The sequence below is a fragment of the Saccopteryx leptura genome, chromosome 1, assembly GCF_036850995.1.
Source record: "Saccopteryx leptura isolate mSacLep1 chromosome 1, mSacLep1_pri_phased_curated, whole genome shotgun sequence".
In the NCBI taxonomy this organism is placed as follows: domain Eukaryota; kingdom Metazoa; phylum Chordata; class Mammalia; order Chiroptera; family Emballonuridae; genus Saccopteryx; species Saccopteryx leptura.
In genome coordinates this window covers 272,688,026-272,827,337 of record NC_089503.1, presented here as the reverse complement: position 1 = coordinate 272,827,337, position 139,312 = coordinate 272,688,026, and the positions used below count along the sequence as shown (strand labels likewise).

The 139,312-nt window shown below is 42.7% G+C and overlaps 1 protein-coding gene, 1 non-coding gene and 1 pseudogene across 3 annotated transcripts; 1 reads left to right on the top strand and 2 right to left on the bottom strand.

Annotated features, from left to right (window-relative positions):
• Positions 1-36,518: 36,518 nt before the first annotated feature.
• TRNAI-GAU (transfer RNA isoleucine (anticodon GAU)) lies at positions 36,519-36,594 on the bottom strand. Its single transcript has one exon. It is a non-coding gene; the product is annotated as a tRNA-Ile (tRNA).
• Positions 36,595-39,189: 2,595 nt separating this feature from the next.
• On the top strand, positions 39,190-131,305 carry SLC4A8 (solute carrier family 4 member 8). Of its 2 annotated transcripts, XM_066353860.1 has the most exons (25): positions 39,190-39,380; positions 51,851-51,932; positions 57,890-58,036; positions 58,545-58,680; positions 60,880-61,040; positions 63,458-63,646; positions 64,651-64,742; positions 66,179-66,336; positions 67,212-67,299; positions 68,288-68,434; positions 69,263-69,363; positions 75,318-75,492; positions 76,473-76,606; positions 77,552-77,797; positions 89,306-89,411; positions 90,036-90,197; positions 92,992-93,105; positions 100,217-100,378; positions 101,300-101,551; positions 107,292-107,360; positions 108,482-108,655; positions 118,701-118,838; positions 125,425-125,516; positions 127,548-127,643; positions 128,736-131,305. In XM_066353860.1, exons 1-25 carry the CDS (start codon positions 39,336-39,338, stop codon positions 128,746-128,748), a joined length of 3,279 nt encoding a protein of 1,092 aa, XP_066209957.1. In that variant the 5' UTR covers positions 39,190-39,335; the 3' UTR covers positions 128,749-131,305. The 2 variants fall into 2 exon arrangements, with proteins under 2 accessions (XP_066209957.1, XP_066209966.1); XM_066353869.1 differs by lacking the exons at positions 75,318-75,492; positions 76,473-76,606; positions 77,552-77,797.
• LOC136389965 (U6atac minor spliceosomal RNA) lies at positions 102,677-102,776 on the bottom strand (annotated as a pseudogene).
• Positions 131,306-139,312: the final 8,007 nt, after the last annotated feature.

The following is a 139,312-nucleotide window of genomic DNA, read 5'->3' as shown; positions in this document are numbered from 1 at the left end:
CGGGGTACAGTCTGCGGCCAGGCTGTCAGTGCTGGAAAAGATTGGAGGGTCTTAGCCACCTCAAAGACAACAGTCATTTAGCAGTGCTGCCGGTGGCGCGGGACAGCATATGCAGGGAGCCGCACTCCGTGGCAGCGCGGCAGCGCTGGAGGATTAAAAAGCAGCCAGTCAGTGAGGAGCCCGGGGCAGGGTGGTCTTGGGCAAATGACTCCTCCCCTCCAGCCAACAGCAAAAGCAGGTATTAACTGTGTGCCACGAACAATGCTAATGGCTCCCTAGCCAGGTTTTATAGGTGAATCCCTTCCCTGGCAGACGCCTTACAGTTGTTCACAATATACAGGGAGAGGGCAGATCACACAGCCACAGTGATGCTCAAAGTGTGGTTCCCGGACCGGCAGCATCAGTATCAACTAATAATTTGTTAGAAATTGGGTCCTACCCCAGACCTAAATAATCTGAATCTCTGGGGATAGGGCCCAGAGATTTGGTTTTTAAAAGCCCTCCAGATGATTCTGGTGCACACTCAGTTTTGAGGACCACTGAGCATGCGGCGCATTGCTGGAACTGGAGCCCAGGTACATCGAGTTCCTAAACTCATGCTCTGAATCGTCCCTCCAGGGCTGCTCAGTGGTCCTGTCCAGCTCTAAGGTTCTGTGAAATAAAATTTGGGTTTTTATCTCAGTAATAGAGAAGTAGCTTAGTCGACTCAAAATAGCAGATAATTTGGAAATTTTCTATGGTAGAATCTTGGACCACTAATTCTTTTTGTTTTGATATTTAAACAAGTTTGTATTTCTGAGTCCCTTAAGACCTGGGAGCAGGCGTGTGGGTGAGTAGATCTGAGCAGGAAGACAATTCTGACATGAACTGGGACAGACAGGGAAAGCCACTTGGGGATGAACAGTTGGATAAAGAATTCATCTTGTTTTCTTTCTTTCTTTTCTTTTTTTTTTTTCTTTGTATCTCTCCGAAGCTGGAAACGGGGAGAGACAGCCAGACTCCCGCATGCGGCCGACCGGGATCCACCCGCCACGCCCACCAGGGGCGAAGCTCCGCCCACCAGGGGGCGAAGCTCTGCCCCTCCGGGGCGTCGCTCTGCCGCGACCAGAGCCACCCCCAGCGCCTGGGCCATCTCCGCTCCAATGGAGCCCCGGCTGTGGGAGGGGAAGAGAAAGACAGAGAGGAAGGGGGGGGGGGGGGCGGAGAAGCAAATGGGCACCCCTCCCACGTGCCCTGGCCGGGAACCGAACCCGGGTCCCCCGCACGCCAGGCCGACGCTCCACCGCCTAGCCAACCTGCCAGGGCTTCATCTTGTTTTCTAATCTGGGCCCCCAAGGTAGGATTGAGCTATGCAACAGGAGGCAGAGGTTTTCTAGTGATGGAGTCTGGAAAGACATGGCCAGTGAAGGATGGGGAAGATCTTGCCCAGCTACATTAGATCAGGGGAATGGTGAAAGGTGGACATTCCCAAAGGAGTAGAAAAGGAGGTGTTCACTCTGTCTTGTCATGGTCACCTATCTTCCCTTACTCCGAGTAGCTGAGTAATCCCCCACCCCTTCAACTCCCTTTCTTTCACACAGAGACTTTCTGGGGTTTACGTTTCTAAAGAAATTTCTATAGTGTTTACCTTGATCATCCAGTTTAGCCTCTTTATTAAATACTCAGGGCTCATTTTAACTCCCACTGCTCCTGTTGCAACCATTTTAACTCCCATTGCTCCAGCTGACACTTGGCTTATTTGACAACTATCTTTCTCAGAATAAGGGCATTCTCTCTTTCTGGCGGCTGGACATTCCTGTAGGGGTCTGTCCCTACGATCTTTGCTCTACCCTTCTTCGAACTCTGCTGTGAACCCCATGGCTCGTGTGGGTCTGACTTGGCCCTGGAGCTTTAGTAAGGACCCAACCTGACCTGAGTGCAATAGGCTAGGCTGGACTCACAGCCTCTGTTCTTCCCCAGGACTAACACTAACTTCACCACTAACCCCAACATAGAGCTTCTGAGAGGGCGGTGCCCAGTTTCTCAAGGAAGCAGCGTCAGTCTATTGTGTGCTCCACTTTCCAGAAGCAAATTATTCATCCAGTTTTACTTCAGCTGATTCTGATTTTAAATGTGACTTTGAGTCCTTCAGAATCATTAGCTGCCTAATTTGGAGGTGCATGTAGTCTATAGGATGTGGGACCCACCCCTAATGTGTCATGCACTGAGCTGTTCTCTCCTAGCAGGAAGGGCGGTTCAGGCTCCCTGCCTGGAGATGAACGACTGTAGAATAGTAAATGTGACCACAGCTTGCCACTGGTGGCAGGCCACTTTTAAAAAGTTTTATTTATTTGAAAAAGTTATATAGGCACATGGTCAAAAATAATTAAGCACTATAAAATGGTATACAATGAAAAATATATTTCTTTCCTTCCTAGACCTTTGATTCTTCTCTCTAGAGATCACCTATGCATATTTATGACCAAAACTCTCCCTATCATTAAGCATTTTTGCAGGGCATTCTCTGTTCCTCAGGAAGTCCTATGAATTTCTTTTCTTTTTTTTTTTTTTTTTTTTTCTCAATCTTATTTTTATTTCTGGGCCATTTTAGTTTAGTTTTTTTTTTTTTGAATATTGATTTTCACTTCTCATGTCAGTGGGCTTCAGGGGGTTCCCGCATCATACAGCAGGAAATGTGTTGTGATGGGAGCAGAGCAGTGGAAACAAGTGAGACAAGAGCAGCTCTGTAAGGCTACTGACATCAGCTTTGGTCCTTCCTTCTCAAGTCGCTTCCATGTGCAATCCTGGTGAGGGTACACCACCTCTGGGTGGGGCAGAGTGAGGGAAATTTGCCCATCAGGAGGAGATGCTGGATGCACTTAGCAGGGACAGTTTGCAGAGGAAGCTGCCTAGAACTTGCCTGGGAAGTTAGGAGGGAGGGCAGCGGGCTTGCTGACAACCTGTCCACCCTCCCCATTATCTCCCCCACCCTGGAGGGTGGTTAACCATAGTAGGAACCAAACAGATCCCTTTAATTTGCTTACATCTCAGTTTGTTACCTATAAAGTGGGGTTAACGATGCCTAGATTATTGTGAAGTTCAAGCAGATAACTGAGGTGAAAGTATGACAGTTTAGTTCTTCTACTACATCTGTTTCATCTCTTTTCTCCCTGTGTTCCCCCTTTTTCCTTCTCTTCTCATTCCTATGCCCAGAAGAGAAACAGTCAAAGCAAGAAACCTAAGCAGAGCTGTTCCAAGTTCTCCCACAATCACTCATGCATTGCAATTCACTCACCTCTGTATGCTTCAATTTCCTCATCTGTGAAGTGGATATAATATTATTTTTATTATTGAGTTGTTAGATTAAAATAAGTAAAATGCTTAACCCACTTCCTGGTACACAATAAGCACTCTGTAAACATTAGAATGTTAGTCATTATCATTAGCTGTTTCCCCCTTCCTTTCCTATCTTCAACAAAATGATGTTGAAGCCCACTATGGGTAGCTTGTGTACTAAGTACTGGGTAGAACACAGGAATACAAAGGTAAATAAACTGCATCTTTCTCCTTGCGCACCCAAAGTCTAGGAAAAGAAGTTGATAAATGTAAAAAGATTATGACTGGGACAGAGCCAGGACTAAGGTAAGGTGAGTAAAGCACTTGCTTTGGATACAAAATTGAAGGGGGCACCAAAATACACAATAGTCAAGTAATAATGTAATATTTTAAAAAATCAAACTTAATGCAGAAAAATCTGTGATGAACAAAATATCAACAATTGAAAATAAAAAATAGCATTCTTTTTTTTTTTTTTAATTAAATGAGAAGAGGGGAGGCAGAGAGACAGACTCCATTCACATGCACCCTGACCGGCAAGGCCCATCTGGGCCATTGTTCTATTGCTCTGTAACCAAGCTATTTTTAGTGCCTGAGGTAGAGGCCATTGAACCATCCTCAGCCCACCGGTGCCAAGTCACTCAAGCCAATTGAGCCATGCTGCGAAAGGAGGGAAGAGAGAGAGAGAAAGAAAGCAGAGGAAGGGGTGGAGAAGCAGATGGTCGCTTCTTCTGTGTGCCCTGACCCGGAATTGGACCTAGGATCCACATGCCAGGCCCACACCCTACCATTGAGCCAACTGGTCAGGGCACGAATGACATTCTGCTGAGCCATGTTGGAGCTTGAGGCAAAAGAAAATATTTGGACCCCATATTCATATTTTTCTGTATTTCTTTTTTTTTTTTTTTTTTTTTTTTTTTTTTTTTTATTATATAATTTTATTTTTTTAATGGGGTGACATCAATAAATCAGGATACATATATTCAAAGATAACAAGTCCAGGTTATCTTGTCGTTCAATTATGTTGCATACCCACCACCCAAAGTCAGATTGTCCTCTGTCACCTTCTATCTTGTTTTCTTTGTGCCCCTCCCCACCCCCTATCCCTCTCCCATTCCCCCCTCCCCCCCGTAACCACCACACTCTTATAAATGTCTCTTAGTTTCACTATTATGTCCCACCTACGTATGGAATAATACAGTTCCTGTTTTTTTCTGATTTACTTATTTCGCTTCGTATCATGTTATCAAGATCCCACCATTTTGCTGTAAATGTTCCGATGTCATCATTTCTTATGGCGGAGTAGTATTCCATAGTGTATATGTGCCACATCTTCTTTATCCAGTCATCTATTGATGGGCTTTTTGGTTGTTTCCATGTCCTGGCCACTGTGAACAATGCTGCAATAAACATGGGGCTGCATGTGTCTTTACGTATCAATGTTTCTGAGTTTTTGGGATATATACCCAGTAGAGGGATTGCTGGGTCATAAGGTAGTTCTATTTTCAGTTTTTTGAGGAACCACCATACTTTCTTCCATAATGGTTGTACTACTTTACATTCCCACCAACAGTGTATGAGGGTTCCTTTTTCTCCACAGCCTCTCCAACATTTGCTGTTACCTGACTTGCTAATAACAGCTAATCGAACAGGTGTGAGGTGGTATCTCATTGCCGTTTTGATTTGCATTTCTCTAATAGCTAAAGAAGATGAGCATCTTTTCATATATCTGTTGGCCATTTGTATTTCTTCCTGGGAGAAGTGTCTATTCATATCCTCTTCCCATTTTTTTATTGGATTGTTTGTTTGTTTGTTGTTGAGTTTTATGAGTTCTTTGTATATTTTGGATATTAGGCCCTTATCTGAGCTGTCGTTTGAAAAAATCATTTCCCATTTAGTTGGCTTTCTGTTTATTTTGTTATTGTATTTCTTAAATGGTTATTTTTTCTAGTACATTAAAGTAGTTGAAGCAATTATAAAAAATTGAAAAGTAAGTTATTAAAACTCATATTAATTTTAGTTTAAAGATTTTTATACCCAAACAGAATTTACTATGATTTTATTTCAGCTTAAGTTAATGAAAATTTATTTAAGATCACCACTTGGTCAAGAGAAATATTCAAACATGACAGTTTCTCAACTGAAAATGGAATAAGCAAAAAATTATATTTTGCAAATATCACTGATGATTTTGCTTACATTAAAGCCAATTTTCTTTTTCCTTAGGCTCCAATATGGCTCAGCATGGCACTGGCTTGGGGTCTGGATTAAGAACCTGAGGAGAATTGTAGAAAGAAAGAAGGAGAAGGGTTAGAAGAATTGTAGCAATGGGTATTATAGTATTTAGTGTTTTTATTAATCACCCAAATATCATATTTAGAAAGCACAAAAAATCACAGAGATGAAAATAAACTACCCATAATTATGGTACCTAGAGGTACCATATGGTACCTATGATACCACTTATTTTGGTGTAAGATGTCCTATATTTTTCTAATAGATATATTCACATGCATATGTATTTCATCAATTCTAAGATGCATATTTTTTTCATTTTTTAACATTTCTGAAATCGGGCTGTATCTTAAATTATTGGTACCATAATTTAATTAGCAGTGTTTTTCCTTTACTGGTATATAAAATAATGATTTGTCTTACCATCTATGTATATTGTATTCCTACATATGAAATTACATATGTATATAATTACTATATATATTACAAACCTGGAGTCATATTGAATATACTGTTTTATGACCTGAATTTTTTTTCTGATTTTTTTTTCCTTACTGTATTATCTATTTTTCAAGGTAATGAAATAATCTCACATAAGATCATCAATCACTATATAGTGGTTTCTTACACAGATGAACTATATATGTATATTTTTTCCATTGATTTTTGAGGGAGAGAAAGGGAGAAAGAGAAAGAGAGAGGGGAAGGGAAATATAGAGAGAAAAGCATCAACTTGTTCCACTTAGTTGTATACCCATTGATTTCTTCTTGTGTGTAACCTGACCAGGGCTTGAACCAGTGACCTCTGACCTAGCCAGCCCCTGAAGGATCAAGCCAGCGACTCAGTGCTCCAAGAAGACACTATCTACTGCGCCCTGGCCTGGGCTCATACATACAGGGTGTCTTCAGGTTATGACAGTCTCAACATATGATGTTTCAAGTTTATGATGCTCACTCCCATAAAAAATTTAAAAAATTGGCCCTGGCCGGTTGGCTCAGCAGTAGAGCATAGGCCTGGTGTGCGGAGGACCCGGGTTCGATTCCTGGCCAGGGCACATAGGAGAAGCGCCCATCTGCTTCTCCACCCCCCCCCCCCCCTTCCTCTCTGTCTCTCTCTTCCCCTCCCGCAGCCAAGGCTCCATTGGAGCAAAAGATGGCCCAGGCACTGGGGATGGCTCCTTGGCCTCTGCCCCAGGCGCTAGAGTGGCTCTGGTCGTGGCAGAGCGACACCCTCTGGTGGGCAGAGCGTCGCCCCTGGTGGGCGTGCCGGGTGGATCCTGGTCGGGCGTATGCGGGAGTCTGTCTGACTGTCTCTCCCCGTTTCCAGCTTCAGAAAAATCCAAAAAAAAAAAAAAAAAAAAAAAATTAAAAAAATTGAGGCGTGAATGTTTGAGCTTACACCGTTAGTGTTGTACTTAGGGACTACATGGGCAAACTAGTTTGGTTGCGCGCAGTGGAAGAATATGCAGTAACACGGCATGTTTGTGTTTTTATGTTCTAGATCAGTGGTAGTCAACCTGGTCCCTGCCGCCCATTAGTGGGTATTCCAGCTTTCATGGTGGGTGGTAGTGGAGCAACCGAAGTATAAATAAAAAGATAGATTTAACTATAGTAAGTTGTTTTATAAAGATTTATTCTGCCAAACTTAGCGAAAAGCCGACATAAAGTACTTGGTAAGTAATTGTTATTATATGCTTTAACTTGCTGTAACTCTGCTTTATAAATTTTATAAAGTAAAGTTACTTCCCTACTTTATAAATCACCATTACTGTGGAACCAGTGGGCTGTTAGAAAATGTTACTACTAACAGAGATACAAAAGTGGGCGGTGGGTATAAAAAGATTGACTATCCCTGGTTTAGATTATGATTTTACAACTGTGTTAAGATAGGTAAGTAACTTAGGCTAGGGTGTGTTTCGACTTACACCAAAATTCGGATGACATCACTGTCATAGGAACGAAACTATGTCGTAACCCAAGGACCCCCTGTATGTATTTTTTAACCAACCATTCATTACAGGACATTTTTGCCTCTTGTGTTTTTCTGTTTTATGTAGCTGGCTGTGCCACTAGAGGTTAAGTTCATGTACATGTTTCCCTCTCTGTCCCACCTCACATGCGAGAGGAGCCAGAGAGTCCCTTTGATTGGTATTTGTAAGATAAATCACCTTGAATCCTTGAAGTAGCCCCCAACCCAGAAGTAAGGTGCCTGTGTGTGTGTGTGTGTGTGTGTGTGTGCGCGCGCGCGCGCGCGCGTGCGCGCACATTTCCCTGGGAAGCAGGTAGTCAAATAGCCTACAGGAAAGTGAGATTTTTGTCAGTGTTTTTGAGTTAAGAGAATCTAAAAGGAGAAATGCTACCTCTTGGAGGTGGATAAGGAAAGGAAATATAGTTTGAGTTGTGGGTCAAGGAGGCCCCTTGTAGCTGGGAGGTGGCTGGGTTGGTTAATTTTATGTGTTTAACTAGCTGTGGTACCCAGTTGTTTGGTCAAGTACTAGTCTAGAGATTTCTGCAAAGGTATTTGTGAATGTTACTAACAGATATAGTCAGTTGACTTTAACTAAAGCAGATTACCCTCCACAATGTGAGTGGGCTTCATCTAATCAGTTGTAGGCCTTAAGGGCAAAGGCTGAGGTTTGTGGGAGCTGGGGGGGGGGGGACAAGGAATCAATTCTGCCACAAGACTGAGACATAAGAAACCCTGTCTAAGTTTTCAGCTTGATGGAATACCCCACAAATTTCAGACTTTCCAGCATCCATAGTCATGTGAGTCAATTCTTTAAAACTATCTGCATGTATTTTGTTCTAGAGAGCCATGACTAATACAGTGACTATGCATGAGATAAGACTGGACATTGGGCAAGAACTCATAGCCGAGTTTCCACTTGAAAATACAGCTTGTTACAAGTTTAGGCCCAGCTTGTCTTGGCCTCTCTCCTTTTTGTTGCAGAAAATGCTGGCATCTTTGTCCTTTGTGAAACCTGCTAGAACACGGACAGTATCACAGGAAGGACTAGGAAGTGAGTACTATGAGTAACCCTGTTTTCTACAAGTGACCAGTATATAAGCTCGTCCCTGTGACCCCAGGGTCGAGCCAGAACTTTCTGCAAGTCCCTCCATTTACTTGAGTCTTTATTTTTGGATCTTCAGAAGAGTTTTCTAGTATTCTTCCTCCCCAGTCTACATAGTTCTTGTTGAAATTATTCCTCGGTATTTTATATTTTGGTTGCTATTGTAAATAATATCTTTTCCAGATACCATTTTTAAAAATAAAACTGAAGGCCCTGGCCGGTTGGCTCAGTGACAGAGCGTCGGCCTGGCGAGCAGAAGTCCCGGGTTTGATTCCCGGCCAGGGCACACAGGAGAAGCGCCCGTCTGCTTCTCCACCCCTCCCCCTCTCCTTCCTCTCTGTCTCTCTCTTCCCCTCCCGCAACCGAGGCTCCATTGGAGCGGAGATGGCCTGGGCGCTGGGGATGGCTCCTCAGCCTCTGCCCCAGGCGCTGGAGTGGCTCTGTCGCAACAGAGCGATGCCCGGAGGGGCAGAGCATCGCCCCCTGGTGGGCAGAGCGTTGCCCCCTGGTGGGCGTGCCGGGTGGATCCCAGTCGGGCGCATGCAGGAGTCTGTCTGACTGTCTCTCCCCGTTTCCGGCTTCAGAAAAATACAGGGGAAAAAAAAATTAAAAATAAATAAATAAATAAAACTGAAGTCTCATATCATGCAATGAGTAATTTTTCCTTTCTTGGGAAACACGTAGGATTGGCAGATTGTGACTATGGACTTTTAAGTAACACGCGATCTTCTTAAAAGTACTCAAGATGTCCAGGATCTGTGTGTACCTTTTTCAAAAGAGAAGTTTAATAATTTTGAAGAATAAACAGATAAATGTTGCAAGTTTTTGTTGTGAGAACTCTTTCTACCCAAAATTATGATCTTATTACTTAACAGTTCTCTTAAAAAAAATTGGTATGCACATTCAAACTTTCTGAAACAGAGGTAATTGGATCTCAATCTAACAATTATTTTGCTCAAAGGGAAGTAATAAAATGAGTAATAAATTATCCCGCAGAGAAAACTACTACCCAATTAACAGCAAAACCTCTGTTAACTATCTCTAAAAAACAAGAAAGGAAATTCTTTTTTTCTTAGACATCTGAAAAAACAATAAATTTAATTAGAAAGGTTTGAAATCTATCTGATAGCATCTGACTGTTGTTTAATATTGTTTTGGATTAAACATAAAGGAGAGGCCCCTGCCAATATGGGCAATTAATATTTGACAAAGGAGGTAAGAACATACAGTGGGGTCAAGACAGTCTATTCAATAAACAGTATTGGGAAAATTGGACAGATACATGCAAAAGATGAAAGTAGATCACTTTCTTATACCATATACAAGAATAAACTCCAAGTGGTTTAAAGACTTAACTGTAAGACTCAAAACTACAAAAGTCCTAAAAGAAAACATAGACAGTAAAAGCTTGGACATTTCTCTTAGCAATAATTTTTTCTCCTTGGGCAAAGAAAACAACAACAACAAAAATAAACAAATGGGACTACATCAAACTAAAAATTTTTGCACAGTGAAGGAAACCCATCAACAAAATGAAAAGACAACTTACTGAATGGAAGAAGATATTCACAATGATACATCCCATAAGGCATTAATATCCACAATTTATAAAGAACTTGTACAACTGAACACCAAAAATCAACCAATCAATTACAAAATGGAGAAAGGACCTGAATAGACACTTCTTCTAAGAGGACATACAGATGACTAATAGACAGATGAAAAGGTGTTCAACATCACTAATCATCAGAGAAATACAAATTAAAACCACAATGAGATATCACCTCACACCTGTCAAAATGGCTATCATCTAAAATCAACAAATAACAAGTATTAGCCAGAATGTGGAAAAAAGGTAACCCCATACACTTTTGGTGGGAATGTAGACTAGTGCAGCCACAATGAAAAACAGTGTGGAGAGTTGTCAAAAAATTAAAAATGGAACTGTCTTATGATCCAGTGATTCCACTTCTGGGAATATAAAGAAACCAAAACACTAATTCAAAAGAATATATACACCCCCATATTCACTTCAGCATTATTTACAATAGCCAAGATACGGAGGCAACCCAAGTGCCCATCAACAGATGAATGGATAAAAATGTACTGGTGCCCTGGCCGGTTGACTCAGCGGTAGAGTGTCAACCTAGCGTGCGGAGGACCCAGGTTCGATTCCCAGCCAGGGCACACAGGAGAAGCGCCCATTTGCTTCTCCACCCCTCCGCCGCGCTTTCCTCTCTGTCTCTCTCTTCCCCTCCCGCAGCCAAGGCTCCATTGGAGCAAAGATGGCCCGGGCGCTGGGGATGGCTCCTTGGCCTCTGCCCCAGGCGCTAGAGTGGCTCTGGTCGCAATATGGCGACGCCCAGGATGGGCAGAGCATCGCCCCCTGGTGGGCAGAGCGTCGCCCCTGGTGGGCGTGCCGGGTGGATCCTGGTCGGGCGCATGCGGGAGTCTGTCTGACTGTCTCTCCCTGTTTCCAGCTAAAGAAAAATGAAAAAAAAAAAAAATGTACTGGTAACTATATACAATGGAATATTACTTGGCCATAGAAAAAATTAAATCTTACCATTTGCGACAGCATGGATGAACCTTGAGGATATTATGCTAAGTGAAATAAATCAGTTAGAGAAAGACAACTGCCATAAAATTTCACTTATATGTAGAATCTAACAAATATAAATGAACAAACAAAACAGAAACAGACTCAGATATAGGAAACTAACTGATGGTTGCCAGAGGGGTGGGGATTGTGGGACTGGATGTAAAAGGTGAAGGGATTGGGAAGTAAAAATTGATATTTACAAAATAGTCACAGGGATGTAGAGTACAGCATAGGGAATATAGTCAATAATATTGCGATAACTATGTATGGTGCCAGGTGGGTACTAGAAATGCTGAAGGAACACTTCGTGAAATAAATGATTATGTAACCACTATGCTATACACCTGAAACTAATACAAAATAATATTGAATGTAAACTGTAATTTAAAAAGTAAAAAAATAATAGGCCTGACCTGTGGTGGCGCAGTGGATAAAGCGTTGATCTGGAATGCTGAGGTCACTGGTTCAAAACCCTGGACTTGGCCCTGGCCGGTTGGCTCAGTGGTAGAGTGTCGGCCTGGCGTGCAGAGGTCCCGGGTTTGATTCCCGGCCAGGGTACACAGGAGAAGCGCCCATCTGCTTCTCCACCCCTCCCCCTCTCCTTCCTCTCTGTCTCTCTCTTCCCCTCCCGCAACGAGGCTCCACTGGAGCAAAGATGGCCCAGGCGCTGGGGATGGCTCCTTGGCCTCTGCCCCAGGCGCTAGAGTGGCTCTGGTCACAACAGAGCGACGCCCCGGAGGGGCAGAGCATCGCCCCCTGGTGGGCAGAGCATCGCCCCTGGTGGGCGTGCCGGGTGGATCCCGGTTGGGCGCATGCGGGAGTCTGTCTGACTGTCTCTCCCCGTTTCCAGCTTCAGAAAAATACAAAAACAAAAACAAAAAAAAAACCCTGGGCTTGCCTGGTCAAGGCACATATGGGAGTTGATGCTTCCTGCTTCCCCCCATCACCTCTTTTTCTCTTTCTCTTAGAAAATAAAAGGAATAAATAAAAAATAAAAACGGAAGTAAAGGAGAGGCAATAGAACTCAACGGCTGTTCTAATGTCCTGAAATTTTTGCCTTACTAGGTATTAATTGCCATGGAATATTATATATTTATTTTCAATAGATAACATATGAATATGGCACAAGAATTAAAAGTTCAAAAGTCTAGTGAAGTGTGAGTCTCCTTTGTATTCCTACCCCTTGTCACCTAGTTTTCCTCCCCAGAGGAAGCTGTTGTTACTGCCCAGAGGAGTCATGCTGATTTTAATAAGTACCTTAAATAGTAACTTTTATCATGGTATTGTCTGAAATGGTTAAAATTATTTTAAAAGCAGTCAACTTACTGAGCTCTCTTTGTGGCTCTGATAGATTTCCAGTTGATTCTCTTGGGTTTTCTAGGTAGATACACACATCAACAGTGTGTGGTTTTGGCAAAGTGAAAACAGTTTTGGAGTGAGACGTGAATCAAATCCTGGCTCTTCCAGTTACCTGCTGTCTAGTTTTAAATTCAGCCTTTATAAAATATTGACACTCTCCCAAGGCAGCATGTAGGTACAGCATGGTTCTTCACTCCAGGTGTGGTGGATAGAGTGGGCAGAGGCTACACAGAGCCAAACACTTGTCCCTTTGCACTCTCCTGGATTTGTTCTACCTGGATCTGTGGAGAAATCCAGAGGTCTTTGATTTCAGGGATTTCTAAGCACCAGAGATCAGGAGGAAAAACTAAAAAGGAAGCCCTAAATTAAAATAATCATTTCTTTCTTAATGAATGGAATGTGGGTTATGTTTGCTGAGAACAGATTAAAATAGATTTTGTTGTTTGAAATCAGGGATTCTCTGAAACTCTTTGAAGAGCTACTGATTATCACTGAGGCATTATAACCCCAGCCCCACCACTGCAGTAGTGGCTAAATGTACAGACACAATGGAGATGTATGCAGGTTTTCTCAGACTTGGGACCCACTGTCAGAGAGCAAGTTGGTGGTATTTGGTGAGGAGTGGTACTAAGAAAAACCTATAGTTAATGAGGGAAAAAACCAAATTCTTATTTGTCTATGAAGTTTTATCAATTTGAAGGGATGTCCTAGAATATTTGATTCCTTCAATCCCTCCATGAAAAAGGTGATTAGGGATATTAACTATCTAGTTTGTCTATATGACATAAAATTTTTCAGCAGGACCTTAGAGGAGCATGAATGTACTGCTTCCATATCTCATACTACCAGAAGACATACCACATGGTGCTTATGCCCATTCTGCCAGACCACAGTAAGATGTGACAGGCATCTATTGTCACAACAAAGTGATGAGCTCAAACTTGAAAGATATTGACTTTGCTTACTAATTATTAAGTCTTAAAATATCCTGGGGATTCAACTGTTATAAGAGATTTATAGATCTGTGGTGGCACAGTGGATAAAATGTCAACCTGGAATGCTGAGGTCACTGGTTCGAAACCCTAGGCTTGCCCAGTCAAGGCACATATGGGAGTTGATGCTTCCTGCTCCTCCCCACTTCTCTCACTCTCTCTCTCTTTCTCTCCTCTCTAAAATGAATAAATATCATCTTAAAAAACAATAAAAACTGTAGACACTAATCAGTTGGCTCAGAGGTGGAGTGTCGGCCCAGCACATGAATATCCCATGTTTGATTCTCAGTCAGGGCACACAGGGGAGGCGACAATCTGCTTCTCCACCCCTCCCCTTCCCCTTCTTCTCTTCACCTCCTGCAGCCATGGCTCGAATGGTTTAAGTGAGTTGGCCCTGGGCACTGAGGATGTCTCCATGGCCTCACCTCAGCTGCTGAAATAGCTCAGTTGCTGAGCAATGTAACAGCAGCCCAGATGGACAGAGCATTGCCCTGTAGGGGGCTTGCTGGTGGATCCCGGTCAGGGCATATACAGGAGTCTGTCTCTCTGCCTCTCTCACTTAACAGAACAAGAGAGACAGAGAGAGAGATTTATGGGAAACTATTGCAGGCTTGCCAAACCACTGAGTGACTTAACAGGTACAAAATAAGGATGCCTCAAGAACAGAAGAAGAAGCCCCACTGTAGGGAGCCGGAAATGGACTTTCAGGACTCTGATGGGTTCTGTAATGTATTATTCTATCCTGGCATTCAGTAACCTGATGAACCCACAGATACTAAATTGGAAGGATATAGTGGTCAGGTTATCTGGTCTCCTGGCATTTGTTGGTCCGTTGACCATTAGTCCAAGCTCAACATGGTGATCATTCTCTTTGCCAGTATTGAGCAAAGAAGGGTATCTGACAGGGGCCTCTGGGAAAACTTCCATTCCTTTGGAAAAAAAGCAGACACAAAAGTAAAACAGTCCCTCAGATGACTACACAAGGACGAAGCCCACATAGTGGCAGAGGGAAGCAGAGGGATGATAGAATCTGGGCTCCTATTGACACTATGAAACTGGAGCTTACACTGCTCTTGGGGTCCACCCCACCCTGATGTCTGTTATGTGAAATAACTCAATGGGATATTCTGGAGCCAAGGAAGGCCCAAAGAGGAACACAGAGGGTACTAGTCCAAACGGACCCAGACTCCCTCCAAGAGTACTAAGATTTTGCTGAGTCAACCAAAACCAAAATCTTTTACAGAATCTGGAATGTGACAGTGAAAACAATCCTATTTAGGGAGCTAGAGAACCTTACTTCTAGTGTGAAGTAAGGTTATTTAGCCCAATCTTTTAGCCCAAAAAGCTGAGAAAACTAGTCTGAATGGGAACCTAGCCTGCCGCATATGGAAGCAGCAGCTCCTCTGAGAACTTGTAGAGAAATAAAGTCCTAGTGCTGGGGCTCATAAACTTCTTGCCTTTGGAACCAGAGAGTTGGAGCTCAGGGAATATTCTGGAGGAACCTGGTGACTTTACCTGTTTTTCAGAGTTATCACATGGCCAGGTACTGTGGGAAAGGCTGGGAGGCCCTGAGTGAACTCCTCCAAATCAAAGGAGAGACTCGCAGAGGGAAGGCATGAAGTCCCTTAGTTGGCTTGCAATTCTCTAATTGTTGGCAAGTTTTTTTTTGTTTTTTTTAATTTTTATTTTTTTATTATTTTTTTATTTTTTGTATTTTTCCGAAGCTGGAAACGGGGAGAGACAGTCAGACAGAATCCCGCATGCGCCCGACCGGGATCCACCCGGCACGCCCACCAGGGGCGAAGCTCTGCCCACCAGGGGGCGATGCTCTGCCCCTCCGGGGCATCGCTCTGCCGCAACCAGAGCCACTCTAGCGCCTGGGGCAGAGGCCAAGGAGCCATCCCCAGCACCCGGGCCATCTTTGCTCCAATGGAGCCTTGGCTGCGGGAGGGGAAGAGAGAGACAGAGAGGAAGGAGGGGGGGGGTGGAGAAGCAAATGGGTGCTTCTCCTATGTGCCCTGGCCGGGAATCGAACCCGGGTCCCCCACACGCCAGGCCGACGCCCTACCACTGAGCCAACCGGCCAGGGCCTCCATATTACTTCTTGATTGGCGTCCTCACTTGCAATTTTTTTCAACTGTGGATGGAGTGAACATTAATTACTATGGGGGCTTAGAATATGCTGTTGCACAGATGAACAATGAAAAAGAGTAAAGAGCCCTGGCTGGTTGACTCAGTGGTAGAGCGTCGGCCCAGCGTGTGGAAGTCCCAGGTTCCATTCCCGGCCAGGGCACACAGAAGAAGCGCCCATCTGCTTCTCCTCCCCTCCTCCTCTCCTTTCTCTCTATCTCTCTCTTCTCCTCCACAAACAAGGCTCCACTGAAGCAAAGTTGGCCAGGGTGCTGAGGATGGCTCCATGGCCTCACCTCAGGTGCTAGAATGGCTTTGGTTGCAATGGAGCAATACCTCAGATGGGCAGAGCATCGCCCCCAGTGGGCTTGCTGGGTGGATCCCAGGTGGACGCATACGGGAGTCTGTCTCTCTGTCTCCCTGCTTCTCATTTCAAAAAATACAAGGGGAAAAAAAAAGAGTTAGGAATGTGAATTTGTGATTTCCACACTGGGTGGCTGCCCTGGTGCCCACCTTAGGGAGAACCCTGATTACAAGTGCCATTTTAACAACTGGTTCGCTGAACTCAACAAAAAACTAGGTATCAGTACTACTGAACTGGTGCAAACCAGCTGAATGCTACCGCTGGCTGCATCCCCCAGAGTGTGGTGGTGGTGGCAGCCAGTGTGGAGGATTTCAGGCCTGAGAGGGAGAAAGCATAGAGAAACTCCAAGGAACAACTTAGGAAATAGTGCTTCTGACTCTCGAGAGAGCAGAGAAAGAGAGTTGAGTGGTAACTTACAGTGGGGAGGCAGGGACATATCACAGTGGGGATAGGAAAGGGTGAACCACCCATTTTTCTAGGCTTTATCCTGTAAGATGCCCTTAAACCAGGCCACTTCCCAGGTAGTACTGGGACAGGGGTCCCCAAACTACGGCCCGGCCCGCAGGCTGCATGCGGCCCCCTGAGGCCATTTATCCAGCCCCCACTGCACTTCTGGAAGGGGCACCTCTTTCATTGGTGGTCAGTGAGAGGAGCATAGTTCCCATTGAAATACTGGTCAGTTTGTTGATTTAAATTTACTTGTTCTTTATTTTAAATATTGTATTTGTTCCCGTTTTGTTTTTTTACTTTAAAATAAAATATGTGCAGTGTGCATAGGGATTTGTTTATAGTTTTTTTATAGTCCGGCCCTCCAGTGGTCTGTTGGACAGTGAACTGGCCCCCTGTGTAAAAAGTTTGGGGACCCCTGTACTGGGAGATACATGAGAAACCAGGGGAACTGGTTTCTTCCTGGGGACTTCCCTGTGAGAGAGGAAGTGACCCCAAGACTAGAGAGGCAAGAGGCTAGTCTGAAGTCAGGTCTATCTCCAAGGCCACCCAGGGCAGCTACACCTCAGCCCCTATTAGTGCTGGCTGAGCCTGGGAGGTCACCATTTCTCCATTGCATTACAACCTTAGACTCAAATCTGTTGGCATTCTGTGGCCAACCATGTCCCTTGTGTTTGCTTTGAAGAGACTGCATCATATTCCCCAGTGAAATCTCCTCTGTTACATATAAATAATGCTGTTGTAAAGCCCCATTTTCCTAGGGTAAACTTCTAGAAGTGGAACTTGCTGGGTCAAAGGCTATGAACATTATTAATGTATTTTATTCTTATTCCAGTAGAAAATATTATCCACTACTAAAAAAAAGATGTAAAAAGTTCCTGCCCTTGTCAACCAGGAGAGGGCTGATGGCCAAATAACTAATGTAAGAGGTGGCCTGTTTTTCTGAATAACAGGCATGACACAATGTCTATAATAAATTAAATTAAGATCCTAAAATGGGTCTGGGTGCAGCAGATCACATGGCATTAAACAAATTGGACTGCCTGGAGAATTATGGGATAGAAAGCATGAGAGAGACATAATGGGGTTATCAGATGCTTCCTTAAAAGTAGGAAGTGTGGTGCTGGCAGCAGCTGAAGTTGCATTTACTGAGGGCAACTTCTGTGTAAATGGGGTCAGGACTGAGGGATGGAAAGAACTAGAATTTCTCTCTCAGGAAACTCTTGTTTTAAAACTTTTATTGAATTTATTGGGGTGACACTGGTTAATAAAGTTATTTAGGTTCTAGGTGTACAATTCTATAATACATCCTCTGTGTGCTGTATTGTGTGTTCACCCTATGTCAAGTCCTCTTCTGTCAACATTTATCCCCCCTTTGCCCTCTTACACTTCCCCCTACCCGCCTAGGAAACTCTTTATTTAATGAGGGAGATCACCAGCTACAAATAAAATTACCGAGGAGAGAGATTTTGTCTTGGTATAAGCAAGATCATTCTAGTATTCTGTCCACATTTGAAAGCACTGCGGAAGCTCTACAGCATTATTGGTGTGGGGTACAATGCCAGGTACTAGGGAGTCAGAGAGAGAATACAGCCTCTGGCACTGGCAAGTTGGCTCAGCGGTAGAGCGTCAGCCTGGGGTGTGGAAGTCCTGGGTTCAATTCCTGGGTGGGACACACAGGAGAACTACCCATCTGCTTCTCCACCCTTCTCCCTCTCCTTTCTCTTTGTCTCTCTCTTCCCCTCCCACAGTCAGGGCTCCAAACTTTGAGAAAATACCAAAAAAAAAAAAAAAAAATTTTTTTTTCAGGACATCACAAATTACTAAGAGGGTTTTGGAGGGGGGGTGGATTTTTCCAAAGTTAGAGGCAGGGAGGCAGTCAGACAGACTCCTGCCTGTGCTGGACCGGATCCACCTGACATGCCCACCAGGAGGCGATGCTCGGCCCATCTGGGGCATTGTTCCATTGTGGCCGGAGACATTCTAGCGCCTGAGGCAGAGGCCATGGAACCATCCTCAGCGCCTGGGCCAATGTTATAAAAACAAATATCTTAGAGTAGTATTTACAAATGCAAGTATAATTGTTTTTTTGCCTTATATACATAATCATCTTTGAAATGCTATAAGTGAGTTCTAACTGTGGTTCTTTTGAGGAGCTGCAAGTGCACAAGGAATGATCTACTGATTTACCTTCTCAAAGTATTCTTTGGAAGCCATCAGATGTGGCTTGATTGTAGGAGTATCTAGTGCTCAGTTTGCTGGGCAGACTTCTCCATGGACTTCCACAAACTGTAGTGTCTTCACCAGGTGGATGGTCTCTTTCTCCTTCAGCCTACCGGGAGATCATATGCTTGATGACTCCATTGGGGTGAACTATGAAGAGACCTTTTAGTGCAACACCAGGACCTTCTATGGTACACTGCAGTCTGGGGAAATTGGTTTAGACAAATCTGACAAGAATGTGATGTTCATGTGGCCCAAACTGCCATTATTTCTTGGTATGGTGATCCAGGCAAGATGGCTCACATCATGATGTTCATTGGATTTGTTACTGAAAGCAACAATTTTTTCAGGACACACAAAGATGAAATTCAAAGGATAGAAGACAAACACCAAATATTTCCTCTTAAAGTCTGCAAGGCTTAGTTCTTTGAACTCTCCATTGACAAGGGCTCTATGCTTAAAATAGGGTTCATTCTAGGTAGTGGCGGGAGCATGGTATAAAGAATTGGTGCTAAAGGCAAATTTTGCTTGCCTGATAGCAAACAACAATACTTTTGTCAAGAATGGTCTTCAAGAAGCAGAAAGCCTAAGGGCTGCAGAGGCAAAGATACCCGAAGGAATGGTGCTTACATGTTGGGTAGCTAGAGCCAGGAGAAACCTTTCCACCAAGGCCATCTTCAGTGCACATGGGAGCCAGGAAGAGTGTGATAATTCTTAACTAGTTTTTGGCTTTACTGGGACTGCTTGTAGTGTTTTCCTATTAAAAATGATGCTGGTGCCTGGCCTGTGGTGATGTAGTAGATAAAGTGTTGACCTAGAATGCTGAGGTTGCCAGTTTGAAGCCTTGGGCTTGCCTGGTCAAGGCACATATGATGAGCAAGAAATAAACAACTAAAATGAAGCAACTAGGAGTTGATACTTCTTGTTCCTCCCCACCTCCTCTCTCTGTAAAATCAATAAATAAAATCTTAAAATAAAATTTAAAAAAGATGTTGGCTTTCATTGTTCTGATTAGAGTTGCCCATAAATCCATCTGGGTTTGAATTTATTTACCCTTTTAGCTAACAGTATTTCTATTAAACTTTCTTGTCCCTCCTCTCCCTATCTATAATTTAGATTTTCTATCTCTTCTAACAATCTTCACAAAACATCTGCCATTTCATTGAATTTTTCAGTTACTTACACAGAGTTGAGCAAATTTTCTTTATGTTAATAAGGTTATTTATTCTCATTTCTTATTTTTTGCCTTTATACTTTTTCCTCTTGACTGTCCTTCCTTCCTTCCTTCCTTCCTTCCTTCCTTCCTTCCTTCCTTCCTTCCTTCCTTCCTTCCTTCCTTCCTTCCTTCCTTCCTTCCTTCCTTCCTTCCTTCTTCTTTCTTTTCTTTCCCTTCCTCCCTCCCTCCCTCCCTCCCTCCCTCCCTCCCTCCCTTCCTTCCTTCCTTCCTTCCTTCCTTCCTTCCTTCCTTCCTTCCTTCCTTGTATTTTTCTGAAGCTGGAAACCGGGAGGCAGTCAGACAGACTCCGGCATGCGCCCAACCGGGATCCACCCGGCACGGGATCCACACCAGGGGGTGATGCTCTGCCCATCCGGGGCCTCGCTCTGTCGCGACCAGAGCCACTCTAGCGGCTGGGGCAGAGGCCAAGGAGCCATCCCCAGCGCCCGGGCCATCCTCTGCTCCAATGGAGAATCGGCTGCGGGAGGGGAAGAGAGAGACAGAGAGGAAGGAGAGGGGGAGGGGCGGAGAAGCAGATGGGCGCTTCTCTGTGTGCCCTGGCCGGAATTGAACCTGAGACTCCTGCACACCAGGCCGACGCTCTACCACTGAGCCAACCGGCCAGGGCCACCTGTCCTTTCTTCACACTATGTTTTGGTTAAATGATAGTTTACCTTTTTCCCCAAAGAATTTGTTTTGAATATATTTTCCCCAGATTTATTGATATAACTGATATATAACATGTCATATAACTTGTATGTTAAGGTGTATAAGCCTGATGATTTCATACATCATATTGCAAATGATTACCACAATAAGGTTAGTTAATACTTTCATTACCTCACATAACTTTCAAGTATATTACAGTATTGCTAACTAGAATCACCATGCTGTATGTTAGATCCTCAGAACTTATTTACCTTGTGTTTATTTGGAAGTTTGTCAACCTATCTCAATTTTCCCCACCCCCCAGCACTTGACAACAACCATTCTACTCTGTTTCTATGTATTCTATTTTTTAAAGTCCACATATAAGTGATACTATACATTATTTTGTCTTTCTCTGACTTTCACCTAGCATAATGCCTTCAAGTTCTATTCATATTGTCTCAAGTGGCAGGATTTATTTTTTCTTTTTTTTATTTATTTTTTTTATGGCAGAGACAGAGAGAGTCAGAGAGAGGGACAGATAGGGACAGACAGGAAGGGAGAGAGATAAAAAACATCAATTCTTTGTTGCGGCTCCTTAGGTGTTCATTGATTATTTTCTCATATGTGCCTTGACTGGGGGGCTACAGCAGACCGAGTAACCCCTTGCTCAAGCCAGCGACTTTGGGCTCAAGCTGGTGAGCCTTGCTCAAACCAGATGAGCCCGCGCTCAATCTGGCGACCTCGGGGTCTTGAAGCTGGGTCCTCCACATCCCAGTCTGATGCTCTGTCCATTGTGCTACTGCCTGGTCAGGCAGGATTTTTTCTTTTCTTTTTTTCTTTTTCTTTTTTTTTTTTTTTTTGTATTTTTCTGAAGTTGGAAACAGGGAGGCAGTCAGACAGACTCCCGCATGCGCCCGACCGGGATCCACCCAGCATGCCCACCAAGGGGCGATGCTCTGCCCCTCTGGGGCGTCACTCTGTTGCAACCAGAGCCATTCTAGCGCCTGAGGCAGAGGCCATAGAGCCATCCTCAGCGCCCGGACCAACTTTGCTCCAATGGAGCCTTGGCTGTGGGAGGGGAAGAGAGAGACAGAGGAAGGAAAGGGGGAGGGGTGGAGAAGCAGATGGGCACTTCTCCTGTGTGCCCTGGCCGGGAATCAAACCTGGGACTCCTGCATGCCAGGCCGACGCTCTACCACTGAGCCAACCAGCCAGGGCCGGATTTTTTCTTTTCTTTTCTTTTTTTTTTCGGATTTTTTCTTTTTTTAATGGCTAAATAATATTCCTCTCTTTGAGTATGTGTATATACAATCTTTATATATTCATCTGTCCATGGATCCTTAGGTTGTTTCTCTAGATATATCTCCAGAAATGGATCATATGATAGTTCTATTTTTAATTTTCTGAGGAATTTCCATAATGTTTTCCGTAGTGGCTCTACCAATTTACTCATTCCCACCAACAGTACAAGGCTTCCCTTTTTCTCCCTATCTTTGCCAACTCTTATCTCATCTTTATTTTTATTTTTTTGTATTTTTCCGAAGTGAGAAGAGTGGGGGGAAGACAGATAGACTCCTGCATGCCCCCGACTGAGATCCACCAAGCATGTCCACCAGATGGGCATTCTAACGCCTGAGGTGGAGGCCATGGAGCCATCCTCAGCACCCAGGCCAACTTTGCTCCAATGGAGCCTTGGCTGTGGGAGGGGAAGAGAGAGACAGAGAGAAAGGAGAGAGGGAGAGGTGGAGAAGCAGATTGTCGCTTCTCCTGTGTGCCCTGGCCCGGAATCGAACCTGGGACTTCCGCACGCTGAGCCGACGCTCTCTTATCTTTTTGTTAATAGCCATCCTAACAGATGTGAGGTGATATCTCATTGTGGTTTTGATTTGCCTTTCCCTGATGATCAGTGATGTTGACCATCTTCTCATGTACCTGTTGACTATGTGTATCTCTCCTTTGGAAAAATATCTATTCATGTCCTTTACCCATTTTTAAATTGGATTATTTGATTTTTTTTTTTTTTTGCTATTGAGTTATATGACTTCCTTACACATTTTGCATATTAACCCCTTACCACATCTATGGTTTGCAGATACTTTTTCCCATTCCCATAGGTTCTATTTTTAATTTATTTATTTATTTTTTTGTATTTTTCTGAAGCTGGAAATGGGGAGAGACAGTCAGACAGACTCCCGCATGCACCCGACCGGGATCCACCTGGCACACCCACCAGGGGCAACGCTCTGCCCACCAGGGGGCGATGCTCTGCCCCTCCAGGGCGTCGTTCTGCCGCGACCAGAGCCACTCTAGCGCCTGGGGCAGAGGCCAAGGAGCCATCCCCAGCGCCCGGGCCATTTTTGCTCCAATGGAGCCTCGGCTGCGGGAGGGGAAGAGAGAGACAGAGAGGAAGGAGGGGGGGGTGGAGAAGCAAATGGGCGCTTCTCCTATGTGCCCTGGCCGGGAATCGAACCCAGGTCCCCCACACTCCAGGCCGACGCTCTACCGCTGAGCCAACCGGCCAGGGCCTATTTTTAATTTTTGAGGAAATTTTTCTCCCATAAGTTAGTTGCCTTTTCATTTTGTCTATTGTTTCTTTTGCTGTGCAGAAGCTTTTTAGTTCAATGTAGTCCCACCTGTTTATTTTTTGCTTTTGTACCATGTGCTTTTGGTGTGATACCCCAAAATATCATTGCCAAGACCAAGGTCAAGGAGCTTGTCCCCTCTGTTTTCTTCCAGGAGTTTTATGGTCTCAGGCCTTACATTTAAGTCTGTAAGGCATTTTGAGCTAATTTTTGTGAGTGGTAGAAGGTAAGGGTTCAATTTCATTTTTTTGCACGTGAATATCCAGTTTTCCCAACCACATTTATTGAAGACAATTTTTTCCCCATTGAGTATCCTTGGCTCCTTTGTTAAATATGAGTTGACCAAATATGCATAGGTTTATTTCTGGGCTCTAGATTCTGTTGCATTGGTCTGTGTCTCTTTATGACAGTACCACATACCACATATATTTTAATTATTATAGCTTTGTAATTCAATTTGAAATATTCTTTTTTTTTTTTTTTAAGAGAGGCAGGAAGAGCTTGACCTCTGATGGTGCAGTGGGTAAAGCATTGACCTGGAACACTGAGGTTGCTGGTTTGAAACCCCAGGCTTACCTGGTCAAGGCACATATGCGAGTTGACGCTTCCTGCCCCTCCCCCCACCCTTTCTCTCTCTCTCTCTCTCTCTCTCTCTCTCTCTCTCTCTTTCTCTTTCTCTGCTATCTAAAAAGAATAAATAGCCTGACCAGTGGTGGCGCAGTGGATAAAGCGTCAACCTGGAACGCTGAGGTCGCCAGTTCAAAATCCTGCACTTGCCTGGTCAAGGCACATATGGGAGTTGATGCTTCCTGCTCCTCCTCCTTTCTCTCTTTCTCACTCTCTCTCTTCTCTCTAAGATGAATAAATAAAATTTAAATAAATAAATAAATAAAAAGAATAAATAAAATCTAAAAAAAAAAAAGGAGAGAGGTAGGAAGAGAGAGACCAAGAGACAGGAACATTGAGCTGTTCCTGTATGCCCTGACCTGGGATCAAACCAGTAACTTCTGTGCTCCAAGAGAGCACTCTAATCAACTAAAAACTGAGCTATCTGGCCAGAGGTTAATTTTTCATTCATTGATTTTTATAGAGACAGAGAGAAGAAGGGAGAGAGAGGGGAGGGAAAGGGAAGCATTCATTTGCTGTTCCACTCAGTCATGCATTCTTTGGTTGCTTCCCATGTGTGCCATGACAGGGGATCAAACCTGCAACCTTGTCATTTCAGAATGATGCTCTAAACAACTGAGCTAACTGGCCAGGGTGAAATATTCTTGAATATGTTTATAAGCTCTATTGTTTTTCTGTTTTCTCATTTAATAATTTCTACTTTTATTTTTTTAGGAAGTCTTAGTTTTTCTGTGGCTCTATAACTTCTTGAGTACTGAATTCATTTATTTTATTTTCATATTTATGTGTAATTATTTAAAGCTATAAAATAATTGTGGCTTAGTTTAGATCAAGACTTCCCTTATTCCTTCCCATCTCACTTCTTTCTTTCTCTCTCTCTCTCTCTCTCTCTCTCTCTCATTTACTTGGCTTTTTTTTTTTTTCTTCAGAGACAGAGAGAGAGTCAGAGAGAGGGATAGACAGGGACAGACAGACAGGAATGAAGAGAAATGAGAAGCATCAATCATTAGTTTTTCATTGAACATTGTGACACCTTAGTTGTTCATTGATTGCTTTCTCATATGTGCCTTGACCGTGGGCCTTCAGCAGACTGAGTAACCCCTTGCTCCAGCCAGTGACCTTGGGTCCAAGCTGGTGAGCTTTTGCTCAAACCAGATGAGCTCGCGCTCAAGCTGGCGACCTCGGGGTCTCGAACCTGGGTCCTTGGCATCCCAGTCCGATGTTCTATCCACTGTGCCACCGCCTCGTCAGGCTTGGCATATTTTTGCCTATTCTTTATCTTTCAGACTCTCTGAATAATCTTGCTTTAGGTATGACTTCTTGTAGTTTGGGGACAATCTGTACTTTTGGCATTTGGCCAGCTTGGGGCAGGAGATGTTCTGAAGTAGTGCCCACTGGCCTGAGAATTTGTCTGTTTGATGGAGGTATTCTTTGTTTGATTATTTGTGTTTTTGAAAATGTCTTTATTTCACTTTAATACCCCATCTCTATTTCCAAACTCTTAATTATGAAAAATTTCAAACATAGAAGATGTAAAATAAAGACAACAAACATCTGTAAAGCCTCCACTAGATTCCACAAATGTTAATATCTTTCATATTTTCTTTTGTTCTCTCTCTCTTTCTATCTCTATTTAGGTATATTATCTATTTCTATATCTATATCAACATATCATTTGAAAATAAGTTGTAGACATCATGATACTCTATTCCTAAATACTGCAGCAAGTATCTCCTAAGACTAAGAGTCATTTCCTACATAACCACAAACCATTATCACATACAAAAATTAACCATGGCCCTGGCCGGTTGGCTCAGTGGTAGAGCGTCGGCCTTGCCTGTGGAAGTCCCGGGTTTGATTCCTGGCCAGGGCACACAGGAGAAGTGCCCATCTGCTTCTCCACCCCTCCCCCTCTCCTTCTTCTCTGTCTCTCTCTTCCCCTCCCGCAGCCGAGGCTCCACTGGAGCAAAGTTGGCCTAGGTGCTGAGGATGGCTCCATGGCCTCTGCCTCAGGCGCTAGACTGGCTCTGGTCACAACAGAGTGATGCTCTGGATGGGCAGAGCATCGCCCCCTGGTGGGCGTGCTGGGTGGATCCTGGTCGGGCACATGTGGGAGTCTGTCTGACTGCTTCCCCATTTTCAGCTTCAGAAAAAAATACAAAAAAGAAAAAAATTAACCATGGTGGAATCTTTTTTCTTGTTTGTTTTTTTTGTATTTTTCCAACTTGAGAAGCAGGGGGTTGGGGGGAGGCAGATAGACAGACTCCCGCATGCGCCGAACCGGATCCACCCGGCATGCCCACCAGCAGGCAATGCTTGGCCCCTTTGGGGTGTAGCTCTGCTGCAATCGGAACCATTCTAGTGCCTGAGGCGGAGGCCATGGAGCCATTCTCAGTGCTTGGGCCAACTTTGCTCCAGTGGAGCCTTGACTGTGGGAGGGGAAGAGAGAGAGAGAGAGGAAGGAGGGGGGGAAGGGTGGAGAAGCAGATGGGCGCTTCTCCTGTGTGCCCTGGCTGGGAATCGAACCCGGGACTTCCACACGCCAGGCCAATGATCTACTCCTGAGCCAACCAGCCAGGGCCCATGGTGGAATCTTTTTAAATTCTATATTTCATTGCAGGGCGTTCTAGTGGTCTAGAATCATAGGGATGCAGGGGGCTTGCTGGAGACAGTACTGCCATCCTGATCATGCCATCTCAGGAAGACAAGAACGGGGCAGGGGGTATCATAACTGGCTATAGTATTTGAAGGGCTGTCATGTAGAAGGGTGAGCAGATTTTCTTTTTGGAGCATTTGGTATATAAAGAGTGGAAGTTTCAAGGAGGCAAATTGAACCAGGAATAGGGCTACTGGCCTATATTCATCAGTGAGTTCCTGGTTACTGGAAATATCCAGGGAAAACTGAATGACCCCTTCTTGGGAATGCTATGGAGGGAAATTGTGTTGAATAGAAAACTGGTTTATATAACTTTTAAGTCTTTTCTAAAAACTTTTAGGGGATAGAGACAAGAATTTCTAGAGAGACCCAAACTGATCTATAGATTACAATCAAATTGTAATGGCTCTTGTTCATTTTGTTTATCCCGACATAGCTGATTGTGTCTATTTCTATATTAAGGATGGATATATATATTTTTTACAATTTTATTTATTGATTTAGAGAGAGGAGGGGGAGAGAGAAGGAGGGGGAGGAAGAGCAGGAAGCATCAACTCATAGCAGTTGCTTCTCATATGTGCCTTGACTGGGCAAGCCTGGGGCTTTGAACTGGTGACCCCAGTGCTCCAAGTTGACTCTCCATCCACTGTGCTAACACAGGTCAGACAAGGCTGGATATTTTTCCTCTGATATTCACCAGTCATCTCATAGCCCTGGTTTTTCTCATTAAACCTAGCAAATACTCTTTCATTTATAAGAAAGGACCATAGAAATTCTGCCTTCTTTAAAGAAGAGGCTGGGTTTTTTTCATTTTGACTGTAGAGGTTAAAAAATATAATAGGCCCTGGCCGGTTGGCTCAGCGGTAGAGCGTCGGCCTGGCATGCGGGGGACCTGGGTTTGATTCCCGGCCAGGGCACAAAGGAGAAGCGCCCATTTGCTTCTCCACCCCGCCCCCTTCCTTCCTCTCTGTCTCTCTCTTCCCCTCCTGCAGCCAAGGCTCTATTGGAGCAAAGATGGCCCAGGCGCTGGGGATGGCTCCTTGGCCTCTGCCCCAGGCACTAGAGTGGCTCTGGTCGTGGCAGAGCGACGCCCCGGAGGGGCAGAGCATCGCCCCCTGGTGGGCAGAGCTTCGCCCCTGGTGGGCGTGCCGGGTGGATCCCGGTCGGGCGCATGCGGGAGTCTGTCTGACTGTCTCTCCCCGTTTCCAGCTTCAGAAAAATACAACAACAAAAAAAATAATAATAATAAATTGATGAAATACTTTCAAATTCTATGTCTATTCTTTTTTGCCCCAACTCAAATGTCTGAGTCTCTTCCTTTTTATTAACTGAAAAATAAAAGGCCTCGAGGGGTGTTTCATGGGGAACAAGAGTAGCTTGGATTGCATCTATGTCTATGTCAGATAATGTGTCTCCACAGATAAAAAGCAGTAATAGTTATTCTCAGAACTTCATGAGAGTTTGCTAAGTAAACTTGTGACTAGGTATCTCTGGCAAGCTTTTCAAAGTGGAAATGATATGAAACTATCATCTAATAGGGAAAGGTAACAGAAGGAAATCCTAGCTATGGGGAATTCATGTCAATTCTAAATGAAATTGATTTTCATTGTTCCATTGAAGCCAACTCAATTTTATACAGGAAGTGGCTGAATGGAACTATATTTCTAGGAAGCTACTCAATGAAGTGGAAAGTATCAGTAGTTCTTGACCCAGCCCTGCTGTTAACTGGCCTGGCCAAGTCCCTATTCTAGCCACATTTCAGCTTCCTACTCCATGAAATATTCTGTGTACATTTAGAGAGCCAGGGAAGGGAAATGAGATAAGGTGGTAAAGAAGTTATGGATATAAAAATTATACAAATGTGAGGTATTGACTTTGCTGCCACCTTAAGGATATCTCAGGTCTATTGGCTAAAAGGAAGAACTTCCCTATTTAGTATAACAAACTCAAGAGGTCTTATCCCCAAGTAGTGTTGGAAACCTATGTTCACAGACCTGATTTCTAAGCAGGCCTAGCTTTGGTTAGAAACAGATAAGATAAATGTATTTAATTAATACAAATGTGTTCAGATCTGACATCAAGGACTTGGCAAGCGGTCCTTGGTTACCACCTCTTTCTCTCAAATGTTGGAACTACTTCCCATCTAGATCTGGAGGTTCCATGGCATCTTACAACCAAGGCCTGCTTTTCTATTTTGTTCTGCTCCTGCTATGGGTTCTTCCTGCCCCTCTGCTTCTGTCTGAGAATCTTTTTAATTATTTTTATTTTATTTTATTTTTATTTTTCTGAAGTGAGAAGCCGTGAGGCAGAAAGACAGACTCCTGCAGGCGTCTGACCAGGATCCATCCAGCATGCCTACCAGGGGGCGATGTTCTGCCCATCTGGGGCGTGGCTCTGTTGTGAGCAGAGCCATTCTAGTGCCTGAGGCAGAGGCCATGGAGCCATCCTCAGTGCCCGGGGCCAACTTTGCTCCAATGGAGCCTTGGCTGTGGGAGAGGAAGAAAGAGATAGAGAGAAAGGAGAGGGGGAAGGGTGGAGAAGCAGATGGGCACTTCTCCTGTGTGCCTTGGCTGGGAATCGAACCAGGGACTTCCACACGCCAGGCTGAGGCTCTACCGCTCAGCCAGCCAGCCAGGGCCTGTCTGAGAATCTTAATCATGATTCCAGAGAAGAAAGAAAGTAGATTTTGTTATTTTGTGTTAAGTCTCTCAGAGCCTCCCTTACAGTGGAGCGAGATATAAATGAGTAAAGTATAAGGAATGGATAGTGTTGGTGGTGACAAATGAAGGGGGACTGATTTTCCCAGTTGAGAGTCAGTTTTTGTGGTGCTTCATTGTTCTTCCCTGTGATGTGCAGTGTTCTGGGCTGGCAACATGCTATGAACAAAGAAAAGTGTATTCTATAGTGTCTGTAGATATGCTGTGACTTGGCAAAGGCTGAAGGCAAACCTGTGTAAATTTTTAGGTTCACAAAGAGTGGTGTCTCTCTCCTACTTTCCCTCCCTTCACAGGAAATGCTCCCAGACAACAGCAAAAACAAGCCCTAATTAAGTCTTTCCTCGGATCATGACATCTTTTCCCACCAACCTTTTCTTGGGTTTCAGATGTGTAATTAAGAGGAAGTGGGAGAAACTAAATCAGGTATGAGACACAGCTGGGGATTGGGAGTACCTACTGGCAAGTAAAGACTGGAACCTCTGTCTTGGTGGCTCTATGGAGAGTTTAAACAGGGCAAGAGACAGGGTGAGTTGACAGAGGAATTAAGATGCTTTTGATGGAAAAGTTGGTTGCAATTATACGAGAACATCTTCTTAGATATTTTGAGTTTCTTGTGTTTTTGCTTTTTTGTCTCTGAATAAGATAATTTCAATGTTTCTCAGCCAATATTTAAAGATAATACATGTAAGGTGCCTACTGCTTTCCTGGGAAGGCTGTGAACACATCTTTATAATAATATGCAAAATTTGAGGCTTTGTGGCCCTGGCTGGTTAGCTCAGTCAGTTAAGAAATCAGAAATCATCCTGAAACGACAAGGTTGCGGGTTCAATATCTGGTCGGGGCACACTTGGGAAGTAATCAAAGAATGCACAACTGAGTGGAACAATAAACGAATACTTCCCTTTCCCCTTCCTCTCTCTGTCTCTATAAAAATCAATAAAAATTAAGCCCTGGCAGGATAGTTTGGTTGGTTGGAGTGTCGTCCCATAGCACAGAGGTTGCCGGTTCGATCCCCAGTCATAGTACATATAGGAACAGCTCGATCTTCCTGTTTCTCTCTCTTCCTGCCTCTCTTTTTTTTTTCTGAAGCTGGAAACGGGGAGAGACAGTCAGACAGACTCCCGCATGCGCCTGACCGGGATCCACCCGGCATGCCCACCAGGGGGCGATGCTCTGCCCACCAGGGGGCGATGCTCTGCCCCTCCGGGGTGTCGCTCTGTTGCAACCAGAGCCACTCTAGTGCCTGGGGCAGAGGCCAAGGAGCCATCCCCAGCACCAGGGCCATCTTTGCTCCAATGGAGCCTCGCTGCGGGAGGGGAAGAGAGAGACAGAGAGGAGGGAGAGGGGGAGGGGTGGAGAAGCAGATGGGCGCTTCTCCTGTGTGCCCTGGTCGGGAATCAAACCCGGGACTCCTGCACGCCAGGCCGATGCTCTACCACTGAGCCAACCAGCCAGGGCTCTTCCTGCCTCTCTTTTAAAAAATGGGGTGCATGTACCTATCTGAAAGGAGAGGCCCATATATTTTGTCATGTCCCCAGGGGAGTTTAAGACCTCCCCCACCACGGGCATTAGTGCAGAGAAGGATCTAGAGACAAAATCTTGAAGGACAGCCACATTTGGAAGCCAGAAAGAGAGGGTGGAGACTCTAAAACAGGGGTTGGGAAACTTTTTGGCAGAGAGAGCCATGAACGCCACATATTTTAAAATGTAATTACATGAGAGCCATACAACGACCCGTGTACGTTATGCATTAGCCAATAAAAATTTGGTGTTGTCCCAGAGGACAGCTGTGATTGGCTCCAGCCACCCGCAACCATGAACATGAGTAGTAGGAAATGAATGGATTGTAATACATGAGAATGTTTTATATTTTTAACGTTATTATAAGGTCTACTGGAAAGTTCTGTTCGTTTTTGGAATAAAACAAAATACAAATTTTTCTTACCATCAATAAACTTTATTAAATAATATAATTGCCATTATTATTAATGATTTCTTGCCAGCGTGAGGGCAATTTGTATATCCCATTTTTGAAAAATGTTTTATCTTTTGATGTGAAAAATTAAACCAGTGCTTGTTGATATCTTCTTCATTTTTGAATTTTTTGCCCTTCAAAAAATTTTGTGAGGACAAAAACAAGTGATAGTCGGAGGGTGCTAAGTCCGGGAAATATGGTGGATGCGACAGACATGCTTCTGTAGCATTTCTTCCTTGTTGAAATTCATAAAAATTACAGTGGCGTAAATGAACTTTATCAGTAGCCATGGGTACACTATCGCTTCACACATAATACTAATGTGAATAAACTTTGTTTTAGTTAATTTGCTACGTCAGTATGTATACATTAATTGATAAAAATAGAGAGGCACACATGTGCCAAATAAACATGTGCTTACGTGTCAAAACTTGTGTTAGAAACGGACAGAACTTTCTGGTAGACCTTATATTTTTTAATTAAAGATTTGTCTGCGGCTCTGGCCGGTTGGCTCAGCGGTAGAGCGTCAGCTTGGCGTGCAGGAGTCCCGGTTTCGATTCCCGGCCAGGGCACACAGGAGACGCGCCCATCTGCTTCTCCACCCCCCCTCCTTCCTCTCTGTCTCTCTCTTCCCCTCCCGCTGCCGAGGCTCCATTGGAGCAAAGATGGCCCGGGCGCTGGGGATGGCTCTGTGGCCTCTGCCTCAGGTGCTAGAATGGCTCTGGATGCAACAGAGCGACGCCCCAGAGGGGCAGAACATCGCCCCCTCGTCGGCATGCCGAGTGGATCCCGGTCGGGCACATGCAGGAGTCTGTCTGACTGCCTCCCCATTTCCAGCTTCGGAAAAATGAAAAAAAAAAAAAAAAAAGATTTGTCTGCGAGCCAGATGCAGCAATCAAAAGAGCCACATCTGGCTCGCGAGCCATAGGCTCCTGACCCCTGCTCTAAAAGTTAGAGAAGGGTAGAGCCCCATGCAGCCCCAGGAAGGCAGTAGGTAGTTAAGCAAGTACACTCTGAAATCAAGTGCGTCTGATCTCAGAGTCCAGTGTCTTCATTTATTAACCGTTCTGGCTGTGTGATATGGGCAATTTACATCTCTAAGCCTCAGGTGTCAGTTTTCTCATCTATAACATACCTCATAGAATTGTTGCAAGGATTACTTAAAGTTATCCATGTAGCATATGCCTCCTTGCCTCCCTGTTGATGTGTGTGTACTCTTTGTCTCTATGTGTATTTTGCATTTTCCTGTCCATTTTACACCTTGTTCTAGGCCAAGTATCCTGTATAGGCCTCAGACGGTTCTGAGTTCTTTTTTTAAAATTTATTTTACAGAGGAGAGACAGAGAGAGAAAGAGAGAAGAAAGAGAGAGAAGGCAGGGAGGAGCAGGAAGCATCAACTCCCATATGTGCCTTGATCGAGTAAGCCCAAGGTTTCAAACCTGTGACCTCAGTGTTCCAAGAAGGCTCTGAGTTCTGTTCCATTTTTTTGTTTTCTGCTTTATATAGAAAAATAATGTGAGGTGGTGCCCTTGACTGATCAGTCCTGGGAAGGGAAACCTATATTCTGCTGCACCCCAGATGACAGCTGCCCTGGGCAGCCTCAGAGCTATCTCTGTGGCCTGGTTTCTTTTGTAGTTTGCACAACAGACCAGAAGATGGGGCTCTTGATCCTGGAGTCAAAGGCGAGAGGCTCTGATTTGTTCCACATTTGAATGGGAGGGAAATCAAACGCATCAGAGCTCCCAGGAATCCTTTACCTCCTCGGTCCTCTCCCTACTCTGCCCACTCAAGCCTACTCTCATGTCTGGAAGCTGTCTTTCTAAGGAGAAGGGAATGTGGGCATATCTTTCCTTTGTTTGCCATCCTTAGCACCTCTGAATCACCATGTTGCCAGAGCTAGTCTGATGCCCTGTCACAGGTTTTCCCCTCTAACTGGCTTGCCCGTAATAGCAGACTTTGGCAATGGTACCATTTATATAAAGGACATATTACATAGTGGCCGAGAACTTTAGAATCAGACAGACTTGTCCTTGACTAAGCTGATCACGTGAAGCTCTTCTCACCTCCTCAGAGAAACCCTCCCATTTAAAGTAGTTCTCCCTTTTAAAGTCGCTCTCCCCAACCCCCATGTTAGTTACTCGCTTTCATATGTTATTTATTGATACTTTATATAAGTGATCATAACCTGTAATTATATTGTTTGTTTACTTGTTTACTGCCTCCTCACTAGATTGTAAGGCTCAAGAGGGCAAGACCCTGCTTGTCTTATTGCTGCCCCAACACCCAACACAGGGCTGAGTACGGAGATTTTTAGTAAATGTATTTTGAATTAATAAATGACTGAATCCCACTTAATGACTGCTTAACCTTGAGAAAACTGCTAACCTTCTTCAAGTTGCAGTTTTCTTACCAGTGAAATGGAGAAATAATGATGTTATGAATGTTAAATGACACAATGTATTTGCACTGTTAAGTCCAGACCCTGGTGCATGGAAGTGTTCTCGAAAACCTTCAGTAGTTTATTACTTTCTATCATGTGAGAAAAACAAAGTTTGAACTACTTAGCCAGCTCTCCATAATTTGGTCATGGTTTTTCTTTACCACAATTTTTACTTGTTACTGCTCTTTTCTATAACTATCCACTTTGGTCCAAATCCTTGTCACCCTGAATAGGCCATGTGCATTCCTATTCTGAAGTTTTTGCCCAGGAGTTAGTATGCTTGCTTTCCTTAACGTTGGCTCAATTGTTTTCAGATTTAACTCAAATGCACATCCTCTGTGTCATGTTCCTTAAGTGCCCCAAGTCATAAAGATAATTTTCTCTTTTGAATTTTTACACTCTTTGTTGTTTTTATTACTCATGTTTTTTTCCCCTCATTTTCCAAGTGAGAGGAGGGAGATAGAGAGATAAGACTCCCACATGCACCTCGACTGGGATCCACCTAATGACCCCTGTCTGGGGCCAATGCTCTGCCCATCTGGGGCCAGGCCCTCAGCTGAAATATTTTTAGCACCTGAGGTGGAGGCTCCACAAGCCATCCTCTGTGTCCAGGGATGATGTGCTTGAACCAAATGAGCTATGGCTATGGGAGGAGAAGAGAAGGGGGGTAAAGGGTAAAGGGTGGAGAAGCAGATGGTTGCTTCTCCTGTGTGCCCTGACCAGGAATCGAACCCAGGACACCCACATGCTGGGCCGATACTCTACCACTGAGCCAACCAACCAGGGCACTCATGTGGTTCTAATTCTATATCCTATTACCTTGTCATTGTATTAACATATAGTATATTCTGTTTCCCTGATTAATTGTAAGTCCCTTGGAGATATGTATTATATTTTAGATTTCTCTGCATCTTCAGTGCCATTTGGGTCTGTATATAGCAAGTATTCAAACATATATTTTCTAACTACTTTCCTTTAAAAAAAATTGTTGATAAGTACTTTCTGTGTGCCCAGCATTCTTTGAAGTTCTGTGGAGTATATAGAAAGGCATAAGAAAAATCGCCATTGCCTAACACTTACAATATTAGAGTAAGTTAAAGTCAACATTTAATCAAAGATCTTAAATAACCATAGCATGCTAAGTGCTAAAAGAAAGGCTTCTTGGAACAGGTGGCCTTTGAGATTGACTTTGAAACAAATAGATCAGATTAGGGAGCCCAGAAATAAACCCATGTCTTTATTTGAAAAATAATATTTGACAAAGGAGGAAAAAAATACAATGGGGTAAAGATAGTTTATTCCCTGAATGGTCTTGGGAAAATAAGATAGATACATGCAAAAAAAAAAAAAAAAAAAAAAAAAAAAAGAAAGAAAGAAATTAGACCACCTTCTTACACCATACAAAATAATAAACTCAAAATGCATTAAAGACTTAATGTTAGACTCAAAACTATAAAAATCTTGGAAGAAAAAATATGGAGTAAAGTCTCAGACATTTCTCATAGCAATATTTTTTCTGATATATCACCTCGAGCAAGGGAAACAAAAGAAAAAACAAACAAATGGGACTATATAAAACTAAAAAGTTTAGCACAGCAAAGGAAACCATCAACAAAATGAAGGACAACCCACTGAATGGAAAAACATATTCACCAGTGATACATCTGATAAGGGATTAATATGCAAAATTTATGAAGAACTCACACAACTCAACACCAAAAATCAATCAACTGATTAAGAAATGGGCAAATAACCTGAACAGGCACTTCTCCAAAAAGAATATATGAAATGATGCTCAATGTAACTTACCATCAGAAAAATACAGATTAAAACTACAAGCTTTCACCTCCCACCTTCCAGAATGACTATCATTGATAAATTTACAAACAAGTGTTGTTGAGGATGTGGAGAAAAGGGAACCCTCGTGCACTATTGGTGGGAACGTAGATTGGTGCAGCCACAGTATGCCGTTACCTCAAAAAATTAAAAACAAACTGCCTTTTGACCAAGCAATTCCACTTCTGGAAATATATCTAAAGAAACCTGAGACAGTAATTTGAAAGAACATACGCAGCACTATGTTCACTGCAGCCTTATTTACAATAGCCAAGCTTTGGAAACAACCCAATTGTCCATTAGTAGATGAATATATAGGGGCCCTGGCCGGTTGGCTCGGTGGTAGAGTGTCGGCCTGGCGTGCGGAAGTCCCGGGTTCGATTCCCGGCCAGGGCACACAGGCGAGGCGCCCATCTGCTTCTCCATCCCTCCCCCTCTCCCTCCTCTCTGTCTCTCTCTTCCCCTCCCGCAGCCGAGGCTCCATTGGAGCAAAGATGGCCCGGGCGCTGAGGATGGCTCTGTGGCCTCTGCCTCAGGCGCTAGAATGGCTCTGGATACAACAGAGCAATGCCCCAGAGGGGCAGAGCATCGCCCCCTGGTGGGCATGCCGGGTGGATCCCGGTCGGGCGCATGCGGGAGTCTGTCTGACTGCCTCCCCATTTCCAGCTTCGGAAAAATGAAAAAAAAAAAAAAAAGTAGATGAATATATATAAAAAAGCTGTGGTACCTACACAATGGAATACCATTCAGCCTCAGAAAAGAAGAAAATCTGTGTTTTTTTTTTGGTGGTTTTTTTTGTATTTTTCTGAAGTTGGAAACGGGAGGCAGTTAGATAGACTCCCGCATGCGCCCGACCGGGATCCACCTGGTATGCCCACCAGGGGGTGATGTTCCGCCCATCTGGGGTGTCGCTCTGCTGCGACCAGAACCATTCTAGTGCCTGAGGCAGAGGCCACAGAGCCATCTTCAGCGCCCGGGCCATCTTTGCTCCAATGGAGCCTCGGCTGCTGGAGGGGAAGAGAGAGACAGAGAGGAAGGAGAGGGGGAGGGGTGAAGAAGCAGATGGGTGCTTCTCCTGTGTGCCCTGGCCAGGAATCGAACCCAGGACTCCTGCACATCAGGCCGATGCTCTACCACTGAGCCAACTGGCCAGGGCCAAGAAGAAAATCTTATCTTTTGTGACAGTATGAATGGACCTAGAGAGCATTATGCTAAGTGAAATAAGCCAGTCAGAGAAAGATCAGTACCATGTGATTTTACTCATATGTGAAATCTAATGAACAAAATAAATTAACAGACAAAATAGAAACAAAGTTATAGATAGAGAACAGATTGACAGCTGTAGAGGGGTGGGGAGTTGTGAGGGTGGATGAAAAAGGGTGAAGGCACTAAACAAAAAAATAAAATAAAACTTTCATAGACACAGACAACAGCATGGTGATTGCCAGAAAGAAGGGGGAAGGGAAGAAGTAAAAGAGGCTATAGGGGGATCAGTGGTGATGGAAGGAGACTTGACTTGGGGTGGTGAACACAAAATACAATATACTAATGATGTGTTATAGAATTGTACACCTGAAACCTATATAATGTTATAATTTTATTAACCAGTGTCACCACAAGAAATTCAATTTTATTTATTTATTTATTTTTAAGTGAGAGGAAGGGAGTTAGTGAGACAGACGCCTGCATACACCCCAACTGGGATCCACCGATGCTCGAATCAACCAAGCTATCCTCAGTGCTGAGGGCCAACACTCGAACCACTCGAGCCACTGGCTGTGAGAGAGGAAGAGAGAGAGAAGGGAGGGGGGGGAAGAGAGGCAGCTGGTTGTTTCTCACATGTGCCCTGACTGGGATCGAACCTGGGACATCCACACTCTGGGATGATGCTCTATCCACTGAGCAAACTGGCCAGGGCCACAATAAATATAATTTAAAAAAAGAGAGTGGCCTGACTGTGGTAGCACAGTGGATAGAGCAGGGGTCGGGAAACTTTTTGGCTGAGAGAGCAATGAACACCACATATTTTAAAATGTAATTCCGTGAGAGCCATACAATGGCCCGTGTATGTTACGTATTATCCAATAAAAATTTAGTGTTATCCCGGAGGACAGCTGTGATTGGCTCCAGCCACCCGCAACCATGAACATGAGCAGTAGGAAATGAATGGATTGTAATACATGAGAATGTTTTATATTTTTAACGTTATTATTTTTTTTATTAAAGATTTGTCTGTGAGCCAGATGCAGCCATCAAAAGAGCCACATCTGGCTCGCGAGCCATAGGTTCCCGACCCCTGGGATAGAGTGTCGACCTAGGACACTGAGGTCCCAGGTTTGAAACTCCAAGGTTATCAGCTTGAGCACAAGCTCGCCAGCTTGAGCATGTGGTCGCTGGCCTGAGCATGAGATCAGTGACATGATCCCAAAGTCGTTGGCTTGAGCCCCAAGGTTGCTAGCTGGCTTGAGCCCAAGGTCACTGGCTTGAGCAAGGGGTCACTGGCTCAGTTTGAGCTCCTTGGTCAAAGCACATATGAGAAACAATCAACAAACAACTAAAGTGATGCAACTACGAATTGACTCTTCTCATCTTTCTCACTTCCTGTCTCTCTGGACAAAGAGAGAGAGAGAGAGAGAGAGAGAGAGAGAGAGAGAGAAAGAGATTGACTTTGAGAAAAGGTTAAGATTTTGATAGAAAAAAAGTTGGGTGAATGCCAGAGTTAAGGGACAGGTTTAATGAAGAGAGTGATAGAGACTGTGGCAATGAACTATAACTCAGAAATGGGACCAGGTGCTCATACAAAAGATTAGAAATATGGTTCTGCCTCAGTTACACTGAAACACAACCTTGTTTCACATTTCAGGGTCAATGCAAGGGGTGCTATGCAGGGGTTGAGACTTTAACATGTACCTCACTATGGTCATCAAGTGTAATTTCACTGGAGATTTGAGAATGATTTGCAATAGATCTTTTGTCTCTAATGTGATTCACCTACAGTCTGATGTGATAGTACAAACAAAGGAAAAGGCTCCTTGCCTCCTTTTTGGGACAGAGGATTGATTGGTTTATGACCAGCTTCTCTTTTCTTTAAAACTCAAATCAAATTGAATATGTTACTCATGACTTTCTAATTTTAGATAAGTAGTTCTTGTTATTAAATAATAATTTGTCTTCTCAGAAACGTTGAAAGTATTCTTGTGGAATTACTTCAACAATAATCCTTAGCTCAACTCTGTGCATTTTGCTGCCAACCTGAGACTCAAGGAGGAAACCTAAGTCATAGTGAATCTGTGGAGGGGGTTAGGATCACTGCCTGTCTGCTTATCTTTAATGCTCTTTAATCTGGCCACTACCTCAGAGATTAGCAAGTAATCTTAGAAGGGCTTTTCCCCTCATCCTCAATTACTTCCTTCTGCAATCCCCAAGGGACCTTTCCCCAGAATTTAAAAATCATTATTCAAGAAATAAATCAGAAGAGACAAAACCAACACTTCCCAGTTTTTAAGGTTATGGGACAGGTGCAAATAGAAGAAAGAGATCATCAGTTTCTAACAAGCAGTTGGAAGGACTTTCAAACCCAGGGGCCCCAGACCGAAAGGAGGCGGTTTCCACGGCAACCCGGGCTCCTCCCGCTGCAACCTCCTCCTCCTAGTAGCCCAGGGTACCGCCGGACAGCGTCCTCCCGTGCTCCGCGTCCTGATTGGCTGCACAGGCCGTGCGCTGATTGGCGACGGCGATGCCGCGGGGGGTGACTATGGGGGCAGCGGTGGTTGATGGTTGACTCTTACCTCCCGGGTAAGGGGTAGCGACTCCGGCGATCCGCTCAGACTCGACCGGAGTACGAGGGCGGCTGACACTCAGTCTGGAGCCGCGGGCGACATCTCGCTCGGCTCCGCCATGCCCGCCGGGAGCAATGAGCCGGACAGCGTCCTCAGCTACCGGGTAGGGCCCGCCTCCTGCCTCCCGCCCCTCCCGGGCTCAGCCTCCTCATCCTCGGTCCACCTGGTTGCCGCTGCCCACAGCTGGTCTCCGCAGCCACTCCGGGAGGGTGAGGGCGGCCGTCCCGGGACACCAGGGGGCGCTCCGGGAGGTTGGGGATCCCGTAGGGGCTGCGGGAGCGTGACCTTGGGCCGAGCCCAGGAGCTGGCGGATTATTGCCGCATCCGTTGCGCGACTGGCGGTGACCTCTGTTCTCCTCGAATCCTCCTCGCTGGGAGAGAGGCTTGCTTCTGGGCCTCGCCTTGTCGTGCTAGAACATGGGAGAAAGGGTAGCCAGAGGCCATACTCTGGTGAAGCAGGTTTCCTCTTTGTGTTATTTCTGGGGATTTCTGGAAGAGCAGGAAAGGCTGTAGGCTAGGACCGAACCCTGTTAGTCTGTCCAGCTTTAGGACTCCCTCCACCCATTGCACAGACATCTAACCAGTTCTGAGTAGGGAAGCAGAAACGGGCTGGAGAAGTGTTGAAAAGCAGAAACAGTGTTTACTTAAGGGAATGAGAAAACCCAGTTTAAACTGATAACCCAACTATTGGGATGGCTAATGTAATGAAAAGCGTGGGACTAAGTGTCAGAGTATGTGGGCTCAAATCTACAGCTGCCTCACACAGGCTTTGTGACCTTGAGTAAGTCACTAACCTCTTTTAACATCAGTTTCCCATCTACTAAAATGGGAAAGGTATCTGGTTCCCTTACCTTACAGGGTTGGTTTGAGGACAAAATGAGGTGCTGTTTGTGAAAGGGCTTTGTGAAATGTTTATTGTGTGATAACCAGTCAGTGAGTGGTACCTCACTGTATTCTCTACCACCCTTCCCCACTTCCTGTGCAGGCAGGTGGTACATAGTTACTGCTCTGGAAAGAGGGAGTGAAGAAGGATCACATCTGAAGTGGAGGGTTCTTGAAGAGAATAATGGACCTTCTCGGGAAGGACGATGGGTCTTAGAAACAAGTGCCACATTGATAGTACGGATGGTTTATGTAAGGAGGCAGGGAAAACACTGAGTCTCTAGCAAAATGGGTATCAGACACTGACTCTTCTTCCTGGCGGTTTGCTACTAGAAGATCTATAATTCCTTCTTTGCTTACTCCATCAAAAAAGGAACCAAATCTAAGATTTTGGAAAATCTGTATCTAATCCTGTTAAGGCTTACTAAATGTATTCACTCTATATTTGGGATACAGTGGTAAGCAAAATTAGGCAATGTCCTTGTCCTCTTGAACTTCCCATCTAGTGTGTGTGTGTGTATGTATGTGTGTGTGTGTGTGTGTATGTGTGTGTGTGTGTGTGTTGGGCAAGGGGGAAGTAACCACACAAACATATTATTATAAACTGTGATAAATGCTTTGAAAGAAAGATAGACAAGGGAGCTAAAAAGGGCCTTGGAGACAAAACGAATACATATGCAAAAGTCCTGTGGCAGAAAGTGGTGGCGTCTGGCTACAAGGCCTTAAAGAGGGCCAGTGTAGCTAAAGGCGCAAAGAGTAAATGAGGGGAATGGTGTGAGACATACTCTGGTGTCATAATACAGGGCCATTGTAGCCCATGCTGAGGAAGTTGGTATTTCTCTGAGGAACAAGGGGAAGCCATTGAAGGGGTTTAAGCAAACAAAAGAGAAGTAGAGAGAGAGAATGAGTCAGAGAGTTAAAAAGCCAAGGCGATCATGATCAGATTTTCCTGCTGAAAAGATTTCTCTGGCTGATGTGGGGAGAGCAGAGTGGAATGAATGTGAGGAGACAGTGTCCCAAATGTGCACAATGTGTACAGATTGTATTGTCAAGATCATAATAACCCTTAGGCTTCCATTAGTGTTCGGAGAAATTGATAATTCTTGTGCTTTGGGGATAGGATCGAAAATAATGACTTCCTTTGCAACTAGTTCATGAACATTTTCATGGGTGGTGGGATGAGGAAAAGAAAAGGAGTAGAGTGGAAACAGTAGGACCTTATGAAGGCTGAGTCAGATGGGAATGTGGATATAGGGAGGAAAAGAAATGAGGGTAGGAGTAAAGAAAATGGGGCTGACTTATGGGAAACACAGTCAACCAACTGAAAATTACCAGTTAAGCCTCCTATGTGCCAAATAGGTTGTGTGGAAGGGAGATAGACCTTGCAAAATGAGGAGATTGTATAACACGGAAACAGAGGTTCCAGACATCACATTTAAATATCATTCACAAGTCTGTGTTGTTTTCTCTGGTTTGGATTACTGCACCAGCCTTCTAATGAGTCCCTATGCCTTCTTTCTTTCTTTTCTACTTTAAGCATGGCAACCAGAAGGAGCTTTTAAAAACTCAAATCAGATAATGTCATATCCTTTCTTGAAACCCTTTAGTGGCTTCCCAATACATTTTAGAATAAAATACAAACTCCTTATCATGGCCTACATGATATCTGTACACCTTATCATGACTTTAACATGATCAAGGCCTGGTCACCCTCCTTGACCACCTTTCAACCACTTTCTCACCACGCACCCTATACTGGCTTTCAGTTTCTTCAATATGGCAAGCTTCAGGACCTTTTAATTTTTTTTTTTTTTTTGTATTTTTCTGAAGTTGGAAACGGGGAGGCAGTCAGACAGACTCCCGCATGCGCCCGACCGGGATCCACCTGGCATGCCTACCAGGGGGCGATGCTTTGCCCATCTGGGGCGTTGCTCTGTTGCGACCAGAGCCATTCTAGCGCCTGAGGCAGAGGCCACGGAGCCATCCTCAGCGCTGGGCCATCTTTGCTCCAATGGAGCCTTGGCTGCAGGAGGGGAAGAGAGAGACTGAGAGGAAGGAGAGGGGGAGGGGTGGAGAAGCAGATGGGTGCTTCTCCTGTGTGCCCTGGCCGGGAATTGAACCCGGGACTCCTGCTTGCCAGGCTGACGCGCTACCACTGAGCAAACCGGCCAGGGCCAGGACCTTTTAATTTTTTTTGAGATTTTTATTTATTGATTTACAGAGGGGTGGAGGAAGGAACAAGAAGTATCAACTCATAGCTGCCTCACTTTAGCTGTTCGTTGCTTGCTTTTTGTATGTGCCTTGACCATGCAAGCCCAGGGTTTCAAACCGGCAACCTCAGCATTCCAGGTCGTCTCTCTATCCACTGTGCTGCCACGGGCCTGGCAGAACCTTTGTTCTTGTTCCTTCTGCCTAGGACATTTTTCTACTTAGGTCTTAAATCTAATGACTCAAATGTCACCTCCTCAGAGTGGCTTTTCTTGACATTTACCCACAGTCACCCCCTTTCATGTGATCCTGCTTTGTTTTCTTTCTTTTTTCTTTCTTTCTTTTTTTTGTATTTTTCTGAAGTTGGAAACCTGGAGGCAGTCAGACAGACTCCTGCATGCGCCCAACCGGGATCCACCTGGCATGCCCACCAGGAGGCACATGCTCTGCCCATCTGGGGCGTTGCTCTGCCGCAACCAGAGCCATTCTAGCGCCTGAGCAGAGGCCACAGAGCCACCCTCAGCGCCTGGGCAAACTTTGCTCCAACGGAGCCTTGGCCGCAGGAGGGGAAGAGAGAGACAGAGAGGAAGGAGAGGGGAAGGGGTAGAGAAGCAGATGGGCACTTCTCCTGTGTGCCCTGGCCGGGAATCGAACCCAGGACTCTTGCACACCAGGCCAACGCTCTACCACTGAGCCAACTGGCCAGGGCCCTGCTTTGTTTTCTTAATAGCACATGTAATTTATCTAAAGTGTTCTTGTTTATTTCCAAATAGAAGCTTCTAATGAGGGCAGTGACCAGGCACAAAGTATTTTCACCTAGCAGGGTGCTGGGCATTATATCGGTGCTCAGTTGCATGAGTAAATGAATGATTCATCCATAATCAAAGTCAGTGTGCCTCTCCTTAGGGAGCTAATGGCCTTGTCAGGATTAGCACAGGACAACAGACGGCCATTGCTGGAGTACACGAAACTTCTCCCTTCTCCCTTGCTGTGTCTTTGCCCGGGTGTTGCCAGCTGGAATGAGTCAATGAAGGTCCGCATTATTGAATTTTGATGAGATCTAGAGAGGTGATTATTGAAATTTTAATAGTCTGTGAGCTCTTAAAGGGGGTAGAAATGAAGGAAGATAAGAAAGCTTCAGGGAAAGCCCCTAGTTTGGACTGGATCCAGCGACATCTTTAACCGTTTGAATAGTATGAACATTCATGTACGTCCTCGTGCCTCCGGACTAGAGTACGATCGTACATGTACGTCTTTAAACTTTGAGCTGGAGCATGCGCACCTCCCTTGCAGAAGTGTTATAGCATGTGTTGCCATCTATCCTGGAGGCTGGTGAGCCCAATTATCACTCTAAAGTATCTGAAGAGTGCTACCACCTGTTGCATAATATTAGTAACTACATTCAGCCTTGAGTACATGCATAACATATGTAGCTGCCATAGTTCTGTTGACAGAACCTCTTGCATTTACAGCTGGTTTTTGTCATTTTATAAGATATTGTTGTTCTGATAATACTCAGGATCTTACATGGTACAATTGTTGTTTTTATAAGCTTTTGCTTTTTCCTCAACATATACATCATTTATTCGTCTAAAATTTTCAGCTCTTCTCCAGGAAAGATGTCAAGACATAATCAGGCAGGAAGGCTAGCTCTGGGAGATATTCATAATATCTTGATAGCCTTTGTCTTTCAGGGTGTCATTTCCTAAAGCCAGTCCCTGCAACAGTCTCAAAGGATAAGCCACAACAAAAATGCTTTGTATGTCAGCACACTACAAGAAGGGAGAGTAAATGGAGAGACACAAGGGTGATGTGCATTGAATGAAACAAACCACTTTGCCTGCATCCATGTTTTGACAAATATCACAGTTTGAAAAATTTTTAACTGTAAGGAATAAATAGAAATACCTATAAATTGTCCTAAGAATATCATCATATGTGAGTACGTACTTGAGATTCTGCTAACAACAATACTTCTTTATTTACAGATGGGAGGTACGTGAGAATTGCATGAGATAACAAAAATTTTTATTTTAAAAACGTGTAAGGCGTCCTGGCCTGTGGTGGCGCAGTGGATAAAGTGTCGACCTGGAAACGCTGAGGTCGCCGGTTTGAAACCCTGGGCTTGCCTGGTCAAGGCACATATGGGAGTTGATGCTTCCTGCTCCTCCCCCCTTCTCTCTCTCTCTCTCTCTCTCTCTCTCTCCTCTCTAAAATGAATAAATAAAATCAAATTTAAAAAAATGTGTAAGGCAACATTAAAAAAAGGCATGTTCTTGTTTCCATAAATTGGTTATCAAACAAACATGATTTTAAGTTAATAAAACTGTAACTGGAACTAATTTAGTTTTTTGAAAAAAAACTCACTCTCAGGGATCAGTGAGCATGAAAAACACTCACTACTCAAAGGGTTAAAATTCTTCAGAGTTCTCCTGATAAGCACTTTTAGAGCAGAAAGAAGTGCTGGAGAAGTCAGAACCGTCAGCACTTGAGTTTGATGGTGCAGGACCTGCGTGGAGGTCAGGGAAGGTGGAAGTGGGAGGGTGGGGAGCAAGTGAATTTGGGCAATTACCAAGGTTTTTGTGTGTATCAGGCCTGCTCAGAATGGAAAATTTTGCAGAAATCTTTAGAATAACAAACCCTGGTAAGTGGGTGATAATTGGGAAGCATGGCCGAATGCAAGGAGTCACACTGTATGTCTTATGGGCCTGAGAAAACTCTGAGACAAGAAGTTCTGAAGGAGACTTGAATGCTTGTGTCCAGTGACTGGTGCGTGGAACTCAGTAAATATTCTCCGAGTGAATGAATGAATGGCTCTGTAGAGAACAGGTCAACTTTTCTGAGGTCGGTTTGTGGTAATCAGTCAGTAAATATTTGCTGAATGTTACTGGACAAAAGTGTCAACCATAGCAGCTTCTCCTCTCACTACATTGTGGTGTACAGTCCATACTCCTCTACCCGCTCCCAACCGTATCCCTGTGTGGGCATTGGGGAAGCTGCGAGCATTCTCTATCTGGCTTTCCTGGTTCTCCTGGGAAACTTCTGTAGGAGAGGTGTGAGTTGTCTTGCCAAGCAGAGAATTGAGGTCGGCTGGGGGACAATTCAGGTTGAAAAATTTACTTCCTGAAGTATTTGTAGATAATTGTCTTAGCTCATGGTTTGCCTTGGCAGGGTTGACAGGGCTCTTGGTCAAGCCCGCACAGTAGTGACTGGGACAGAGCAAAGCAACAGTGTTTATTCTACATCTGCTGGTAGGTAACAGCAACACATCTTAGATAATGCAGAGGTTGGTTGTTTTTTGTAAGGTAGTAACACTCTGGTCTTGGTAGTTAGAAAGGTATAATGAATGTATTAGTTTCTGTTGCTTTCATAACAAATTACCACAGAAATAGTGGCTTACACAACGCAAATTGATTATCTTACAGTTCTGTAGTTCAGGAGTCCAACAGGGACTCAGTGGACTAAAATGAAAGTGTTGGTGGGGCTCAGACTCTGCTTTTGGCATTAGATCTTTTCCTCTGACTCCACTCTTCTCTCTCTCTCTTCTACTTTTAGGACCCTTGTGATTACATCGAGTTTACCAGAGAATCCAGGATAATCTCTTTATTTTAAATTCAGATGATTAACAATCTTCCATCTGCAACCTTATTTCCAGGGTTATTATTTTGCACACCATAATGTATTAACCAGTTATCTATACTGAACAGGAATGACTCCAAGTGGGATTCAATAAAAGAATCACTGAGAATCCAGAACCATTTTGAAATTTTAGGCCCTTAGAAGGCTGCTTAAAGAGTCAGAATAGTCAGTTTATGTGTCTTCAGGGGCCTATGGCCCCCAAGAAGAGGTCTGGAACAGCTGCAGTCCTTGTGGAACCCTTTATTCTTGCTATAGGATGGCTGCATTCAGCAAGGAAGTAAAATTGAGGTCGTTAGAGAATTGAGGATCTATGGGTCAGATTTACTGACAGTCTGTAAGGGCCCAGAATCCACAGACTTTGCTGGATGAAGAGGAAGATGGAAGTGAGTAAGGAGATGGAGAACTATTGGAAGTCTTAGGGCAGTTTGAGGGACAAGGTTATGTAGCACGAAGGATTTAAGAGGGTAATAATGTGAATCTTGAGCTGTTCTCACTGTGGACCTTCATCAATGATTGGGTGACATAAGCTCTCTAAAATAACCAGGTTATTTGCTTTTAGCAATATTAAAGTATAATGTTAATATAAGGAACACAGAGAAACTTGAGTTCTTCCTATTCCACTTAGCTTTTGTGAGACCTTATTTAGCCTTGATTTAAAACTGTTGTGAGGATTGAGTTAATATATGTAAAGCACAATGCTAGGCATATAGTAAATATTTGTTTTTAATACTAATTGCATTGACTCAGTTTGCTGATTAGAAACTTTGGAAACTACTTGTATAATATATATTTGTTGATTTTTAAAAATTGGTTAAATATTTTAGAACTTAACAGATGCTTGACTTTTTTATTGTCCAGGGTAGAGGAGGGTAGAAGGGCAGAGGGGGTAGGAGAATGTTATTTACAATCTCTGAAAACATTAGATCCTTGGGAAAAAAGATGGAAGAGTTCTGTAGAGGTGAAAAATAAAAATCTGAGACTGACTGCCAGAAAGGAGGGGGGTTGAGTTTGGCAGGTCTACAACCCCGGGGACCACAGGTGGAGTGGAACAGCAGGGAGCTGTGTCAGGGGAGTGCTCAAGGTGGGTTCCACGCCCTGCCCTCTTCTTCCTCCCCTGCAGCCTCTGTGGCTGCTTCTAGGAGCAGGAGCCATTATGTAAGACTCAGCCCTGCGCCTGCCTTTTAATTTGTCTATTAACTGTGAGAATCGGGTCTGCTACTCAGCTATAATTCATTCATTTTTCCAAGGCTCATAACCATGCTTTTTCTTTCATTATGTGCCTTGCAGTTTCAATGTTTTAATGTGTTTTTAACCCCTTTCATTCTTTTTTTTTATCTTGTCGTTGTGATAGTCACCCAAATCAGTTCAGAGTTCTGTGGTGGGTAATTTTCAGTGAGTTATGAGGAAGTACAGAAAAGTGATTTAGAAACAGGGCCTTTGCTCTAGTTCATCCCTCTTTTCCTCCTTTTTTCCCTTCCTCCCTCCCTCCCTTTCTTTTCCTCCTAAGCTTATATAATGTGGCTTCCGTGATTCTAGTCTTTTTCTGAGTCGTAAATTCCTCTGAGAATCTGATGAAAGTTATGGACCCTTTCCCAAGAAAAATGCACATTCACACATAATCCTCTGAAGCCCATTCAACGGTATCCTAGAAATCCATGGTTAAGAAATCTTCTCTGCCATAAATGATGGTGTCAGATGAAATAATAAACAACTGGTGAGGTATCTGCAACAAGGACAGACCAATGAGACTTGATGTTCCTTTCTTTTCATTTTTATGATTTTAAACAAACTTCAAATATACTTAAATTTTATGGAAAATTTCAAGCATGTACCAAAGTAGAAAGACTTATAAAATGAATTATAATGTATAATGTACCCAATGACCTCATTTCAACAATGAACACACGTCTATTGATTCATCTACGCCTCTAGCCATTCTTCAAATTCTATATGTCATATTATTTCATCAGTTAAAACTTCAGTGTGTATCACTAAAGATTAAAGATCATTTTTTAAAAAATGACCTAACTACCATACTACAATATTATTTTTACACTTAAAAATTAACAAGTTCTTTATATAAGTCAAATATCCATTCAGTTGTTTAAATTGAGTGCCTGATAAATTTTTAAAATAGTTGACTTATTTGAATCAGGATCCAAACAAGGCCCACACATTCACATTAAAGGCTTACCTTTCGCCTGACCTGTGGTGGCGCAGTGGGTAAAGCATCGACCTGGAAATGCTGAGGTCGCCGGTTCAAAACCCTGGGCTTGCCTGGTCAAGGCACATATGGGAGTTGATGCTTCCTGCTCCTCTCCCCCTTCTCTCTCTGTCTTTCTCCTCTCTCTCTCCTTTCTAAAATGAATAAAAAAAAAAAAAAAAAAATCTAACAATTAAAAAAAAAAAAGGCTTACCTTTCAAATGCTCTGGCTAATGGTGTTTGACAGTGGCTCTGTCTTCCTTGGCAAGACAAAGAAAGTAGATAAATATTTATTCAGTGAATTTAGGTGTGGTTAACCAATCTAAGTTAAGGAAATAAGTTGATTTTCAACCTGAATTTTTAAGACAGTTGACCTTGCTCTTTATATTTTGCTTTCATAGGCTTAGAGTCAAAATCAGCCTGACCAAGTGGTGGCACAGTGGATAGAGAATCAGACTGGGACGCAGAGGACCCAGGTTCAAAACCCCAAGGTTGCCGGCTTGAGTATGGGCTTACCAGCTTGAGCGTGAGGTCACTGGCTTGAGTGTGGGATCAGAGTAATGATCCCATGGTTGCTGGCCTGAGCCCAAAGGTCACTGGATTTAAGCCCAGGGTCACTGGCTTGAGCAAGGGGTCACTCACTCTGCTGTTGCCCCCGCCACAATCGATGAATGATTAAGGTGCCACAACGAAGAATTGATGTTTCTCATCTCTCTCCTTTCCTGTGTCTGTCCCTATCTGTCCCTCTCTCTGTCTCTCTGTCAAAAAAAAAAATAAATAAATAAAATCAATCATTCCTCCCTCCCCCACTTCATCCTGATTCCTGCTGTATTCTATGCTGTGTCAGGTGTCTATGGACAGTTTTAAGCATCCTAATTAATTGGTTCTTGTCCTCTGGATATTACAAACCTGTGGGGAAGCCAACATGAGAAATTATTATGAGAAAATATGTAATTTAGATAAAGAGTTCAGAATACTAATAAATATTCATCAAAATTTATTGGAGGCTCTGTTGGGTTGTCTCAGCGGTAGAGTATTGGCCCCTGTGTGTGGAAGTCCCGGGTTTGATTCCTGGCCAGGGCACTTAGGAGAAGCACACATCTGCTTCTCCACCCCTCCCCCTCTCCTTTCTTTATATCTCTCTCTTTCTCTCCCTCAGCCAAGGCTCCATTGGAGCAAAGTTGGCCTCAGGCGCTAGGATAGCTCTGGTCTCAGTGGAGCAACCCCCCAGATGGGCAGAGCAGCCTTCCCTGGTGGGAAGGCGTGGTGGATCCCAGTTGGGTGCATTCGGGAGTCTGTCTGTCTGCCTCCCTGCTTCTCACTTCAGAAAAATACAAAAAAAAAAATTATTGGATACTTGCTACCATACTGGATATTTTACTAGGTACTAGGTATATAGTGGTAAACATATAAGTACTTACCCTCCTGGGACTTATAAATGTGCAAGCTACTTACAATGGTAAGCTACTGCATTAGACTCCATGAGAACATTAAGATGAAAATATGTGGCTCCTGCTGTCAAGAAATTCGTGATCTTAATCATGACCTAGATGGACAAATAAATCCAAACAAATGCAAGTATTTTTCACCTAAAAGTTATTCCCCAAACAGGACTTTATATATATAAAGGAGGGGACGTAGTAGTGAGGCCGACTCCTGCATGCGCCCCAATCCAGATTCACCTGGCAACCCCATCATGGGCCAGTTCTCGAGTACTGAGCTATTTTTAAGACCTGAGGCTGATTTGCTCTGATGGAGCTATCCTCAGCACCCAGGGACCACTGCTCAAACCAATAGAGCCACTGATGGAAGGGGAAGAGGGAAAGAAGGGGGAGGAGGAATGGGGGGGGGGAGAAGCAGTCTCTTCTGTGTGCCCTGACCAAGAATTGAACCTGGGATGTCCATACACTGAGTTGATGCTTTATCCACTGAGCCACCATCCAGGGCCAGGACTTATATAAGAGTCTTTACAACTTAAGTGGAGATGAAACTGACATGCTCTGGAAAATTGACTCAAAGCACCTATGGTGATGAGGAGGACATTGTTGTTAAAGATGTATTTGAAGATTTTGAATAACATTATTTATAAAATGTGACAATAAGGAATATTTCTAAGTTCATTTATTATTTTACATATTTGTACTCCTTCAGTTTTATCTATAAATATTTCAGTATGTATCAATAAAAGGATTCTTAAAAAAAATGAGCACAGTAATACCTAAAGAGAAAAACAACAATTTCTTTAATATCAGAAAAGGTCATCAATATTCAAATTTCCAAGTCTCAAATATCATAACTTTAAAAAAGCTAAAAATTTTATTCTAGTTAGTTGTTTGAATCAAGATTCAAATAAAGTCCACACATTGTGGTTGGTTCATTATATCTTTTAACCCATTGGTTTTACTTTTCTCTCCCTCTGTCTCCCCTTTTCTCTTCTTGTAATTATTTATTTATTTTTTTTTAAAAAGGGGGTGGGAAAGATTTGTTTTACATAGTTTTCTACAGTCTGGATTTTACTGATTGTATTCGTATGGTGGTGTTTTTTTCCATGGAGCTCTGACTTACTGTATTTTCAGTAAATTGGTATTTGGATTTAGAGGCTTGATTAGATTCAGGGACAATTTATTTGTTATGATTACCTCATGGGTGGTGATAAGGTCTCCCATTAGGAGGCATACAATATCTGCTTGTCTCTCTCTTTGTGATGTTAGTGGCTGTTGGAAATAAATGCAATCTATTTGGACTGCAAAATGGCAGTGTCTAATTCGAACACTTTTGTTCAGTGTGACTGAAAGTGTTGGAGAGTATAGGACAGAGTGGATGTGAGATGGGAGTGAATTCAAGGGAAATTGCAAAGGAGAATTGTTTCCCTGAAAACATATAATAGGCACTCAACATATACAGATGGGTGAATAAATACATTAGAAATTTCAATTGTGGAATAAGAAATGATGGTGCCATAGATAGGAATAAGTAAATGAGCAGAGGGTCCTAGTTTTGGAAGGAAGATTAGTTTGGTTTTAGACACAGGAGTCTTGAGGTGTGGCATCCAGTGGTTTGTCAAATACTGAGCCACACCGTTTCAGGCTGCTATTGAAATTGTATTGTAATACTCAAGTGAAGGAACCAAAGGTAGACTACTCTTCCTTGGGAAATATATTTAGATGAAGACCAACCTTAGGATGAGACAGAAGATTTGGTCAGGGAGCAGGATGGAGAATTTAATTTCAAGGACAGAGTGTTAAACAGGCTCAAATGCTTCAGAGGTCAAGGGAGACCACTTACAAGATGCCAACATGTTGTATGGATATATAGATTGAGTCCAGAGGTGAAAAGGCATCAATGAGATGTGCAGTCATGAGACTCGGGCTCAGTCCTAGCTCTGCCGTTTACCTCATTTGTGACCTTGGCAATCATTATTCAATGTTCTCTGAGTTTCAGGCTGCTCATTTATAAAATGAGAAAGAGAATGGCTGCCATGTTTGCATCTCAAAGTTGTGAGGTTCAAATTAAAAATAAATATAAACCATTGTGTTTTTCTTCCAATTGTTGCATAAAGAATCTCACACATGGCACTTACCTGAATGTTTAAATGAATGTATGGGTATTATTACTATGACTACTTCTTTATGTTTTAACAGAGATCAGATGAAGAAGCTGTGGTGGATCAGGGTGGGACCAGTACAATTCTTAACATTCATTATGAGAAAGAGGAGTTGGAAGGTAAGAACTGCTATTCTATGCAACAGGAAAATTAGTGAGAGGCAACCTGGTGTGGGAGAAACAGCTTTGTCATCAGAAGACCGGGGTTTAGGTCCTAATTCTCACTAGCTGTAAGACCTTGGGGGAAAATAATTTAATTTTCTTTAGCCTCAATTTTCTTTTCTGTTGAATGAAAGTAGGGATGGTAATACTTACTACATTGCTCACAAAAATTAGGGGATATTTAATCATTCCATACTCATTTTGAAATATCCCCTAATTTATGAGCAGTATATTAGGATCTAATAAACAGCATGTGAGACAGTGCTTTGAGAACTGTGAAGTGCAATATAAATATGAATAAATGACTTATTCTATGAGAATGTGAGGTACACAAGTCAATTTATTGATTCTTGACAACTGCTTAGAAATATAAATATAAGTCCTGGCCAGTTTGCTCAGTGGTAGAGCATCAGCCTGATATGTGAATGTCCTGGGTTCAATTCCCAGTCAGGGCACATAGGAGAAGTGACCATATGCTTCTCCACCCCTTCCCCTCCCCCTCCTCTTCTCTTTCTCTTTCTCTCTTTTCTCCTCCCATAACCGTGGCTTGATTGGTTTGAGCACATTGGCCCCAGGTGCTCAGGATGGCTCCGTGGAGCCTCTACCTTCAGGCACTAAAAAAGGTTGCAAGCATGGCCCCAGATGGGCAGAGCATTGGCCCCAGACAGGGGTTGCTGGGTAGATCCCAGTCAGAGTGCATGTAGGCATCTGTCTCTCTATCTTCCCTCCTCTCACTTGAAAAAGAAGAAAAAAAAATATAAATACAGGCAAAATTTTATTTGTTTATTTATTTTTTAAGTGAGAGAGAGAGAGAGACAGACAGACAGACACAGACAGGAAGGAAGAGAGATGAGAAGCATCAATCAGCTCATAGTTGCAGCACCTTGGTTGTTTATTAATTGCTTTCTCATATGTGCCTTGACCTGGGGTCTCCAGCTGATCCAGTGACCCCTTTCTCAATTTAGCAACCCTGAGCTCAAGCCAGTGACCTTTGGCTTTAAGCCAGCGACCATGGGGTCATGTCTATGATTCCATGCTCAAGCTGGGTCCTCAGCGTCCCAGGTCGACACTCTATCCACCGCACCACCACCTGGTCAGGCAAATATATACAAAAACTTATAATTTTAAAAACTCAGTTTGGCTATAGAACTCTGTTTTTACCGCGTTTTTGATGTTTGCTCTTCCCTTCTAAATAAACGCATTTCTGCCTGATGTTTTCATTTAAACAGGAAAAAGGAGAACACACATATACCTATAACATATTCTTTAAGTACCCAACACAGAGTTATGTAAAAATCCACTGAAGTGGACAGGTAGAAGCATTTTTATTGACTTGCTGTTTCTAGTTTATCTTATTAAGGCCCTTCCTTCCTTCCTTCCTTCCTTCCTTCCTTCCTTCCTTCCTTCCTCCCTCCCTCCCTCCCTCCCTCCCTCCCTCCCTCCCTCCCTCCCTCCGTCCGTCCCCCACACGTAGCTGCCCATAACTATTATGTGGTGTCCCTCTGCTTTCCTTTTTCCTGTGGGGCCTACTTTCCTGATAAGGGCTGATGCTTGGTTTTATTAGAGAAAGGCTGTTGTCTAGTATAGCTTTAATGAGCACCCACATTTGGCTCAGGAGCCTTTGTGGACTCACTTCAGTTCACTTCCCCTGCAATGTTGAAGACTATGATACAGCAACTTTCTAATGCATGTGAAAAATCCTCTCTGTACTGCTTGTTCCCATGAATTTTTTTCCCCCATCAAAGTGGTACAGTCCCCAGAGAAAACTTGTCCTTTGGATAGGGAGAGCAAAAGCTGTGGAGGCTGATTCTCATGGATCTGTTACCATGAGAACTTATGTGGGTGGCTCTTGGAGGTCAGTGGAGTTTGGATATATTGAGGTCAAGTTTTCCAGGTTATTTTAACCAGATAGAAGAGCCAATGTGGGCTTTAGCAAGTGGGAGGAAGTGTGAGAAGGAAAGGGTGTGGCATGGTGGGGGGAGGCTAACTAACATTTGTTGAATGACCCTTGTATATTAGGCATTCGATTAGGGACTTTGTACAAGTTGTCCTTTTTATCTTCTCAACAACAAAGACAAGTAGATTTTACCCCTGTTTTGGGGAAAACTGCTCATGGTCATTTAGCCAGATAGCAGTTGAGATTGGGATAAAATTCTGCTTTTTCCACTCTATCACATTGCCTGCAAGGAAGGACAGTATCCAGCATTAACTCCCCAATCTCAACATCTTACTCGATTATATAAACATTGTTAGGTATTGTCTGCCCTCCTTCTGCTCTGATAATCCTGTTGCCCTCTACCCTCTTATTGCTCTGTTTAGTAGTTTGGGCCTACTAGACGTTTGTCCTCAGCAAGGAGTTAGCCATTTATAAATACTTTTGTCTACCTGGGAGTAGAATAATAAACTTGGACAAACTCTCTTGAATCCTGAGGACTGCGTTCTATCCACAGAGGTCAGCTGAGTAACTGGCAGTAGGAGCAGCTTCTCATAACATCTATTTTTTTTTTGAGAGAGAGTGAAAGGGAGAAGAGAGAGAGGAGAAGAAGCATCAACTCGTAGTTGCTTTCACTTCAGTTGTGCATTGATTGCTTCTCATACGTGCCTTGACTGGACCAAGCCAGTGTCCCCTTGCTCAAGTTAGTGACCTTGGGCTTTTCTTACCAGTGACCTTTGGACTCAAGCTGGCGAGATTTTGGATCCTGTGGACAAACCCCTGCTCAAGCCAGCAACCCTGTGCTGATGAGTCCACACTCAGAGCCAGTGACCTCAGGGCTTTGAACCAGTGACCTCGGTGTTCCAGGCTGATGCTTTATCCACTGCGCCACCACTAGTCAGACATCATCTATTCCTTGTGCGTTCTCCACTTTGCCATAAATGATAGCCATCTATGATGATGTCATTACTAGGGGCAGTGTGTTGGGAAATGATCCTTGATACATAGATTTTTTTTTGAAAATTAGAATCTTTTTTATGTTAGCACCATTTTAAAAAAGCACTCCAGGCAAATGGAGGACAAATAACTCCTACTTCTCAGGCCTGATGTGGTTCTAGAGCAGCTCTGGAGAGAGGAGGGATTTGCTGGACATGGTGTGGGCTTTACTTTGGACTCACTCTGAGGGCAGCTTTAGGACTCTGTGAGGCTGCACTAAGGGTGGCATCATCTCTTGAAGGTATGGGATAAAATTAGTCTCACTTTGGCCCTGGCTGGTTAGCCCAGTTGGTTAAGGGCATCGTTCTGAAACAACAAGGTTATAGGTTCGATCCCTGGTTGGGCACACATGGGAAGCAACTAAAATATGCACGCCTGAGTGGAACAAGAAATGCTTCCCTTTCCATTCCCTCTTCTCTCCCTTCCTCTCTCTGTCTCCCAAAAAATAAAAAAAATTAAGCCCTAGCCAGATAGCTTGGAGCGTTGTCCCAGAGCACGGAGTTGCCGGTCCTATTCTCTGTCCAGGGCACATACAGGAGCAGCTCAATGTTCAATGTTCCTGTCTCTTTCCTCCCCTGCCCCTCTCAGAAAAATAAAATAAAATAATCAGTCCCACTTTGATGGGAGACGAGTAAATTACATCCTGATCCGATAGGTATGCCATGATACAAGGTTCCTTGGCCCTCTTCCTCCTCTATCGCAAACTGTCTACCCCATATGACATAAACCATTTCTTCACCCATTTTCAGAACTACTCTGAGATTTTGTCTCTGGATATTGTGAGAAACTTTTGTAAATGTGGATCTTTTGCATAAGTTAATTCCGTCAGTAGGTGATGGTGCATTAAACCATGACATTGGTTTTTTTTTTAATATCTTGGAAGAATCAAAATCAAACATCACAACAGATTTCCAAAGATAAACCCACCAAGAGCAGTAGTCCATGATGTGCTTCAGTGGGCTCTCCCTGACCCAGAGGAACACAGAGCAGTTGTTTTAGAGGAATAGGTTTTTCCACTTTTCCTGGCAGATCATTATTCTTGATTAAATACTGTATTTATGAATCCTACAGTAAGTTTAATGCCTTCTAATAAGTTCTTAACAAATGTGTAAGAGCCATTTGGTCATATTTATAAGTTTAAAAGTAGAAAAAAAAATTATTGGCATCTGTGAGATTGACCCCTGTGGTTATTGACTTTGAGTCAACCTGTAGCCCAGGGGAGTGGAACACCTTTTGTATGTGCTAATGAGTTCCGTCTGCACTCTCAGTAGTATATGGAATGGTAGACCCAGTCTGCAGGATGGGTCGTGATTTCTGTCCTGATCCACAAGATTCAATCTCAGTTCAATAATGATCTTTCTCTGCATTTCTGTGCATACTTTCTTTTTAAGAGAGAGAGAAATAGGAAGAGAGAGATGAGAAGTATCGACTCATAGTTGCAGCACTTTAGTTGTTCATTGATTGCCTTCTCATATGTGCCTTGACCAGGGGCCTACAATTGAGCCAGTGACCCCTTGCTTAATCCAGCGACCTTGGGTTCAAGCCAGTGACATTGGGCTTCAAGCCAGTGACTTTTGGGCTCAAGCCAGCAACCTCAGGGTTTTGAACCTGGGTCCTCAGCGTCCCAGGTCGAGGCTCTATCCACTGTGCCACCACCTGGTCAGGCTATACATACTTAGTTTTAAAAATATGTATATACTGTTACGTCTTTCCCACAAGTTTTGCTAAAATGAATACTGGTATTTACATACAGTTGACCACAAAGAGTAGGTTTGGCAATGACTGGGAAAAAAATAATGGAGAATTAGATGGGAAGGAGGTAGAATTTGGGTTAGTTGGTAGGTAGATGAGGAGGATAAAGATTGGGTGGGTAGGAGAGCAGTTGAATGGCCCTACAACTTCAGCCTTATGCTCCCTCTGGTTTGTATTGTAACTAGTCTCTCTTGCTATTCTACATTTTGTATTCTACAGTACAGAAAAAATAAAATTTAAAATTGATCCTAGAATATATTGGCTGCTAAAATTTGTTCCAGGCATTGTGTTAAGCATTTTACATACATTGTTATTTACTGCTCACAAAACTGCTCTGAGTTTGTTTATTTATTTATTTTTATTTTTAATTTTTTTTCATTTTTCCAAAGCTGGAAACGGGGAGGCAGTCAGACTCCCGCATGCGCCTGACCGGGATCCACCCGGTATGCCCACCAGGGGGTGATGCTCTGCCCCTCTGGGACGTTGCTTTGTTGCATCCAGAGCCACTCTAGCGCCTGAGGCAGAGGCCACAGAGCCATCCTCAGCACCCAGGCAATCTTTGCTCCAATGGAGCCTCGGCTGCGGGAGGGGAAGAGAGAGACAGAGAGGAAGGAGAGGGGGAGGGGTGGAGAAGCAGATGGGCGCTTCTCCTGTGTGCCCTGGCCGGAAATCAAACCCGGGACTCCTGCACGCCAGGCTGATGCTCTACCGCTGAGCCAACCGGCCGGGGCCAAAACTTCTCTGAGTTTAAATAATAAACATTCAGTACTCCTTTTAAAAGAAAGTCACAGAGAGATTAGATAACTTATTCAAAGTCACAAGGCTAGTGAATGATGAAGTCAAGTTTTAGACCTAGGCAGGTTGACCTGAGCACTTAACCACTTTTCTAAGCTGCCTCCCTGCCAAGACTGTAGCAGCTGTCAGGGTGACTACATTTGCTTTTTTACAATTGATCAAATTGTTGTTGTAATAATAACTAGCATTTGTATTAGCTTTTAATGTTCATACACATTATTTCCTTTGATCTTAACAGCACTCCTGTGAGGTTTGCAGCAACATGCAAGACAAAGGAGACCTTGGACTCTAAGATTTCTATATCCTTAGTCCTGGAAGTCTTTCAAGTTTATCATTACAGCATGTGACCAGACCAAAGAAATGCAATCCTTTTCCTCTTAAATATCCTAGATTCCTCTTACAAATGGGTTTTCTCTACACACCTTCCGCTTCTTTTCAGGTCATAGAACTCTGTATGTGGGGGTTCGGATGCCGCTGGGCCGGCAGAGCCATCGGCACCACCGAACCCATGGCCAGAAGCACCGGAGGCGAGGCCGGGGCAAAGGTGCCAGCCAAGGGGAAGAAGGCCCAGAGACCCTGGCCCACGGTATCACCCTTGGGAGAGAGGGCGGGTGTCCATGGTTGGGGGCATAAAAAGGCTAAGGGAATGTGTGATCGACATTAAGCAGGTGGTCTTGATTCTGTAGCTCATCTAGAGAGTTTTCAGAGCTTGCTTACAAGAAGAAATGTTTCTAAGAATTAAAAGTATCTTCCTGAAAACAGTTCAGGACCCCCAAATCAATACTGTACTAGGTGAAATAATTTGCTAGAGAATTAGCCATTCCTTTTGATTAGATTCATCAGATTTCCAGTTTCTTGTAGGTTTTCTTCAAGTGGTCTTATTTAATAATTTTTCCCTCCAATGAAACTGCTTCCACAGAAGTTTTTCTGGAAATTTCTGGGAATAAAGAAATTGTTTTTGATCTGTGTTCAGAATTATCTTCTATATGTTCTGAAGTTTAAGGCTCCCAGATGCCTAGCTAAGTATGACAGAATTCTATATCTGTTCTAAGTTGAGGCTGGGAGCAGACTTTTCTCTGTGGTTGATTTCCCAGACACACCATCGCAGCGTGTTCAGTTCATTCTTGGCACTGAGGAAGATGAAGAACACGTGCCTCATGAGCTGTTCACAGAGCTGGATGAGATCTGTGTGAAAGAGGGGGAAGATGCCGAGTGGAAAGAGACAGCTAGGTAAGGTTAAAGGAAACTGGGTCAGGATCTGCTTGGGTAGGCAGTGTTACCTTTCAGCAAGTGACAGGCCTACCTTTATTTCTTCATGGGAGAAGTGATGACTGACTTGGGGACTGATGTTCCAGAGTATTCTGAGGAGTTTTGTTTTTTTTAAGTGAGAGGAGGGGAGATAGTAAGACAGACTCCTGCATGTGCCTTGACTGGGATCCATCCAGCAACCCTTGTCTGGGGCCAATGCTCGAATTAACCAAGCTATCCTCAGCACCTGAGGCCAACGCTCGGACCAATGAAGTCACTGGCTGTGAGAGGGGAAGAGAGAGAAAAGGAGGAGAGGGATGGGGAGAGAAGCAGGTGTGCTTCTCTATCCAGTGTGGATAGGCCAGTGCTCTATCTGCTGAACCAATGGGCAGGGTCCTGAGGAGAGTCTTGATGTTGGCTTCTTTGTGGTGTATTTGATCATATCTATGCCAGTTGACCTTGAGCCTAGGATATAGGTTCTCTCCTATTTGCTTGAAGCTTTCTTGATAATTTAGGTCTGGTTTAGAAGTTGCCTGATGGGGCCACCTTGGTTTAGACCTAGCTCAGAAGACAGAGCATAAGTGCAGACTTTTGCTACAGGTGAACCATAGAGTCATTTGTGTTTTAATTCACTGGAAGTCCCAGGACTTTTGAGATTAACTTCCTGTGGGACAGTCCAACCTTATAGAGACCCTTGAAATTATAGTCAATCTGATAATAGCCTTCCTGAGATAGTTGTAGAGTAGCCATGCTAGTCTGAGGCTCAAACCCAAGAAGAGCTGTTAGATTAACCAGGGCCATATCTAGGGCTCCTCAAGTAACTGACCAGTTAGCCTATGGGTGATTCAAAGCCAGCATTCAAAGCCTCAGGGTAAGAGGCAGTGTGAGTAGCAAAGAGTGGCTCCTGCCCATGTCAGAACAGCTCTTCCTGGATGCCTGCTGTTATCCGAGGATGTTTTCTATGAATACAGAGTATTAAGCCAATGGACTCGATACCAAGCAAAAAGGCAATTAATCTTGTTATTCTGTCTTTGCAAACTGCTAAAGGTCACACAGATAGGCTCTTTAAGAAAGAAAATATCATTTTATTAATGTGATTGTCAATGTATCCAAATGATAGACATTAGATCTATTTATTATTTTTTTTTCTGAAGCTGGAAACAGGGAGACAGTCAGACAGACTCCTGCATGCCCCCGACTGGGATCCACCCAGCACGCCCACCAGGGGGTGATGCTCTGCCCATCCTGGGCGTCTCTCTGTTGCGACCAGCCAGTCTAGCGCCTGAGGCAGAGGCCATGGAGCCATCCACAGCGCCCGGGCCATCTTTGCTCCAATGGGGCCTTGGCTTCGGGAGGGGAAGAAAGAGTCAGAGAGGAAGGAGAGGGGGAGGGGTGGAGAAGCAGATGGGCGCTTCTCCTGTGTGCCCTGGCCAGGAATTGAACCTGGGACCTCCTCACGCCAGGCCGACACTCTACCACTGAGCCAACCGGCCAGGGCCACATTAGATCTATTTTTAATTACATAAGTAATGCATGCTTATTATAAAATATTAGAAAATAAAGATAAGGAAAAAGAAAAAAAAGATGTACAGAACCCAAGGAATAATGAGAAATATAATATTTGGTGTCTTATACATATGTGTTTATATATTTTAAATTTTAGAATATTATACTGAGTGAAATAACTAAATCAGAAAAAGCTAAAAACTATGATTTCACACATAGGTGGGATACAAAATTGAGACTCTTGGACATACAGTGGTTATCAGAGGGAGGAGTTGTGGGGGGGAGAAGGGAGGAGGTTGGGGGAAAGGTGTAAAGAGGGACAAATATAAGATGACAGAGGATGATTTGACTTTGGGTGATGGGTATACAACATAATTGACTGTTCAAATGATGTGGAGATATTTACCTGAAATCTGTCTACTCTTGTTGATAAATGTCACCCTATTTTAATTTTCTAAATTAAAATTTTTTTTTCTTTAAATAAAAATGGAATTAATCTTGCACTGTTTTATAAGCTGCTGTTTTTACTTACTAATGTACCCTGAACATAGAGATAGATTACAATGTTCAGTGTGATTATTCAGATAGCTTTCTTTGTGACTTACATTAAATAAGTCTCTCTTGAAAAGTCCTCATTTTCTATCTTTGGCATCCAGTTCTTTGTAATGCTTTCAGGTGGCTGAAGTTTGAAGAAGATGTTGAGGATGGGGGAGAACGCTGGAGCAAGCCCTATGTGGCAACCCTTTCATTGCATAGTCTCTTTGAGCTAAGGAGCTGCCTTATTAATGGAACAGTCCTTCTGGATATGCGTGCAAATAGCATAGAAGAAATTTCAGGTGAGGCTAGGTGAGGGAAAACAGAGGAATGTTTGTGTAAATTAAGAAGTGTGATATAGAGGAAAGAATAAAGTGGCTATGTGTCTTAGGCAAGTCTCTTAATGTACCTAACCTCAACATTCTCATCTGTGGGATGGGTTTCAAACTAAGAAACTACCTACAGTATTTCACAGGCTGTTTCAAATGACATGGTGTTTAGTCTTCCATTTACTCATTCAGAAAACATTTATTTTGTATTTATTTTTGCCTGATTATGTGCTAGGCACTGGGGAATAAAAATAAAATATAGTTCCTACCTTCAGAAAGCTCGTTTTGCCCTGGCCAGGTCCCTTAGTTGGTTAGAGTATTGTCCTGATACACCAAGGTTGTGACTTTGATCCCTGGTCAGGGCACATACAAGAATCAACCAGTGAATGCATAAATAAGTGGAACAACAAATTGATGTTTCTTTCTCTCCCTTCCTGTCTCTAAAATCAATCAATCAATTTTTTTTAAAGATTTTTTAAATCTTTAAAATCTTTTTTAGTAGAGAAAATAGCTGTGGAGCAATTAATAAATGTATGACAATGGAGATGTATTTTTATAATTAGAGAAGGGCATCTAAGACTTATACAGAGAAAAGGGAGTTAAAGAAAGGTTTTAAACTATGGCAGCTAGGGAAGACATGTAAGAAATTGAGCCAAAGGTACCCCCACTTCTTCAGCAGAATATGAATAGGAGATACCTGATGGAGTTTCCTGGAGTGGTTGAGTGTTAACGTTGCTATGTTTTTGGATTGAAATTTGGGAAACATCTGGTGCATATGAGGATTTTCCCCTCAGTTTGGCTTGGTTTGGCTGGACAGGTTAAATAAGGATTTCTCTAAACTTTTCTCCATTTAAAGTATCCAAGTAGTTCTACCTCTCTGGGATCACATGAGGAAGGTATCAGCACTGATGGGATCCTGCATCCCCTCCAAAGACTCTAGGGGAAAGTTATTCCTTGATGCTTCTAGCTTCCAGCTTCTAGTGTCTCTAATATAGTATAAGGATCCGTGTCTCATTCTTATAAGGATATTTGTCAGTATAATCCAGGATGATCTTATCTGGACATACATAATTACATTGCAAAGATCCTTTTTACAAATAAGATTACATTCACAGATCTGGGGATTATACATAGACCTACCTTTTTTGGGGGGGAGGGGAGGTTGCCAGTCAACCCACAACAGAAGCCAAGAAGAAGTTTTAATTCATCAGGGTCAAGTGCTGCAAAGAGGTCAGGTTAGGTAACCATTAGAAACATCCATCAGATTTAGCAGTGGAAAGATTATGATGGTTTTACAAAAGCAGTTTCTTTGAGATAGCCAAACTGCAGGGACTAAGAGAGAAATAGATAAAGGAGGAGTTGGGGCGGATATTCTCATTCTCTCTCTCTCTTTTAAGATGAAGGATCCTGAAGCATGGTTTCTAATATGGGGCAAGGAACCTATCAATATAAAGGTTAAAGATAGAGAAACATGGATCTTTGCTTGAAAGAAAACATTTTTTAAAGATTTTATTTTATTGATTTTACAGAGAGGAGAAAGGTGGGGGGTGGGGAGCAAGAAGTATAGACTTATAGTTGCTTCACTTTAGTTGTTCATTGCTTGCTTGTTGCTTGTCATATGCTCCTTGACCAGGCAAGTCCAGGGTTTCGAACCTGAGACCTCAGTGTTCCAGGTCTACACTCTTATCTACTGCGCCACCACAGGCCAGGATGGTTTGAAAACTTAAAAATAGATTTTCTTTATTTATTGCTATATCACTTGGATAGTCATGGATGAAGCTGGAGTTGAGAATAGGTTGGAGTTTGGGGAGCTTGGCAGTAGGTATGTAGGACTGAAGTAAAACTGCTATGGTTCTCCTCATTAGGTGCCTGATGTATGCATGTTACTGATGAGTCACAGCAATGTTAAAATCTTGGAGGAAGGGGGAATATAGAGGAACTTTAGCATATGACAGAAGAAAATGGGTAATATTATGGGCTTTTGAGTCAGACAGTCTTGTGTTTGAATCTCAGCTCTGCAACTTTAGATTGGAGACCTTGAGGAATTTTATAATGTTTGGGCTTCAGTTTTCTGATCTGTAAAAATTGTTATATTAAACATTTTTCAGTTTTTATAAGGATCAGGTTAGATAATCTAGTATAGTTCCTGGCACATACAAGGTGCTTCATAATTTCTATTTCTAATAATAATGATTTGCTATATGGATAAAGTATAACTTGCCACAGCTATTATCAAATAGTTATTTCAGGCACTGAAGAAGAAATTGCATCTCAAAGACAGTGGTTAAACTGCTTCCCCTGTTGCTTGTCCCTCTCCCTTACCCTACCTGACATTGGCCTCTTTGGGTCCATTGACCATCAGTGTGTTCATGTTAGCATCTATTTTCCAGACCTGGTCCTGGACCAGCAAGAACTGTTCAGTGACCTGAGTGAAAGCATGAGGGTTAAAGTACGGGAAGCCCTTCTCAAAAAGCATCATCATCAGAATGAAAAGAAGAGAAATAACCTCATTCCTATTGTTCGCTCCTTTGCTGAGGTTGGCAAGAAGCAGTCTGATCCACATTCAATGGATAAAAATGGTAAGATTATTAGGAGTGATTATTTTCTCTTTTTTATTAATGCCATTTAGGAACTAGCTGAAGATACTAAGTTACTAGAGGATGGAGGCTATATTAATCTAATATACTTTCATGCTCACTTAGACAAAGTATTTGTGATTGGCAGGTGTGGCTGGGACTGGTGGCCATTTATCTCTTGTGGAACTAGGGATGTCTACCTCAGATAGGCCTCAGTGAAGTCCGGGTGAGAGGTTTGTCCCCCAGAGTGACCTCAGAGCTGAAGTGGCTTTTGAGGGATATCCACAATGGGGATAATTTGGGTCCAGAGAAGGTCAATTGGAGATCTTTTTAAAGAGTAAACAAATGTCTTAGATTAGGGAGGCAAAATACAGTATTGTAGACTCTTGAGTCAGACTTCTAGGCTTGAGATTCTTGTTTCACCGCTTGCAAAGTGTGTGACCTTGAGTAACCTTTTAAACCTCTTTAAATTTCATTTTCTCCTCTGTAAAATAAAGATAATAATAGGTTCTACTCCATACATTTATTCTGAGCCTTCAATAGTTGAATTCATTTAAGGTCCTTAGCCAAGTACATTCTACGAATTTCAGCTGCTGATTGGTTGCCTTTTCTGTGGCCAGGCAGGGCCTGCTCTACATTGCTCTCCTTGTCCCCACATTTACTGAATCACAGTATGCAGGGGACATGCCTGGGAATTGGTATCTTTGAAAAATTCTCCATGGGAGTCTCTGATGTGTATTCTTGGTTAAGGATTACTACCTTAATACAGGAAGAGGATTACAAAATGTTCAGGAAGAAGGAGCAGGTGTAGTAATACCTCTGCCTCCCTTTACCACTTACTAGTAGGTGAGTATAGATAGCATTTGTGGCCCTAGCTTCTTAGTCATATTACCCTCTCCTCTAGGTGTGATTTGCAGGAGATAGTCCTAACCAAAGGATCATGAATGAGGTGTATCAGAGGGTGGAGGGGCAAAGACTCAGAATTCTGATTGATTTTCTCCAAATAGGTCAAACTGTGTCTCCTCAGTCTGTTCCAACTACAAATCTTGAAGTAAAAAATGGAGTGAATTTTGAACACAGTCCTGTGGATTTAAGCAAGGTAAGCAGAGATGCAAAGTTGGCTTATAGGTCTAAGAGTGTCTGTAGTGGAACCCAGAGTGAGCTTTGGTATTTCAACACCCTTTTTCCAAGACCAGAGCCCCTTTTATAGAAAAGGAGGCCTGCCTGCTCATGTCTTCCTTCTATTCCAGCCTGGATGGGGCTGACTGATCAGTTTGCTCCACCAGGCTCAACATGCTGAAACTGAGTTTTGCCATGGAGAATCCTCCCTAACACAGACCTCTGGTCTTTCAGATTTATTTTTTGGCACTTGCTCTCCGGCACCTCCTTCTTACCTCCAAGGATTTTGGCAAAACAATATCTTTGCCGTTGTCTCCTAAGACTACGTTGTGGTTGAAACACTTCTTGGGGACTGTAATATGGTATCCAAGGCCTTACTGCAATTTCTGGTTAAAGCCGGTAATCTGCCTCCAGCCTCTTCTTGTCCTGGTCTGATCCTGACACTGTCCTTCTAAAACAGACATAGCGTCAGGTCATATCTTGGATTGAAAGGCAGAGAGCCCTATAAAAACCTGAAACTTCTGACAAAGCATTCACGTATTTTAAAATGGAAAAAAAATTGACCTAGAGGTCCAAAAACATTTTCTTTGAGGAAGCATGGTATAACTGAATTCAAATCAGAGCACCTAGAGATATTATATATATATATATATATCTATATATATATATATAGATATATATATATATAGATATATATATATAGATATATAGATATATAGATATAGATATATAGATATATATATTTGTATTCTTCTGAAGTGAGAAGCAGGGAGGCAGAGAGACAAACTCCTGCATGTGCCGGACTGGATTCACCTGGCATGCCCACCAGGGAGTAATGTTCTGCCCATCTGGGCTGCTGCTCCATTGTAGCCGGAGACATTCTAGCACCTGAGGTGGAGGCCATAGAGCTGTCCTCAGCACCTGGGCCAACTTTGCTCCAATGGAGCTTTGGCTGCGGGAGAAGAGAGAGAGAGAGAAAGGAGAGGGGGAGGGGTGGAGAAGCAGATGGACGCTTCTCCTGTGTACCCTGCCCGGGAATTGAACCCAGGGCTTCCACACACCAGGCCGACGCTCTACTGCTGAGCCAACTGGCCAATTTTTTTATTTAAAAATTTTTTAATTTTATTTATTAGGGTCAGAGCACTTGGATTTAAATTCTCTCTTTTAAAAGCTCTATTGTCCTGAGAAAGTTAGCTTCACCTCTCTGGGTCTCAATTGCTTCATTTTTTAAAATAAAAAATAGGGCTAATAAGAACTGTCTGATCCACCTTACAGAGTTCTTGTAAGGATCAAGTGAAACAGGGTGAGAAAACATTTGTTAAATCATAAAACGACATATTAATGTAAGGCATGAGGAGGGTGATTGATGTTAAGGTGGTGGCTCCCAGGCTTTCAGAGTTTCTATTGGACTTTCAGGTGGACCTTCATTTCATGAAAAAAATTCCCACTGGGGCAGAGGCCTCAAATGTCCTTGTTGGTGAGGTGGACACCCTGGACCGCCCCATTGTTGCCTTTGTGAGGCTATCTCCAGCTGTTCTCCTCTCAGGCCTGACGGAAGTGCCCATCCCAACAAGGTAAAGACAAAGACAGCATGACCCAATACATTCTGTCCAAAGTACAGATTTCTGTGACCTCTTGGGGGAAGAAATCAGCTAATGCCAAAACTTAGGAAAATTAATTAATTTTGGAAATGCTGCTTAAAATTCAGCAGTGATCTTTTTGAGGTATATTTGGTTAACCTCCTTGCAGAAGAATTCTAAGATTTTTAAGGCAATGACTGCACAGTGCCTGCAGCCTTGGAAATGGAGAACTGAAGAGCATTCCAAGGGCATAGCAAAGGCTGTTTTACTCTTTAAAGAGCTGTATCCCAGAGAAATGCCTCTGAGCAAAGGCATTGATGTCTCTTTCTGCAGTCTGGCAGGATTTATTTGGCTTGCAAATATGTCCACATTTGTTCGAAAGGCTATTCATGCAGTCTGAAGGTGGTGATTCAGGTGACTCAGGTCCCCATTAATTACAGCGTATTCAGATGTCCAGAATACAAGTTAGACTTCTCTACAGGACTTGATCATTGCAAATTACTTACTCATTTTGTCTCCCTATCATTTTCTTATTAGAATAATCAGTGAGATTCAGATAACCTTGAATTTGCATTACAATGTCATGTTTTGAAAGTGTCTTTTCTATAGCAAGGAATTGTGTCTATGGAAATCCTAAGAATTACATCACATAACTGAATGAAGTCATACAGATAGCTTCCAATACCATAGTGAGCTATTAGATCAAGGCGGCTTATATTGCTCCATCATTAGTCTGCCTCCTTTTATTGAAGGTACTGTGATGATTTCTGTTTAATAGGAGAGAGAAATATTCTGCTGGTTAGAGAAGAGTCAGATGCCACTTCTTATATGTTTACTTACATAATTTTACCCTTGGTGTGTGTTGCCAGATTTTTGTTTATCCTATTGGGTCCAGTAGGGAAAGGTCAACAGTACCACGAGATTGGCAGATCCATGGCTACCATCATGACAGATGAGGTACTTCTGTTTTTCCTTCATTCATCTCATAAATATTTATTGAGTGTTTACTCTGTGCTAGTTGTTGGGGACAAAATAATTGCAATTGCTATGCCTGCAAGGAAGCAGTTCAGGTCGCTTCTCCGAATGCTTACTGTGGGAGGACTGAGCCCTCTAGGGGATTGTCTTCCTATGTCGTCTCTCCCTTTTTGAATGATCAAGGTTGCAGAGAAATCTTTTTCTTGGGAAATAATTACTGCCAAGTATGATACTAAGAAAGAAAGATGAAAGCTGACTTAATTTTGGGGGGAGGATTGTTAATTAAATGCATATAGAATTCCTATCTACATAAAGAAACCCCAGTCCTGTTGCACATAAATGAGATCAATTTATATAAGAGTCAGGGGTTTACGCTTGGCACTGTGATGTCAATATACAAAGGTAGCTGGATGTTTTGGTGGCCATGGGCTGAACCCCTACTGCATACCCTTATCAGGACTTTGCTGCTCATGTAAGTTGCAAAGCAGGGGTTTCAAGGCATATGTCTTAGCGGAGAGAGGAGATGGGGGCTGTGCTTTATCACCTCTCTTTGATAGGGAGGCTTATTTCACAGGACCTTTATTAGAAATTCCATCCAGTTTTTTCCAACCATTAGGATCAGGAAAAATTTCCCATGCATCTTGCCTTTTATTCTATTCTTTGAGGAAATAACAGAATTTTACAACTATAAAATTGTATAATGTCTTATACAAATGTAAAAATTATACAAATGTCTTATTTCTTCTTATACTAAGAGATATGTAGTTCTTTTTGACTTATCTTTAGTTTCATTTTTTAAAAATCCTTTTATCCTTGCACATCTTTTATTCTAAAGGTTTCTTTCTACATTTCGGATCCCAATGACAGAAATAAAAGTCAAGAGGTTATATTCATTCTTCATTGTATCCAATGGTGATTGTTTTAAGTATAGTCATTTTCAGCTTTCCTGAGGGTGTTTTCTTCTCTGTAGATTTTTCATGACGTGGCATATAAGGCAAAAGAGCGAGACGATCTCCTGGCAGGGATAGATGAGTTCCTAGACCAGGTGACGGTGCTCCCTCCAGGGGAGTGGGACCCCTCCATTAGAATTGAGCCACCCAAAAACGTCCCTTCCCAGGTAATGTATGTGTATGCACATTAACCAATGGTGTCTTAGTACCTCTTAACAAGTGCCTAACCATGGACAAAGCAAAGACCATGTTGAAGATATGCTAAGTAAATTGACACATGGCCCTGTTTTGAGGTACCTAGAATGTCAGAACAGAAATAAAAAATGGATATGCAATAATACATACTGGCTCAGATGTGCTAGGTCAGTCAGAATTACCCAGGATGAATTTTAAGCTAACTTTTGAAGAATTGATGTGGAATGGCAGAGAGGAGAGGGAAGGACATTTCTTGGGAGTATATCATGAATGAAGTCATTTAAAATGAAAAGAGCAAGTTGTATTTAGAAAGCAAATAGAATTCCCATACTTTTTTGACAGGTTAAAGTTGGGAAGGGTACTCCTATACTAGACAGTAAGCCAGATGCTTTACCTATGTAATTCAGTCTTCTCAGCAACATCCCCAAATAGGTATTGTTATCCTGTTTTACAAATAAGGAATAAAACTACCTTCAAGGCTTCAAGATAAAGTAAGATGACACAGAGGCATATTTGAAACTAGAATGTAGGTTATACATGATGCCATGGATGACACCTTCATTTTCTGTTTCCGGTCAAGGCTGAGTTAGAAGTCAGGTACTAGTGGAGAGGAGGAGAAATTATGTTGTTGTTTTTCCAGGAAATTCAATCAGCTGTCCCTAATCAATAAATGCATTTGAAAACTCTAAATACTTGGATATTTTTTGGCTGCTTTTGGGTTATGTTACCACTCCCCTCTGTTGGTAGAAAGAATAAAATAGATGGCTGACTTCACTAATGTTGTGGTCATCTGTTAAAAGGAGAAAAGGAAAATGCCTGGAGTTCCAAATGGAAACATTTGCCACATTGAGCCAGAAGCCCACGGGGGCCACAGTGGGCCAGAACTCCAGCGTACTGGGCGGTAAGTCTGAGATGTTTCACTGCTTGCTGGGCAAAAGTTGTATAAAGGAATGAGTCATCCTCTTTGCTTTCAGCCTTCTTCTCTCTGGTATCTTTTTTTGTGTGTGTGTGTGGCAGAGAGAGTCAGAGAGAGGGACAGACAAACAGGAAGGGAGAGAGATGAAAACATCAATTCTTCATTGCAGTTCCTTAGTTATTCATTGATTGCTTTCTCATATGTGCCTTGACTGGGGGGCTACAGCGGACTGAGTGACCCCTCGCTCAAGTCAGCAACCTTGGGCTCAAGCTAGTGAGCCTCGCTCAAACCCAATGAGCTCGCGCTCAAGCTGGCGACCTCGGGGTCTCGAACCTGGGTCCTCTGCGTCCCAGTCTGACGCTCTATCCACTGCGCCACTGCCTGGTCAGGCTTCTCTCTAATATCTTAATTGTCTGTGAATGACTTTTCAAATGGAACCATTTGAAGTATTATGAATATATCAAATACTGTATTCATTCATTCAAATTTCTCAGACCACCTATCATGTTCTGTCTCACCTCCAGTTCTTTCCATACATTGAACACATGTTCCCTTCCTCTTTTCCTGGCCAACTGCTACTTATCCTTTGTCTCAGCTCAGATGTCACTTCTTTTGGAAAGCCTTCCAGGACTATCTATAGATGACGGTAGGTATTCCTGCTATATGGGGTCACAGCTTTGAGCTCTGTCCCTTACCCACCTGCCACTCTGCCTCCAACGCCCTGTTACAGTTCTTATTATGTTTTATTATTATTGCTTGATTTATTGTCTTCCTTGCTAGAATGTTTGCTCCATAAGGGCAGGGACCCCATTATACTCCTAGCACCCAGCACAGTGCCCTGCACAGAGCAGGCACTCACTATCAAATGAATGAATGAATGAATGGGCCAGTGAGCGAGGGAGCAAGCGAATAAATGAATGAACACTTTTAAAATGATGCCTGTTCAGTAATATGAATGGACTAGGTATGGAGAAATATTGAGCGATTATTTGGTAGTATTTTAGGTGTGCCTCAGAATAGGCAGTCTCCTCTTCTAGGCCAAGATTTTAGGATGTGATGTCCAAGAAGGAGGTTGTCTATGATAAGTGAGGGAAGCAGGTTCCCAGAGGAGGAGATTTTGTTTACTGGATAGGAAGGTGGTAAAAGAGGATGATATTTTGGTTTGGAGTGGCATCCAGTGGTGTCACCCAGATTATGGGAGAAGGCTGAGATTATGGTTCTGGCCTTGTAAGTTGTGCTGGTCTGAGAATGATCTGCTGCGCAGAGATTCTCAGCACAAGACTCAGATCATGGAAAGAAGCTTTTCACATTTTCTAGTCTCTTGCTTCCACTTTATTTTTTCCCTCTTCATTTAAAATTGCTTTTCTGTTTTTCAATCTTCAGTATCATACCCAGTGGAAACTCAAAGTGGTTTTTTTTAATTGTGGAGAGTGATTTATTTTTTCATTCTTGGAAATTCAGGGAGAGGAAATGAGCAGAGACTGAGAAGCAGGAGATAATGACACTTCACTAGCAGTGTCCTGGTAGGGGAGTATGTCTCTTAGTTGGAGGATGCACTGAGGACAAGGAAAGATAAGTAGGTTCTGGGGAGGGATCACTGGAGGAAAAGAGGAGCCCTTTTATGGAAGGGGTCACTGAAAAGAGGGAGCAACCTCTAAGAGTAAGTTTAATATTTTCTTTTAAGTGGGAGGGGTCTGAATTGGGTAGGAGGCCAGCTGTTGAGAGGCAGTTCAGGGGAAGCATCTGTCCTTAGATCAGGTTCCAGAACTATCTTAGGGAAGGTAGTGTTCTTTAAGAGGAAAGGTCTTGGGGTATGGATTTGATAGTATTTCAGAGCTATGATTTATCTTTTAACTATAAAGGGTGTCTACACCTCAGGAATTAAGAGTTTGAAAGTAGAAGAAATTAGGGCAGCAAGGTTTCCTTCAAACAAATAATCCATGCAGAGGTAAGACTCCAGGTTTCTTTTGGTGTCAGAGAGAGGAGAATCAACTAGGGTTCTAGGCCTTTTGAAAGGGGTCACTTATAATAGAGTTCATATGGGGGTTTAGGAGACCATTAGGTTGGATTTCAATAGTTATAAAATCTCAGAAAAGATGCTTGACATCCCAGAAGTAACTCCCCATGTAGCCAGGACCATCACATGTTTAACCACCAACCCCAGGTCACTTTATTCACAAATTCAAATGAGCTTTGAGAAAGTTCTCCCATATGTCATGTTGGGAGCTTCTGTAATTGACAAAGCTGAAAGGGGACAGGTTATCTGGACTCAGGACCTGGTTTTTCTTGGTGTGGGAGACACTTTCTCTTCTTAAGCTGCTGATGTTTTCCTCAGAGCCCTTTGTAAAAGACCTCAAGACACTGGGCTTTCCTCCCTTTGTAGCCTTTTTGGCCAGGTGACCTAATGCCTGTATCGGGGACCATAGTTCCATTTGCCAGCTCTGGCCCCTTTCCCAGTCTCAATTTACATAGTGGGTGAATGTGAATCTACCTCTGCAGATGGACATCCCAGAACTTTCTGGACCCTCCTGGGCTGCACAGAGTAAAAATACATTAGTCTCGGTTTTATAATTCTTCATCCCATTAGTTATGTTTCTTTGAAGTGGTGCACAACCTGGGGCAAAACTTGGAGACTTAGGGCATACTATCCTGTTAGATGGAGAGGTATTTGAAGATGTAGGAGTGTAGACTCTTAGATGGAGGGAAAGAGACAGAGTTGAAAACAGCACCCTGAGTTTTGTGTTATCTGACTCTCCAAGACAGGGCTCAGACAGTATCTTAGACTTCCTTGCTGGTGATGTGGGCAGTGATGCCAGGGCATTCCTGTCCTGGGAAAGGAAAGTCTATTAGAGTGTTTCTAGCCAGATGCTTCACATTAGAGAAGATACTCTGGAAAGGGGGTTTCCAAGATAGATTCATGTACTTAATTGTGGACTCCACTTTTGGGAAGGGTTAGTGAAAAAAAGAATTAGGAGCTGCTATCTCGACGATTCCCCACACTTCAAACAGGTTTCTTCCAAAGCACACCAGACAAGTGGATGGCTGTACTGTCCCTGATGCCCTCTAGAGAAGGGCTCCCTAATTCAGTGCTCCAAAGCCTAGTGACCCTCTACATGGTAAGTCATTCCCACCCACCCCCATTTAAACATTAAGGGTGGTGCGAAAAGGGCAAAGAAGTCTACAACGTGGGAGAAGCATCCATATCCAATTAATATCTGTGGTAGTTGTGCAATTATGAATTATGGTCTGATTTTATGCACAAATGAGGGTATGTGACTGACTCCATAAACAGTGTTCAGAAATAAGAGCCTCCAAGCTTTTCTATTTCAATTACTGCTAGACAGACAGATGTCCTCTCTTTCTACGGCTTCTCATAAATCCATTTAATCATATAAATCTTTTGTCTTTTACTCACAAATACTCCTCCCTGAAGGCCCCTCCCATATCCAGGAGCTGACCAATCATGATAGCATCTCAGGTAGCCTCAGTGGGGTAAGGCTCATTACAGTAGAAGTATTCTTCTCTCAGAATAATACCCTTCAGAGGAAGGTCATTGGTGATAGAGAGGTGACAGTCACATGGTACTAAGATGCTATGTTGGCTAAGGATCCAGAAACACTAGAATATTTCCCAAGAATAATTGCAGCTGCCTGTAAGTTTCATAAGGGGCTATTTACCCAGAGAAGAAAGCATGAAAAAACATTTTATTACAAACTGTAGCCTTGGTCCCAAACCTTGAGGTGGATTTCTGTGCTCTAGCTAGCTCCTTCCTAAGCTAGGTTTGCCAGACAGGCTAAAACCAAAGCAGGTCACAAGGCTGGCTCTGCTTCTCTCCAGATTGGGATGTTACTGCTGTATGCTGAGAAAGGGTGAATCCCAACTCTGCCCACCCAAACTAGAGGAAAAGAGCAAGTGGGTATGATAGAAGGGTCTGCCCCTTGTCTACTTGCACACTCATTGTAGCTAGCCAGATGAGCGAGAGAGCTTTGAGTGGAGGAAAAGAGCTTGTTGTGCCTTCTCCCCGGGCATACAGGTTCTAGACTATGTGGTATATTTACAGGCTCCTAAAAAGAAGGGAGAGAGAGAGAGAGAGAGAGAGAGAGAGAGAGAGAGAGAGAGAGAAAGGAAAGAAAGAAAGAAAGAAAAGAAAGAAGTCTTGGGGAAAAAATAATTGTTCATTTTGTTAGATTTAATACTGGCATTATTATTATTATTATTATTATTATTATCATCAGAGAGAGAGGGACACATAGGGACAGAGAGACAGGAAGGGAGGGAGATGAGAAGCATCAGTTCTTCCGTGCGGCACCTTAGTTGTTCAGTGATTGCTTTCTCATATATGCCTTGACCCAGGGGCTACAGCAGAGCGAGTGACCCCTTGCTCAAGCCAGTGACCAGGGGATCATCTCTATGATCCCATGCTCAAGCCAGCAACCCTGCTCTCACGCTGATGAGCCCGTGCTCAATTCGGCAACCTCAGGGTTTCTAACCTGGGTCCTCTTCATTCCAGGCTGACACTCTATCCACTGTGCCACGGCCTGGTCAGGCATCAATAGTTCCTTAAATTGTATATTGCTCAGCCCATATTCAACTTCTTGTGATTGTCTTATCAACATCTTTTTAGAGTTAATGTGTTTGGCATAGATAGGATCCAACCAGGTTCACATTTGGGTATTAGGTTTCCATTCTATAACAGCTGTGTCTTTTTTTTTTTTTTTTTCTATGCTATTGATTTGTAGAAGAAACCAGGTAAACTGTCATGTAGAATGCTGGATGGCCCTTTTTGTTATTCACCTGACAACTTTCATCGTACAGTTACTCCACTATTAGAAGAAGTGACTCATTGTGGGAACACTGCTCATCCTTGTGTGGGATATCTTGCACTGGATCTGCCTCATCCTTGGAAAGCAGAGAGAAGTCCTGAAGTCCTGCCACCAAGTCCTGTTGATTTTATCTCCTGATTAGCCCCTGAATCCATCCACTTCTCATCCCAATCCACTGCCTCTAGTCTTGCCCCATTCATTACACCCCTACCAGAGTGATCCTTCCAGAATGCAGCTCCTGTTTACAATCCTTCAGTGACTTGACATGCCATTAGGATAAAGTTCTTATTCTCTAAAACAGTTTACCTGATTTTCTGTGGCTCAGCTTTTCTGGCTTCTCCAGCCTTGGTATGCGTCCCTCACACTGTCTTATCCAGCCATATCTCTTTCAGCACCTTGAAACTGCCGAGTGCTCTCACCTCGAGGTTTCATTCATGCTAGCCCCTCTGCCTCATCAGGCTAACTCCTGGTCCATTCTCTGAGTCAACCCTGAAATGCTCCTCCCTGTTTTGTGCTGCCGTGGCACCCTCAAAGCATTGCCTGTTTCCTGCACTAGACCTTTGGTCCTGGAGAGGAGGGCTGTGTTTGTCTTGCTCACTGCTGCATCTCCAGGACTGGGCACAGTGCCTGGCATGAAGTATCTGCTACTACTTGTCAGCTGCATGAATTATTATGTTAATTTCCCAAGAGTAAGGTGCGTACCTGTTCAGAATAAGAAAATGCATGTGAAAAAGTATTTTTATCAGAAAAAATGTAAGAAAGCTAATAATTTCAATACTCTGAATTGGTTTTGCGCATTTCCTTCTAACAGCTCAGAATTTGAAATTTGAAGCTAATAGTTAATTTCATGTTAATTTTTGGAACTTTCTATTGAATGGGTAGTATGCACACCTAAATTAATTCTTTTTATGCTTGGAGTAATAATTCAAATTCATGCTCTTGGTTGCATACAGACTCTGTGCTGACCACAGACATATCTCTTGTTCTTGGGGTCAAATTGAAGCCGAAGTATTACCTCAGTATAGCGCACATTTGAAGTGCTTTTAAATGTGTGCTGTTCACATGCTTCTGCAGGAGAGGGACTGTGCTAGCGGCCTGTCTGCCATATTTCCACAGGCTGTTTGGGGGCTTGGTGCTGGACATCAAGCGGAAGGCCCCCTGGTACTGGAGCGACTACCGGGATGCTCTCAGTTTACAGTGTTTGGCCTCCTTCCTGTTCCTGTACTGTGCCTGCATGTCACCTGTTATCACCTTTGGGGGATTACTCGGAGAAGCCACTGAGGGACGCATAGTAAGAATGTTTAACTTTTTTTTTATTGTATTTTTCTGAAGCTAGAAACGGGGAGAGACAGTCAGACTCCTGCATGCGCCTGACCGGGATCCACCCGGCACGCCCACCAGGGGGCGATGCTCTGTCCCTCCGGGGCGTCACTCTGTTGCGACCAGAGCCACTCTAGCGCCTGGGGCAGAGGCCAAGGAGCCATCCCCAGCGCCCGGGCCATCTTTGCTCCAATGGAGCCTTGGCTGCGGGAGGGGAAGAGAGAGACAGAGAGGAAGGAGAGGGGGAGGGGTGGAGAAGCAGATGGGCGCTTCTCCTGTGTGCCCTGGCCGGGAATCTAACCCGGGACTTCCACACGCCAGGCCGACGCTCTACCACTGAGCCAACCAGCCAGGGCCTGTTTAACTATTTTAAATGGTCCTAAAGAAGACTTAAAATATTGTGGTGGCAGCCAAGTCCACTGGGATAGAAATTCCCTGGGCTAGGACTAAGAAAACTGGAGGCTTTCTATTGAATTACTGTGGTATTCTGACTTCATACCATGCAGCAACCAGTTCTTGCTTTAGAACTGACTCACTTCTGCTTGAATGTAAATTTCAGTAGCTGATTGCCCAGTTGGACTGCCCATTGCTCCAAGGATGAAAAATGATATATATTAATGTCATTTGAACATAAGATTTAAGGTGACTGACTGTATGACAGCTTCTAGTATAAATGGTATCAGTATGCTTTCTATATTTAAATACTAAATTGAGTCACTACAGAACAGGACTTAGTTAAGGAATCATATGTGGCTGGCTTTGGATTTCTGAATTAATGTGGTACCATTTACAGGAGTATTAGACAGTATGTACACATCTCTCTTGTTAAGATGAAATACTAGCAAATGACTTGTCAGTGTGCACAGGAGAGCTAAGTCAGGAGAGCGCAGAAATGCACATTACTCACTTCAGATGGACTATGGTTTCAGTGATATTTTTCTTTCCTCTCAGAGTGCAATTGAATCCTTGTTCGGAGCCTCGATGACTGGGATTGCCTATTCCTTGTGTGCGGGACAGGCTCTCACCATCCTGGGAAGCACTGGGCCAGTGCTTGTGTTTGAAAAGATTTTGTTCAAATTCTGCAAGTAAGACATTTGGTTTTCTGAAAACTGAATGTGTTATTGTGGGTCCCAGGTGAATATAAGAAAGCAAATGTCATCCTGGTGGGTAAAAAGACCAAAGAAAGAACACCACTGGTCTGTGTCCTGCCTCCAGGTAGTACTCTACCTAAAACAGCAGATTTCCTAGTCTTAAAGAGCATTATTAATGTCCCTCATCCATTATTGAAATCTCGACTTTTATCTTAAAAAAAGAAAACTAAACAAAAAACCACTTTCCCTAGTTAATTCAAACTCCTCCATTTCCATTTCAAGTCAGTTTTTAATTGGCCTAATATATTCCTTCATATTCTGGTGGTGGGTGCTCAGCAGTGCCCTCATTTCCCTACTTTACCTAGAACTGATTTTTTAATAGACTTTTTAAAAGTTTGTATTAGAAGTAGGAGCACGTGTAACAAGGGCCAGCCAGCTCTTTTTTCTTAACTGTAACAATAAGCTCTTAAAAAAAAGATTCTATTTATTTTCTATTTATTGAGGAGAGAGAGAGAGAGAGAGAGAGAGAGAGAGAGAAGGCGACCAGGGGAGCAAGAAGAATCAAGTTACAGTAGTTACTTCTCATATGTGCCTTGACCAGGCAAGCCCAGGGTTTCAAACCAGCGACCTCAGCATTTCAGTGCAACACTTTATCTACTGCGCCACCACAGGTCAGACAAGAATAAGATCTTAATAATGGTAGAAATGTGTGTGGGACAGTTCTCCACTTTTCATGTTCTTGCTATAGCAAATACCACACATGAAGCAAATCTGTCACAACTGTCCCAGGGTAGCATTTAAAAGTGAGGTGCAGTCAGAATTAGGGAGAAGCTAGGTTGAGATACTGTATAGATAATTTGAGATGAATTAACCACTTTCTGACCTTTTTCTCTAATGCCACCCATCTCTGCTTTCTGACGAACTTCGATTTTGTTTCAGAGACTATGCTCTTTCCTACCTCTCCCTGCGTGCTTGTATTGGACTGTGGACCGCCTTCCTGTGTATTGTTCTTGTGGCAACTGATGCCAGTTCCCTTGTCTGCTACATCACCCGCTTCACTGAAGAAGCATTTGCCTCCCTGATTTGCATTATTTTCATCTATGAAGCAATAGAAAAGCTGATTCACCTGGCAGAGACCTATCCCATCCACATGCATAGCCAGCTGGACTATCTTAGCCTATATTAGTAAGTATGCTTTCTGCTGGTCTTTGTTGTTGTTTTTTTAAAGTTGAGCAAAGGGCCTGAGTTTAATGGCTGATGTTGCATGCCAGCCAGTGCTTACAGCTTCTGTTAAGAACTGTCCTTGGCCTCTGGGAAAGAGAGGTCAGATTTGGATATGGCAGCTTCAGCGGCTGCCAGAGGAGAACAGTCAACACTAATGACAGAGGGGATGGACTAAGAGTCAAACTCACATGGGATTTGAGGAATGCTTCACAAGCATTTCTTTTGGTTCTAGGCATTGAAACAAAAATAGGCTGCAAAAGTAGCAGGGAAAATTCAAGTTAGTTGTTTGGAAGAACTTTTTGTAAGGACTTATGAAACCCTGGGACCATGTTATCAAGATATCTAGAAATCTATTTACTTACCCAGAGGTGGATTAAGGTCACTTGAGGCCCTGGGCACAGAAGAAAATATTGGGCCCCTTGTCATTAGAAAAAAGTGTAAAGTTGGGGCTTTGCAGGGCCCTTCAGAAGTTGAGGCCCAGGGTGCGCTCCTGGTGCGCCCGCCGTTAAATCCGCCTCTGGACTTACCTAGATTTCAGCTAAAGAGACTGTATTTCTCACGTGTTCAACATAGTTTGGGTCAGCTGGAAGAGAAACAGTGTTTATGTTTTAATCATTAAGAAGAGTCTGGTCCTGTACACTTTTCTTCTCTGGAATAGTCTTCTCAGATGATGATGAGAGACCCTCACCTTTAACCCTGTCCATCAAGTCCCAACCCCCGACTGTACAGTCCTGAGGTGAAAGAACAATTCCAACCTGAAACTACCTGAATAGAGAGAGCACACTGCATGGAGGTATCTGCTAGCTAGCAAGCGATACACTTTTTTAGATTCTAGTTATCCAGTTTCTAAAAATAGTTTTATTACAAAATATCATTATGGAGTATAATCTTTGAAGCCTAGCGGATTGGCAGTTAGCATTGGAGTTCTGAATTGCCCATTGACATTGGAGTAAATTTCATTCTTTGACTTCTTTTTTAAAAATCATTTATTTATTTAAAAAATATTTGTTGAGCATCTACTACATGCCAGCACTATTTCAGACCTTGGAAACATAGCAATAAACTTGACTTACAAAGCTCTTATATCCAAGTGGGACAAGACAGATAAAAGTAATCAGCCCTGGAGTGAGTAGACTTTGGATCTGAATACTGTAATTCTTTGTTAATAAAGCTCAAATGCTATTTTTTCTAGTTGCATCCCACTGTTTGTTAATATGGAGCTGATACTGATATGAAGTTAGAACTTACCTACTCTTTAAATGATTTTATATTAATATGTGTGGGACTGATTTTTTCTATTTATTTATTTTTAAAAATTAATTTTAATGGGGTGACATTGATAAATCAGGGTACATATGTTCAGAGAAAACATCTCTAGGTTATTTTGACATTTGATTATGCTGCATACCCCTCACCCAAAGTTCAATTGTCTTCTGTCACCTTCTAACTGGTTTTCTTTGTGCCCCTTCCCTCCCGCAACCCCCTCCCTCTCCTCACCTCCACCCCATAACACCCACACTCTTGTCCATGTCTCTGAGTCTCATTTTTATGTTCCACCTATGTATGGAATCATATAGTTCTTAGTTTTTTCTGATTTACTTATTTTGCTCAGTATAATGTTATCAAGGTCCATCCGTGTTGTTGTAAATGATCCGATGTCATCGTTTCTTATGGCTGAGTAGTCTTCCATAGTATATATGTACCAAAGCTTTTTAATCCACTCGTCCACTGACGGACACTTGGGCTGTTTCCAGATCTTTTCTATTGTGAACAATGCTGCCATAAACATGGGGGTGCATTTCTTCTTTTGAAACAGTGCTATGGTGTTCTTGGGGTATATTCCTAACAGTGGTATAGCTGGGTCAAAAGGCAGTTCGATTTTTAATTTCTTGAGGAATCTCCATACTGTTTTCCACAGTGGCTGCACCAGTCTGCATTCCCACCAGCAGTGCAGGAGGGTTCCCTTTTCTCCACATCCTCGCCAGCACTTATTCTGTGTTGTTTTGTTGATGGGCGCTATTCTGATTGGTGTGAGGTGATATCTCATTGTGGTTTTAATTTGCATTTTTCTAATGATTAGTGATACTGAGCATTTTTTCATATGCCTATTGGCCATCTGTATGTATTCTTTGGAGAAGTGTCTATTTCTTTCGCCCATTTTTTGATTGGATTGACTTCCTGGTATTGAGTTTTACAAGTTCTTTATAAATTTTGGTTATTAACTCCTTACCAGACGTATTGTCAAATATGTTCTCCCGTTGTGTAGTTTGTCTTTTTATTTTGTTCTTACTGTCTTTAGCTGTGCAAAAGCTTTTTAGTTTGATATAGTCCCATTTGTTTATCCTGTCTTTTATTTCACTTGCCTGTGGAGATAAATCGGCAAATATATTGCTGCGAGAGATGTCGGAGAGCTTACTGCCTATGTTTTCTTCTAAGATGCTTATGGTTTTACGGCTTACATTTAAGTCTTTTATCCATTTTGAGTTTATTTTTGTGAATGGTGTAAGTTGGTGGTCTAGTTTCATTTTTTTGCAGGTACCTGTCCAATTTTCCCAACACCATTTGTTGAAGAGGCTGTCTTTACTCTAATGTATGCTCTTACCTCCTTTGTCATATATCAGTTGTCCATAAAAGTGTGGGTTTATTACTGGGTTCTCAGTTCTGTCCCATTGATCTATATGCCTGTTCTTATGCCAGTACCAGGCTGTTTTGAGTACAATGGCCTTGTAGTATAACTTGAGATCAGGAAGTGTGATACCACCCACTTTATTCTTCCTTTTCAAGATTGCTGAGGCTATTTGTGTTCTCTTTTGGTTCCATATAAATTTTTGGAATATGTGTTCTATATCTTTGAAGTAAGGCATTGGTATTTTCATTGGTATTGCGTTGAATTTATGAATTGCTTTGGATAATATAGACATTTTAATGATGTTAATTCTTCCTAACCATGAGCATGGTATATACTTCCACTTGTTTGTATCTTCTCTGATTTTTTTTTTTTTTTTGTATTTTTCTGAAGCTAGAAACGGGGAGAGACAGTCAGACAGACTCCCGCATGCGCCTGACCAGGATCCACCCGGCACATCCACCAGGGGGCGACGCTCTGCCCACCAGGGGGCGTTGCTCTGTTGCAACCAGAGCCACTCTAGCGCCTGGGGCAGAGGCCAAGGAGCCATCCCCAGCGCCCCGGCTATCTTTGCTCCAATGGAGCCTTGGCTGCGGGAGGGGAAGAGAGAGACAGAGAGGAAGGAGAGGGGGAGGAGTGGAGAAGCAGATGGGCGCTTCTCCTGTGTGCCCTGGCCGGGAATTGAACCCGGGACTTCTGCACGCCAGGCTGACGCTCTACCACTGAGCCAACCAGCCAGGGCCTGATTTTTTTTTCATCAGTGTTTTATAATTTTCCAAGTACAAAGTCTTTAATTCCGTGGTTAAATTTATTCCTAGGTACTTTATTTTTTTGGTTGCAATGGTGAAGGGGATTGCTTCCTTAATTTCTCTTTCTTTCTTTTTTTTTTGTATTTTTTCTGAAGCTGGAAATGGGGAGAGACAGTCAGACAGACTCCCGCATGCGCCCGACCGGGATCCACCCGGCACACCCACCAGGGGCGACGCTCTGCCCACCAGGGGGCGATGCTCTGCCCCTCCGGGGCGTCACTCTGCATGACCAGAGCTACTCTAGCGCCTGGGGCAGAGGCCAAGAAGCCATCCCCAGTGCCCGGGCCATCTTTGCTCCAATGGAGCCTCCCTGCGGGAGGGGAAGAGAGAGACAGAGAGGAAAGAGGGGGGGGGGGTGGAGAAGCAAATGGGCGCTTCTCCTATGTGCCCTGGCCGGGAATCGAACCCGGGTCCCCCGCACGCCAGGCCGACGCTCTACCGCTGAGCCAACCGGCCAGGGCCCTTAATTTCTCTTTCTAACAGTTCATTGTTAGTGTATAAGAATGCCTCTGATTTCTGAGTATTAATTTTATATCCTGCCACCTTGATGAATTCATTTATCAGGTCCAGTAGTTTTTTAACTGAGACTTTAGGGTTTTATATATACAATATTATATTATCTGCAAATAATGATAGTTTTACTTATTCTTTTACAACTTGAATGCCTTTTATTTCTTCTTCTTGTCTGATTGCTGTGGCTAGGACTTCCAGAACTATGTTGAATAAGAGTGGTAAAAGAGGGCACCCCTACCTTGTTCCTGATCTTAATGGGATTGCTTTTAATTTTTTCCCATTGAGTATGATGTTGGCTGTGGGGTTTTCATAGATGGCCTTTATCATGTTGAGGTATGTTCCCTGTATTCCCACTTTGCTGACAGTTTTGATCATGAATGGGTGCTGGATTTTATCAAATGCTTTTTCTGCATCTATTGAAATTATCATGTGGTCTTTCTCCTTCCTTTTGTTTATGTGATGAATCACATTGATTGATTTGCAAATATTGTACCAGCCTTGCCTCCCAGGGATAAATCCCACTTGATCATGGTGTATGATTTTTTTCATATATTGCTGGATCCAGTTTGCTAATATTTTGTTGAGGATTTTAGCATCTAAATTCATCAGGGATATTGGCCTATAATTTTCTTTCTTTGTGTTGTCTTTGCCTGGTTTTGGAATCAGAATTATACTCGCCTCGTAAAAGGAGCTTGGAAGTCTTTCTTCCTCTTGAATTTTTGAAATAGCTTGAGAAGGATAGGAGTTAGTTCTTCTTTGAATATTTGGTAGAATTCACTTGTGAAGCCATCAGGCCCAGGACTTTTCCTTTTTGGGAGTTTTTTTGATAACTGTTTCAATCTCATTTGTTGTAATTGGTCTGTTTAGGTTTTCTGATTCTTCCAGATTAATTTTTGGAAGATTATATGTTTCAAGGAATTTGTCCATTTCATCTAGGTTGTCTAGTTTTTTGGCGTACAGTTCTTCATAGTATTTTCTTACAATCCTTTGTATTTCTGTTGTGTCAGTTGTTATTTCTCCAGTCTCATTTCTAATTTTATTTATTTGAGTCCTCTCTCTTCTTTTCTTGGCATGTCTGGTTAAAGATTCATCGATCTTGTTTACCTTTTCAAAGAACCAGCTCCTAGTTTCATTGATCCTTAAAGCTTCTATGTCATTTATTTCTGCTCTGATCTTTATTATTTCCTTCCTTCTACTAGCTCTGGGCTTTACTTGCTGTTCTTTTTCTAGTTATTTTAGATGCAAGGTCAAGTTATTTATTTGAGCTTTTTCTAGCTTCTTGAGGTATGCCTGTAATGCTATGAACTTCCGTCTCAGGACTGCTTTTGCTATGTCCCATAACTTTTGAGTTGATGTATGCTCGTTATTGTTTGTTTCTAGGAATTTTTTAATTTCTTCTTTTATCTCATTGTTAACCCATTCGTTATTTAATAACATGCTATTTAGTTTCCAAGTGTTTGAGTATTTTTCAGTTGTTCTGTTGTGGTTGATTTCTAGTTTTATGACATTGTGATCAGAGAAAGTGCTCGATATGATTTCAATCTTCTTAAACTTGTTGAGACTGCTTTTGTGTCCTAACATGTGGTCTATCCTAGAGAATTTACCATGAGCACTTGAAAAGAATGTATATTCTGCTGCTTTAGGGTGAAAGGTTCTGAAAATATCTATTAAATTGAGTTGATTTAGTATTTTCTTTAAGTCTACTGTTTCTTTGTTAATTTTCTTTCTTGAGGATCTATCTAGTGATGTTAGTGGGGTATTGAATTCCCCTACTATTATAGTATTGCTGTTGATTTTGTTCTTTAAATCCATCAAAGTCTGCTTTATATATTTAGGTGCTCCTATATTAGGTGCGTAGATATTTTTAACGGTATATCTTCCTGTTGGATTGCTCCCTTTATCATTATGTAGTGACCTTCTTTATCTGTTACTATAGCCTTTGTTTTAAAGTCCATTTTGTCTGATATAAGTATTGCTACCTCAGCTTTTTTTTCATTTCCATTTGTGTGAAATATTTCTTTCCATCCTTTTATCTTTAGTCTATGTACATCTTTTGTTTTAAGGTGTGTCTCTTGTAGACAGCATATGTATGAGTCCTGTTTTCTTTTTTTTTTTTTTTTTTTTTTTGCATTTTTCTGAAGCTGGAAACAGGGAGAGACAGTCAGACAGACTCCCACATGCACCCGACTGGGATCCACCCGGCATGCCCACCAGGGGGCGACACTCTGCTCACCAGGGGTAGATGCTCTGCCCATCCTAGGCGTCGCCATGTTGCGACCAGAGCCACTGGGGCAGAGCCACTCTGCTCCTGGGGCAGAGGCCACAGAGCCATCCCCAGCGCCCGGGCCATCTTTGCTCCAATGGAGCCTTGGCTGCTGGAGGGGAAGAGAGAGACAGAGAGGAAGGCGCGGCGGAGGGGTGGAGAAGCAAATGGGCGCTTCTCCTATGTGCCCTGGCCGGGAATCGAACCCGGGTCCTCAGCATGCTAGGCCGACGCTCTACCGCTGAGCCAATCGGCCAGGGCGAGTCCTGTTTTCTTATCCACACAGCTACCCTATGTCTTTTGATCAGATCATTTAATCCATTTACATGGAAGGTTATTATTGATATGTAGTTGTTTATTGCCATTTTATTCTTTAAAACTGTATTCGTCTCTGGCTATATTCTTTTTCTCCTTTGATCTGTTTACAACAGGCCCCTTAGCATTTCTTGTAGCCTTGGTTTGGTTGCAGTGAATTCCTTGAGTTTTTTTTTTGTCTGGAAAGCTTTTTATTTCTCCTTCGATTTTAAACAATAGCCTTGCTGGATAAAGTAGTCTTGGCTGTAGGCTCTTGTTCTTCATTACTTTGAATATTTCTTGCCATTCCCTTCTGGCCTCAAGTGTTTCTGTTGAGAAGTCGGAAGTCATCCTTATGGGGGCTCCTTTGTAGGTGATAGACTTTTTTTCTCTAGCAGCTTTTAATATTTTCTCTTTATCACTTAGCTTTAGTATTTTAATTATGATGTGTCTTGGTGTAGATTTCTTTGGGTTTCTCTTTAATGGAGTTCTCTGTGCTTCTTGAACTTGTGAGATGTTTTCCTGCCTTAATTGAGGGAAGTTTTCAGCTATGATATGTTTGAACAAAGTCTCTATCCCTTGTTCTTTCTCTTCTTCAGGAACCCCTATGATGCAGATGTTATTTCTCTTCATGTTGTCACAGAGCTCTCTTAGAGTTTCCTCAGACTTTTTGAGTCTCTTTTCTTTTTTCTGCTCTGCTTCTGTGCTTTCATTTATCTTGTCCTCTAACTCGCTCATTCGATTTTCAGCTTCATCCATCCTGCTTTTAATTCCTTCCATTGTGTTCTTCATTTCTGACATTGTATTTGTCATTTCTGACTGATTCTTTTTTATTATTTCAATGTCCTTTTTTATATTTTCTATGTCTTATTTAGGTGTTCGTAATGACCATGTGTAGGCGGCCCGCAGCTGGGCTTGGCCACTTTTGCACGTCCCCTCCTTCCCAGCCAGGCAAACACCTGGGCCTCAGTGGTGGCCAGCTGACTTCCACCGTTGCTGACAGAACCGTGCTTCTGCGTTCCACTGCCACCCGCCCTCGAGCTAGCCCTCAGTCATGTTGGTGGGTGTGCTGCAGCTCAGACCCTAAGACTCACTACTGAAGCCCCAAAAGCTCCCCCCTTCTAAGCGACTCTGCTCTAAGTGCCGTGGGAGAGCTTGTTTGGCTGGTGTCTTGCTTCCCTTTGCTGGTATTGCTGTTTTTTTTTTTTTTTCTTTTTCATTTTTCTGAAGCTGGAAACAGGGAGAGACAGTCAGACAGACTCCCGCATGCGCCCGACCGGGATCCACCCGGCACACCCACCAGGGGCGGTGCTCTGCCCCCCAGGGGGCGATGCTCTGCCCATCCTGGGCGTCGCCATATTGCGACCAGAGCCACTCTAGCGCCTGAGGCAGAGGCCACAGAGCCATGCCCAGCGCCCGGGCCATCTTTGCTCCAATGGAGCCTTGGCTGCGGGAGGGGAAGAGAGAGACAGAGAGGAAAGCGCGGCGGAGGGGTGGAGAAGCAAATGGGCGCTTCTCCTATGTGCCCTGGCCGGGAATCGAACCCGGGTCCTCTGCACGCTAGGCCGACGCTCTACCGCTGAGCCAACCGGCCAGGGCTGGTATTGCTGTTTTCAGGGGAAATATTCACTTCAGATTTGGGGAGTGCCTCATCCCAGGGGTTAGGGTGGCTATCTCTCAAAATGTTTCTCCCTGTGGCTCCTAGATTGCACTCTCTTCTTGCTACTCCAGTGCTCTCCTCTCTCCCTGTCCCCTGGAGCCCCAGGTGAGTGGTTGTGAGAGAGGTTTTCTGCGCGGTCCCTTTAAGAAGAATCCTGGGTCTGAGAAATCAGTTTCTTTCTCACAAACAGTATCCTTTCTTTTTTCCAGCTAAATACTGTCCATACGCCTCTTCTAAGCTCTTGGGGCTGGAGGCTGGGGCTTTGATTTTGGGACTAAGGACCCTCCCCTCTCTGCTAAACTCATTTCCTGCCCTGCAAGTTTCTCCCTGCTGCCGTTCGCTCCGGGGAGCTGGGCAGTCCTCTCCACATTTCCACTTTTCCTACCAGTCTCAGTGTAGCTTCTTCAGTGTTCCTTGGTTGAAGAGTCCTCTTAGTTTATTCCAAAGTTGGTTTTTCCAGATGATGGTTCTTAAAATTAGTTTGTAATCCACTTTGGTTCTGGGAAGTGGAAGTTGGTACATCCGCCAACTCCATCGCCATCTTCTCTTCAAGTGCTGATTTTTTTAATCAACTTCTCACCAACTCTACTACTCGCCTCGGGACTGATTTTTTTAATAGACTTAATATTTTTTATAGCAGTTTTAGGCTTACAGCAAAATTGAGCACAAAGCAGAGAGTTCCCATATACCCCCTGCCTCTACATATACACTGTGTCATCCACCATCAACATCCCATATCAGAGTGGTATGCCTTTTATAATCCATGGATCTACATTGACACATCATTATTACTCAGAGTCCATAGTTATATGAGAGTTTACTCTTGGTCTTCTACATCTCATGGGTTTGATGACTATACAGTAACATATCTATCATACAAAGTAGTTTCACTGCCCTAAAAATCCTTTGTGCTCTGCCTAGTCATCCTACCCCACTGTCCAGACCACTAATCTTTGTACTGTCTCATAGTTTTGCCTTTTCCATAGCATCATATACTTGTAATCACACAATACAGGGGGCCCTTGGGTTACGACACAGTTCTGTTCCTATGACAGTGACGCAACTCGTATTTTGGTGTAAGTTGAAACACACCATAGCCTAAGTCACTTACCTATCCTAACACAGTTTTAAACTCATAATCTAGAGCATAAAAACACAACTAAGCCATAGAAAAAGGAAAAGGACATAAATATACTATACTGTGTAAATACAGTGCACTGTGTATTCTTCTGCTGCACACAACCGAACTAGTTTGCCACGTAGTCCATAAGTACTACGCTAGTGCTGTAAGTCAGTGGTCCCCAACCCCCGGGCCGCGGACCGGTACCAGTCCATGGGCCATTTGGTACCAGTCCGCAGAGAAAGAATAAGTAACTTACATTATTTTCATTTTATTTATATACATATTTAAGTCTGAATGATGCTTTATTTTTAAAAAATGACCAGATTCCTTCTGTTACATCCTTCTAAGACTCACTCTTGACGCTTGTCTCGGTCACGTGATACATTTATCTGTCACACCGTATAAGCCAGTCCATGAAAATATTTTCTGACATTAAACCAGTCCGTGGCCCAAAAAAGGTTGGGGACCACTGTTGGGGAATGTAAGCTGAAACATTCACATCTTAATTTTTTTAAGTTTTTATGGGAGTGAGTGTCATAAACTTGAAACATCGTATGTCGAGACTGTCGTTACCTGAGAACCCTGATCTTGGCTTTCAGATTGGCTTCTTCAGTTAGTTATATGCACTTGATGCTCTTCTATGTTTTTTGGCTCGATAGCTCATTTCTTTTTATTTAAAAATTTAAAAATTCATTAATTTAAAATTGGTTAATAATTATGGTTCAGGTAACATTGGTTAATAATTATGTTTCAAGTGTACAATTGTATAATGTGTTATCTGTATGTTTTATTGTGTGCTCACTACCCAAAGTCTGTCTCCTTCTGTCATCATATATGGAGAGGGACAAAAGTGGGTTTACAGTTGTGAGTATGTGAACAGTTTATTCTTGTATTATTATTTATAAATTATTGTATTTTTTTACAAACAACTGTAAACCTACTTTTGCTCCATCCTTTATTTGATCCCCTTTACCCTCTTCATCCTCCCTCAACCCCTATTTCTTTCTGGTAACTGCCATACTGTTGTCTGTGTCTATGAGTTTATTGTTGGTTTTGTTTGGTCATTTGTTGCCTTCTGTTTTATAACCCACATATGAGTGAAATCATGTGGTTCTTTTCATCTCACTTATTTTGCTTAGCTTGATACTCTCAAGATCCATCCACGTAGTCATGAATGGCAGTATTTCTTCCCTTTTTATGGTTGAGTAGTAGTCCATGGTATACATGTACCATATTTTCTTTTTCCAATTGTCCACAGAAGGACCTTTGATTTTTTTTCTTTTTAGTGCTTTTTATCTAGACGTAATACAGTATATCCATTCACCTACTGAAAGACATCTTTGTTGCTTCCAAGTTTGGAATTGGTTATTTTATACCTAAATATAGGATTTTATAGCTTTCCCTGTACTTTTAATTTTGTTGATTCCTCCTATTTTATAAACTGTTGAGATCTTCTTGAATTTTAATTCCATTCATGCTATATTTTTAGAAGGTGTGCTCATGAAATTCACAGATAAAACAAAGTTGGTGAGAATGGTTATATCAGTTGAATATACAAGGAGCCAGTTCAGGCTTGAAGCAGGCTGGGACTGGGAGGCATCGTGGTGGCCAGTGGGACAGGTCTGGTCTCATCTGGTTTAGATAGAAGAAGAGGTCCGGGAAGTCAGAGAGTGGCCAAGGTATGGATTACCAAGGGTGATTCAGAGTCAGGAAGAGCTTACACACAATTTCAGGAGACTCTGAATTTTAGAGCAAAAATGTGGCAGGGGTATAGGGAACAAGATATCCGTGTTTAAAGGAAGCTTTGGGAGCGAAATGGGGTACTGTGTCCTCTTTATTATGTAGATTGAATTCCATAGGATGAGCCCAAGAACTAAAACTAAATAAGAAACCACCAGGGCTATTTCTGGTTGCATCAGATGCTAAACTTGGTTGTCGGTACAATTTAATCCAAGACCCACACACTGATTTGAGTCCAACTTTATTCATGACTGACTGGAAAATCAGGGAGTGGTTGGCCTACAGATGAGCCTCAACCAGTAGGACCAATCTCTGGGATCTCAAGTAGGAAAAGGAGAAGCAGGGCAGGCTCTGATGGTAGAACCTTTAGTTCAGTCGTGGCTGAAAGTATTTAATTGAATAGTTGACTGCTTTCCTCAGGAATATCTTTTTTCTGCTCAGCTGCAGGTGTACTGTCCCAGAGAATCCGAACAATCATACTCTACAGTATTGGAAGGACCATAACATCGTGACAACAGAAGTCCACTGGGATAACCTGACTGTTACTGTAAGTCTTGGAATTATCAGATGGCCTAGCATTGTGACAGCCAGGTTGAAGGGGATCTTCTAGGTAGAAGTGGGTAGCACTTTAGCAAGCTCTGGCATTTACAGAAATAAATATTTTTTTATTTTTATTTTTTTTAACTATTCTTACATCTTCCCCCTTGAAAATTCTTTTATATGTAAAGGGAGAAGAAGATTATCTCTCTCTTCTCTCCCACATACAATAGCTACACCCTATCCAGTGATTCTGCACTAAGGACATGTGGGGATGAAAACAGGGAGGGTCGGGGAGTAGATTCAGGTTTTTATGGAGCTTGAAGAAAATTCAAATCAGGAAGTCCTCTATGATAAAAATAACAGAAATTGCTAGGGCCCTCAGAAACTTTTGTTTGCTTGAGACAGTTCTGGTTTTATTTTCATAAGTGTCTTAGTTAGGAGCATAAGTAGTCACCTACCTGGAAGGGACCTGTGCAAGCAAGAGCCCCACAACTGCCTGGAGGTTAGTGCTGCTGGCAGCTTGTGCCCCAGCAAGCATGGGGTGACAAGGAGTGATGAGCTCAGAAGGCAGCAGCTAAGTGCTCCCTCCCTCCTGCCTGCCTTTCATTACCCAGGATGTTTGTTCCTCCAGGAGTGCCAAGAGAAGCATGGCGAGTTCACAGGATCTGCGTGTAGCCACCATGGACCCTATACTCCTGATGTGTTCTTTTGGTCCTGCATTCTCTTCTTCACCACCTTCATCCTCTCGAGCACCTTAAAGACATTTAAGACAAGCCGCTATTTCCCAACCAGAGTAGGTAGCATGTTCATAGACTTCTAATATGACAGAGCCTTTTCTCAGCCCCCACGCTGCTTACTAAGTAGAGTGGCAGCTGGAGAGCTCTAGATGTCCTGGTAAGCCACACTGTAGCATCTCTTCTTCTAGCGTCTGGCAGCCCTTTTCATAGATTGTGGTGTGGAATGAGGAGTTAATACAAGAAAGCTTTTTGATTTAAAATTACCAGATGAGTTGAATGTGGAATAGTATTATCTAAAAGTGATTTTCATTCCTTGAATGCTCTTAAGTTTTATTTCCAGAATGTAATAGCTAAAGCTAGCTCCTTAATATAGTTAATTGGAATGATTACTGTGGGTTCATAGGGGACCCCAAGGTCTCTTCCTAGGGATGGCTCTTGTAATAGCTTATGAAATCATTGGTTACATTGACTGCAGCATTGAAAATGCTCCTGACTTGGTTTGCATGACTGGAGCCTCAACAACCTTTCCCTGATGCAGATGGCACTGTTTGTCGTGACCAGTTACGCTAAGGCAGGATTACAGGCCAAGTGGTAGAGTAGCTGAAGGGACCATTGTTTGGAAAAAGAGCTTGAATCAGGAGGAAATGGTGGTTTTTCTATAAGAGGTTTTAGTCAGGTACATTTGCATAGCAGGATGTATATGAATGTATAGCAGGCTCAGTTGATTAGATACTTACTGTACACAAATACACAACTAAAACACATTCTTAAACTTCAGTGAGCCTACACAATAGTTAAGGGAGGCACATATTAAATAAGCTCTGGGTCATCGTTCCCAGTCTGGACAAACAGTGAACAAGTGGTAGTTGTATACTAACTGTTTGCTCAGGTCTGGATTAAGTGCTATGGGGATGCAAAAGAAGTTGAAAACATGGTCTCCGCCATTGGATGGGAAGCAGAAATGTTTGGATCAGCCAGGTTCATATGAGACAGTGGTAAAGAGTTAACTGCCAGCCTGGGATATAAGTGCCATAGGAGATCAGAAGAGAGAAGAGCTGCTGGACCCCAGATTGGTCAAGATGGGCTTCACAATGGGGTCAACTACATCTTCAGAGAATTTATGTAACATTCAGAGAAGAACTAACAAAACCAGGGAGGGGGAGCTGGAAAGCTCAGATTTCTATCTATCTTTTTTTTTTCCTTCTTTTCCAAGTGAGAGGAGGGGTGATAGAGAGACAGACTCCTGCATGAGCCCTAACTGGGTCCCCCCAACAACCCCCCAGTTGGGGCCAATGCTCTGCCCATCTGGGGCCATACTCGCAACTGAGCTATTTTTAGCACCTGAGGCTGAGGCTCCATGGAGCCATTCTTAGCTCCCAGCCCCAATGAGCTCAAACCAATCAAGCCATGGCTTCAGGAGGGGAAAAGAGAGAGAAAGGGGAGAAGGATGGGAAGAGAAGCAGATGATTGCTTCTCTTGTGTACCCTGACCAGGAATCAAACCCAGCACATCCATACACCAGGCCCACACTCTACCACTGAGCCAACCAACCAGGGCTGGAAAGCTCATGTTTCATAGGAAAGCAAAGTCAGGTTCAGGTATTAGTGATGTTAAACATGGCTGTGATATATTTTTGTCTGTCTCTGTTGGAATTTCAGACTAAGAGAAGCACTGAGCATTTCAGAGGCATTGTATTTTATTAAAGCTACACTAAACAAAGTGGGATAGTCCTCTTTGGAACAAAATGGTGATAAGTGCTGTGGAGGAAAACAGCAGGAAAAGGGTATAGGAAATGCTGGGGTGGAGGGTGGCGACCAATTTTAAGTAGGATCATCAGAGAAAATCTCATAGAGAAGGTGATATTTGAATGAAAAGAAAGGAGGTGAGGGAGTGATCCAAGTGATTACTGGGGGAAAAAAAAACATTTGAGGTAGAGGGATGAGCAAGCACAAAACCCCTCAGGTGGCAGTGAGCATGGCATGTATAAGAAACAACAGGGTGGCCCTGGCCAGTTGCCTCTGGATAGAGTGTCAGCCCAGCATGTGGATGTCCCAGGTTTGTTCCTAGTCAGGACACACAGGAGAAGCGACCATCTGTTTCTCATCCACTCCCTCTCCCCCTTATCTCCCTCTTCCCCTCTCATAGCCAGTGGCTCGATTGGTTGGTTCGAGCATTGGCTTCAGGCACTGAGGATAGCTCGTTTGATTCAAGCATCAGCTCAAGATGTGGGTTGCCAGGTGGACCCCCAGATGAGGTGCATGTGGAAGTCTGTCTCTCTATCTCCCCTCCTCTCACTTAAGAAAAAAGAAACAGCCTGACCTGTGGTGGCGCGGTGGATGGAGCGTTGACCTGGAAATGCTGAGGTCGCCGGTTTGAAACCTGGGCTTGCCTGGTCAGGGCGCATGTGGGAGTTGATGCTTCCAGCTTCTCCCCCCTTCTCTCTCTCCTCTCTCTCCCTTTCTGTCTCTCTCTCTCCTCTCTAAAAATGAATAAATAAAATAAAATTTAAAAAAAATTGAAAAAAGAAACAACAAGGAGATCTGTCTGCTGGAGCAGAGTGAGCGAGTGGGAGAGCATTAGGAGCTGGAGTCAGAGAAGGAATGATGCCACCATGTGTGGGCCTCCTAGGTCCAGAAGGCCTTTTGGATTTTTAACTTGGTGAAATGAAAAACCATTTCACAGTTATGGTGGAGGCATTAACTTGGATATATTAACATATTTCTGTTGTTTAAATATGCTTGTATTAATTCAAGTATAAAATTAAAGCATTCTTTAGAACCTTTTACCGTATTAAATTCTTTTCTATCACATTCAACCTACTAAAACACTTCTGATCCTTTTGCATGCCAGGTACGCTCCATGGTCAGTGACTTTGCTGTTTTCCTCACAATCTTCACAATGGTGATTATTGATTTTTTGATTGGAATCCCATCATCAAAGCTTCAAGTTCCCAATGAATTCAAGGTAAGTAGATCTCAGGGTACTTGTACCCTCTTGTAGTTGATAGAATCCGGTCACGGTCACGAGTTAATTTCAAAGGCCTCTTTCCATATCCTAAATCATGAGCTTTGCAGTCCTTTAAATCTGAACCTGATACTTTGTGCCTTACTTCTCAGGCTTGGCTAAGTTCAAGTCAGAAAGGAGGAAACAGGGAACCTAAGTTCATTTAATGAACAAAAAGCTTATTTATTATCATTAATCTCAATTTTTTAATATAAATCATTTATTTTTCAATTATAGCTGACATACAATATTATATTAGTTTCAGGTATACACCCAGCGATTAGACATTATATCACTTACTAAGTGATCATCCTGATAAATCTCATATCCATCTGACACCATACAGTTATTAGAATATTGACTATATTCTCTATGCTGTACTTTCTATCCCCATGACTATTCTGTAACAACCAATTTGTATTTTTTAATCCCCTCACATTTTTCACTTGTCTCCCCAATCCCCTTCCCTTCTGGCAACCATTCAAAATGTTCTATTTCTGAGTCAGTTTCTGTTCTGCTAATTTACTTTTTTAAAAAATATTTATTTGTTGACAGATATGTATTTATTGCCATTTTACTGTTAATACTTTTAATCTTTTTTTTTTAATTTCTTTTTCTTAAGGGAGACCTTTTTACATTTCCTGTAGTACTGGCTTGGTGGTAATGAACTCCTTTAGCTTTTCCTTTACTGAGAGGCTCTTTATATGTCCTTTGATTCGAAATGAGCTTCACTGGGTAAAGCAGATCTTGATTATAGGTCCTTGCTTTTCAGCACTCTGAATATTTCTTGCCAATCCCTTCTGGCCTGCAAAGTTTATGTTGAGAAATCAGCTGACAGTCTTATGGGAGCTCCCTTGTAGGTAACTGCTTTTCTCTTGCTAATTTTAGGTTCTCTCTTTGTCTTTAACCTTTGGCATTTTAATCATGATGTTTTTTGGTGTGGGCCTCTTTGTGTCCATCTTGTTTGGGACTCTGCACTTCTTGGATTTGTATGTCTATTTCCTTTACCAGGTTAGGGAAGTTTTCTGTCATTTTTTCAAATAGGTTTTTTCAATTTCTTGCTCTCTCTCTTCTTTCAGCATTTCCATAATGCAAATGTTGGTATGCTTGATCCCAAGGCTCCTTACACTATCTTCTTTTTTTGGGGGGGGGGGATTTCTTTGTTCTTTTTTTTCTGTTCTGATTGTATTTTGCTTTCTTATATTCCAAATTGCTGATTTGCTACTTGGCTTCATCTACTATTGATTCCCTGTAAATTACTCTTAATTTCAGGTAGTGAAAGAAAGAATCTCATTTCTGACTGATTCTTTTTTTTATGGTTTTTATGTCCTTTTTTTATGTTGTTGGAGTTCTCACTAAGTTTATCTACTCTTCCCCTAAGTTCATTGAGCATCCTTATAACCAGTATTTTAAACTCTGCATCTAGTTGATTGCTTGTTTCCATTTTGTTTAGTTCTCTTTTTTTGAGTTTTGTTCTCTTTTTTCATTTGGGACCTGTTTCTTTGTCTCCTCATTTTGGCAGCATCCCTGTGTTTGTTTCTATATATTAGGTAGAACTGCTATGTCTCCTGGGCTTGGTACAGTAGTATAATGTAGTAGGTGTCCTGTGTGGTCCAGTGGCACAGCCTCCCAATCACCCAAGCTGGGCACTTGAGGTGCACCCCCTGTGTGGGCTGTGTACAACCTCTTGCTATATATAGTTAAGCCTTGATGGCTGTTGGCACATCAGTGGGAGGGACTTACCCCCAGGCCTGTTGACTTGAGGACTGGCTGTAAACACCATGTAGCATCAGCTGTGTAGGGTAGCCTGCCCTACAGAGCATGTCTTACTTCCATGGGGCTCTGGTGCCTGCCGGGTCCGCACCTTGGGTGTGTCACTGTGGAGATGGTTGGGTGGTGTTTCAATGTAGTCTGAAGCTATCTACTGGGTACACTAGCTCTGAGGCTACCTGGGAAGTACAGGCCAAGGTCAGCCAATGCTCATGTTCTTCCCTGGGCCTCCCAGTAGGAGCTACCAAGAAATCTGCAGCTGGGTGATACTTATTCTGGGCTTGGAGGTGTCGAGGAGAGGCTAAGCTGCTAACCAAGGCTGGCTGCTGCTAAGTGCCAGGCTTGGAGCCACTTAGCAAGAGGTATTGGGGCACACTGAGGCCAGATGCTGTTTGTGAGGTTTTAGGAAAGTCTGAAGCATGAGCCAAGACATACCATTTGTATGGAAAAGACCCTGGAAACAGCTTCGGTGGGCCTGAAAAGTTGGTGGGGTGTAGTCTCAGAGGATCAGCAGGATGGGGTGAACAATGTGAGCCAGTGTAATGTTGGTGGTCGTGGCCAGGCAGGGTTACATTGGATTTGGGCAGATGAGAGAGGCACTGTGGAGCTGGAAAGTGTAGGGTCATTCCCATTTATTAGAGTCTCATAACAGCAGGCAAGTACACAGCAGGGGAAACTGCTTCTCATAGCAATGGGTATGCAAAGAGCAAAACCACCCCTTGCAGCAGCAGGCAGGCAAACAGGAAAATGGCCCCTCACAGTGGCAGGTAAGCAATCTGCAAAAACCGCCCTGAGTGAAAGCACCTGTAGCCTTACATAGGCTGTGCACACATGGCTCTGCCTTGTGTGCAAAGTATAAGTTAGCAAGCCTAACACAGCTGTTTTCCCAACAGCCAGACTGATGGAGACTAAGACATGGTGGTGCCCACCTGCCTGCTTTGTGGGAGGAGGGTGCTCACCAAGGGAACAATGGGCTCTGTCAACACTTTCTTCTGGAGAAAGCTGCTCTAATGCCAAATACTTCAGTTCCCTTCCTCTTGTGTCCCTGGTGACTTTTGAGCTGTTATCCCAGTACTGGAGCTCAGAGTGAGTCAGTGGTGTAAGTCCATATGTGGGCCCTTTAAAAGAGGAACTGCCTGGGCCCTACTCAGTGGTAGAGTGTCAGCCCAGCATGTGGAAGTCCCAGGTTCGATTCCCAACCAGGGCACACAGGAGAAGTGCCTATCTGCTTCTCCACCCTTCTTTCTCTCCTTTCTCTCTCTCTCTCTCTCTCTCTCTCTCTCTCTTCCCCTCCTGCAGCCAGGGCTCCATTGAAGCAATATTGGCCCGGTCACTGAGGATGGCTCTGGTTACAATGGAGCAACACACCAGATGGGCAAAGCATCACCCCCTGGTGGGCGTACTGGGTGGATCCTGGTCGGGAGCATGCGGAAGTCTGTCTGACTGCCTCCCCATTTCTAACTTCGGGGGGGGGGGGAAAGAAGTGGAACTCCCAACAGCCCTCTGTTTCACTCAGCCTCAATTTCTTTTTATTTTATTTTATTTTATTTTTATTTATTTATTTGTATTTTTCTGAAGCTGGAAACGGGGAGGCAGTCAGACAGACTCCCGCATGCGCCTGACCAGGATCCACTCGGCACGCCCACCAGGGGGCGATGCTCTGCCCATCCGGGGGTCGCTCTGTCGCGACCAGAGCCATTCTAGCACCTGAGGCAGAGGCCAAGGAGCCATCCCCAGCGCCCGGGCCATCTTTTGCTTCAATGGAGCCTCGGCTGCGGGAGGGGAAGAGAGAGACAGAGAGGAAGGAGAGGGGGAGGGGTGGAGAAGCAGATGGGCGCCTCTCCTGTGTGCCCTGCCGGAAATCGAACCCGGGACTTGCGCACGCCAGGCCGACACTCTACCACTGAGCCAACCGGCCAGGGCCTCAGCCTCAATTTTTGCTGGTTTTTACAACCAGAAGTTATGAGGGCTTCTCTTCTCAGCTCTGGAATCCTGGGCTGGGGGGCCTGGTATGGGTCTGGGTTCCCTTGCTCCTAGGGGTAACCTCTGCAGCCAAGATATCCTTCCTGACTTTTATCCACCACACGTTCTGTGTTTCCATCCCTCCTAACAGTCTCAATGTGGCTCCTTTAATTCCCTAGTTGTAGGACTTTGATTTAGCTAAATTTAAGGTGATTCTACATGATTATTCTGTAGGTGTTGCAATTTTGATATGGTGTGGGAGGCTGTGAGTACCACATTTTTCTTATGCTGCCATCTTGACTGCGAGTTCTGCCATGTAACATGTTTTTAATGTTAAGGTTTAAAACAATGGAAGGTGCACATATACATAAATTCATTCCAGTTACTGTGCAAATGTAGGTCTCTGGCACAAGTGTGGTTAACAGAACTTTCACTGAACATCAACTGTATGAGGTCACTGGGAAGAGTGAAAATGCTAAATGTAGGACTCAGCCCTAACCTAAAGGATCCTGCCTGGTGAGGAGGTGAGCTGGCTGAGGGGCCTCATCCAGAGTTTAGGGCTCCTGAAATATTAATCATGACACCTCTTCCACCCTGTTTCATTATTTGCATAACTCTCTATAATTGATAATATTTTTCCAAAAACCTATATAAAAAGTAAAATAAATAATAAATATGTGGGACTTCAAAATAATTCTGTTTGGAGGCACTAACTGAATAAATATAGAAGATAGAAAGTTGAAACTCATCTCCATAGGTCCATACAGGGTAGAGAGGACAGGAAACCTGGCTATTCTCAGTGACTGGAGACAAATCATAAAGGAGAGGATGGGAGAGGCTGGGGCAGAGAAGGGCAGTCTTTAACTTGTAAATGGCCTTTGTCTTCCCTTTCTCCCCCCCCCCCCCCCAAGGTAGGCCTGAAAATTTTGTATTTTATTTTTGTAAATTTGCTGAAATGCCACCAGTTTTAGAAATTTATGGATTAATAAGACACCCTCTTTAAAAATGTGATACCTCTGACCCTGGCTGGGTTGCCCAATGGGTAAAGCATCATCCCTATGTGCCGAGATTATGAGTTTGATTACCACTTAGGAAACATATATGAAGCAATCAATGAGTGCACAACTAAATGGAGCAACTAAGTGGAACCAGTTTATGCTTCTCTCTCCCTCCCTCCCCTGCTTCATCTCTCTCTTTCTCAAATCAATGGGGAAATTTTTTTATGTGATATCTCCAAGAATATGTCATTCTCACCTTTGTGTGAATGAATGCATTCAGCTTTCTCTCTGATAACTGACTCAGGTCAACCCTGCAGGAAGAATGGAATTTGTGTAAAATTAAGTAATTTGGGAGCATTAAGCGGTCCTTGGAATGGTTTAAGATAGTCAGAAGGCACTGAATTTCTGGGCCATCTGGGAAGATGGGAGATGGAAGAAAGATGATAAAGGGAAATGAGAGAAAGTCAAAGAAAATGTTCATTGGCAGGCCTTGCTTTCAGGAAGCAGGGAAGACATTTTCTTTCTTCTTCCCCTCCCTATTTCTCCACATGTTCCCCTGTGACCAAGACCCAATCTGAAGGCTAGTGCTATTATTAAAGGCTTAATGTCAGTCAGGGTTTAATAAGTTTTTGTATTTGCCTGACTATTTAATTACCACTTAGAGCATTGTGACTAAGGAGAAAAAGATTCTGTAAACTTGCAGAACCTAACCCATTCATAATTTGGGACTTGGTGACATTATTATTATTATTATTATTTTGCATTTTTCCGAAGCTGGAAATGGGGAGGCAGTCAGACTCCTGCATGCACCCAACCGGGATCCACCCGGCATGCCCACCAGGGGGCAATGCTCTGCCCCTCTGGAGCGTTGCTCTGTTGCATCCAGAGCCATTCTAGCACCTGAGGCAGAGGCCACAGAGCCATCCTTAGCGCCCAGGCCATCCTTGCTCCAACGGAGCCTCGGCTGCAGGAGGGGAAGATAGAGACAGAGAGGAAGGAGAGGGGGAGGGGTGGAGAGGCAGATGGGCGCTTCTCCTGTGTGCCCTGGCCAGGAATCGAATCCGGGACTCCTGCACACCAGGCCGACGCTCTACCACTGAGCCAACCGGCCAGGGCCTTGGTGACATTATTGAAGAGTCTTTGAATTGTAGAGTCATGACCAATGCAGAACCAAATATTTTGGACATAACAGTCTTTTCTTTGTTGAATCTGGTCAATTCTGGGCCAATTTGTATCCTTAGCCTTTCATTCTTCATTACTACTTGCCAAACTAGGTGAACTTTTTTCCTCAGAGTTTGGAAAAACTTTTGGAAGGGGGAGGCAGAAATTGAGGATCTAGGAGAGTTTAAGTGTGTCATGAACACCCAAATAAGATTTATGAGCAGTGTTGTCTCACAGGGACATTGGAGGGTCCTGTGTCAAACAAACACCCAGGTTCAGCAGTCTTAGGCTCCTCTCTCAAGTTTCCAGTGCCTGGGCCTCCATTTCAGTGCTGATGGGGTAAGGTCCCTAAACCATTCCAAGCGAAGCCCAAGAGATTCCATGCAACTGGGTCTACTTTGACTTTATTTGTCCTGTAGACATATATTATAAGGCTTCTGGAGGAAGATAGTCAAAGTTATTTATATTTATCTTTAGAAATTATTCAATTATATTAGACAACAAATTGTGTTGTTAATTATATTTTACTTGGGCTAATGTTGAGATAAAGTTGCTTTCTCTGTACATTTGGGTTTGGAAAGTAAGGGAAGGAAGGAATATTTCATAAGAAGTTGATAATTGAGGATTGACTGAGCAAGGTCATAGATTTCCTAAAGAGTTGCTGTACACTAAAATATTATCAAGTAGAACATAATGATGGAAGAGTTCTGGAGTATACAGGAGGAGCAGGTGAGAGTTTTATTTAAATATTAAGCATTATAATAAAATTATATTTGAGTGGAGTGCTTTGATAGAAAGAAAAAATTAAAGACCCAGGAGTGTGGCAAAACAAAAGTTAGTAGTTCTTAAGTGAGCATGAGGTCAGGGAATCAGTTGCAGAATTGAATAGACTGGCTTTAAATAGAATCACGTGGCATGCCTTCAGTGTAACTGAAGATAAGGAAGCATATATGTATGTATTCAGGTGAAGATAACTGGGCAAGGAAAATGTGTAAAAACCTGTCAAATAAATACAGCTTACATTAAAAAAAAGTTGCTGTATTTCATGCCCCCTCCCCTTTTAAGGATTCTCATTCAGGAATAAAATGAATTGTGGATATTGTGATTCAGTTTGATCTGTTTTGCCCTAATGACTATCGTTAACTTACAATACAAAAATAAAACCTTATTTTTTCCTTTAGCCAACAAGGGATGATCGAGGGTGGATTATTAATCCCATTGGCCCCAACCCCTGGTGGACTGTAATAGCTGCAATTATCCCGGCTCTACTCTGCACTATCTTAATATTCATGGACCAGCAGATCACAGCTGTCATCATTAACAGGAAGGAACACAAGCTCAAGGTAATAAGAAGTTCTCACTTAGAAGAATTAATGGTATACTGTTATATTTTTTTAAATTTAAGGCAAACCCATTTAGACCAGGAACTGTTGAACCTGGATAAAAGAAATCGCAGGGGTCTTCAAACTTTTTATAAAAACCGCCCACTTTTGCAGTGTTGGTCAACCTGGTCCCTACCCGCAACCAAACAGTGCTTCGATTGGCCCACCATGAAAGCTGGACCGCCCACTAGTGGGTGGTAGGGACCAGGTTGACCAGCACTGCAAAAGTGGACGGTTTTTATAAAAAGTTTGACGACCCCTGTGAGGTTTCTAGGGGTTACCAAACTCTAGACTAGAGCACAATGGTGCTCTAGTAATGGAAGGATTGGGCTCCATTACTCTTCTCTCAAACCTCTGGGTCAGTCTTACCTTCTTGAGGTTCAGGTCAGGGCTTGGGCTGTTGTTTCTTAGATGCAGGTGTTCTCTCATGGTTGTCCATTACTGGGGTTTCCAGACTGAAACTTGGGCCCAAGGATCCAGAGGTAGGGTTGGTTCCAGTGCAGGTGTTGCAAGAGGCTTCATGGCTTCATTTCTGGTCTTTCCTTACTTAAAGTAGGCAACATGCAAATTAGGCAAGGATCTGGGGTGTATTGTAAGAACCCAATAAGGACATTGATGTTCAACCCTAGTGTTTACCATCTAGAATGGTCAAGATGTGGCTTGATCTCTGGTTATTGTGCTAAGAAAGGATGAGTATTTGAGCATGTGAGACTCAGAGTAAGATCTGGGGCACTTGCATAAAGAATGGATATTGGCATGTTTTGGATAGGCTAAGGTTTCCCTTTTTCTTTTCTGCTTCCTCCAAACCAGGAGGGGCTGAAATACTCTTAATTCACCGTTCTGTGCCCTACTGGTGGTAATGGAGACTCTGTTTCCCCACAGAAAGGCTGCGGTTACCACCTGGACCTGCTAATGGTGGCCATAATGCTGGGTGTCTGCTCCATCATGGGCCTTCCCTGGTTTGTGGCTGCAACTGTCCTGTCTATCACACATGTGAACAGCCTCAAACTGGAATCTGAGTGTTCCGCTCCTGGAGAACAGCCCAAGTTCTTGGGCATCCGAGAACAAAGAGTGACAGGCCTTATGATTTTTGTGCTGATGGGCTGCTCAGTTTTCATGACGACTGTATTAAAGGTAATCATTTATTCAGTCATTAGAAAATATATTGTGTCCCTGATTTGAAAATAAGGAGAGCTTATTCTAGTGGCGATAAGACAGAGAAGCCTGACCAGGCCGTGGCACAGTGGATAGAGCGTTGGACTAGGATGCACAGGACCCAGGTTCGAAACCCCAAGGTTGCCGGCTTGTGCACGGGCTTATCCAGCTTGAGTGTGGGATCATGGACATGACCCCATGGTTGCTGGCTTGAGCCCAGAGGTTGCTGGCTTGAAGCTCAAGGTCACTGGCTTGAGCAAGGGGTCATTTGCTCTGCAGTAACCCCCCCCCCCCCCCGTCAAGGCACATATGAGAAGTAATCAATAAACAACTAAGGGTGTTGCAAGGAAGAATTGATGCTTCTCATCTCTCTCCCTTCCTGTTTGTCTGTCCCTATCTGTCCCTCTCTCTATATCTCTCTCTCTCTCTCACACACACAAAATGTAATTAAGAAAGTTAATTAAGAAAACAAGCCTAAAAATTAAAGAATGTAAGTGATAAAAGGGAATACACAGTGGTCTATAGTGCGAGAGAAAATTAAGGGGGCACTGTTTTAGTGTGATTAGAGAAGGCCTCTCTAAGGAGATGGTATTTAAGATGAGGAAGAGCCAGCCATGCCATGGATAAAGGGAGATGGCATGGAGGAAAGGGAGAAAAGCAGTGCGGTGAAACCTTGAGGCGGAAAGAGTGATCCATGTTCTAGGAAACATCAGGACCATGTGGATGTTGAGTGGACGAAGCACAGTGAGATGTGATTGAAGAGTGTGCAGGGGCAGGTCGTATAGGGCCTTGCTGACACTGGTAAAGGTAACCCTTGAAGGGTTTTAACAGGGTAGTATTTTAAAAAGATTATTTTGGCTAATGATTAGAGTCTAAGTTTTAGGATTGGGGAAAATAGAAGCAGAGAGACCAGTGAGACTATTATGGGTAAAAGATGATGGTGGCTTGGCTAAGGATGTTGGTAGTAGGGACGGATAAAAGGCATAGATTCTGTGTATTTTGATGGCAAAGGTCTTGCTGGATATAAAATGCAGTAAGGAAAATGAAAAAATCATAATGCCTACTAGGTTTCTGACTTGACCACCAGGTGGAGAGTGCTGGCATTTAAATAGGTGGCACTGCCTTAACCATATGCATGTTGTTGGGCCCAAGAGCCTCTTCTGTCTTCATCAAGGGGAGTGCTAACCTTCTCTCCTTTCAACACTGAGAGTCCTGGCATTTATGATGAAGACTGTATGAAGGAGAAAGCTATTTTATGAGGGCAGACGCTGTGGTCAGATTTTGGGTAAGATGTTCAGGAAACATCTCAGTGAAGAAGCTAGATGAGGGTTCTGGACTAAAAATCTAAATGTGAAAGTCAATAGCACATAGGTGGTATTGAAAGCCAGAGGAGTAGATGAGGTCACTCAGGGGAGGGGTAGATATAAACGAGAAGTAGGAGCAGAGAGAAGAACAGAATCTAAGGAGCTCCATACTTAGAAGTTGAGTAGAGGCAGAGACAGCAACAGAGACCCCAAAGCAGCTGCTAGAGGTAAGAGGAAACCAAGAGAGTGCAGTGGCAGGGAAGCCATGTGAGGGAGTGTTTCATGTAGGAAGGGTTGGTTAGAAACTGTCTAGAAAGGTGAAGACTAAAAGGCCATTGGATTTGGCTACATTGAGGCCTAACGTGACCTGACAAGAGCAGATACAGTAGAAAAATAGAAGAGAAGCTGAATTACAGGAGACAGAAGATTAAATAGGAGGTGAGGAAATAAGAGTGTTAGCATCTCTTTCGAGAGATTTTTCTGTGAAGTGGAACAGAAAAATGGGCAGTGGCTAGTATGAGACATGAGGTTAAAGGGGATGTTTAGAAAGGTGGAAGATAATTTGAACATGAGAAAGAAATTGTGTGTGGATGAAAGACTTACATCTGGGAATAACATGGTGAGAAGGAAAGCTCTATCTATGGCTGTATCTCCAAGCCTCAACCATTCTGGACCATTTATCTCATTTATCTCCCGTGCCTCCATACCCCCTCTTTTTTGGTGAATCTTTGACCACCCCAGCCTGCACTGCAAATACTATTTAAGGGTAAGCATTGAGAGGGTTGGAAAAGGATTCTGCACTGTATTCCTGTCCTCTTACTTTCCACTCAATCTTGCCACCTCTCCTCATTGCCCTTACTTACTTCTACTCTGTCCTCAGCCCTACCTGAATCCCACCTCTGGTCCAGGTGTCATCTGGAAGAGCCCAAAGATTGCTGCTGCTCCTCCAGGAATGTAACCACAAAGTTATAGTGGTGGGTGTTGCCTGGCCTTCCTGTAACTATCTTAGGAGGATTCTTTTAGGAAGCCATTCAGTAGTTCTACAAACCAGGTTAGCACTGAGTTGAGATGTCTACTCAGTCTAGAGGTAGAACAACATAAAATACGATGTCAATTTTCTAGTTCTGAGAGGAATTATGTTTCTGAATGTTCTTTACTCCCAGAATAAAAGTAAGTCAAGTTTAGACTTCAACTGTGAGACTTGCCTTGTCTTGGTTCTGTGCTTCTCATTTCCCTACCACATAGACATGGTCTGAAGATTACCTAGATTAATATACGTGATGTAATAAGTGTGTATGTATACCCAAGTGCAATATAATAATATTTCTCCTCAAATCATTCCCTCTCACAAGATCTATACTTCTCCACTCTTGCCCTCAAGTGTGGTTAGTAAAAAAGGAAACTTTTAAGTCCATGTTAAAATATATCAAATCCCTGAAGATGATTGTGTGATTACAAAATGTTTAAAAGGTACCTGTTTTAACCCAATTAAAAAGTGGGCAGCTCTGTCTAATTGGCTCAGTGGATAGAAAATAGGCCCAGCATACAGGAGTCTTGGGTTCGATTCCTGGTCAGGGCACACAGGAGAAGCAACTGTCTGCTTCTCTTCCACTCCCGCTCCCTCTCCCTCTCCCTCTTCTCGTAGCCAGTGGTTTGACTGGTTCGAATGTTGGCCCCAGGTGAGGGTTTCTGGGTAGACTCCGGTCAGGGCGCATACGAGAATCTCTCTATCTCCCCTCCTCTCACTTAAAAAAAAAGGGGGCAGAAGACCTGAATAGACATTTCTCCAAAGAGGACATACAGATGGTCAATAGACATATGAAAAGTTGCTTAACATCACTAATCATCAAAGAAATACAAATCAGCCACAATTAGATACCACCTTACACCTGTCAGAAAAGATATCATAACTTAATCAATAAACAACACCTGTTGGTGAGGATGTAGAAGAAGGGAAACCCTCATGCACTGTTAGTGGGAATGCAGACTGGTGCAGCTACAATGAAAAACAATGTGGAGCTTCCTCAAAAAGTTAAAAATGGAACTGCCTTATGACCCAGCCATCCCACTTCTGGGTGTATACCTGAAGAAACCCAAAACACTAATTTGAAAGAATATATGCACTCCCATGTTCATTGCAATGTTTGTAATAGCCAAGATCTGGAGGCAACCCGAGTGCCCATCAGTAGACAAGTGGCTAAAGCAGCTGTGGCACATTTATACAATGGAATATGACTTAACCATAAGAATGAAATCTTACCATTTGCAGCAGCAAGGATAGACTTAGAAAGTATTATCCTCGGTGAAATAACCAGACAAAGACAAATACCATGTTGTATCACTTATATGTAAAATCTAAAAAACAAAATAAATGAACAAACCAAATACAAACAGACTTATAGATATAGAAATCAAACTTGTAGGGGCAATAAGGGAGGGTTGTTGAGGAACAGGGTTAAAAAAGGTGATGGGATTAAGAAGTTACAAAATAGGCATGGGGATGTAAGCATAGGGAATCTTGTTAACAATATTGCAATAACTGTGGTGCCAGGTGGCACTTGACTTATCAGAGGGAACACTTTATAATCTATATGAATATCTATCTGCTATGCTGTATACCTGAAACTAATATAAACTGTTAAGTACAAAAGGTAATAAAAATTAAATAAAAGTTTTAAAATAAAGAGATACCAGTTTTGTAAAGGAGGGGTACATGTGTCAAATAATAAGCTATCAGAAATTAAGAAAATCTTACTTAAAATTGCATCTTACCTTTTGTAACAGCATAGATGGACCTGGAGAGCATTAAGCTAAGTAAAATAAGCCAGTCAGAGAAAGACCAGTACCATATGATTTCACTTATATGTGGAATCTATGGAATCTAATGAACAAAATAAACTAACAAATAAAAATAGAGTCATAGATATAGAATAGATAGACAGCTGTAGAGGGGTCAGGGGTTGTGGGTCTGGGTGTAAAAAGGTGACGGGATTAAGCAAGATTAAAAAAGTAGAACTCCCTGGCCCTGGCCAGTTGGCTCAGTGGTAGAATGTCGGCCTGGTGTATGGAAGTCCTGGGTTCAATTCCTGGCCAGGGCACACAGGAGAAGTGCCCATCTTCTTCTCTACCCCTCCCCCTCTCCTTTCTTTTTCTCTCTCTCTCTTCCCCTCCCACAGCCAAGGCTCCATTGGAGCAAAGTTGGCCCAGGCACTGAGGATGGCTCCATGGCCTCTGCCTCAGGCACTAGAATGGCTCTGGTTGCAACAGAGCAATGCCCCAGACGGGCAGAGCATCGCTCCCTAGTGGATGTGCCGGGTAGATCCTGATCAGGTGCATGTGGGAGTCTGTCTCTTTGCCTCCCCATTTCTCACTTCAGAAAAATACAATAAATAAATAAATAAATAGAAATTTCTTATGATCTAGCAGTTTCACTTCTGGGTATATATTCAAAAAACTCTAAAATACTAAGTCAAAAAGAAATATGCACCCTTATACTCATTGCAGCATTATTTACAGTAGCCAAGATATGGAAGCAACCTAGTGCCCATCAATAGACAAGTAGATAAAGGAGCTATGGTACACATATACAATGGAATATTACTTGACCATAAAAATGAATGAAATCTTACCATTTGCAACAATATAGATAGACCTAGAATGTATTATGCTAAGCAAAACAAGTCAGACAAAGACTAATATATGATTTTTTTGATATATTGAATCTAAAGAACAAAATACACAAGCAAACAAAACAGAAATAGACTCATGAACACAGAGAACAAACTGAGGATTGCCAGATGAGAGGAGGATGGGATACTAGGAGAAAAAGGTGAAGAGATTATGAAGCACTAAATGGTAGTTACAAAATAGTCACAGGGATGTAGAGTACAGCATAGGGAATATAGTCAATCATACTGTAATAACTATGTATGGTGCCAGGTGGGTACTAGACTTATTGGGAGAATCACTTCATAATTTTTTTAATTATCTAACCAGTATGCTATATACCTGAAACTAATATAAAATAATATTGAAAGTCAACTACATATAATTGAATTAACATTTTAAAAATGAAAATAAAATCTTTTCTCACTAGTGGAAAAAAAAAAGTGTGTGTGTGTGTCTGTCTGTTCAGCCCCACAGAGGAGGAAGAGCCAGAGGTGGGTAATATGTGAGGCCTATGATTTAACCAGAACCAGACTATACTTATGGGTAATCATTTCATTTCAGAACAAAATGATTTTTACCACAGTCAGCCTGTTTTGCTTCTACTTCTAAATCATAAAAAGGCAGCAGGAACTAATGCAACGTTTATGCTGTGATTTTGTGACTTTACTTCCTTCTTGGAGATTCAGAAGTTGTTATAGTCTTGAGTGTGCTAATACCAAGTGTAATCTCTCTGCCTTTGTCTTCAGTTTATCCCGATGCCGGTCCTCTATGGAGTCTTCCTCTACATGGGAGTCTCTTCACTACAGGGAATTCAGGTATTGCATGGCTCAGCCAGGGCAATGTCCTCTCACTGTAAGCTCAGTTGTCCTGACCAGGATGGGACAGCTCCAGCACAGACTAGTCCTTGAGAAACCTTTTCCTAGTCTTGCTGGTTAAGCTATTTTAGACATTTCTTTGGACATTGGGCAAAATATAGCCATGTTGGCATGAAAGTACAGGAACTTACAGGACAGCTAGGTTTGATGTCATGGTTCCAGTCACCTTTTATTTTTTCAGCAGGCAATTATTAGGCACACATTAAACAATAGGTGCTTTGTCAGGTGCTGGTAAATGGAGATATGAAAGGTTGATCAAGAACCAAACTGACTTCCACACATGGACTGTGCTAGTTTTAGTGCCACGCGAAAGTATGAGAGAGGGTTCTGACTGTGGGTACATGGGTCAAGAGATGGGGAGTGAGGGGAGCTGCTCCAGGTCAGCAGATAGTTAAGTACTTTCTGGCATTCTCTGCCATTTTCCATCTATCACGGTGTTCCTCTGAGTCATGTGAACAGAGAAACTCAGGCACTTGTCACTAATGTCTTGGGTACCCAGATGGTATAGTGACTTAGCTCTGTTGACTGCTGGTGGCTGGTTCCTTGCTGCTTAGTCATTCTTATATGCTGAGTTGTAATATGACTCCGGACAGGTTATTTAGTCTATCTGGGCCCGATTTTCATTATATGATGTTAAGGATGGTCATATTTTCTATATTCAGAATGTTACATAGTTTTATGTTTTTACTTTAAATAATAATGAGAATCTCCAAACTCCTCCAATAACCAGGAAGAGATTTGGTTTTAATAACGAAAAGATGCCATTTCCTTATTTCATTTTCAGCACTCCCCGAGAAAGAGCTCTTTCAGTAACCACGGGGTAGGATAGGAAAAAGAAATTTGAACCTAGATTTTAAAAAGGTGAATTTTAAATTTGACTCTGTCATGTACCAATCTTGGCCAGATTACCTGTTCTCTCTGAGATTCAGTTTCCATTTCTATCCAATGGAAATGGTATTGCCTACATTTCAGAGCAGGTGATGTAAGAGACATGAATTGGTCTGACAAGTTACTGACCCAGAGAAACCTCCTGAAAATAAATGCCAGTCCCCGTCTTTCAGTTCTTTGATCGCCTGAAGCTCTTTGGGATGCCTGCAAAGCACCAGCCAGATTTTATTTACCTTCGGCACGTGCCGCTACGCAAAGTGCACCTCTTCACCCTCATCCAGCTGACCTGCCTTGTCCTGCTCTGGGTCATCAAGGCGTCTCCAGCTGCTATTGTCTTTCCAATGATGGTGAGTTTTTAAAAATTGTTACTTTCTTTTAAATTGTGATGAAGTACACATAACAAAATGTACCATCTTAACCATTTTTAAGTGTACGGTTCCATGGCATTGAGTACATTCACTTTGCCACCATCCATGTCCAGAACTTTTTTTATCTTGCAAAACTGAAATTCTGTACGTCTTAAACAATAACTCCCCATTCCCTCCTCCCGCCAGCCCTTGGTAACCTCATTCTACTTTCTGTCTCTGAATTTGGCTGCTCTAGGTACCTCATATGGGTGGGATCCTATAATATTTGTCCTTCCATGATTTCACTTAGCATAATGTCTTCAAGGTTCGTTCATGTTGTAACATGTGTCAGAATTTTCTTTCTTTTTAAAGGATGAATAATATTCCATGTGTATATACACCACATTTTGTTTATTCACTTGTTGATAGCCACTTGGATTACTCCCATCTTTTGGCTATTGTGAATAATGCTTTGACTGTGTGAATATTGATAACAGGAAACAAATACTTGTTTGTGTTCCTGCTTTCAGTTCTTTTGGATAAATACCAAGCAGTGGGATTTCTGAGTCCTGTGGTACTTCCATTTTTAATTTTTTGAGGAATTGTTACACTGGTTTATATAGCGGTTGCACCATTTTACTTTTCTACCAGTAGTGCACAGACTTCCAATTTCACATCTTTGCCAACACTAATTTTCTGTTGTTTGTTTTTATAACAGCCATTCTAATGGGTGTGAAGTGGTATCACATCGTGGTTTTGATTTGCATTTCCTTAATGACTAGTGATATTGAGCATCTTTTCATGTGCTTATTGGCTATTTTTGGCTATTTGTATATCTTCTTTGGAGAAATGCCTATTCATGTTCTTTGCCCATTTTTTAATTGGGTTGTTTGGGTTTTTGTTTTTGAGTTTTAGGAATTCTTTATAAAATCTGGATATTAATCCCTTATTGATGGTGAGGTTTTGTATTTTTGTTTGGTCTTTGTAGAAGCAGCATTATTTTGGGAACCTTGAGGTGTGGATGCCTGCGTGTATGTATGCCATGTTTGTTTTCAAGGCTACTAGTCTCCTGTTCTTTCTTCCTTCCTTTCCCACCCCCCTTACTTTCTTTTTGTAAATCTGATATGAAAAGGATTCTTCATGTTTTCAATAATGTACATATTACTTCAAAGCAATAGAGTTCCAATTTTGAATCAACTGCAGTCAGAAGTGCTAGAAATGCACTGTTTTGAACCACTGAGAGAGAGGAAGAGGTTGCTCTAGCACTAAATGACTGGGGCATCAGACCTGAAGATGGCAGCAGAGTAGGCAAATGCACAAATTCCTAGCTCACACCACCAAATTGGATTACAAATTAATTTAGGAACAATCAGCATGAAAAACCAACTCTGGACTATAAGAACAGCTCTAAAAAACCAAGGAGCAAAGAAGAAGCCACACCAAGACTGATAGAGAGCACCAAGGAGCAGTGAGTCTACCCTGCTTACAGGAACAAAGTGGGGAGGGGGAGGCTGAGAGCCCAGAAGGGCTCTCATTCCAAGGAAAAGAGCAGAAAATCTCACTCACAGCCACAAGCCTGGGGACCTGGGAACAAGGTATGTTGAAAGGACTGGCTTGTCTTCCAAAAAGAAAAGGGAGAGAGAGAGACAGACAGTGAGGGGCAGAGGAATGCATGGGACGCCCTGAGAAGCTGACTCATCCAGTGCTGGAGGCAGCCATAGCTGGGGGAGGGGTTGATCCTTCCACATAACACAAGACTAAACTGCTTCCAGGTCACACATCTCCAGATATCTCTTCAGCTCCAATCAGCACATCAAGACACAGCTGAAAACAAGAAGTGGGGAGGAGGGCAGTAACTCAGGTCTCCATGGAGATCTGAGATACACTTCCCCTACTGAAGCTAAGAAAACATGCTGCCCCCGGAGAGAGTAACTGGAAGATCAGGCCTTCAGAGTCTCAGGTTACACCCACCCTATTCCTGGATACAGTTTCAAATAAGCTCCCTGCTGAGATCAGTAAACAAGACTACAACTGAGAAGAAAACAAACAAATCAAGACTTCAAAGCAGTCCAAATCCAAAAGTGGATTACAAATAATAGCTGATGCCAACCAAAGACACCTAGAAATAACACAACTAAAAACTGGAGGCAGACAACACCAAGCCTAGACTCAACCAGCTCTACAAACAATACACCCAAACACACAGACATAATGAGAAGATAGAGAAGTACAATCTAAATGAAACCACAAGAGAAACCTCCAAGAAATGAACTGAGTGATATGGAAATAACCAAACTTCCAGATGCAGAGTTTAAAATAATGATTATAAAGACTATACTTTCAGGGATCATTATTATAGTTTGTTAAAATAATGATTGTAAGGATGCTTAGGGACCTTAGAACAACAATGGATGGTCATTATGAACACCTAAATAAAGAAATAGCAAGTATAAAACAGGACATTGAAATATTAAAAAAGAATCAGTCAGAGATGACAAATACAATATCAGAAATGGAGACCACAATGGAAGGAATTAAAAACAGAATGTATGAAGCTGAGGATTGAATCAGCAAGATGGAGGACAAGTTGAATGAAGGCATGGAAGCAGAGCAGAAAAAATAAAAGAAACTCAAAAACTCTGGGGAAACTCTTAGAGAGCTCTGTGACAACATGAAGAGAAATAACATCTACATCATAGGGGTTCCTGAAGAAGAAGAGAAAGAACAAAGGATAGAGACTTTGTTCAATCATATCAGAGCTGAAAACTTCCCTAAATTAATGCAGGAAAAACTCTCACAAGTTCAAGAAGCACAGAGAACTCCATTAAATAGAAACCCAAAGAAATCTACACCAAGAGACATCATAATTAAAATACCAAAGCTAAGTGATAAAGAGAAAATATTAAAAATTGCTAGAAAAAAATAGGCTATCACCTACAAAGGAGCCCCCATAAGGATGACATCTGACTTATCAACAGAAACACTTGATGCCAGAAGGGAATGGCAAGAAATATTCAAAGTAATGCAGAACAAGAGCCTACAACCAAGACTACTTTATCCAGCAAGGTTATCATTTAAAATTGAAGGAGAGATAAGCCCTGGCCGGTTGGCTCAGCGGTAGAGTGTCGGCCTGGTGTGCGGGGGACCCGGGTTCGATTCCCAGCCAGGGCACATAGGAGAAGCGCCCATTTGCTTCTCCACCCCCCCTCCTTCCTCTCTGTCTCTCTCTTCCCCTCCTGCAGCCAAGGCTCCATTGGAGCAAAGATGGCCCGGGCACTGGGGATGGCTCCGTGGCCTCTGCCCCAGGCGCTAGAGTGGCTCTGGTCGTGGCAGAGCGACACCCCGGAGGGGCAGAGCATCCCCCCCTGGTGGGCAGAGCGTCGCCCCTGGTGGGCGTGCTGGGTGGATCCCGGTCGGGCGCATGCGGGAGTCTGTATGACTGTCTCTCCCCATTTCCAGCTTCAGAAAAATACAAAAAAAGAAAAAAAAAGAAAAAAAAAATTTTCTCAGACAAAAAAAAAACAACTCAAGGAATTCATTACAAGCAAACCAATGCTTCAGGAAATCTTAAGGGGCCTGTTGTAAACAGATCAAAGTGGGAAAAGAATATAGCAAAAGAGGAATACAGCTTTAAAGAGTAAATGGCAATAAACAACTACATAGCAATAATAACTTTAAATATAAATGGATTAAATGATCCAATCAAAAGACATAGGGTAGCTGCATGGATAAGAAAACAGGACCCGTACATATGCTGTCTACAAGAGACACACCTTAAAACAAAAGATGCACATAGACTGAAGGTAAAAGGATAGAAAAAAAAATATTTCATGCAAATGGAAATTTAAAAAAAACTAGGGTAGCAATACTTATATCAGACAAATTGGACTTTAAAACAAAGGCTATAGTAAGAGATAAAGAAGGCCACTACATAATGATAAAGGGAGAAATCCAACAGGAAGATATAACTATTATAAATATCTACGCACCTAATATAAGAGCACCGAAATATATAAAGCAGACTTTGATGGATTTAAAGGGCGAGATCAACAGCAATACTATAATAGGAGGGGATTTCAATACCCCGCTAACATCACTAGATAGATCCTCAAGAAAGAAAATTAACAAAGAAACAGCAGACTTAAAGGATATACTAGATCAACTCGATTTAATAGATATCTTCAGAACCTTTCACCCTAAAGCAGCAGAATACACATTCTTTTCAAGTGCTCATGGTACATTCTCTAGGATAGACCACATGTTAGGGCACAAAAGTGGTCTCAACAAATTTAAGAAGATTGAAATCATATCGAGCACTTTCTCTGATCACAATGGCATGAAACTAGAAATCAACCACAACAGAAAAACTCAAAAATTCTCAAACACGTGGAAACTAAGTAGCATGGAATTAAATAACGAATGGGTTAACAATGAGATCAAAGAGAAATAAAAAAACTCCTAGGAACAAATGATAATGAGCATACAACAACTCAAAATTTATGGGACACAGCAAAAGCAGTCCTGAGAGGGATGTTCATAGCACTACAGGCACACTTTAAGAAGCTAGAAAAAGCTCAAATAAACAACCCTGCATCTAAAAGAACTAGAGAAAGAACAGCAAGTAAAGCCCAAATGAAGTAGAAGGATGGAAATAATAAAGATCAGAGTGGAAATAAATGGCATAGAGGCTAAAGAAACAATACAGAGGATCAATAAAACCAGGACCTGGTTCTTTGAAAAGGTAAACAAGATCGATGAACCTTTAACCAGACTCACCAAGAAAAAAAGAGAGAGAACTCAAATAAATAAAATTAGAAATGAGAGTGGAGAAATAACAACTGACACAACAGAAATACAAAATACAGTGTGTCTGTAAAGTCATGGTGCACTTTTGACCGGTCACAGGTGAGCAACAAAAGACGATAGAAATGTGAAATCTGCATCAAATAAAGGGAAAACTCTCTCAGTTTTATACCTATTCAGTGCAGTTTGATGTGGGCTCACGCACAGATTTTTTAGGGCTCCTTAGGTAGCTATTCCGTATAGCCTCTACAGACTCGTCACTGACTGATGGCCTACCAGAATGGCGTTTCTCCATCAAACTGCCGGTTTCCTTCATCTGCTTATCCCACCGAGTAATGTTATTCCTATGTGGTGGCGCTTCGTTATAAACGCGCTGATATTCATGTTGCACTTTGGTCACAGATTCGAATTTAGCAAGCCACAGAACACACTGAATTTTCCTCTGTACCGTCCACATCTCGACTGGCATGGCCGTGAGCTGCTCTACTATATAGATGGTGTTACGTCATCATCTGCACTTGTGCACATGTTGCCACATCATCCTACAGAAACTGGGAGGGTTTTCCTTTTATTTGGTGCAGATTTCACATTTCTATTGTCTTTTGTTGCTTTCCTGTGACCGGTCAAAAGTGCACCATGAGCCCTGGCCGGTTGGCTCAGTGGTAGAGCGTCGGCCTGGCGTGCAGAAGTCCTGGGTTCAATTCCCGGCCAGGGTACACAGGAGAAGCACCCATCTGCTTCTCCACCCCTCCCCCTCTCCTTCCTCTCTGCCTCTCTCTTCCCCTTTCGCAGCCAAGGCTCCATTGGAGCAAAGATGGCCCGGGCGCTGGGGATGGCTCCTTGGCCTCTGCCCCAGGCGCTAAAGTGACTCTGGTCGCCGCAGAGCGACGCCCCGGAGGGGCAGAGCATCGCCCCCCTGGTGGCCAGAGCGTCGCCCCCTGGTGGGCGTGCCGGGTGGGTCCCGGTCGGGCGCATGCGGGAATCTGTCTGACTGTCTCTCCCCGTTTCTAGCTTCAGAAAAAAAAAAAAAATACAAAAAAAAAAAAAAGTGCACCATGACTTTATGGACACACTATATTGTAAAAAAATACTATGAAGAACTGTATGTCAAAAAACTAGACAACTTAGATGAAATGGACAAATTTTTTGAAACATACAATCTTCCAAAAATCAATCTGGAAGAATCAGAAAACCTAAATAGACAGAAAGGAGATTGAAACAGTTATCAAAAAACTCCCCCCCCCCCCAAAAAAAAAACTCCCAACAAAGAAAAGTCCTGGGCCTGATGACTTCACAAGTGAATTTGCCAAATATTCAAAGAAGAACTAACTCCTATCCTTCTCAAGCTATTCCAAAAAATTCAAGAGGAAGGAAGACTTCCAAGCTTCTTTAATAAGGCAAACATAAAATTCTGATTCCAAATCAGGCAAAGACAACAAAAAGAAAGAAAATTATAGGCCAATATCCCTGATGAATATAGATGCTAAAATCCTCAACAAAATATTAGCAAACCAGATCCAAAAATATATGAAAAAAAATGATACACCATGATCAAGTGGGATTTATTCTGGGGAGGCAAGGCTGTTACAATATTTGCAAATCAATCAATGTGATTCATCACATAAACTAAAGGAATGAGAAAAACCACATGATAATTTCAATAGATGCAGAAAAAGCATTTGATAAAATTCAGCACCCATTCGTGATCAAAACTGTCAGCAAAGTGGGAATACAGGGAACTTACCTCAAAATGATAAAGGCCATCTATGACAACCCCACAGCCAACATCATACTCAATGGGCAAAAATTAAAAGCAATTCCCTTAAGATCAGGAACAAGGCAGGGGTGCCCCCTTTCACCATTCTTATTCAACATAGTCCTGGAAGTCCTAGCTACAGCAATCAGACAAGAAGAAGAAATAAAAGGCATCCAAATTGGAAAAGAAGAAGTAAAACTATCATTATTTGCAGATGATATGATATTGTATATAGAAAACCCCAAAGTCGCAGTCAAAAAACTACTGGACCTGATAAATGAATTCATCAAGGTGGCAGGATATAAAATTAATACTCAGAGGCATTTTTATATACCAACAATGAACAATCAGAAAGAGAAATTAAGGAAACAATCCCCTTCACTATTGCAACCAAAAAAATAAAGTACCTAGGAGTAAATTTAACCAAGGAGACTAAAGACTTGTACTCGGAAAATTATAAAACATTGATATATCAAGAAAGATACAAACAAGTGGAAGCATATACCGTGCTCATGGTTAGGAAGAATAAACATCATTAAAATGTCTATATTACCCAAAGCAATCTATAAATTCAATGCAATACCGATTAAAATACCAATGACATACTTCAAAGATATAGAACACATATTCCAAAAATTTATATGGTACCAAAAAGGAACAAGAATAGCCTCAGTAATCTTGAAAAGGAAGAATAAAGCGGGAGGTATCACACTTCCCGATATCAAGTTATACTACAAGGCCATTGTACTCACAACAGCCTGGTACTGGAATAGGAACAGGCATATAGACCAATGAAACAGAACAGAGAACCCAGAAAAAACCCATAGCTTTATGGACAACTGATATTTGACAAAGGAGGTAAGAGCATACAATGGAGTAAAGACAGCATCTTTAATAAATGGTGTTGGGAAAATTGGACATCTACCTGCAAAAAAATGAAACTAGGCCACCAACTTATACCATTCATAAAAATAAAATCAAAATGGATAAAAGACTTAAATGTAAGCCGTGAAACCATAAGCGTTTTAGAAGAAAACATAGGCAGTAAGCTCCCCGACATCTCTCACAGCAATATATTTGCTAATTTATCTCCACAGGCAAATGAAATAAGACAGGATAAACAAATGGGACTATATCAAACTAAAAGTTCTTGCTCAGCTAAAGACAATAAGAACAGAATAAAAAGACAAACTACACAATGGGAGAACATATTCGACAATACGTCTGGAGTTAATAACCAAAATTTATAAAGAACTTGTAAAACTCAACACCAGGAAGACAAACAATCCAATCATAAAATGGAAAAAAGAAATGAATAGACACTTCTCCAAAGAGGACATACAAATGGCCAATAGGCATATGAAAAAATGCTCAACACCACTAATCTTTAGAGAATGCAAATTAAAACCACAATGAGATATCACCTCACACCAGTCAGAATGGCGCTCATCAACAAGACAGCACAAAATAAGTGCTGGTGAGGATGTGGAGAAAAGGGAACCCTCCCACTGCTGGTGGGAATGCAGATTGGTGCAGCCACTGTAGAAAACAATATGGAGATTCCTCAAAAAATTAAAAATGGAACTGCTTTTTGACCCAGCTATTCCACTTTTAGGAATATACCCTAAGAACACCATAGAACTGTTTCAAAAGGAGAAATGCACCCCCATGTTTATAGTAGCATTGTTCACAATAGCGAAGATCTGGAAACAGTCCAAGTGTCCGTCAGAGGACGAGTGGATTAAAAAGCTTTGGTACATATATACTATGGAATACTACTCAGCCATAAGAAATGATGACATCGGATCATTTTCAATAACATGGATGGACCTTGATAACATTATACTAAGTGAAATAAGTAAATCAGAAAAAACTAAGAACTGTATGAATCCATACATAGATGGGACATAAAATGAGACTCAGCGACATGGACAAGAATGTGATGGTAACGGGGAGGGGGAGGAAGGAGAGTGAGGGGGTGGTTGGAGGGGAGGGGCACAAAGAAAACCAGATAGAAGGTGACAGAAGACAATTTGACTTTGGGTGAGGAGTATGCAGCATAATCAAATGTCAAAATAATCTGGAGTTGTTTTCTCTGAACATATGTACCCTGATTTATCAATGTCACTGCATTAAAATTAATAAATTAAAATAAAAAAAATGACCTGGGCATCCTTACCTCCTTTCTAATTAAAGCAAGGACTTTGGAAAGGAGACTATGGACAGACCTGTCTGTGTGTGGTACAACAGGTGACAGGCTGCTTTCTAAATCTGGGGTGGTGATGAAATTCTTGCCACCTGACTTTTGATCGTCTCCTCTTGATGCCTTCTTCTCTGGCTCATTCTGTGTCGTGAGGAAGCTGAGAATTCAGTGGGCTGTTTGAAAGTTACCCAAAGGGGGGCCTCTAGACAGAAAAGGCAATGAGGGTGATGTTTGGTACTTATTTAGGTACTTTTGAACTCTGTCTTACTGGGAGAGTATTTAAAGGTGAGGAAAATGGAGGGGGTTGGTTCTTTTTCTTTAGTCTCCTAGATAGATACTCTCCTGATAGGTTTCTCAAGTTTGCCAGAATATCTATAGGGTTCTGCATTTGGGTGCTATGTTCAGGGGTTGCATGTTGGATAAAAAAAAAATAGCAAATTCCTTTCAACTTCTGGAAGGGATACTATTAATTTTCGATTTATTGGGAAGATAGTCTGAAATTTAGGAGAAATATGGTTGAATTTAATAAGGCCAATTTGCCTACTTCTTTGTCTAGCCACCAGAGGTAGCCGGTGAATACCAAGCAATCCAGGCAGGTCATTCTGGGTTATTTGTTCTCCTTTGCTAAAATAGCCCTCGTGGGAGAAAATGGAGGAGCTATGGAGACACCCTAAACTGTTTCTATTGAGGCAATTAGCTGTTAGATTTGAGGCAAGATACTTTCTCTCGCTGAGCCCCAGTTTTACATTTATAAAATGATTATCAGACCAGGCCAGAGGGCGAGACATAAACCACTACAGATCCAGATTCAGGCATAAAGCAAGGATTTTTGTGGGGGAAATGTATAGGCAGAGGATGAGAGTGAACCCAGATGGTCCTTCAGAGTTCCCCCACTCGATGGTGAGGTGTGCTTGGGTTGGGCGTGACTGGGTGTTCCTACAGAGGCCTCCACCCCCGTGTTTCCCTGTACCCCTTCCTGCTGGCCTCAAGCCTGGAAAAGGCAGCTCCTAGGGCCATCTGCCAATGACAGCTTTTTTCTTTGTTTGATGAGGGAATTAAATTAGTTGCTTTTTAAGCGGTAGGGTTGTTATGAAAGTTAAATAAAATATATAGAACACCTTAGTATCTGGTACGAAGAAGGCAGTCAATAAAAGGCAACTATAATTATTATTATGAGTTTGATTTTACATGAAATGTCTTAGTCTGCTGTGAAAATAAGATTTTGCTTTTAACTCCAGGAAGTAAATGGGTTTCTTTAATTCACTTTCTTTATTTTTCTTCAGGTTTTGGCCTTGGTTTTTGTCAGGAAAGTCATGGATCTCTGTTTCTCCAAGCGAGAGTTGAGCTGGTTAGATGATCTCATGCCCGAAAGCAAAAAGAAGAAGTTGGATGATGCCAAGAAGAAGGCCAAGGAGGAAGAGGTCAGAGTTCTTTTGCCAGCTGCACACTTTGGGGCGGCCTCAAGTTACAGGGTGTAGGAAAGGTCACATGAAAAGTCAGCATGTCTGGAATCCAACGGGTTATATTTAGGAGCTGGGAAGATTCTGCTAAAGCTGTTCTTAGCTGAGAAAGGATTAAGGATTCTTGTTCGTATCTGTCCTTCATTTTTGAATTTGATGACCAGTTGTTTTTGTGTCTACAGTCTACTCACCAGGTTCACACTTAGAATATGAACATAGAATCTGCTCTTATTATCAGATCTAATAGTTCATATTCTCTCAAAAGGTCTAATTTGACCTCTAAGTATACAAAACCTATTATTTTCTGAGCATATTTTTTTATGTATCTAATTGCAGATGATGTTGTGGTTGGTACCATGCAAAGATAGCTTGCATAGGACTTTGTGTCCTTCCTCATTTCCCTCAGCACTTGGCATCTGCCATCCACAGAGCGGACCCTCAATCAGTGGCCTATACGTGCAAAGAATGGAGATGCAGCAAAATGAAAATAGCAGACCAAGAACTGAATGAGCCAGAAAGTGTATCCAAGTATAGTTAGTGCCTGAAATAGTGTCCTTTGCAATGCAGTTTAGGGGACATTTTTTCTAATATCTTGAATTTTAAATCTTGTCTTATTTTTTCCAGATTTATTAAGATATAATTGACATATAACATTATATAAGTTTAAGGTGTACTACATAATGATTTGATATATGTATATCAAATTGCAAAAACGATTACCACAATAGGGTTAGTTAGCATAGTTGTCACCTCACATTGTCACAATTATTTTTTGTAGTGAAAACTTCTAAATCTATTCTCTTAGCAATTTTCAAATATACAATTCAGTATTGTTAATTATAGTCACCTTGCTGGACATTATATGCCCAGAATTAGTTCATCTTATAACTGAAAGTTTTTATCCTTTGACTACCTTCACCCATTTCCCCAACTCACCCCAGCCCTATAACCACCAATATGTTCTGTTTCTATGACTTCAGTTTTTTTTAGATTCCACATATGAGATTATACAGTATTTCTCTATCTTTAACTTATTTCACTTACTATAATGCCCTCAAGATTCATTCATGTTGTTGCAAATGGCAGAAGTCCCTATTTTATGGCTGAATAATATTCCAGTGTGTGTATAATAACCTTTATTATTCATTCATCTATTGATGAACACTTAGGTTGTTTCCGTGTCTTGGCTATTATAAATAATGCTATAGTAAATGGGGAGTGCAGATAGCTCTTCAAGATAGTAATTAATTTCCTTCAGCTATAGACCCAGAAGCGGAATTACTGGATCATGTTAAAATAGTTCTATTTTAATTTTTTGAGGAACTTCCATACTGTTTTTCACAGTGGCTACACCAATTTACATTCTCACCAACAGTGCATGAGGGTTTCCTTTTTTCTACATTCCTGCCAACACTTGTTATCTCATCTCTTTAATATCCCTTCTAACAAGTGTGAAGTGATATTTTATTGTGGTTGTGATTTGCCTTTTCCTGATGATTAGTGATATCGAGCTACATTTTCATATACCCATTGGTCTTTGTATGTCTTCTTTGGAAAAAAATGTCTATTCAGGTCCTTTGCCCATTATTTAATTGGATTATTTGGTTTGCTTTTGTTTTTTGCTATTCAGTTGTACGTGTTCATTATATATTTTTTATTAACTCCTTCTTACACATATTGTTTGCAAATATTTTCTCCCATTCTGTAGCTGGCCTTTTCGTTTTGTTAATCATTTATTTTGCTATGCAGAATCTTTTTTTATTTCTTCTGAAGTTGGAAACGGGGAGGCAGTCAGACAGACTCTCGCATGCGCCCGACCGGGATCCACCCGGCACTTCCACCAGGGGGCGATGCTCTGCCCATCTGGGGCATCGGCTCTGTTGCAACCAGAGCCATTCTAGTGCCTGAGGCAGAGGCCACAGAGCCATCCTCAGCGCCCGGGCCAACTTTGCTCCAATGGAGCCTTGGCTGCAGGAGGGGAAGAGAGAGACAGAGAGGAAGGAGAGGGGGAGGGGTGAAGAAGCAGATGGGCGCTTCTCCTCTGTGTCCTGGCCGGGAATCGAACCCAGGACTCCTGCACACCAGGCCAACGCTCTACCACTGAGCCAACCGGCCAGGGTGCAGAATCTTTTTGATTGATATAGTCCCACTTGTTTATTTTTGCTTTTGTTACTTGTGCTTTTGGGGTCATATTCACAACATCATTGCCAAGAACAATGTCAAAGAGCTTTTTCCCTTTATCTTCTCCTAAAAGTTTTGCTGTTTTGGGTCTTACATTTAAGTCTTTAATCCATTTTGAATTAATTTTTGTGGATGGTGTAAGATTGAGGTTCAGTTTCATTCTTTTGTATATGAATATTCAGTTTCTTTAGCAACATTTATTAAAGAGATTATCCTTTCTCCACTGAATATTCTTGGTTCCCTTATCAAGTACTAGTTGACTGTATATGCATGGATTTACTTCTGAGCTTCTGATTCTATTTCATTGGTCTATATATTTGTTTTGTATTACTAAATAAGCTTTAACAATTATAAGCACAAAAGTAATAGAAGAAAACTTGAAAAAGGATTGTTAGAATTCACTACATAAAATGTGATGCTTTCAGGCATCCAAAAACTCTGTAAACAAAGATTTTTTTATTATATATGTATACGTTTATACACACACACACATACACACATACATACATGCATACATACACACATATTTATTTACTCATTTATATAAAATCTTGGGCAATGATGTGTTTTAAAAAGAAAGTAAGGGGGAAGTTATTTTATTCAGGGTGATCAGGGATGACTCCTCTAAGGCAGGGGTTCGGGAACCTATGGCTTGCTAGCCAGATGTGGCTTTTTTGATGGCTGCATCTGGCTCGCAGACAAATCTTTAATAAAAAAAATAATAACGTTAAAAATATAAAACATTCTCATGTAAAACAATCCATTCATTTCCTACCGCTCATGTTCATGGTTGCGGGTGGCTGGAGCCAATCACAGCTGTCCTCTGGGACAACACCAAATTTTTATTGGATAATGTATAACGTACACGGGTCATTGTGAGGTCAGGAAGTAAACTTCCCTCCTTTTAATCAAGTAGTCAGCTAGCTAATTGAAGAAACCCTTTTGACAAAGAAGATGGCTAAAAGAAAAAAAGATGAGTATCGTACTTTTCAGCAGGAATGGACAGAGGAATTCGCCTTTGTGGAGAGAGCAGGTTCTGCAGTGCTGTCTAATATGCAATGATAAAACTGTATCGATGAAACGGTCAAATATAAAGCGGCACTTCAACACACTCCATACTACATTTGCATCAAAATATCCAGCGGGGACAGCAGGAAGAAAGCATGTCAAGAGCTACTGTGCAGAGTGCAAGCTAGTCAGCAGCAACTCCATGTTTGGACCCAATAAGGTGACTGGAATTCGGCTAGCTTTGCTGGTGCTTTAGCAATTGTGAGAAACGGAAAGCCATTCACAGATGGGGAGTATGCCAAAACATTCATGCTTGATGATGCCAATGAACTTTTTGATGACTTTTCAGATAGAGACCAGATAATCAAATGAATAAAAAACATGCCTCTGTTGGTAAGAACTGTTCAAGATCGTACCATCATGATGGCAAATCAAATTGAGGCAACACAAGTGAAAGACATAAATGCGGCACCATTCTTTTCTCTCGCTTTGGATGAGTCAACAGACGTAAGCCATTTATCCCAGTTCAGTGTGATTGCAAGGTATGCTGTCAGTGACACACTACGTGAGGAAAGTCTTGCTGTTTTGCCTATGAAAGAGATAACAAGAGGGGAGGATTTATTCAAGTCTTTCACTGAGTTCGCTAAAGAAAAAAAATCTACTGGTGGATAAACTTATTTCGGTGTGTACTGATGGTGCTCCGTGCATGGTGGGGAAAAACAGAGGATTCGTAGCGCTTCTTCATGAACATGAAAAGAAACCCATCCTAAGTTTTCACTGCATCCTACATCAGGAGGAGCTTTGTGCTCAGATGTGTGGCAAGCAGCTTGGTGAGGTGATGTCACTGGTCATTCTGGTAGTCAACTTTATTGTTGCCTGAGCTTTAAGTGATTGCCAGTTTAAAACACTGCTGGATGAAGTTGGAGATAATTATCTTGGTCTGCTTCTGCACAGCAATGCGCGTTGGTTGTCAAGAGGGAAGGTGCTCAGCCATTTCGCGACTTGTCTGAGCGAAATCCGGACTGTTCTTGAATGAAAAACGTCAAGCATCCTGAGTTAGCTAACACTGAGTGGCTCCTGAAGTTCTACTATCTCGTGGACATGACTGAACATCTGAACCAGCTCAATGTGAAAATGCAAGGCATTGGAAATACAGTCTTATCCCTTCAACAAGCAGTGTTTGCATTTGAAAACAAGCTGGAACTCTTCATCACCGACATTGAAACAGGTTGTTTACTACACTTTGAAAAACTGGGAGAGTTTAAAGATACATGCACAGCAAGTGACCCAGCTCAACATCTTGATCTCCAGCAGCTAGCGGGCTTCACATCTAATCTCCTGCAGTCATTCAAAGCGCGCTTTGGAGAATTTTGTGAGTGCACTCATCTTTTTAAGTTCATCACCCATCCACATGAGTGTGCAGTGGACAGCGTCGACCTGAGTTACATCCCCGGTGTCTCCGTCAGAGATTTTGAGCTACGAGCTGCTGACCTGAAGGCCTCAGACTTGTGGGTGAATAAGTTCAAGTCACTGAATGAAGATTTGGAAAGACTTGCACGACAGCAAGCAGAGTTGGCGAGCAAACCCAAGTGGAGAGAAATGAAAAACTTCAACCTGCGGACCAGCTGATTGTCAAAACTTGGAACGCGCTTCCTGTCACATACCACACACTGCAGCGTGTGAGTATTGCTGTACTGACAATGTTTGGCTCTACGTATGCATATGAGCAGTCTTTCTCACATCTAAAGAATGTTAAGACCAACCTACAATCACGTTTAACAGATGGAAGTCTCAACGCCTGCATGAAGCTTAACCTCACCACGTATCAACCAGACTACAAAGCCATCAGCAAAACCATGCAGCACCAGAAGTCACATTAATGGTAAGAAGTACTTTATTCATCACTGGTTAGCAACAGCGTAACAACGTTATTAAAAAGAATTCAGAGACTTATTGTACTTTAAAAGTGTTGGTCTTACATTAAATGCACACATTTACTTGTATTTAATGTTAAACATATTTTATGGCTCTCACGGAATTACATTTTAAAATATGTGGCATTGGCTCTGTCAGCCAAAAAGGTTCCCGACTCCTGCTCTAAGGACACATCTCAGCAGAAACTTGAAGGACAAGTCATGGGAGCTGGAACATTCCAGGCCAAGGAAACAGCAGATGCAAAGGTCTGGAGGCAGAATGGATTTGGTATGCATAAATAAAGCCAGTGAGCTGGAAAGAAGAAAGAGGTAGCAGGGATTAGTTAGAAATCTGTGGCAATAGTTCTGGTAAGAGGTAATGGTGGGTTAGGCTAAGGGAGAGTTGGTGAAAATGGCTGGATTTGAGATATATTTTGAAGATAAACAAAAAGTCTTTATAAAATTATTTTAAAAACTAAATCAAATATAAAAATGAATATTTTACCACAAAATTTTATGCCAGCATTCAACATTTTGTTAATTTCTTTATGGTCTCTCTGAATCTTTAACATAGTTTTCATGTAAGTGTAATCATCATATATTTGTGTATGGGGGTATTACATATTCTGATATTTCCCCCTTAATTTCATGATGCTTTAATGTTTCTATATGTCTGTACTACAAATAATCGTATTTATTCTTTACTAAATAGAATATTATTTATTCTATTATATGTATAATATTCTATAATATTATCATAATTAATCTAAACCTTCTTCCTTTGTTAAAATTTTTAGTTGTTTTAGGTTTTATTATTATTAATTATCTTTACTAAGATATCTTTGTACATTTTTTTCTGTAATTATTTCTTTTATATACTGATGGAACTATTTCTAAGAAAACATTTTCTGATGGAACATTTCAAACATATACAAAATAGAACATTCAGTATTCATATTTTCCCCAATTGCCTTATTATTATATTTAATGATATGTTTGAATCAGGATCCAAATATGATCCATATATTACAATTTGTTGATATGTTTCTTAAATCTCTTTAGGCGTTCCCCTTCTATCTTTTTAAATCTTTGTTGAAGAAACTAGGTCTTTGACCTATAGAATTTCCCACCGTTTAGATTTTACTGAATGTGTCCCTTGGTGTTATTTAACACATTTGTCTGTCCCCTGTGTTTACAGTAAATTAGTAGTTGGATCTAGAAGCTTACTCAGATTCACTTTTTTTAAATACTATTCCATAGGTACAGGTATCTATTTGTCTCTCTTTTCATGATGCATCAAACTTAGAAAGGAACATAATTATACTTTTTTATACTAAATGTGAGAAAAATTAGGTAGAAATTGTGGTGACAGAAAAAAAAAAGGGCTGGTGTGGACTTATGGTTTTACTTGATACAAGATATAATAATGTCTCCTTTTCTTCCAGGAGGCTGAGAAGATGTTGGAAATGGGGGGAGACAAGTTCCCCTTAGAGAGCAGAAAGTTACTAAGTAGTCCTGGGAAGAACAACACTTTGAGGTAAAATTTCCAAAACACTCACTGTTTTTATTATACTATAAATGTTTTGGCTGTGCGTGGAGTGGGGGGGGGGGTGTCTCACAATTGCAGCTGCTGGTATAAAAAGCTGACACTCAGCCTTCCAGTTCCAACATGTTAAAACACCTTTTCCTTTCATAGTGTACTGAGTACCTGCCTCATGTGAGGCACTAGGCTAGTGCTGGCCATCACAAGAATAGAGCCGAGGGACCCAATGTAGTGAGCGTCTTCTCTGTGCCAGGGCTGGGCTGGAAGATTTACTGTGTGCTCTCATTAATCAACAACCTTTTGTATATTTTTACCATGAGGAAACAGGCTTGGAGGGTTTTAGTTAATTTGCCCAATGTCATAATGCTTCTAAGTAGAAAGTTTAAGATTCAATTCCTAGTCTTTGTATTCCTCAAACCAATGCTGCTTCTGCCTTTCTCTGCTACCTTCCAAAGATGCATAGGATGTGGTCTGTTTCCAGAGTTCTCAGCCTGGTGGGAATGGAATTCCCAAGCTTGGAAAAGCCTTTGAGGATGGGCAGAGACAACCCATTACAGTTTTACTCAGGGCATCTACAGTCTCGTAAGCTGAGGGGGAACTAAGTGGGGGTCACAGCAATTCCTTACTTCTGCCAGGCATTTCAGCCCCTTTTTCCATGGAAGTGATTGCTCCCCACAAGTAGCAGGAGGCTAAATTTGTCCATCTGTGGTTTTATTCCTATTATTTTGCTCCACTATGGGAGATATGTAGAAGCTGAAAGAAGCCCAGAGGTCAAGAGGGAGCAGAAAAGGGAGAGGAATTATCTGGGTCATCTAGATCCTGGATAATTTACTGCTGAATCATTGAATTGGTTTTGGTTTATGCTGAGGAGGAAGTGAGGAAAGTCTTTTCTTTGAACACTTAAAAAAATGTTAACATTCATTTTGACATGTAAAAATTTATATTTAAGGTGTACATGTGATATTTTGATACATGTATATATTGCAAAGTGATTACTACAATGAAAGTAATACCATATCCATCACCTCCTTTAGTTATCATTCTGTTTTTTTGTGTATGTGGTGAGAACACTTGAGATTCACTTGCTTAGCAAATTTCAAATGTACGATACATTATTATTAACTATTGTCACCATGCTATGCACAGGTCTTCAGAATTTATTCATCTTATAACTGAAAGTTTGTACCCTTTGATCAACATCTTTCCTTTTCTCCCACCCCCAGCCTCTGGTAACCACCATTCTACTCTGTTACTATGAGTTTGACTTTTTCACACTGATCTCAAAAGAATGGAGTCTTTGGATCTTAATAAAATTTCTACCAATTGTTCTAAAAGGAGCCATTTGAATTTTCTGGCAACAAAGGCAGAGCAATGTTCCTTCTCTCTGGGATGCTGCCTCCTCTTTTGGCCTTTTGAAAGGAGACAGTTTAACTTGTAGAAAACTTCAGAATACTCTGAAGTTCTAGGAAACCAAGGGCTGGATTCAAGATCTTGATTCTCCATCTACTGACATTTGACCTTGGATGGTCAATTAGCCCTGGAAACTTTGGTTTCTGCACCTTCAAATGGGAATGTTAATAATCTCCCAATCTGTGATAGTTAAGAAAATATATTGTAAAAGCCCTTTGTTAACTACGAATGGATAACATTTAGCTATTTAAGTGAGAAAATGAATGAAGAGGGCTCAGCCTTGTGTCTAGCACACTGAGCTCCAGACATGACCACTGTTGGCATCACAGCACCGTGGTCACCATCCCCAGAGGGGGCCCTCTAAGGAGTGCAGAACTGTGGGGGCAGGGCTGGCTGCCACCTGGTACACCAGCCCAGCCCTCAGCAGCAAGCACCTCATGAGTCATCTTGCATCTCTACATCCCAACCATCTGGTTACCAATCATCCCAAGAGTTGTTAGTTGAGCTCCCTCAGACCTAATATTTTCCCCTTTTTTTTGGGTAGTGGGCATTATAGACTGAGATAAGCATTTTATTTGTATCTCTGGCATTTACTGTCCTAAGTATTTATTTCAGATGTGACCCCTCTGAGATTAATATATCTGATGAAATGCCTAAAACCACGGTGTGGAAAGCTCTCAGTATGAATTCTGGAAATTCAAAGGAAAAGAGGTAAAGAAAACTAGAATTGCTGATTTTTATTTATTTTCAGATTTTAAAAATAGCAATGTGTTGAAGTAAAAGATATTTTGGTTGTAAAATTGAATTAGTCTAATAAATATCCCTTCCAGGATTGTGACGAACCCCACAAGAATAATTGTAGGCCTAAAGAAAGTAAAAATGTTTTCTAAGTATTTGAACAGATACAGTCTTTTGAGTTGCCCATTTATACAGGTCCAAAGTCAGAATGGGATTTGGGGGGGGATGCAAATTTGGTTTATCTATTTAGCTCTCTTAATATTCTTTCTAGTCCCCATCTCAAAATCCATAGAGCATTTTTCTCTGGTTACTGCAACTACACAAACTTGAAAATTGCTAATATATTGAGGTAGTGTTGACAGTAATGATACCATTCCATAATGAGAATTATTGCCAAGTAAAGATTTAGAAATATTAAATTGCAACTGTTTTCTTAGTTTGGAAACTAAATTCTGTATATCATTTACCAATAGCATAGATCAAATTTAATCAGGTTAACGAAGAAAATGAAAGGACTTGGGGCATCTTTGCCTGCAGTAAGGTAGGCTGTGCACCCAAATTGAATAATTTAGTCCAAACACCATGTAAGTTCAAGTAGGCAGATAACTGAAGGAAACACCGTAGGTTTTATGAAGGGTAACTTTTCTAGTTAAAACAAAGAAAGCAGTGGGCTAGAGATGAGGTCTAGTTTAGTTATTAATTCCACATACAATTTGGCAGGCCGCTGTTTGTGCTCTCAGTGTACTCAGCAGGAAATTGAGGATAATACTAACTGCCTCACTCATACGGCTGCCTCTAAGGAGAACTGCTTATTTTTTCATTGAATGGGTTAAAATAAATCTGTGCTGAATGTGAGTGAAATATAGTCTTGTTTCCTTCAGAGGAAAATCCAGGCAGCTGTCAAAGCGTATAACGCACATGGTTATTTTTAATGGAAAACTAGTCTACTTGTAAATGAACTTATATAGCCAGATCTAAATTGTGGTGACATCGTCAAAGTATTGTGTTAAAAGCAGGAACAAATCATGTATTTCCTTTTTGTCTAATTGTAACACTTTTATACAGTCTCTTCAACTAAATGTCTTTCCGGGGATGGAAGATTTGGGCCAATGAGGTGCCTCAGGGAAGTTCTGGTTACAGAGGAGATGGAGAATCTCTCAGAGAAGAAGCAAGACCAAGTCTGGCCCTGTCTTTGGTCATTTCAAAGCTATGCCGAAGCATTCAGTTATTCATGATGTGCTCTGGAGGGCATCCAGCCATCCCTATACCAGCAGCCAGATGGGAACGTGGAAGCAGAAGACCACCTCCTGTCGGTACTTCTCTTCCTTCTCTTTCTCTTTAGAACTGCCTCCATTGAAGACCCAGCTTCCCGTTTTCCAAACATTTTCTCTGAAACTCTCTACTGGTCTGCCAAGCCATATGGATCCATCCTGCCATTGAGGATTCCTTCAATGGGGCTCCTCTTGCTCAAGGATGGGGTCAGGAAGTAGGAGCAGAACAGAGAGAACACGGAAGGCTCGCCAGCCCCATAGTATCTGGAGGCTCCTAGGCAGCTCTGAGCCTTGGTTGGATTGCTTGCTCTGGGGGATGCTGGTCAAACTCAGAGGCTGTCAGGAGGGTCAGCGATCTTGGCATTGGCAGTGCCCCCCACTGCAACCAGAAGACACCTCTGACCCAGGTGCATCTTCATTGTTCCCTAGCAGCAGCCTCTATGACTCAGTAAGAACCTTGGATGATGAAAGAGCTAAGAGAGACATTGGAGTTGTTCAGTTTAGGTAGGAAAAGGCTCGGGGGGAAATCAACCATGATAAGTGAGGATGAATAGCTTCTCTTGGTTTCACTGAGGTTAGAATAAGAGACCGAACCTAAATTGCTACAGAAGGAATTAGTTTAGACACTAGGAAGGACTTCTAGGCTGAAAATCTGCCATAGTGTCTGCTTTCTAGATATCTGGGAAAGGTTGGATATAGTTGCTTGTGAGTAGAAAGAAAGACAAGGTGTTTTATTGGCCATATTATGGAAACCTTCATGTCATGTTGCTGTCTCTTCAGGACACATTTGACTTCATTCCTGGAGATACCCAAGTGCTTATGTAGTGTCTCCTTAGCTGCCTTAGTAGCGAACCATCATCACCTAATTGGACCAAAGCCATGGCCACCTACATGGCCACCTTCAGCCATGTAGATTTCTGTTGGTTGACAAATGTCTGGCTCTCAGATGTAAAAAGCCACGTTGGGAAATGAACTGCAAGTGGCAAAACTAATTTTTGTGTTTAGTTTACAACTATACTTATAGTTTTTCTCTTCTCTGTTACAATGAATATCAATGGTTTAGGTTCCAGTGTGTATAGACTTTCCCTTCCTTTGTGCACAGAATGTGACCAGCAAGCATGTCGACACCCAGGGAATCCGATCATACTAGTTTTCTGTTCTGGAAAATCTTTGTATAGGGGGATGTCCCCTCATTGTGCTCTCCTTTTATAGGTGAAGAGTTGGCTGCCTAACTTTATTGAATTTTACATTCCTTAGACTTTTAAAATATATTAGTGTATTTTAGGCTTACTCTAAGCACCTTTGATATTGAAGGAATCCTACATTTCTTTCACATTTCCCTATCTTAGAGCCACAGTTATTGTAATACACAGATGGTTTTCAAAATATTTAGGAACTGATATAGGATGGACACCACCCACTTAGAACAGATGCCTGCTGTAAACAAGGAGTAGTGTGCTCCCCGCTGGGCACCATGCTGCTCTCAAATGTTACAATGAAATCCCTTTGAGTTGTGAGTATTGTTCTGGTTTTTCTGATTTTCTACCTACAAGGCTATTTTAGAGACAGCCTAAAATTACTTTCATGTGGTGCAGACAGGAATAGGAGTTCTTTGAACTATATATGGGCATTAAGATCTTTGAGAGCCAAAGCTTTCCATTTTGTCATGTTAGGATAACTATAATAATTGTACCCATTTAGCTGCCTAATCTAGAAAAATCAAAAGACAGCCTGTCAATAGGAAAAGCTTCCCTGCTAGCTTTCCCTGTCGCTCTTTGGCTGCTTCCTTGAGCTTGCCTCTTTTTCACCTTTGTTTCTTGAGAGCACCCCTGTGCCGCCCTCTGTCTTGCCGCTCCTATCTGCTGCCACCTCGGTGCAGGGAGGCTGGTGACTGCTTGCCTGATCCCCTAGTCCCAGTGTGGCTGTAGGAATATAACGGAAAAGTCCTTCATGCAACAAAACTTGGTGACAATATCACTGAGAAAAATCTCTCTCCTAATACACTGATGTCTTGTGATGCCTGTGTCTGCTAGGCTTGTCCAGAGTGGGCACCTGTCTCTGTCAGTGCTGTGCAGAGCAGTTACAGGGCCTGGTGTGCGCTTTCAAGTACTTCCTGAGCCAGTCCCTTCCAGGCTACTGCGCCTTAGGAACGTTAGCTGCTTTCGAAGGCTGTGCCAGTATTTTTAGGCCATTAGATTTTTCTCAGACAAAAACCAGATTCATTTCTGCTACATCATAGTGATAGGAACCGTTCCCTATTCTTACTCTCTCCTGTTTCCCAGCCCCGACCACTCAGTCTCAGCCCTGGCTGCTTCCTTGCTCAGTCTGTTGTTGGTGAACATGGTGGCAGAGTCAGGCTGTGCTGTGTGTGGGGTGGGGGTGGGTGAGGGGGTCGGAAATTGGGAGTGGAGGTGAAGCAGTAGTAGTGTGTGCGTTTATGTGCATATGCATTTGTTTATCAACAAATGGAAGTCTGTCCATAAGCTTTCATTGCTGCTATCAAACAGCCTGTGCACCTAAGCTATGAAGACATCAAAATAATATGATCATCCCCCCATCTAGGGATTTCCCTCTCGGACTTCCCTAATAGAATAGCTCAAGGACAAATATAGGTTGATCAGTCTATAGAAAGGTGTTTAGGATCACCATTAAGGAAACACTGACTTAGGGGTGGAAAGCAAGGCAGGTAGTTAGGTGATTTCCATGCCCAGGTTTGCTCGGGCCTGGGAAGCAGTTGCTTCTTTTATGACAAGGGCAGATTTCAGGAATAATTGAGTGTTGGCAGGCCAATGTCCTGGTGAGCTGGTAGTATAGAGGCCGGGGATTTAAGAAAGTGATGATGAGTGGAATTTTGGTTCTAAGGGGGGAAGAAATGGCATTGCTAAGAGGGTGGGTTATTTCCTAGCCCATGACTTAGGCTCTGGAGACAAGGGGAAGACCAGCAGAAATGTGCTCTGAAATATGTTTGGTTGCATAAAATGCAGGCTAGTTTTTTGTGGCTATGTATGATTTCAGACTTCTGAGGATAGAATTATCAGGAGATCTAGTCTTTATCACATGTAGTACCTGTCCCCTTCTCCTTATTCATATAAATTTGACTTTAGGATAAGAGGGGTCATGAACCAAGTGTGAACATTCCCTATTTCTCTTTGTTTGGGATGTCACTGGCTTTTAAAATTGGTTGTAAGTGTTTGATAAAAATCTGGTATATGCTAAGTCTCAGGCTTGGTTGAGCCACCTCAGGCAATGACTGCTGTGATCTTCAACAGATCTCTGATTCTAGGAATTGTTGGTTTCTGGTCATACAAAACAGACAATTCCCAGTTCAACTTTACTTTCTGCCTACTCAACTCTCCAAATTTTCCTCTTAGAGGAGTAGCAATTCTCCCTGCATCTTCTCCATTGACTTCAGTGTCCATATTCTGAATCTTCACGTTTTCCTGAAGCATAGGAGAAGGCTTGACCCAGGTCGTCTGGCTTTCCTTTTAACTAGCATCAGAAGTACTATCTAGTATGGTCTCTCTGCTACTTTACCAGCTTCTCTAAATTTCTTCTTTTGCAAAGGGGTTAGCACCTTCTCCTAGGACTTTAAACAGTGTTTGCTAGTTTGTTACTACATTTTCTTCCGCCTTCTCAGGTTTTTAAGTCACATCCTGGCAGGACATTTAGAGTCCTGCATTGAAGGCTCTCAGCCTTCTTGACTTTCCTCAGTTGTGGCTGTCGGGCCTCGCATCCTGCTGGGCCTGGCTAGTCAAATGAGACGTCATTCAAGTTCTACCCCTTTTATTAACTCAGGGTTTTAAGCACCCTTTCCTCTCCTTTCTGCCTTTCCTAGGTCTTTCCATTTCTCCTTGGAGAAAAGAAGTTCTTGATCAGAGTTTCTAAAAACCACCACCAGTTTGGGGTTGGTGAGAGAGGTGAGGAGATTGAACAGTCCTGGGGCTTCTCGCAAAGGGAACATTATGGTTATTTTTCTTATTTAGGATGTGGGACTATGGGTTCTTAGGCCCTCAGCCTCATCCATATTTCCATATAAACAGAAAAAGGCATTCTAAAACCAAATAGAAGTGATTTTATACTAAATCTTTTTGGTTCTTGGTCTCTTATATTAATTATTGAAAATGGGCAGTTGACTCAGTTAACATTTCTTTGCCAGAAAGGAGGCTAATTTTCATAACCAAAAGAGGGGCGAAGTAACTGTATCCATCACTGCTTGAAGCATGAAAAGAGACAAGGAGTGTTATATGAATCTTTTCAATAGGAAAATCCAGAGAGTGGAATGATTCATCCATAAGCATAATTATTTTAGGAGATTCTGTGCTCAAAGGGAAGGGAATGGTTTCTAATCCTTCTGAAAAGGAGAGAAATGATATTTTCTTAAACTAACCCACTTTCACCATTGGAGAATACAGAACTTTTTCTTCTAGCTGATGGCGTTAATATTTCCCGAGAGAGAGAGAGAACCCACCCCTGGTACTTTTCTGAGCTCAGCCGAAATCAGCAGAGCGTGGGCTTCTCTTAGCAGGTTTGCAGTTGACTCCAACATGCAGGTTTTTCACACATGCAAGAGTGTTGGAAACAGAAGTACCAGACTGAATGTGCAATTACTACTTTTGCAAAAGAGGCCAAAACCCTCCTTCCCGTGTCCTTCTCCCATGCTCACTCTTCTGAGATGATAGTCCTCCCTCTTGTTTCTCTGTGTCTGTCTGGTCAGTGACTCCTGGCTGCCTTCCCAAACAAATGGCATCAGGTGGAGAGCAGAGCAACCTTCCCATGGAAGGGACAACTTGAGGTGCTGGTACATTTTCCCTTGTTTTTTATGTTCTTTCTAGTAGGTTTCATGTAGAGATAGAAATATTTTTGTTTTAGAGATATCAAAGTATATATTTTTAGGGTAAGACATGTACCCTTTCCACACTCCATGGTATAAATGGAACCAAGAACAATGTGTTGTGATACTCCATAGCAATGTCTGGTAGGAATAGGACCCCTCTCCCTCACCATTGAGTCTCACTCTGTCTATGAACCAGGGGAGGCAGTGGTGACACCTCTGCCTGCCCAGACTTTCCTGTGCTCACTGGGTGGAAAATAAAGCCTGTGTAAACTGCTCATACCTGTGTTCTTTGAGCCTGAACCGAGCGGCTGAGCCGATGATGACCAACTTCGGAACTTGTGAAGAAGAGTTATGATTGGGTGAGGTAAGAGGGGGTAGTGTCTGCTGAGTGGCCATGTGAGAGGCGTGTGCACCTTCTTGGGGGAGAGCCTGAATAGTCCTTGGAGCAGAGCCATGGAAGAAGGATATAAGGGCCTTTCTTGGGGGACCGCTTAGAATTATGTTTGGGTTGGGGGACAGGGCAGTATGAAAAGAAAGCCCATTTTGGAGATGCAGCCAGGCTAATGAGAGGCATTTCTAATATTTAAGGATTTTCCACTGCCTAAAAATTGAGATTTTTAAAATTTGCTGTCACTCCAGAATTTGGGGTTTTAGGGGGTGGGAAGTGCTGCATTTCTCTTCTTCTTAAATCCAGTTGTTGGTGGGTCGGAGAAAAGGGGAAGAGAGAAACAATGGAGTAAGAGTAGGACCAGTGATGGTGTGAAAGGCAAGGGTGGGGAGAGGCAGTCAGTGGCTTTCTGGAGTGACTAGAAAGGCATAACCTAAAAGTGTCCTGCCCTGGCTGGTTGGCTCAGCGGTAGAGCGTCGGCCTAGCGTGCGGAGGACCCGGGTTCGATTCCCGGCCAGGGCACACAGGAGAAGCGCCCATTTGCTTCTCCACCCCTCCGCCGCACTTTCCTCTCTGTCTCTCTCTTCCCCTCCGTAGCAAGGCTCCATTGGAGCAAAGATGGCCCGGGCGCTGGGGATGGCTCTGTGGCCTCTGCCTCAGGCGCTGGAGTGGCTCTGGTCGCAACATGGCGACGCCCAGGATGGGCAGAGCATCGCCCCCTGGTGGGCAGAGCGTTGCCCCTGGTGGGCGTGCCGGGTGGATCCCGGTCGGGCGCATGCGGGAGTCTGTCTGACTGTCTCTCCCCGTTTCCAGCTTCAGAAAAATGAAAAAAAAAAAAAAAAAAAATTAAAATAAATAAATAAATAAATAAAAGTGTCCTGAACATGCAGTGCCGTGTGGCTGTCAAGGGGCCAGGCACGGTGGGCCTCAGCCTGCAGACAGAGACCTCAGTGGCTCTGGGGCTTTTTGCTAGCTTTTGCCTACTTTTAAGCATCCTGACAATATACACATTATATCACTGTCTCAGAGAGACTCAGTTGTGTGTGTGTGTGTGTGTGTGTGTGTGTGTGTGTGTGTGTGTGAACAGAGAGAGCCTGACCTGTGATGGCGCAGTAGATAAAGTGTCAACCTGGAATCCTGAGGTTGCCGGTTCAAATCCCTAGGCTTGCCTGGTCAAGGCACATACAGGAAGCAATGCTACAAGGAGCCGATTCCTGCTTCTCCCTCTTTCTCTCTCTCTTTCTCTTTCTCTCTCTCCCCACTGTCTCCAAAAATCAATAAATGAAATTTAACAAACAAAAAACAAGATTACAAACAATGTTTGAAAAAGAAGAGGCCCTGGCCAGTTGGCTCAATGGTAGAATGTCGGCCTGGCGTGTGGATGTCCCAGGTTTGATTCCCAGTCAGGGCACAAAGGAGAAGCGCCTATCTGCTTCTCCCCCCTTCCCCCTCCTGCCTCTCTCTCTCCTCCCCTCCTGCAGCCATGGCTTGATTAGAGCAAGTTGGCCCCAGGTGCTGAAGATGGCTCCATGGCCTCCTCGGGCACTAAAAAATGGCTTCAGTTGCAATGGAGCAAGGGCTCCAGGTGGGCAGAGCATCGCCCCCTAGTAGGGTGCCAGGTGGATCCCGGTTGGGGCGCATGTGGGATTTTGTCTCTGCCTCCCCTCCTCTCACTAAATAAAAAATAGAGACAGAAAGGAATAGGGAAAGAGAGAAAGAATGAGAAGCATCAACTTGTAGTTGCTTTCATTCTAGTTGCACATTGATTGCTTCTCATATGTGCCTTGATCGGGGATTGAACCTGGGCTCAAGCTGAGCTGCAGACCTGTTGCTCAAGACAGTGACCTTGGGCTTTTCATGCCAGCCACCTTTGGGCTTAAGTTGTAGACCTTTAGGATAGTGTCCATGATCCCGCAGTCAAGTTGACAAGCCACACTGTAGCCAGCGACCTTGGGGTTTTGACCCAGCGATCTCAGCGTCCCTGGTCAATACTCCACTGTGCCACCACCAGTCAAGCTTCAGATGTAATAAGTAGTGGGAAGCCTACTCGTGCAGGGAATGGAGCCAGTTCTGAAGGGGGGGCATTTATCATACTCACCTCCAGAGAACTAACCTCAGGGTTGTCAAGGATTTCATTTAAGTAATAGAGAACAGCACCTGGCACAGTAGGCACACAGTTAAGTGACAAGAATCTGGGGATAGGTGGTTCCTGGGTTGGTTCAGTAGCAGCAGCCTCAACAGGGCCAGAATTCCTGCACTTCTCATGGTTTTCCTCTCACAGTCACAAGATGGCCCCAAGAGCTCCAGGCATCACAGCAGCCAGCATAGTTTCCAAATGCAGGGGAGAGTGGGGGGCGTTCTTTCACTTCTCTCTCTTCTAAAGAGGAAAATCATTCCAAGAGTTTGCTCCCTCATACGTCATTGATCAGAACTGGATCACATACCCATCTCTAGGGTGGGGAGGGTGGGGACGGGTGGATTTCCTTGTTTGGCTAGGATCAATTGTGCTTCATCCTCTGGGGTTGGTCCCATCTTCCTTGACCATATAGCTACTTGCATACTTGTACAAGATTAGGTTCTGTTAGCAAGGAGCAAGGGGGAGCTGTAAGTAACTATCCAAATGTGTCTGCCAAAGAACTCAGGAGATACTGAACCATGAAGCCTCCTGCAGAGGAGGAAGCTCAAGAAGTCAGGGAACCTCACTGAGGTCAGTAGTCCTCCACCTGCCTTTCTGTGAGATTCACTCTAGGAGATTAACCTACTAGTGTCTGACTCCCACTCTAACCAATTAAATAGACTCTGGGGAAATGTGCAGGCACTTGTGTTTGTTTAATCCTCTCCAGGTTGCCCATCATCTGTTGTAATGCATCACCTTTGCCTGACTCAGCTCTTCTGTGCCAGCCTCACTTTCCAGCCAGCTGTGTAGATGTCTTCTTCCACATTGTAGCTCTTCTGCAATGTCAGTGTCTCTCTGCCTGACCTGTCACAGCCTTAACCACCTCCAGATTCTTTGGGCCTCAACCCCCATTGCTCATAGCTTCATTGTCTCTGAAGTTCCAAAACCACATTCCCAAGACTGAGAATGTGATTGGTTCCTTCTCATCATTGCTTAGCCGGCCACACTGTAGGTCCCTGCTCAGCCTAGGGATCAGGGCCTTTGAGCCTGCTGCCACCACTGGGCAACTGGGAGAGAGTGAGGATCAAGTGGTAAAAGTATGGTGGTTGAGGACTGTTTCTCTGGCAGGGCTGTGACTTGTCAGTTTTCCTCAGAAGGAGACAAGAGCCAGGAAGACAGTAACTGACTTGTCTTATTATCTTAGTGACGTTCAAAGGCTGATTTCTAGGTTATACACCTGGCCACAAACTTATCCCTTTTATTTCCTGGTTGTGTTTAACTGCAGGTGCACATAGGCATACACTGATAAGTAAAATTTGCAAGTTACTGCATTGTTTTCTCCAACAATTACCCAGAAGGTCCCCAGCCAGAGACACTCGCCACAGTCTCACCTGTCTCACAAGTGGAGGGAAGCACAGAGCCACCCTGCTGTGGTGCGGCTGAGGCTCTCAATGAGCAGCAGCAGGGAGAACAGATAAGCACAATCCCTTCACACTGTGTGACCTTGGGTCACTTGCTCCCTCTGTGCTGCAGTTTCTTCACTGCAAATGGGGGTAATAATACCATCTGGGCCTCTTCTAGTCACAGGTCCTCCCTTCTTTATCCTTCCAGTCCTTGGATTTGTAGCTGTGTGGTGGGATCAAGGGGAAAGTAGTCATAGTCATGGTCACCTTTGTGTGGTTTATAGGTATTACCATATTTCCCCATGTATAAGACACCTTTTTTAAAAAAATTTGGGGTCTAAAAACTGGGTTTCTTATACAGTGGTTGTAGTATTTTTTACTTGCATTTCCTGCTTTTTCATGCTTGTTGTCTTTGTGCTCGTTGTTTCGCATTTGTTACCAGTATATCACAGTAGGTTATGTTTTACCACATTCTGCCCAGAAATGGCTCAGAAAAGATTTTTGTACAGTGCTGAATTCCAAGTTAAAAGTGAATGGAAATCGTGCTGCTGATCATAAGTTTGGTCCTCCTCCAACTGAGAAATCAATCCGAGACTGGCTACAGGAAGAAGAAACCCTACTGAAAATGCCATGACAGAATAAGGCCATGAGAGGCATCAGCAAAATGGCCTGATTTAGAGAGGGAATTGAAGATATGGGTTGAAGAGCAAAGGGCAATTGGAATTCCTGTGTCCACAAAGATGGTTCAGCATGAAGCAAGAAGAATTGCTGATGAAAAAGGAGTTACTGATTTTATTTGTTTGTTTGTTTTGTATTTTTCTGAAGCTGGAAACGGGGAGAAACAGTCAGACAGACTCCCGCATGTGCCCGACCGGGATCCACCCGGCACGCCCACCAGGGGCTACGCTCTGCCCACCAGGGGGCGATGCTCTGCCCCTCCGGGGCGTCGCTCTGCCATGACCAGAGCCACTCTAGTGCCTGGGGCAGAGGCCAAGGGAGCCATCCCCAGTGCCCGGGCCATCTTTGCTCCAATGGAGCCTTGGCTGCGGGAGGGGAAGAGAGAGACAGAGAGGAAGGAGGGGGGGGGGTGGAGAAGCAAATGGGCGCTTCTCCTATGTGTCCTGGCCTGGAATCAAACCCTGGTCCCCCGCATGCCAGGCCGACGCTCTACCGCTGAGCCAATCGGCCAGGGCCAGGAGTTACTGATTTTAAAGGAGGACACAATTGATGCTTCAGGTTCATGAAACAGAATGGACTAAACATGTGTATACTCACCAGACTTGCCCAAAAGATGCCTGAAAGCTATGAGCAGAAGGTCCCTGAATTTCATCATTTTGTCATTCAATGTCGGAAGACACATCAGTTTGAGTTGAGACAGATTGAAAATATGGACAAAGTCCGCCTTCAATCTGATGTCCCAAGTAACATAACTGTTGGTGAGAAGGATGTGAAAACTGTAACTGTGAGGACAAGTGGACATGAAAAGAACCATTATACTGTTGTTCCAGCTTGTTGTGCTGATGAAACCAAGCTGCTTCTATGCTGATTTTCAAACACAAAACAATGCCAATAGAAGACATTCCTCAAGGAGTGGCTGTCTATGTTCATGACAAGGGTTGAATGGATCAGG

Bases quoted from the DNA above. Each gene is read 5' to 3' on its own strand.
- SLC4A8 (XM_066353860.1), top strand. From the start codon at position 39,336: ATGCCCGCCGGGAGCAATGAGCCGGACAGCGTCCTCAGCTACCGG. The intron at 58,037-58,544 runs GTATCACCCTTG...TTGATTTCCCAG, and splicing joins CCCAGAGACCCTGGCCCACG to ACACACCATCGCAGCGTGTT. The intron at 61,041-63,457 runs GTGAGGCTAGGT...TCTATTTTCCAG, and splicing joins TAGCATAGAAGAAATTTCAG to ACCTGGTCCTGGACCAGCAA.